Source organism: Diadema antillarum, unplaced genomic scaffold (assembly GCF_040938485.1).
Source record: "Diadema antillarum isolate AM-2024a unplaced genomic scaffold, OU_Dant_1.0 scf00000091, whole genome shotgun sequence".
Lineage (NCBI taxonomy): Eukaryota > Metazoa > Echinodermata > Echinoidea > Diadematoida > Diadematidae > Diadema > Diadema antillarum.
Window position 1 is genome coordinate 1340769 of NW_027270980.1, and position 125383 is coordinate 1466151.

A 125383-nucleotide genomic window follows, 5' to 3' on the forward strand; every position below is an offset into this window, starting at 1 on the left:
GTTTGGGTTGACAGACTCATTTTTTTTAAAGTTTGACTTACCTAGGAGAGCATTATTTTTTACCCTATGTCAAAATTTGGCAGCTGAAAAAAAACCGAAATCGAGATACTAACAGTTTTTCTGGACCATATTTTTGTGGACAGGTGCTGCTTTCACTGTAAAATAGAACATGCATGTTTACACTGATACTCCTGCACAGCATGCCTGGGTGACCCTAATCTTTAAATCCTCTTTCTCCTTTTCTATGAAACTGCATCTCCTAACTCTCTCTAATTTCAACCACTTTTTGAATTGGTTAGGATGGTAAAATTTTTACACTTTATACAGTATATCATTATAAACCTTAGAGCTGGTATACTCTTTCAATCTATGTAGAGAGTGGAAATTTATTTTGGCCTACTTTTTGTGGGTTTTGAGCTGGGTGGTCACATATTGTTTCTTGTATCACTTGTTGGAATTGAATGGAATTGCAGAAGAATGCAAATGAAGGCCAAAGTGCAACCAGAAAATTTCATGATGTCTCCTTCCTTCTTGGTATGGTTAACTTCATGAATATTTCTGTTTTGATTTCTTTTTTTTCTACTTAATCTTGAATTTCATTCATTGATATACTTATATGATACATTCCACTTCAATGTATACATGTACCAAACAAATATACAAATTGTAACATCTCATGTCAAAGAATACAATAAACAATGTTAATAGAATGTATTATACAATCCATAACTCCCCTCCCATCCAAATTTACATCTGCTACCAATCTAAACATTAATGATAATTTTGCTGTCAAAAGGATTAGTGCATGATTTCATTGATGAAAATGTGCAGATATATGAATTATTCCTTTTCAAACAATTTTGCAGACACAGCAGTAAACAAATTGTATGGCCAAAAAATCATCACTAACGACAAGCCAAACAAAAATTTCTTGATCGCTTTTGTTTTACTTTTTTTTAATGTCCCAGCTATTACAAAACCGAATTTCATCCAATAAACTTTGAATTCCTCTTAGAATGGTATGCTCTGTATTATTTCATAAGTGCTTTCTTCATATCTTGCAAATAAGTTAAAAGCCCAATCGTCATCTACACCAATACTATACCATCCCTACCACCCTTCACACACACATGCATAAAAGACATTAAGATATTCTAAATCCCAGACTTTTGTACAGTTTTGTACAGTAATCAAAGTGACAAATAGAATGTAAACGTTAAGATATATGTATATATATATATATATATATATATATATACGTATATATATATATACATGTATATATTATACGTATATATATATATACATGTATATATTATACGTATATATATATATATATATATATATATATATATGTATATACGTATATATGATGCCTGCCTTTCCAAAGTCTTCATTGGTTCATTGCTTATTTGTCTTTTTGTTTGTTTCATCAAGGCGTCATCACATTTTAACTCATTGCTTCCATGTACATGTATATCCTGCAGCGCGTGCATTGTAGTATAGGTTTTCCAGGCCAATTTCCCACTTTTGTCAGTCCAATTCCTAATTGCTGCATTCAATTTAGCAAAATTTAGCGTAGATGACACATTCGATATTTCAATTTCATGAGCTCTTCATTCAAATTCATTTTTGAGCATTCAAATCACCTTTAGCCTCATTCTACTGTAATTAACCCTTTTTCAATTGAAATTCGTAAAACAAGCACCATTCATTCAATTTAGAATGATATAGTCACGTGATCATGGACATGCTGCACTCGTTCATTCGAATTCATTTTGGGGCATCCAATTTAACATCTTTTGCAGTCAATTTAGCACGCATGTTTATGCTTTGGTTCTTTCTTTCTTTTTTTTTCAACATAGTTATTGTTTTGCAAGCGTCTTTACATTTCCTATTTTCATATTCATTTTAGAGATTTTGGCAACAGTTTTTTTTTCTTCAATGTGCTTATTGAGTCTTCCAGTCCGAAGATAGTGCATATGGCCAAAACTTATCTGGCCGTTGAGCGCTTTATTCGAGTGTGTCGGCCAGTTCTAGGAGGTCAAGGTTATGATCATCAAATGTTCCTGTAATTCTTTTTCTGTCTTCTTGAGAAATACGTCTGTATCTAACTTGTGCTGTAATGACTGTAAGAAGATGACGTTAATCTGTAGTATTGGTACATGTAGGCCTAAAATGACATATATGAAAGAAAAGGGGCATTACAGAACAACAAACTCGAGTTATATAGGGTCAAAAAATATGATACTTTTACTGCTTAAAAGTGCGTGGATGAATCAAAAAGTCACACAGAAATACATGTTTAAATGTTCTCACCTTTTCAAAAAAGAAATAACATGACGTTAATTTGAGTGAACATGTTTGGAATTTGATTGCCCATACGCGAAATTGAATGACTGAAATACCCTTTTCGGCCAGTGCTGGCGAATTTGAATGACTGAAGAGCATGTGCCAATTTGAATGCCTGTTTTACGAATCCGAAAGGCACATGTGCAAATTTCATTGATCGATATGCTAAATTGAACGAACAACTTGCAATTTTGAATGACAGAATGTGCAAAGACGAGGATTTTCGCTAAATTGCATGAACCTTCTATCAAATGGACTGACAAAAGTGCGAAATTGGCCGGGAAAACCTATATTGGTCTAGGTGAGAATTCAGCTTTCAGCTTTTTGTGAGATACTTAGAAACCACTTTATGAAATGTTAAAAAAGCATACAATTTTAAGAGGAATTCAAAGTGTATTTGTAGAAACCAGTTTTAAAATGGCTTAGATATCCAGGTAAAAAGTAAAACAAAGCGATCCTGGTAAAAAGGTGGGTCGATCCCACCATTATTAGGATCGCTTTGCTTTGGCTATCTCAGCCATTTCAAAACAAATTTTCATCAAACAAACTTTGAATTCCTTTTATAATCAAGTGCTCTTTCATGTTTTATCAGAGGTTTCTCATTATTTCAAAAACTCTTCATCAAAAAATGTTGGAAGCCTCATGTCCTGTTACAAGGCTAATGTGATTGGGGTAGAAAGGACAAATAGTAAGGTCTTGTATTAAAGAAGGCTTGTATTGTAAACATGGCCAGTGAAAACGAGCATCTGCGAGGCGAATCATCTGTAATATCGAGCGAGCTTTTGTCTATTATTGCCATCATATTTTGCATATTGGCATTTTATCTGTACCTACAAAGGTGAGTCACCTTTATGATACGTATAGTATAAACAGGATGTTTCCAATTACCGTAGATAACAGGCCTAAACTGCACATCATGTTGCTGCCTGAAGATCCTGCTGCTCATGTGCAAGTTACTCTTCGTAGTCCCATTGCCTTGAAAATGTGTCGTTAAAACAGTTGCTTGTTGCATGTTGCCTGTGTCGTATTCTTGTATTTGTAAATGAGTTGAGAACTTCCTGTGTGCTGTGGATGGACACCGTTATTATCACAGCGTTGTTACTGGGTGTCATACTTCCGTTTACTTGAATCAGTCTTTTAGTCCTTGTTTGTCCCTATATCTGTAAAATATACTGGTGTATCATATGCTGTGTATAGACTCTAGGTCTAAAAGTGTAAATTTTAATGTGAAGATATTGAATTCATATTCCAAGTGCCAAAGACTGAAAGGTGGTCATGAATTATCTTGTCATCCATCAGTCACTGCTTGAGATGATGTCTGAAAACTGATAATAGACAGATGACATTTTTTGTTGTTGATAAATGGAAGAGCAGGAAAGAAAAAGAAATTAACAGAGATATTTTATACCATTCTACGCCCCTGCAGTTGTTTGTTACTCTTCTCTCCTTTTATGTGACAAAAGGGTGAAAAATATCGAGTAAGCATGTGCTTTGCCGCCAGGCGCTACAGTAATGTACAAAAGTTCCTGAGCACTATGCAGCCGTTCTAACAAACTCCATGTACATGTAATATAGATCAAGTTCATTCATGTCAAAGCTTTTAATATTAAATGGTTGCTGTGCAGTGGTAGGAAAACATTTGCTAAATAAGTACACTTATTTTAGTTTTATGTCTTCATATATATTTGCCACAGTTGTTGACTCATAAATTTTTTTCCCCCATAAAGTAATTGCAGAGTAAAAGGTAGTTGCTCTATCCCGAGTATGTAGACTAAGACATTGATATAAACAGCCATATCCTTATGTGAAATGAGATGGAAATATCTGTCAAAGTGTGATGTCAGTGTTCATTTCGGCATTGCCCTTTTTAAAAATTTAATGTATATCTTTATACATATGTTACATTATAGTTTCCTTCTCAGTGAAGTCTTGAACTATCCCCCGGATTCAGTGCAGTTCCCTGACAGTGACATGTTCAAATCCATCTGTCTGCACTGTATATGAATAAAAATTCTTAATATTGGCATTTCTTATCTTATTTTTTGTCAAAACTCTATTTTCTTTTCCCTTTAAAAAAATATAAAATTCATGATTATATTCATGGACCAGACTTGAGTTGCCTCACATCCCAGATGATGATTCATGGCAGCACCAAGAGCCTGTACCCGAGACGCCCATGTTCACCACAACCCTCCCATTCCAGATGAAGCTTGATGACAAGACCAGAGATGTAGCATCCCTCAGAGGTGGGCTGAAGGGAAATTCAGAGAGAGTCTTGCAGTAAAGTTGTTAGCCTTTTGTCTATGGAATAAAGATGTATTTGTGTTTATCATTATATAAGCAGCATGCTTTCAGCACCCTAGCACCAACACTCTGGAATTCTCTTCCTCCCCAACTCTGAGATGCATCAAGTGTCAATAGCTTCAAGAACTCACTAAAAACGTACCTGTTTTTCCACTGTTATACTCTATAATTTTCTGTAGACTAAATTTTTTTTTTTTTTTGTTTGAATATATGCATAATGTTATGAAGCGCATAGAAACTTACGCTTGTATTATGCGCAATATAAAATGTTGTGATTATTATTATCATTATTAAACAGTTTAAAGGTAGTGTAACCAACACACAGTGTGCACAGTGCCTCACATTTTGTAAATCGTGAACACCATCCCAGAGACTTGCATTATACATTGCTTACCCTGACACTCAATTCCTGCAGCCATTCTCATGCATATTAACCCTAAATCCAAATATAAGCTAAACTTGGCCACATAGCATAGTCATCAACAAACAAGTTGGTTACACACATGTTGATACAACTGATTGTTAGCCAATGCAGTGTGTCATTAGGACTCTACCATCTCTGATGTATTTAAAGTTGTTATATGTGCCTTGATTTGACATCGGAAGCCATATTTTGGACATGTATTAAACATTTTGGTGTCACTCAGTCATATTTAAAGTTCCCTCCTTTCTACATTTTACAGAGGGTGTTCTGATCACAGTCGAGACTTCGGTCCCATGCTCTCTGATGGGTTTCTGGATAGTAGAGTGTGCAGGACTGACAAAGATTCTTCAATCCTGTGAGAGGTCCAGACAGAATGGGTTACATTTGCCTAATTTTGAGGCACAACTTCAGGAAATATCACTGTCTCACAGTTCAAAGTATTGGTATGTTTCAGCAGATCTCTGGCATTTCATACAGTGTACATTCTGTAAAAGGAAGAATCAGGACAAAGTCAAGCAAATTTCTTGTCTGCTAGATTGATTATGTTCTAAACTATGTGAAAGAGAGCAGGAAAAAGAAGCAGGGTGGGTGTAGCCCTATATATCTGTCTTTAAAGATTACTCAAGCCATGTAGTTTGCACTTGTAAGATGTATTGACTATTCAATAAATGTTGAGATAAGGCAAGATGTGTATTATTGTCTCACCTGATATTTTGGGACAGATAACTTTGTATGAAGTTGAAAGATACTGACAACATTTAGATGTACAAATAAGAATTATGTTTCAAATTTACAGTAATTTTCAATAAATTTGGACAGCCACCTTGGAATATCTTTACTTCAATTGAGAGTTGTTTAGAGTATCATTTGAATTGAGCTTCTGGGGAAATGATATATGAATGTTCCTCCTATGATTTGACTTAGTAAGGTCATTATAATGGTGATGTTGATGATAAAGGTGATAGTGGTGATTATAGTAAAAAGAAAAATACTACAAATTCTACTATTGCTGTTGTTACAAGAGCAATGCTACACATGTACTACTACTTACAAGTACAATGATGATAATAATGACAGTAACAAATTTGATTATGATTCTCATGTCCTCATCTCATTTTGATGCTCCATACCAACAAAAAAGGCTTGAACAAGACAACACGAGGCAGATTCATCTTCGAGTCACAGAAGAGTCAGATGCAAGTAAAAAGAGCAGTACTACCCTGGAGTCTGAACCTGACCTTGGGCCACTACCAAGGACCAGGTATCCACTGGTTGTCCTCGTGACCCAAGGTTGGGATGCTGGTGATGACGAGAATGCACAGACCGATGCTGCAGTTGTAAGTTTATGAGTCCGGCAATTTTGATTTTACAAGATGGCAATGCAAGACAATAACAATACCCTTTTTCTTCTCTTAACTTATTTATAGAATGGTCACATTTCTCTATTAACTTCCTTTAATTGATAGCACTTTGTGATGAACAAGTCAAGTCATCACACATTCAAAGCATCTTGCATTTATTTTTTTTGGTTCTGAAATCTTTTCTTTGTGTGTGTGTGTGTGTGTGTGTGTGTGTGTGTGTGTGTGTGTGTATATATATATATATATATATATATATATATATATATATATATATATATATATATATATATGTGTGTGTGTGTGTGTGTAATCTTGCGAAATTATCTCACCCTCTATTACCTGTTTTTTTTTTTTCTAACTTGTGAAACAATGTTGCCCTCTGTTACCTGTTTATTTCTTCAGAAAACAATCTTGTGGATTCTACACCTCCCAGACAAGACAGTGACAAAATCGAGTCATGTGATTAGTCGGGTGATCGTGACTGCTGAGGGGCAAGTGTGTGAACTTCAGGTAGACCATTATAACCAATCATCCAAGCCCACTATGCATGTAAAATCTTGATAAATATGCGTACATGTACATGTAGTTCCCTTCCTTTCATTCCAAGCATCACAGGTGAATCCGATTTCAGTGAAATGGATTTCCATTCTAGATTTGTCAGAATTGCATTTGCTTCTGTTTTTATGCCTCCGCCACGAAGTGGTGCTGGAGGCATTTTGTTTTCGGGTTGTCCGTCTGTCCTTCCGTCCGTCCGTAATGATTTTTGTGGACAGCGTAACTAAAAACCTTTGGAGGTATCCTAATGAAACTTGGCATGTATGTGTATTAGGGGGTGAAGTTGTGCCTATCAACTTTTGGGTGCACATGCTCAAGGTCAAAGGTCAAAAGGTCAAGGTCAAATGCTTAGAATTTCACTATTTCCCCCATATCTATGCAATGCCTGAAGATATTGTCTTGAAACTTAGTGTATACATGTATTACCCAATTAAGATTGTCTTGTGAAAGTTTGATGTCATGAGGTCAAAGGTCAAAGGTCAAAAGGTCAAGTAAAAATGTTAAAATTTCACTTTTTTTTCTGTATCTTGGAAATTGTTCAAGGTATCTTCATGGAACATAGTATATATGCATGTACTGACTGGCAGTGGTTATTTAGGGAATTTGGGGTTCATGGGGTAAAAGTTCAGGGGGCAAAGGTCAAGGGCAATACTTCAAAATTTTATTATTTCCCTTTTGTATGCAATGCCAGCAGGGTTTTTTTTTCTTTTTTTTAACGTGGTATATGCATGTATAACCCAATAGAGATTCTCTGGTTTTTGTTTTTTTTTGGCCAAGAAGGTCAAAGGTCAAAGATCAAAAGGTCAAAGATCAAGTGAAAGTGCTGAACTTACTTTTTCTTGATATCTCGGAAGTGACTCAAGTTATCTTGAAACTTAGCATATACATGTATATACAGTTGAACCTCTCTTTTCCAGCCTCCCTTTATCCGGATCTCTCTATTATACGGACGCATTCTCGCCGTGATTTTTTTTTTAATAATTACGGGAAGAAAGGGAGATTCCCAACTCCTTGAGAACTTCTACACAAACACACATGAATTACATATACTTGATACATTTCTTAATAGCGTTAATTACTTAGGTAAATCATCCCAAGAATTTATAAAAGAAAATGATTTCATTCTTGCAAACACGAACCTCTATTTTGGGGTCTGTTACAGAGTGTAACAATGAAAAGGTTGCAGTATACACATTACTACATGTGGTACTACAATGGGCTACATCAGTACATGTGTATGTATATGTACATGTATAAAGCATTGAGTCTCCCGTATCCGGCCAAATCCCTTATCCGGATGAGCCCCGGTCCAGACTTGTCCGGATACGAGAAGTTCAACTGTAAAATGTTTTGCCTGACAGTGATTCTCTTATAAATCTTAGGGTCAAAGACCAGATGAAAATGATAACAATTTACTGGTCAATGCAGAAATTGCATTTTTTTCTCCATGCCTTGAAAATTACTCAATGCATAAACTATGAAAGGATCAAAGTCAAGTTAAAGTTCTTAAATCGCCAAATACATGCTCTCCTATTCATCCAGTTAAACATAGGTCAAGGAAGGTGAACATTCAACACATTTGTGACAAACATGTCATTTCAAATATTTTGCCAATTTTGTGAAAATGTAATCACACATTGTCCACATGAACTATAGACCTATTAGGAGAATCATGCATTATGGCGGAGGCATACCGGTCGCCATAGCGACATTTTCAGTTCTAGTGAAGTTTGGTAATATGACAGCACTGACAATGATTTTATATGTAATGATAAGTGGGTTATTCTGCAAAGCCCTTCAGTGATGACTGACTTCACAATGGTTTAAAGACTGGAGTACTTTGTAATTTAACTGACTCACTGGGTTAGAAGGAATGATGGGAATTGTTGACATTGAGTTATGGGATGTATTCTTTAGGCAGCTCCTGTATGTGTCCCTGACAATTTTGGCGCATTTGAAAGTAAGGTGCTGGTTGCTTCAGCCGTCGGAATAAATATCACAGACAAAGATGCTTTAAGCTCTGTTCTCCCAAACTGCTTGGCTTTCAGAGATTGTTTTTGGAGAGTGAAGACTGCACTGTACAGCAACACAACTCCAAACAGTCTGGTGCATCCCCAGAAGACCAAGTGGAACAGTCTGGTGCATCCCCAGAAGACCAAACGGAACAGTCTGGTGCATCACCAGAAGACCAAACGGAACTCAGTTCAGCGGAAAGCAGACTTACCGACAACAGTTCCAGAGTCATTGACAGGAGCTGCACAGTGTGTCAGAATGCACCGATCAGTCGGACCATCATCCCTTGCAGGCATGCTTGTGTCTGCCAGCATTGCATTGGGCTGCTCTCGGCATGCCCCATGTGCCGGGGTACCATTGCGTCGTACTTCAGGATCAGAACGCAGGGCAGTGCCCGTGGAGATGACGTTGTAGAGGATCACCAGCCAAATGACAGACTAGAGCAAGGCATGGATGTCACAGCTAGGATTCAGCATATCCTGGAAAGATTTAATGACTGGTTTGGCTTCTGATAGAATATAGAAGTGCTCCATGCCTGTGCTCCATGCCTGCAACTTTATGGTGTTTTAGTGTGTGGAAAAAAAAGTCTTTCAATCTCACAGCTTTTTGTGATGCAGACATTTTGTGATGAGAGAGAGGAGTTTCTAAAATTTGGGGACAATTATCAGCCTTGTTGATGACAGAATGGCAGTCCATCAACTGGGGACAAGGACATCTCTAACCCTTCAGTTGATCTTTATTGGTGCTATTGACCGATTCGGGTTCGTTGAGGGCAGCAGACATTTTACGGCACAGGGCGCAGCCATAGTGGGTGTATCAGCCGACCCCCCCTGCTCTCCCCTACCCCCGGGCAACATGTTTATCACGCACTTGTAACAAAGGTTCGCGCACTAGCAAGCATTCGCGCACTCAGTACGAGACGCCCACTGGCTAAAGCAGTTTTTCATTCTGCGCGCGTGCTAATGTAGGGAGAGGGGTGGGGGAGTGCGGAGGGGGGGGGGGGGGTCGGCTGATACACCCACTATGGCTGCGCCCATGCCAAAAATACACATAGCGTGTCACAGAATCGATCAATACCTTTGAATAAATTCAGTCAAGGTATGTCGCTTGTAGTTTGGTTTTATCGTATTGCATTTTGTATGTGAACAGTGGCGAGTCAATTTGACACTCATGCTGCAAATTTGTACTTGCCTTTTTCTTTTCTCTCTTGTGGGAAAGGGAAGGAGGATGCCATCTTTGCCTTGAAATCAATATTGGGAATGCCTGAAGTTTAGAAATGCTTTCTGAAGAGCTGTACAGAATCAACATTACCAGGTACTTGGAATTCTCTCTATTGCATGTAAATGTAAACATTTCGTCGCAAGGGGTTTGGTCCGTACGCGGGTCGTACACTATGTGCAAATGAATGAGGTGATTTTATGCACCGGCGCGCAACACGCAGAGGTCAAGCAGTGGGATTCATTCAATGTAGACTTGTGCTCTTCCGGTGATGTGGAGTTACTGTGCAGTAGGCACAGGCAGATAGAGCATATGTGTGGTATAATTGCATATAATTTTTCATGACTAAAACATTGTCACTCCACAGTAGAAATGCATTTTCAGAGCTTATGATTTGATATTTCTTTTCCCACCATGAAACAATTGCTGAGAAAATCTACAAAACCATAGAAGTTTGGAGATAGAGGTAGTGCTCCGTTTTCATGTACGATCAAATAGAGCTCGCACTGTGCACCAGCACAGCATTGTCAAGACATTGTTGTGGAAATTATATAGTGCTGCTGCCCTTTGAGTTTTTTTTTTTTTTAGTTACGTGCAATAGGGAGAACTGTTTACCGGAGAGAGAAAAGAAAAAATTTGGCCATACCTTAAGTTCTTATTTCAATGCAACAAAACATGTGACCATTGTTTTGTCAATCTTTCAAACTTTATTTGTGACCTTGAACTGTTAGTTGTGTCGACACAAAACAACTCAATAACTTTATGCAGTAGTATCAAGTAAACAGCTGCGGAATGCAATTTGCCGGGGGTTCAGTTTATGAGCGTTCTCTGAATGAGTTTTGTATTGTTTTGCTAATGTTTTCATTTCTTGAGTAAAAACTAAAATCAGACTCATGGGTTACTTTAGGATACACATGAAAATGATGACCTTAAATTAATGCCATTAGTCAGCCTCCAAAATCTTTGAGTGAACAGGTAGATATTCAAATTTTGCAGACTGAATGACAGTGGATGTATTTTGTGTGTATCTGTGTGTCAAGCGTCAGGTTGATCATGTTGTGCACACATAGTGCACTTCCCTGAAACAAACAGCAATCAGCTTCCTTTTTCTTTTCATCTGCCAAATGTACATGTACAGTGTACAAGAGAACAAACATGTATAGCAATGTATTTTGCAAGTTGCCTGATATTCGCAAAAGTAACAGGACTTGTGTAAATGGAGTGTACAGTCAACCTTGCCTACGTCAACCTCGCACAAGTCAGAAAATTGGCTAAGTCAAAGTAAATTCTACCCCAGATGGATATAAACATGCCTTAATTTTATGCTGTAAATCAAAATTCAGGTGAGACAAAGGGTTTTCTCTTGTCCCATTTTGACTCAACTGAAAGGAAACCAAAACCCAAATATCAGTGTGGACCGAGTGAAAGCAGCAACATTAGTAGAACACATCAGTGAAATTTTGAGGAAAATCAGAAAATCGATTCAAAAGTTATACGTGTACATTTTTAAAGTTTTGGTGCCGTCATTGCTGGATAGATAGACTACTACAGTTCATTACATCAATTTGGACAACAGTATAAAGAAAATACAGTATAAGTAAAAATTTACACAGTCTTATTTTTCCAGAAAAGTGCACTTTCCATCAACTTATTTAGTGACATAAATGAACCTGTCTCACACAACCGCCTTAGTCAGAAGGCGTAGATTTTTAATTAAGGGCAGATTCTGAAAGCAGACTGTAAGCTTTAAAGGAGACCTCCAGATGATTTTCAGAGTTTTACATTTGAACAACTATAAATTAGTTATACTGAGGACAGAGTTTCAGAATTTGTGATAATTGGGATGAAGAATAAGAATATTTTCAACATTTACAACAAATTGCAATGAACAAGGACGATGACATGGCAGAGTCACCAGAAGAATGCATGAGTTGGGGCTCAAGGAAGCAGAACAAAAGAAGAAGGCATGCATAAATTATACACAGGTGAACTCGCAAGCAAGCGGTATTGTAATAGAATTACACTGCGACATTTCTGAAATATGTGAACCTCCTATGTCATCATCCTTGTTCAGTGTAATTTGTTTTTCAAAGTATTGTTTTTCTGCTCAAGAACAACAAATTCCACAAATCTGTACATGGAGTTGTTGATTTATGTACTACATGATGTGAAATTATGAAAATCGCCTGGAATGTCCCTTTAAAATGAGGTACAGTGTATAAATTAATACAAATGGACTTACCTAGCCAATCTAAATAATGGAAAGAAAGTACACACTCTGTAAAAGTGTTGAATGTGAACAAAGGCTTTGAAATCTAGTCTATTCAAATGCTTTAAAAGGATGGTACAGTATTGGTGGAGATGAAAATTGGGCTTTTACTGTTTTTGCGAGATACCAAGAAAACACTTTAATATGTATATGAAATACAGTGCACTCCCGTTATAACAAAATGCTCCGGTCCGGCAGTTTTCTTTCGTTATAACGAAATTTCGTTAAAACCGAACAAATACAATATATAACGAAAACAAGGAACCACCTATATATATATCATATTATGTTTGCTTAATACTCATCAAACACTGGAAAGCAATGTGAAATGTGATGGGATAACTGTATTACAGTAATAAACGCAAGTTCCCCTCAGAAACTGTGCGTGACACAAGGAGTGAACACACAGTGGTGTGAAGCGTTCACCCATGCAGAGACGCTATAAATGCATGTTCCGCTACGTATTTTCGAAAGCAATTCGCATTTCGTTATAGCCGAGCACGTTTCTTTCGTTTTTCTTTGTCTGTGGCGCTCGGAAAAGACTTCGTTATAACGGAAATTTCGCTATAACCGTGTTCGTTACAAGCGAATTTTGTACCATAGACTTTAATGGTGATAATTTTGGGACCAGAAGATTTACTTCGTTATGACGAAATTTTGTTATAACCGTGTTCGTTGTAACGGGAGTGCACTGTAGTACAGAGCATACCATGTTAAGAGGAATTCAAAGTTTATATGATGAAAATCGGGTCTGGATAGCTGAAACATCCAAAAACAAAGTAAAACAAAACGATCGTAATAAAATGTGGGTCCCACACTTTATTAGGATCACTCCGTTTTGGATATCTCAGCCATTTCAAAATCTATTTTCATCAAATAAACGCTGAAATCCTCATGGAATTACATGCTCTTTCATATTTCATAAGAGGTTTCTCACTATCTCCCCCCAAAATGATAAAAACCTGAAGTTAAGTCTTAACCAAAACTACACGATCCCTTTAATACTCTCACCACGCTGAGCTCCGTGCAATGTACGGGACAAAAGACAGGATGTTAAACTTTCTAGCATCCACAGTGAAGGAATTATCAGATTAAGCTGAAATCTTGCACACTCCATTAGCTCATTGTATTCATGACCAATACTAACCCTGAAAGAGGGTAGCATTATACTTTCAAAAGTTATTAGAGTTGAAAGTGAAGAATGTGTGAAGAGTTTTTCACCTATTGAAGACTATCTGCATCATCTCCAAGGTGGAAAATCACTGGGTTTTCTACTGAATATGGTTGATGCGTATTCTTCGTTTTGTCACTATATGACATATACATGTACAATGTATACAGTAAACTAGGAAGTCACATCACGTTTCCAAAATATCTCGGGTTTGTACGCTTGTATCACACATGAAGACAAAAGCCAGAACAACTTGCACTTTTTATGCTGCAGTTATGTATTTTATTTGTCAAGGATCCACCTTCATCCAAATTACAAACCTGCAAATCATATATTTTTTTGTTTCGTTTTCATATGAATACACACAAGCAATATATACTGTTTATAAGCCATGCCTTCCTCATACAGTCATGCATGGTAAGCTCCAGCCCTAAGTAGTGTGTGCAGCTACACACAAAGGTATATCAGAGTTTTAGAAACAGTAAGTCATAAAATACAAACTGCAGGGAAGCAGTTCTTTTTTTTTTTTCCTGTGGTTGTCTTTTCTGAGTTCTCATTAAAGCCATTCATCTGATAAAATAAATTATTTACATTTGTTTTTCCACCATGAGGCTTGTCTTCTAGACACAACTATATTCTCTAAAACATCTTCAAGAAAAGTCAATATCACCATATATGAAGCATCCCAGATGCAATGTTATAACAATGTATAATCTTTTCTGACAAAAATAATGGTGCATATCTCATTGAAGTACACACATCCATAAAATTGCAAACAAACATACAGTCCTCGCTGTTCGAAATGAGAAGTTACTTCTGGGTACACACGGGGAGGGCAAATCCCATGCAATCAAGTTCATGTTGCCTCCAGAACTGTGGAGTATTCAATTCTTCACTGACTCCTGCAGATGATGAAATCAAGACATTCTCATGGTTACAGACTCAGTAGAGAGGCATTGAGAAACAGAAAACAGGCTTGCGTTTCCCACATTTGTTTTCCAAATGAACAAAAATTCTGTACTTGGAACTATGATGGCATGACCCTATTCTCACAGATTAGCAGCAAAAAATACATAAGTTTATGGAAAAATTTTCCTACCCCTTTCGTACAAGTGCAGACTACTTATAATTTGTATACTGTACAGTGGGCTCTTGTTGAGACAGACTCCTTGAAACAAGTGATATTACTGGCGTATTTAAAAAACAATACTTTTCATCAGGATTTCAAAAACAATGAAACAAAAAACACTTTGAACTTGAGGGAAAAAATCACTATGCTAAACGAAGAGTCTGTCATATCAATTTTTCTTTCTAACAAGAGACCACTGCAGAAACATGACGTGATAATTTCATCACAAATTTGTTGGCAGAGCCTTGCTGCCTCACCATTTATTTCAGATAAAGATTTTTTTCTTTCTTTTTCAATCTCGCTACTTCCAGCAGGTACAATGGATATACACTACCATCAAATTACTTTCAGTACACATGCCTATTTACCTAAATGAACAGGTGAAAGTGAATAGCGAATACAAACAAGTAAATTGTTCATGCTAGTATTCATATAAATTATGCTTTAATTCTGGCATAGCTACACCATTATGATGTACAACAACAAAAGTGAGCATACGGGGAGAAGATTAACAACAAGTGGAAAACAATAACAGTACATACAACTGTACTTTCCTTTCACAAGTGATATAAATATAGAGAAATACAAGGAAATATTTAGATTACACAGTGTTGACCTAACACATCTATTCACAAAAACACATGCAATTCTAACTTGTACAGTGTCCAATCTTCGGTAAGATTTTCATGTCGATGTGCCAGATATCTGCTAGAGGCTATGCTATTTATTAATGCAAATGGTTTATGACCTGCATTTTGCAGCTATGTTTTTTTTTTCAAAGAACTTTGACAACTAAGGGCTACCTGAGCACACATGGCATAACAGCTTGAGGTGCCAAATGGAGCTCGCTCGACTAGCAACATGGAATGTCCTTACAAGCTTTACCATTTGTTTTACCGCCATCAGAGAAATATCAAATGATATGGCCTAGCTGGGAAGACACTGCTACACTTTACTACCAATGACCAGATCAAACCTTCGCCGACAGCTTGGTTCTGCATCAGACACATGCAGCACATTACTGCCAGCATAAACGTTCCTTCCCTCTAACCAAACGACGGGCCCAGAATTTTACTCTCACCTGTTCTTTTCTTCGTTTCCAATCTGCTAGTCTTGCCACCTTGCGCAGTGACACTGCAGTGACTGCGAACATTTTGCATCATCTACAGCAGAGCTTTAAGCCTGAGTTATATTACCACATAAAATATAATGCAGTCTAAATCTGCATGCACTACTTTTAACATGTCGCAAACCCATTGTGCAGTACACCAAAGAAAGCTACGAGGAGTCCATACCACACCAGTCTCATATTAAACCTGTATTATCTATGTGCATACAATTCGCATCAGACTAAGCACCCTGTTCTACTAGTGACGTGTGGGAGGAGAAATTTTGCCAGCACACTGCTCTACAAACATATCAATCAGCATTGCAGGGGGCAGTGCCTTCAGTACAATTTTTCAGCCGTTCGGATAGTGTGTTCTATTACAATTATGCATTGGTCACAACCCGCTGCGCCCCCCCCCCCCCCCCAAAAAAAAAAAAAAAAATACAGGGAGTCAACTAACATAACATGTTTTTCTTCGAGATTGCGGTCAGAGTAAGGGGGTGGGGTTCGATTTTCAGCAATTTCAGCAAAGAAAAAGTTACTCAATATGGGGCACTTTCCTTACAACTATGAACCAAACTGGACTCTTTTAAACAGACATGTACAGCTTTACAGTGCAGTTAAAGATGCCTTTGTGTGTCTTCTCTAAATTTGTATCACGAACAAAAATGAATCATTCTAATGTTCAATAGCAGCACGCAGTATCAGCTTAAAGAGAGAACTGCTTTTAAATATACTAGACAGGCATGCTGATAAAAATGGATAATTCCTTTTTCAATCTGCACTTTGCCCTCCATTTCATTACTCAACAAAAGTGAAAGTTATAAAGTGGTGTTTTTTGTAATTGATTTGACACAAACATGGTTTACCTACGTGCGGAGCGTGATCTTATGTGAATCTGTTAACGTTAGACACTTGCTTTTTTTTTTTCTTCTTCTTCTTCTAGTTTTGTTTGCTTTTAATTCAGTTATTTTTTTCTGGGGGTGGGGGTGGCATAGGCTCTGGCAGCCATGTTACAGCATTAATATACCTAAAGTCCTGGGTTTTGACCTAGATGTTATGCTACAGTGTTGACCAACTCCTGTAGCGGCTGTTTACATCCATCTATTTAAACAGCATAACTCCCATCCCCCCCCCCCCCCCCCATCCAGTCTGGTATCCTCCAAGATAAAACTTGAAAAGCTCCCACCGACACCCTGCCACGGATGAAATACCATGACCTCATCCCCATTGGGGGCAGGCCAATTCTTGCACCTCTTGGAAACATATACAGCAGTAGCACAGCTACATCCCACTCGATTCCTCTACAGTAGGTTGGCATCTATCAACCTGGATATGAAAGAGCAATTACCCCAAACAGAACTGTAGACACTTCAAGTTTAATTCTGTAGAAACACTTTGACTTCTACTGATAAATCCCACATCACCTGAGCATATCATCGCCGGGGTGACAAAACCTTACATCTCAAATTTTGGTCAAAATCACCTTCTTTGCTTAACTGTCAGATAATCAGTTAAGTGATGTCCTGTCCAAATCCTAGCTGTCTAACCCAAAACTGAAGCCACCAGGCCATGTCACAGGAAAGGCAATCCTATTTGTTACAATGCTTTGGTGGCCACGTTTTATCACTCTCCCAAACATTTGTCATATTTGGGATACAAGGTTTTGTCGCCCCAACAGTGGTATGACAATAGAGAATAAAGACACTACATCTAAACAACATCTAATTCATGAAATGGGGCCCTCTGACTTTAGCTCATGTACCATTACTAATGCATCCCCCTCCACAACCTAACAATAACCAAGGGCACACATCCCTGATTTATCTACGACCAGACCTGAAAGAAGCTGCACAAAGAAACACATATCATACATAAACTACCCCTCATCACAACCATGAGCTATGGTCATAATAGCGTCAAACAAACATCTGGTGTGTCAACACAGAATAAGAGGGGCCGTATTTTTGGGTGTACGAGTTTGCAACTCCATATTGCATGTTTTCAATTTTCAATTTGGTACACCAATCATGTAATTGATTTCACTGACAGACGTAGCAGATATGCATTTCATTTTAAGTTAGTAGCTCTCGGGAGTTGAAACAGTATGTCAATACGATAAGTAACCACCCTCATAACCAGATATCCGCTTCACTTTTATTCCCCCTTTATATTTGTCATTCCCTATAAGTGCTCATTTATTTCTAGTTTAAGATAAATAACAATCTGACTAAAATTAGACTATTCTATACAAATGATATACAAATGACAGAAACTGATTTGTCTTTTCTCATACAATTAGACAGGAGAGAGAGATAGCTAGATAGATACAAAGAAATGATGAGAAGTCACCTTAACTATACTCAGTTCCATGTGATACGATGCACTGTAGCATTGCCCAGCAATGCAGATATAAGCACACATTAAATATCAAATGAAAAATCACCAAACACAAATCATAAAGGCATCTGTTGTACATCACGAACATGATCCACGCAAAAGGAGTTTTTTTTTTTTTTTTTTTGCCTTGAAATTCCATTAAAACGGCCTGCGCTTGCGGCCTGTGCTCATGGCATAATCAGAGAGTAGAGAAATGAAACGCACAAGGGGCATACCGATAAGCCAATCTCTGTATGAATGAGTGGCAAAAACACGCGCAAGCCCTCACAAATCTTTCTCTGTGTCAGATATTGGACATGAGCTAACTTCTTTCTTTTTAATGCTCCTCATGTTTCAATCACATTATGTTCACCCCCTGGATGAGTTCAACATCCTGTCGATGCTTAGGAGATGTGATTGGGCACAACACTGAATGGTGAGAAAACTTTGCAACTTCCATTAAACTTCGCACACTCACCAGAGATTGACTTATGTTATACAGCATGAATGCAAAACCCTTCACATATAATTTGATGTAAAGAAAAAAAGAAATATTTGAACAAAAAATGGGCCTGCCGTTCAAATATATCATACGTGTCTTAGTTTTCTACATAAGTCTTTACAATAAATGTGTTTGCATTATGAGAAAATACAGGAATCTAGTCACATGTAGCTGTGTCAAACAGCAAAGCATGTTAAAAAACTACTGTAAAGAAGTTTAAGTCTAAAAGGGAAAAATATACAAAATGATACAATAATACTTAAGCACCATTTTAATATCTGTCCGCCAAATAATGTAATATGGCCAGCCTGCAATTCATTATGTAAATGTGAACAGTTGAACAAAAAGTCAAAGAATAGAAGTTACGAGTATGGTGGGACAGAAAAGCAGACAGAGATTTAAAAAAAAAATACAAAGACATACACCAAATGCACCAAAATATCTGCATGCTGGTTCAAATGCACTGCTCATCACGTGGACACTCAATCTAAAAGACACACAGTCTTCCGTACTCGTTCCGAGTATGGCACCGCCTTACTGTGACCCAGACTACATCACATACACATAATGCTAAAATATTTGATTCCACTGGAGCATACATTGAGAACATTATCTGAAACTCGCTCATTTGAGCAGCTTTGCTCTTCTCATTCCTCTTCCTCCCTATGAAAGGAAATTGACAGAACAAATTCTTGTGATATCACCTAAAAAACAAAATTCAGCTTCTTCTTGCAACACATTCTATTTGTTTCTATCATACACTAAACTGGCATAAAAATAAAGTGAGAATAACCCGCTTCTCTTTCATATGTATTTCCCCTTCCTCTTTTTTTTTTTTTCATAATACAGGATATTGTGTCACAAATATATGACTAATCCTGTTATCACATTAGTCTAAAATCAAAACAAAGCAAAGTAAAAGGCTGGTCAAGCCCCAGAAAAAAGTAGTTTCTGTGAGACTCTGACTTGATACAACACACAGATATTTTCCACGTTGTCCAAGTTCTTTCTTGGATATTGACAGTCAGTCCCTGTCTGCAGCATCTAACAACTGTCTCTTCTTCTTCCATTGTCTATGCGCGCTAAACAATACAGAGTGACATTCTCTTCCCCCACCCCTCCCCCATCTCCTTGCAGCAGTATGTGTTCTTTGGTTTGCCTTGTGCTGTAGCTGCATAATGTGATGACCATCTGCACGACCACCTCCTCTGCCAGCCCGCTGCCCGCTGCCCGCAGCATCTGCCACCTCAAGCCAAGAACATTCCCTTCCTCAAACCTGCCTGCCCACACTTGTGTGTGACATGTCACGTCAGGGTATTCTGCTGCAGGTACGTATAAAGGTCATTATATATTGTCACTTGTACATGGCGTATGGCAAGCGTTACACAGTGGAATAGAGTAGTAAGGGGATTACACTCTTCTGATGGGACTGGATATATGGTTGGGAATATCACACTCTACATAGAATATGCGAGACAAGTAGGTAGAGATGGCAACCATGAACTTGCAGCCTGATTTGTTTCCATTCTCCTCAACACAGTCACACATGCAACGCTGTGCAATATCTTCTATGCTACTGCCAGTGTGAAATGTGTACCCTCTTGCAAACACTTATTTACGAAAATTGTGTCTTTGTCAAATTGATGGCATACTTAAACAGAGCGGCTTCACTAGTATTAAAATTTAGTGACCCATTTGAGTTGCAAACAGACTACCTTGACTACTGTGCTTATATAACATTTTTGTTGCTATGTGAGGCAGGACACACACCTTGCCATCTTCTCAATTGTACATGATTGCCGACACCATGGCTTGAATTGCAGACATTGCATACTCTCTAATAGTTGCAAATACCGACAGTGACTGCTATACATCAATTAGACAGGGCGACGTTTCTCATGCCAGTGAAAGCGCAAGGTCTTGAAATGTATACTCTGGTTCTACTTTGTAACTGCAAATGATTCTACAGGCATGCACTGATACAGCAGCCATTTAAGCATCATTTGTTGTCATTTATACCACTAAAAGCTAGGAAAGAGACATAGAATGCCTGTGCTATGCATTTTGCCATTTTTCTCGAGTGGAAACGTTGCGTGTTGTACAGGGTGATGGCCATCTACCGCATGCTCTGCCTTGAAGAGTGCAGGCTGGGTCCTGATACAGTCGTCAAAAGCCGTGGTGTGTTCGTGTGGCTGCTAACTTCTAATGGCAGAGCACGCTGATGTTCCAGTCTGTATAGCACACATCAGCATGGCCCTCTCCACTTCTCTGTCATTTCCCCCTTTTGCTCCCACTTTCACATCCTCAGCAGGCAGCCAAAGGTTTCACACAAGTTCAAAACGGAAATGAACAAAAATAAAGCGAGGGGGGGCCGTATGATACCAGAAGGGTACTGCAGCCCTTCCTTGCATAGTGGTTTCCTTATATGTCATTCTTTGTCTTAATCACATTTTTTTTTTTTTCGTTACACAATGTTTCATTTCATTTGGCAATATCTTTGCTACTCTGTCTGTCCTCTGCTCCCACAGCACACCATGGGGTACTCAGGGGCTGCATCAATGTCTGGTTATGTCTCCATTGTGCTCCGCTTCATCTGTTAGGGAGATGGATGATAGACAAAAAACAGAAAGGAAGAGAGAGAGAGAGAGCAATAACACAAGGAGTGAGACACATAATGATAAGTAGGAGACTGGTTGCTCTACTGTAAGCTTTGTCTGCACATCAATCGACAGAATATCAAATTGCAAGATTATCTCAGGCTTTGAAAAACCCCCAGAAGAACAGTCGCCAAACTAGAAATATCACTTAAGGTGATTAATACCCCCGCCCCGTGACGACAGTCTTACCCAAGGAATGATCTTTCCTTGATCTTCTGCCATTAAATGCCGTTACCATGGCAACGCAGCATCCGACACGTCCGAAAAATATGTCTTGCACATCTTCCCACCAAGACTATTGTGTGTGCCACATTTCATAAGCTTTTGTCAAAAACTGAGGAAGTAGTTCAATCCACAAGATCTTTCCTTGATCTTCCGCCATTAATATGCCGTTACCATGGCAACGCAGCTTCCGACACGTCCAAAAAATATGTCTTGCACATCTTCCCACCAAGACCTATGTGTGTGCCACATTTCATGAGCTTCAGTCAAATACAGAGGAAGTAGTTCAATCCGCAAGATCTTTCCTTGATCTTCTGCCATTTAAATGCCGTTACCATGGCAACGCAGCATCCGACACGTCCGAAAAATATGTCTTGCACATCTTCCCACCAAGACCTATGTGTGTGCCACATTTCATGAGCTTCAGTCAAATACAGAGGAAGTAGTTCAATCCGCAAGATCTTTCCTTGATCTTCTGCCATTTATATGTCGTTACCATGGCAACGCAGCTTCCGACACGTCCGAAAAATATGTCTTCCACATCTTCCCACCAAGATCAAGGTGTGTGCCACATTTCATAAGCTTTGGTCAAAAAACTGAGGAAGTAGTTAAATCCGCAAGATCTTTCCTTGATCTTCTGCCATTAATATGCTGTTACCATGGCAACGTACTTTCGGGTACTGTCAAAAAATGCGTCTTGCACATCTACAACCAAAGGCACACATCTGTACCAAGTTTCATGGAAATTGGGCAAAAACTGAGGAAGTAGTTTGCAACACAAAATTTTCCATCATTTTGGCTCATAATATGTGAGCTGTTACCATGGCAACATACTTTTTGTCACTGTCAAAAAATGTGTCATGCTGACCTATATCCTAAGACAAACATTCAATATGAATTCCATGAGAATTGGAAGAACACTGATGAAGCAGTTTTGCCATGAAGCATTTTGCCCTATATTTTACCAATAACATGCCGTTACCATGGCAACGCACTTTTTGCCACTGCAGAAATATGTGTCTTGCACATTAACATATTCAGATGAACATCTGTACCTAATTTCATAAAAATTGATCAAAAATTGTGGGAGGAGTTCGCGACGCAAGATTTGTACCCATTTTTGCCCATAATATGCCGTTACCATGGCAACGTACTTTTGGGTACTGTCAAAAAATACGTCTTGCACATCTACAACCCAAGGCACACATCTGTGCCAAGTTTTATGGGAATCGGTTGAAAACTGAGGAAGTAGTTCGCGACGCAAGATTTGCAACGGACCGACCGCCCGACCGACCGCCCGACCGCCCGCCCGACCGACTGCCCGACCGACCGCCCGACCGTCCGCTGATTCCTATATACCCCCTTCAAACTTCGTTTGGCGGGGGTATAACAATAGGTTGGGGGGGGGGGGTAGGGAAGGGCAAGGCTGGGCTGGCATCATGGACCGACACAAGATTGTCCATTTGTAGACAGCCCAAACTAAAACCTACCTCACACTGCCCTATATAAATCTGATATACAATCATCACAAAATACATTGATCTGACAATTTGCAATACCTTTCAACAGAAATCAAAACTTCTGTTTAACATCCTTTTGCATGCACCAAGGAATAACGCATCAAGTGTTTCAGGTAGTGACAGGAATCTGACAATCTATCAACTCCTCTTATAATCAGCTTATAATTTTCATTTCCCCTTTTTGTTACAGTCTACGTAGGATTTTTGCAACAGCTTTACATTATTCCTCTCAAGGCAACCTGAATGCACAGAGGGCACTCGATCACATGTATGATACGCCACATATTTTGCGAAGTTTCAATTTTTGCGAATTTTGTGTGTTGAATGCTATTCATAATTCAACAGCAAGGGAAATTATTAACTCTAATCCCGCCATAAATGCGTCTAACGCGACATGCATTTCTCAAGTCATTACAATACTAACTGTACTCCATGATTGTGAATTTAACCACTCACGAAATTGTTGGGAAGTCACAATTTGTAAAAAATGACTTGTAAAATATATGCTGTGTGCAGTTTACAGAGATGTTTGTTAGATGTTATAGTATGACTGCTTAGTCTCATGCAATATATTCTAGACTATGCACTGATAAAACATAAAACATAATTAAACACTTTGTTGAAGACATTGTAGCTCCTTGAAACACAAACATATGGACAAGTATGTTGAACAATTATGGTCATCTTGTTGTAATTACATTCCAGCAGCAGAGTGCTGAGATTCGGTCAAGGAGAAATATTTTGTCTCCTATTTCCCTGTCTCCTTACAAATATAATGTTTTCCTGTGGAAGAAAGGTAAATTTGGCAGAGGTTCTGGGGATTTTGACCCATTGAAACAGAAACAAAACTTCGTTAGCGTCTCTGCTTTATTTGTAAGAACTTATTCATCTTCACCCACACACTGCTTTACCAATCCCATTCATCACCCTGTTTCACTTTTCTTTCACACTATCCTTTTCACGCATGAAAAGTATGACTGATTCATTTTCAAGTATCGCGTCTCTTTTCTTCTTCTTTGCATTCTCCATGTAGTTTTCTTGGAATTGTAGATTTCCACTCCAGCATCCCACTACACAATAATCTTGCTCCTACATTCTGGCAATATGTATTCTTTTGTTGATACATGTAGGTGTGCAATCCAGCATAGTTGTCATTCACACTTCCTCGATGACGTATCGTGGCTGAAGAAAATGGCATGCCCCAAAACCTTTTCTTGTTTTGCAATGAGGACTTACATTTGCTAAAAGTCTTCAGAAATCTTACATCAGGTGCCTTCTGTTGCATTGAGAAGAATAATAAGCTTAATTTTTCTCATTACATGCAGGAAATTATAATCTATCAAATGTAATGACATTAGTCTTCATTTCAATTGAAAGGAAGACGACTGCACTACTTTTGTGATGCTACATAAGTAGCGTTTAATATATAACCTTATGAACTTTTCGTCTATATCAAGGACTGATCCTGACAGACAACACTTTAATGGACAACAGCTAAAAGTGGAATGAATTAAAGGGGAATAGCAAAGGGGCCTCCTCGTACCTCCTAGGGCGTGCTCGGTGACACTCCTGCATAACCTCTCCAGTCTGTCGGTGATGTCGGGCTCTCCTAGGCTGTGGAGGGGTGTCTCCACCCTGGTCAGGGGTGGGTGCTGGGGTGAATAGGTGGGCGGAGTAGGCTGGGATGACCGTCGGTTGGGCGCCGACTTGGTTCGCTGCACCATGGAGTGGGCATTGCCTCCGAGGGACTATACAAACAGAATAGAAGAAAAAAGACAACCATTTTTTGAGGGACGGGCTTGCAGGTACACAATTTTTGTACACTGGAAATTGGGCAAAGCCATGAATATATATTTGCTATACTTACTCCCGTGGCTGACAGTACCTTGTAAACCTTTTTGTAGACATTCTTGCACTATAACATAATCTTAACAGGTAAGATACTATCATAATGTTGAAGAGGGTGATTTATTGACCACTGTCAGACGAGTATTGTAAAGTCTCAGGATTCTATGATTCTCGGAATTCCTGGTTACAGCCTAGCTTTGTCGTCTAGAAATGCAACACCCGCGTACCTCATTTTGGAGGTGAAAAACTTCCAAATTTCTGACACACCTCCTATGAATGTTATTTGTGCAAGTCTGCTGCATTTTGAATCATATGCTCTAAGAAAGTCACTATGAAAGAAAGAAAAAAAAAAGTGAGATGGAGATTATGCCAGCTACAAAAGAGCTATTCTACATTTGTCTGGGACTGATGACTATGCAAGCTTGTTTCCTTGCTATTAAAAGTGTCATGTTTATAATCATTCGTCTTCATGCAGTCTTCTTGCCATGACCTTTCCTGCTTAGACTACACATGATATTTATGAGATTCATAAGACATGAATACACATGTATTGAATCAATTTGATAAACTCAACAAAGATATCAAATACACCTCATAACAGATCAATGGATACATAGATAGATAGACAAGATAGATAGATAGAGAAAAAAGGAAAAAAAGAGAAAAAACAGTCTCTTCTGAATATTAGATAAATAATCAAAATGACAGATCAAAGTGAAACAACATGAAAAACAAATCTAGCATCTGAAAGTGATTAATTGCATACTAATGTCTTATTTTTCCTGTTAGATTCAAAGAAAAGAAAGCAAAAGCAATTAAAAATTCAAAGAATGTACATTTCGCAGAACAGAACTTTATGAAAATAAATGTCTCTCTGTTTAAAGAAATAGACTTGTATTTTGACAGAGCAGGGAAAGTATGGAAAGTGAAATTCACATCTATAGGAAAAAACAACTTTTCGCTTGTTTGTCTTTTTACACAATAGCTCTATGGTTATACACGAGCTACTGAAATGTTAGGAAGTGCACAAAAATACCTATCACGTATATCATCGCCAAACGAGCCATCTTGGGAAGACCCCAACATTGTAAAAAATCCCTGGATCTCATTCATCCCTTTATACTTCTTTTGTTCCATGCAATTTGCAATCATATGTTTTTATATCAGCAACATCAGAGACAGGGAAAAGGGATCATATCCCTCCAAGAAACGTTATCAAAAGTCAGTGACTTCACGTTAGCCACAAAGGTCAGAACTGTATCCATAAATTCCACCTCTAATCTCATTCCTTCATCTCTATAAGACTCATCACTGCATAAGATTCATGTTTCAAGTCATTGAAGTATGTTTCTGTGGGCAATTCTTTTACAAAAGAGTCCAAATGAGATGAGAGATAGATACCCATCCCCCATCTCCCACTTTCTATTTCACTTCATTCTACTTTTAAAAACTTGCATTGTCATACAGCATCAACATAATGAATGTGTTTACAACTGCAGGAAAGTGGTCAATCTTTATATGTGTACATTACATTATTTTGGTCGTGATTTACCCACACACACCCCTTCAGATATAGATACACCAAGACTGTCATTATTCCAGGAACAGGGAAATTTGCAGGCTACCAGCAAGCCGACAATCTCAACCCACGGAAATGTGGATGGGATTGAAGCCTTTTGCTAGCACCAAAGGAACTGACACAGATCGGACATAAATGGGCATCATTACTCATATTGCAACCCCTACTTCATAAACAAAGAGGAAATCGGCGAGATACTCATCACTGAAAGCCACCAACCAAGTTCCACTTCCATGCAACACCACAGGGGAAAAAAAAAAGTTTGATGACCCGTGGAGTACGCCGATCATGTGCCGGCCGTACATCGTAAGGCCCACTTCCCGTTTCACCCTCAAATATAGAAGGTGGCCCCCTGTTGGCTTCCTGTCATACATAGTCATCTGAGTTCACAGTGGTACCATCCCCTGCTTTAAGAAAATGTGGACTGTCCCCTAGTCCGATCAAATCCTTCTTTCACGCCATTTCTCTTTCTTGTGAGGCGATAATTATAATGCTTCTCTGAAGCATACTTTATTTTTCATGTACAGACAAAAATATATACCATTATGAATTTATGACTATAGAAATTCAGCCATCATACCCTAAAAATAATTCACCTCTCCCACCCTCATCCTAATGCATAAAACAATAGCAACAACAATAATGCCAAAACATGCTCTGAAGGGCTAGTTTTCCCCTGAAATCTTGTGTTTGTTTTTGGAAAGTCAGCAAAAATGAGTGGCAGAAATAAACAACACATTGAAAACCTTGGCTTTAAGTTCTCAAGGCTACAATGAGCAGACATGAACAAGTGATGGCAAGATGCCTGTTTGTCCTATATTTACAATACTGACACCATCACATGTCACAGTGTTGTGAAGTGCTTGGTAAACTATTTAAACTTCTGCAGATCTTGCAGACTAATGAATTAATCCTGATGAAGAAATTGCAACAACAACAAAATGTACTCTCTGGGGCTGGGGGGCTTTTCTTTAAATTCAAATGGCGTTGGATCTTGCAAACTGGAGGCAACCTCAAGGCAACTTTGTTGGTTGACAACCCAAAACCTCACGCACCATTTGTCATTCCAAACCACAATTTCCAGCATCCTCAGAGGTGATAAGTCATTTTTTCTTCCTAGCCATAAACAAAGCAATGACAAATCCATCTTGTCATTCCTTTTTTTCCCTTCCTCTTTTTTTTTTCCTTAAATAACCTGAAAAAGTAGTGGAAAGTCCAAACAACACCTGCTCCACATTGTCTCAGTGATTGCCCTCTCTCCCACATGTTTAGGAAAATATATTATAGCAATCTAGTTTCCTAAAGTGGTGGTGATGGGGGGGGGGGGGGGGGGTGGGTCTTGATGGAGAAAGGCTAATCTGTTGTTGCATCAGCAAAGGCTCTGTCAAATAATTATCACTGTACACACAAGACAATAGTGGCACCCCACAATTGATTGCAAATTTGTTATTACCTGAACCACAATTATTCCTGAAAATTTATCAACCAGGATATTAAATGCTGATGAGCTAGGTTCAAAGTCTAGCCATCACAGATTACATGATAATCAAAGACTAATCATTTCAACGATTCAACAATATACACTTGTACCTTGTATTTTGTAAGGTACATGTACAATGGAAGCACCAGGTACCATTGTCAGAGGATTGCCACATTTCAGCTGAGAACAAAATAGTAGTGAGGAAGATGTGGCAGAGGTTCATATTCATCAGAGGTTTGACAGCAAAAATATAAAAAGGGAAGTAGTCCTCTTCAAAAATTTCTCAACTTTGAAGACAAAATTTGCTAGAGGGCAGCGTATCATATCTGACTGTTACATGTATGATACAGCTGAATGTATAGACAGCCACTGCTTACTTGATATGAGAAAAGAATAGTCCTAGGGATTTCTTTCTATCCTTATGAACATTTTATGTATCTTCCAGCACTTATGGATAAATGGCCTCCTACATGATGGCTCTATGTGCCATGTGTGCCACACCAACACTATTCTGAGACCGCAATTAATGACTTTTTTTTGAAGTGTTTATGCTAGAAATGCAGTACAGCAAAGTTGTGGACAAAATTGCAAGCTTTGCTGCAATGTGAATTTTCTGACAAAGTTATGGCTATATTTCTTGCAAATGGCCTGTATTCAAAACCTAACCCTAAAACAGGCACACAAAATTGTAACCTTCGTCATGATTGCACACACTTTCAGGAATAGGTCTTGGAGGAGGCATGACTTTTTGAAGACACAACTTCAACAGAAAATAAGAATCTACTTGAAAAATCCCTGTGAAACAATGCTACACTGTATTCAGTCACCACACACCACAAGCTTTATGTGTGAGGAATAGAATCGCAAGTGATGCTCTCAATGTACGGTGGCATATTGTGATTTATCGATCGGTTTGTGCACAGCTGTGTGTTTGAGTAAAATATGCAAAGTTGGCAAGCTGTCCATCAAGTAGGGTGTGCAATCGTGGCACACAATGTCTTAGGTAAATGATGCAAAAGGCACTCTTGCTCTTCAAAGAACCCCTTTGAACACCCCTTTCCAAGGAATCTAGTACTTTCAACAGTGAAACCTCTCCATACATGGCAGACCCTCCCTGAGCTAAGGAAGCGCCGCCCCGCCCTGCTGCCATGACTCATGCCACGTGGGCAGCTCCTCCATCTTGGAGAGACACGCTTGTCACATGACAGCCCACGGAAGTCATGTGACTGCCAATGTCACCTGTTTGTCATCAACAAGAGTTGCCTGGGGCTACTTGCGGCTGAGATGTGGCGAATGAGGCAGCCTTGATGGTAATCAAGTGGGGCTTGGACCCCAATAAGAGGATAATACAAGGACGCACTCAGACTACTTCATTTTCTGTTAGGCAGCACTACTGAGAAATGCTTGGCCAAAATCATGTTAGAGTTATCTCTGCTGTATGACTGTCTTGATGGTTTTTTTTCCCCCCATTTCATATAAACTTTATCAGAGCAACTGCCAAAGAGAGGTTGCAACAACCTAAATCTGAATACACAGCAATAAAAACACAGACAGAATAAAGAGAGATCAAACTGTATTTTCTGAAAAGCATTCAAAGTTTTGGTCATCATTTAACTCGGGTCTGTTCCCTCCATAAGCAGGATTCTCTTTCTTTGCGTAGATTTTATTCTCTTTACTTCACAGCAGCCATGATGTAATCCACTTTGGATCACAACATCCAAACAGTCTTCTTTCTCTGACACTGATAGATGCAAGTATTTACAAGATGTCTGATCTTGAATACTGAGTAGGTTACATGACTGTCAGTTCCAGCACAACCATGTACACGTATGCGTTCTTTTAGCAAAACATGCGACCCTGCAATCGCAAGTAAGTTTGCAAACAAAGCTGGCAAGTTTCTTGTGGACGCTGACCTTCTCCTAAAATGAGGAAGTACGGCTTTGTTTTGCATCATTGGTCTGCACATTAAATGACAGCCCAGTTTAAAACGCCCATGAAACCTCTTATTACTAAAGCCGCATGTTGATGCTTGGACCACTTCTCACTATTACATGTCTGTACTACACGAGGTCACTAGGGGTGTCAAAATCCTGGTTTGCAAATCACTATCAGCACTTCTGATGGGATTTGCAGAATATGATGCTTGAAAGACATTACATATGGACATACACACAAAATAAAAGACCCAAACAAATGATGATCACACTGCGAAATGGATATTATGAGAGAGTTATGATTTTCACAAATACAACTGATAGATTCTCAAGGCATAAAAGCATTGAAAGCAGCCAATAATAAGAATATGGAGAAGACTGCTAGCAATCAGCATACCCCCCCCCCCCAAAAAAAAGAAAGAAACATCTTAAAAGAGTAGATACTGTCATCGATACTTCCCACCTAAAGACAATAAACATTACCTACATGTCAGGGGATGCAACATTTTGTGATGTAAATTTTGTGAATATTAGGCAACTAGAATAAGAAAACAAAAATCCATGAAAAATATGTTGTAAGCAGTAAATCATTAAAGGGAAGGTAAACCCAAAGAGCAATGTGGATTGAGTGAAAGCAGCAACATTAGTAGAACACATCAGTGAAAGTTTGAGGAAAATCGGACAATCGATGCAAAAGTTATGAATTTTTAAAGTTTTGGTGTTGGAACCGCTGGATGAGGAGACTACTAGAGGATATGATGTATGAGTGGACAACAATACAAAGAAAATATAAAGGAAATTCAACAAAAATTCACTTTTCTAGAATTATGAAAGAGCAGTGGACCAACCGCTTTCAGAAAGCAGGGGGAATAATTGCTACCCTTAACATATGTCAATATCAAGTTGATGGAATTTGTAATTTTCATGAAAAATTGATTTTTGTAGTTTTTTCTTTATATTTTCTTGGTATTGTTGTCCACTCATACGTCATAACCTCCAGTAGTCTCCTCATCCAGCGGTTCCAACATCAAAACTTTAAAAATTCATAACTTTTGCATCGATTGTCCGATTTTCTTCAAACTTTCACTGATGTGTTCTAATAATGTTGCTGCTTTCACTCAATCCACATTGTTCTTGGGGTTTATCTTCCCTTTAAGGAACTATTCCAGTTCTGGCTGTTCATGCTTAAATTTCTACAGTCTGGATTTTTCAAAGTTGATTCATGCTACTGAATAATTGTCTTCCCTTGACCTCAGAATCACTGGATAATAGAGTAATAATGACTGCGGAATATTACATTTTGCAATTTGGAACCTTAATTTGTTGAAGGGGTATGATCCTAAGTGATGGACTCCCCTCTCATGATTTTTTTTTTCCTTGTTTGGAAATAAGAGTGACTCTTCATATCATTTAATGGCAAAGAGGTTTTGGCAGGTGCGCCCATCTAAACCCTGGTAACTGAAGGAAATGGCGCTGGTTTTGGTCCCTTGACTAATCCACGGGGCAGAACACACTTGTTCAAGTTCTAACCTCTGGTTACTCACCACACAAGCCCACACTCACCTGTCTAGGATAAGCGAAGAAAATATAAATTTGCTCAAAAGCTGTACTTACAAAACACACGAACACACACACAAACCCCTACCTTATACCTTGCCAACCCAGGAAAGCTTCTTAGATTGTCTTCTGTTGAAGCAAAAGTCTATCAAATTTTCTTGTTCTGCTTCTCCATTTCTTCCTTCTCCCCCTCCCCCCCCCCCCTTTCTTAATTTTTTTATTTTGGGCCATTCATTCTTTGGCCATGATGGACAAATCTAAGCTAAAAAGAAGTTTGTTGCCATTCATCCCAGAAATCAAAGCACGGGAGGCATTGGAATATATGTACTTTAGCAGGTAGCTCACATAAAACAAAAATTCAAAGTAACAACTTTTTACATGTCACCGCTTAATTGGAAACCTTTTCACTGCTGTAATCTGGACAAATTTTGGCTGAAACACTTCCTTTGTCCATCACTAATGTCTAAAAATGAAAGTAAGTACTTAGAAATAATAATAGAAATTTCATTTCTCTACCAGAATAGTTATTTTCAAACCAACCCCAGATAGATTTTGCCGATTGCACAGTCTAATCATGCACAGTAGGACCTAGTGCTGGTGGTCATATCGAGCATCGTCAGCATCTATTCTCGAATGTACTTCCACTTTATACCACCCCTTCAGTGCAAGAATGGAGAGTCACCTTACCCACACGCGGCCCATACTCTACCTCTTTGTGCATCTGTATGTGCAGTGTGCGTGTGTTTGTGAACGGGGGTGTGTGACAGACAGCGTAAGAAGGCAGGTTGAATATGGGAAAAATGTCTTTGTTACTCATTAAGTGCCATAATGTGCATGTTGCTTTACCTTGAATGGTGTGACTGAAACATGTTCAAGTTGGCAGTGCTGCCTCTTTCTCTGCATTGGCAGGGTCATAGGCATCGTTACTTCATATAATGTACTGTGAACTCTGAAAACGGTTACTTTGTGAATCAATATGAAGATTTGTTTAGGTAATGCATCAATCAGACTTCTGTGTCCTTTTTGCCCGCGTTTTGTGTCTGCGTGTCATAGCCCATGATATTGTGTGCTTATTGCTGTGGATATCAGTGGGTTTAAAACCTGTAAATGGTTTTGTGTAATGTCCACATACTGGGCTTCATGTTGTGTGGTTTGCATGAGCCAATATCAGCCATTGCTTGAGCGGGAGCCCTGCTTAAATCGGAGAAAAACTTGTCTCCCGACCCCTCCCGATTAAGCAGTGACCACTGTAATGGAAAAGTTGTGAGCCTGTGAGCCTAGCATCCGCAGAATCTGTACACATCACCGAAATGGGTACAGTCTCCACCGTGACTGCAGCACAGTTAATTGAATCTATGGCATCATGGCTGGTCTCATTTTGTCAGGGAATTGAACTCGGGCACACCTCACTTGAAAACAAACATTGGCCTTGGCACCTGGCTAGAAGAAGACCATTTCTCCCTTCTGTTTTGACTGACCCCCCCCCCCCCCCTCCTCCCCGCCCCCTCCCTGTTCCATACCTGTCTGTGGTGGAGATACATGTTGCTGCCAGGGGTTTGCCTGTAGACAGGGCTAGTGCTGCACAGGCTGTTCATGGACAGTAAGGGGTTGAGGTGGGGCTGTGTCAGTTGGCCGTACGGCTGCCCGCCGACCGGTCTCCGCACACCGACGGCCACCCCTGAGCTTGGGGTAGTGTGCTCACGGAAGGCTGTTGGGTAGTGGCTCCAGCTGCAGTAAGAGAAAATGCTATCTTTAGTACTGGTACATTGCCTATGTGTCATGAATCTCACAGTTGTCAGTGAGACTCATGTTCTTTTGTTTCCATCCCCTTTTTGTTTTTTCACGATGGAAATGCAATTCTTTGAGTTAATGCAACTTCAACCTAACACAATAACTACTAATAAGCATCCAATACAGTCCCACATATATGTCATATATTTTGTGGGGGTTTTATTTTTGTGAATTTTGCGAGTCGGGTACTATTTGCGAATCTAACAATATGCCAAAATATAACCTACCGTGATCCTGACATGAATGCAACGTGTAAGTGTTCTACTATTAATTCTATTACTAATATGGCTTCTCTTATTTGGGGGTCTTTAACCTTTAACTTTACACATTCTGTGACAGTGTGGTTAAATACTGGAACAATGAATTTTCAATCTGCTTCACCCTTAGGGTCATCACTGCAGCCTCATCCAACAATATCAAAATGGTTTTGGTAAAACTTTTGATGATTTACCTTGAGAGCAAATGGCAACCCACTACAGGATCTCAATGACTAACATTTCCAGAATAGAATGAATGCTGCACTGTTTCCTGTTTGTACAATTATCTCTTCCACCCAACGAAACTTTCCACCTCCAAAACCTTTCTATCAACACCGTCAATGCACAAAATGTGCATAATATGCACTATATGACACAGATGCAAAAAGCTGTAGTATCTCTCTCACTTTCATGTCTATAATAATGCCAATCATACATTAGTGTATACTGTATTACAGTTGCTGACATAAGAACCTGTCTCTCTTGACACAAAGCTGTTGATGCAATGTCAGTGAGCAACTATTCGTAAGTTTGCTAAATGAAACCTAAAATATAACATACACTGTACAACAAAAACGAATAGTACAGAGCATTTTTCCCCCCTTTTTGGTGTCAATTTTATTAAATCATCAAGACTATGGATACCCTGTGCACTATCAAGGTTAAGCGCACCAATGCTCTGACATTTCAGCACAGACCAATTTACTTGAGAAACAAAGAAAACATAGAAATAAATACATATCTAAAAATACAACACTATCATCTGTCACAGACTTTTGTGACTAAAATAAAATCCTCATGGTAGAATTTGTAATGCATCAGTACATGATGGTGAACATGTCCACATGACTCACAAGTTGAGAATTTGTTTTATTTGCAACTTCCTCATCAAAGTGCGCATTACCTCATAATTTTGTATTGTGAAGTGTGTACTGAATGTGTGTGTGTGTGTGTGTGTGTGTGTGTGTGTGTGTGTGTGTGTGTGTGTACTAGTCTGAATGAGTGACAATCATCACAGAAAGGACAGAGCACGCAATTTTTACTTTCGGGGAGGAACAACTTACAAGACCGCACGTGACAAGACACTAACTATGTTTCACAATTCACCTTGAGCTTATTTTGAAAGACAAAGTCATCCAAGTCATTGTTTGGTAAAATGCTGCTGACCCAGGAAAAATACAAGAACGGGCATGAATCATGCAGCCAACAATAAATTAGTGGATATCTAGGATATCATAGTACAGGGGAATCTCGTTGTAACAAGGATATAAAAAACCATGACAATCAACTTGTTATGTCAGGTTTCTCACTATATCTGGGTATAAAAACAATGAAACAGAGAGAGTTGGGGCTGCAAAATCACCTCGTTATAAGAGGGCTTTGTTGTGTCTGACCTCTGTACGACAATGTTTCACTGTATGTTCATGAAAAGTGTAGGTCAAAAATAAGAAAATCAATATGAGCAACAAATTAAAAAAAATTAAACACAAGACTTGGAAATACAGCAGATAGAAAAAAGTACAGAATTTGTCAGTTGTTGTTATAGAGAACACTTTGTTTACTTGCTGTCAAGTACAATGTATATGTATGTCATTTTGTGCTTTTGTGGCAGTCACTGCAAAAATAATAACACATAGCACACATTAACTACTACAACTTCCAAAAATGCTACTTACTTGCGCTGTTGTTTGCTGTCCAAGGAGGCTTTGCGCGTGTAGGGGTGCGGGCTGAACTTTTGGCAGTTCTTCCGCCACGAGAGCAGCTTGCTCTTCTGGGCGGCAGTGAACGCCTCGTGGTTGTAGCACTTGTCCAGGAGCTGGAGGTACTGGGTGATGATCTCCTCGTGCGGCCGCGGCGACATCAGGAGCTGGGTGCACACTGGGAGGCAGAAAGGGGAGGAATGACAGGAAGGTGGGTAGCTGGTCGCTGAGAGGCATTTGTCTCTTAACCCTAAAAAGACTGGGCTATTTTGGTAGCTCGAAAGACTGGGGGGGGGGGGGGCCTAAAGGGCCCCCCTTAAGCTCTCGGCCGTGGATCGCGCGATCGCCGCGGAAATTTGCACAATGGTAGTGTGCGATGCAATCTACAAGATCGTATATTCAAATTTTACTAAATAATCTTCTTTTACTTTATTTTGATTAATTATGCTAATTCATGCAAGAAATCAGACTCTTTGATCTAAATCACTAAATAAAACTCCAAAAGTGTTCATTTTTGGTCTAATTATTCTTTGTGGCATTCTTAGCAAATGTACTTGAAAAAAAATTCGGTATCAAAATTAATTTCTTATTTATTTTATTGTTTTATGAATTTCTTATGTATTTCTTTGTTTTTTCGACCTTTTGTTTTTGTTGTTTTTTTAAACAAAATTTGTGGCAGACACTTTTTGAAGCATAATACTCCTAAAACAAATTAATCTTAGCAATTGAGAGGAAAAATAAGCATATTTATATGAACCATGTGAAAGAACTCAATTTGCATTGACTTTGTACACAAAATCACATTTTTTGAGCCATTTTCGGCCTCACGTGCATGTACAAAAAGTTATGTAACTTCAGAACCGTACCCCCGGGTGTCACAAATTTGGTGTCAAAATGTGCGGAAAACTCGAAAGAAAAAAGTCATAGAACATCGCGGCGAGAGCATTGCGTGTTGCAGAGTAATCGCGCGAAATGTCGAGGGGGGGGGCCTTTTAGGCCCCCCCAGTCTTTTTAGGGTTAAACCGACCATATTCAAAACGCCACTGTATTTACATCAAAACACACATGTTCAAAGGAGAGTGGAACAATGCATTTACACTGCCAAGAAATATATCTACAAGTGGATGAGACATGATTTCTTACATAGGAAAAGAAGAAGAACAATCCGTAATCACATTCTGGTTGCACACATTCACAAGTTTGCAAAGATTACAAACTGTAAATAACACATGAATATGCATTTTATGTATTCTACTACTTTATGAGATGTTTTCAGACTGACGTTGTTTGCAAATCCAAAATTTTTCCACCCTGTAAAAATCATAGTACAGTGACAAGATATAAAGTATTCATGTTTCCTTCACTATAAACTTTGTATACAATGTATACAGTCAGCACACATACAGTTGTATACAACACTTTGTATACGTGTACACACGCAAAGACACACAGACACTTCTCTAATGCTGAGGTATTTCAAAACCATGTAGCACCAGTACAGTTTACCTTTCCTTCTATTGAAAGATATATAATATAGTTTTTTTATTTCAGTACCCTCAATATAACTTCTCTTTTGTAACATAGTCAAAAATATTTTTCAAGGTAGCTAAATCATAGAAAAACCGCATGCATGATTTTTCACATTTCGCTCTGTAATGTCAGCTACTTCAATGAGCAAACGATCAATCAAATGGAGAAAAATTTCTCAGTGCTAGTATACTCGAGGTACTTGGACTGTAATTCCCCAGCAATAAGGCCACAGCACCATATAAGCTGCATTACCAATATTGGTAATTAAAAAAAAAAAAAGAAAGAAAAGTGGCAAATTTGGTAGCCCATCACGAATTTTTAGTGGCCCCTGGGCCACAGCTAATGTTGAGCACTGGGAAGATATACCTGGAGCAAAGAAAACAAAACAAAAACAAACAAAAACAAACAAAAACAAAACAAAACAATACAAAACAAAAACCCACACACACACAGATACAGAGAGAGAGAGAGAGAGAGTGAGAGGGAAGCATGGTAGCACATGAGAGGATAAACATCTTTGTAGGGAAAACAATGCCACACACTATCATGGAGATGTGTACATGTTTGAGTGGTAACAACATATGTGGACAAAAATGTTCCCATGATTTCAGGATTAGATTCCTGTATATATCCTGTTATGAAAGCCTCTGGATGCGGTCACTGGCTGCACACAGTCACGAGACATCCAACTCGGATCAGTCACGGTTTCGTTTAACCGAAATCCACCAGGCCTCGCAGTATCCATATTTTTTTTCGTGGCGCGACACACATTCTTCTATGCCACGTCTCTGCTTACAAAAAAAACCCCAAAAAACAAAACAAAACAGAAATACACTTGACAAGTGGGGAGGGGAGAGTAGGAATGGGGTTGCTCAAGGAATCGTGGCATCATGGATAGGAAACTCATAAAATTAATTCAGTCTGGGCTAATACATTACATCCACAATGCCTTGGCACTGCTCCCATGAAGGTCTAAAAAGGAAGTGACCAAACTCTACGCGAATTCAGGAAAATAGTGCAGTCACACTTGAAATTATCATTAATGAAGAGCAAGAATCTCCACCAAAAAAAAAAAAAAAAGAGTGGGGGGGGGGGGTTAAAGAGGATAGAGGGGGAGAAACTTGGAAGTATTCTGAATTGGCGTAGATATACGTACAATGTACATCGAAGATTACTACGGGCATGGCAGGACAGACTTCCTCATATCCCTTGAAATGATGTCGCATTCCCGAAACAATGCTTACTATAAATGCCGCCTAAGGACATTGAGTTTTCAATTTTGGTTACTTACTCATGCTACATTCATGTGCATTGGCACAACAGATCACTATCTACACTGTAATACAGAGTTGTCAATTGTATCAAGCATGTGCAAAAATGTTAAAACAAACAAAAACAAAACAAAATCAAAACAAAAAGAAGACTCTGCAGGCTGCAGAGCTGTCAATATTAAAGTGTCACTCCAGGAACAACCACTCAATATCTCATGTGAGGAAATTAATATCAATTCTTTACAGTATATCCTGTCTTTTGCATTCTAAAGATGGCGGAATACATACTGTACAATGCTCTTCCAATACATGAAAACCCACAACTACCCAAGTTCTGAGAAACCACATCCGTAATTGCTGTTTCACTTCTGTTTCCTAAGTGTCACAAGTCCAAAAGACGTTTTGATAATGACAATGATGATAACAATAATACACTTGAGGTCGGTTAGGGCTTTAAAACAGCTTATTTGAATTATGACCTAAATGTCAGTAACCATAATCGATTTCATCTATTAATACTCAGATGCAAAGGCAAAAAAAAAAGGAGACAAACATGCAAAAAAAAAAACCACAAACAAACAAACCCTGAAAAACAGGTAAACAAAAAGGAACTTTGTTTTAAACTAGATATATCGCTACGGCTACTGATATGCCTCCGCCATAATGCATGGTTCTCCTAATAGGTCTATAGTACAATGTCTTGACAATGTGTGATGACAGTTTCACACAATTGGCAAAATATTGAAATGACAGGTTTGACACAAATGTGCTGAATGTTCACTTTCCTAGAACTAGATTCAATTGGATGAATGATTAAAATGTCAGAGTGCAGGTATTTGGGGAACTGATGATTTTTACTTGACTTTTGACCCTTTTATAAGTTTATGCATTGAGTAATTTTCAAGGTATTGAGAAAAAGTATAATTTCAGTATCAAATGGGAAAACAGCATTATCTAAACTTGGCCTTTGACCTTTGACCTCACAGTTCCAAAGAGAATCACTGTTAGGTTGAACATGCATAAATATGTAAGTTTCATGATGATACCTTGAGTTACTTTCGCGATATGGAGGAAAAAGTGCAATTTAGCACTTTCACTTGACCTTTTACCTTTGACCTTTTGGCAAGAAACTTCCCCAAAAATATATATTGGGTAATACATGCCATATATCAAGTTTAAAAAAAAAAACCTTCAGGCATATTGCATTTTAAGGAAAGTAGCGATATTTTGAGGAGTTGACCTTGACCTTTGACCCCCCCCTGACCTTTGACCCATGACCCCCAACTTCCCTAGATAATCACTGCCCATCGGTACAAGCATATATACTAAGTTCCATGAAGATACCTTGAACCATTTGCAAGATATGGAGAAAAACATGAAATTTCAATTTTTTTTCACAAAATAACCTGTGACCTTTGACCTTTGACCCTGTGACCCTAAAATCCACACAAAGTATTATCCCCCAAGGATATACCCTCATACCAAGTTTGATGTAAAACCACTACACGGTTCTTGAGATATCGACAAAAACAAAACGGGACAGACGGACGTACGGACGGACGTACGGACGGACGTACGGACGGACGGACGGACGGACGGACGTACGGACGGACGGACGGACGGACGGACGGACGGACGACCCGAAAACATAATGCCTCCGGCCACTTCGTTGCGGAGGCATAAAAAGCAAACTAGAAATATGAAGTCACATTCTCACTGAGAAAAACATATTCTCGATATATCAATGCCGGTCAGAAAATATTAGTTCACGTATCAGTTGGAAGTTTAGGACTAATGGGTATCAAACAGAAAAAAAAAAGTGGGGGGGGGGAGGTGGTGGCTTCAAAGTCGTGATTGAGATAATACAATGTAGAACCCCAATCTGTCTGTCTGTCTGTCTGTGTTTGTATGTACTGAATGAATCTGCATGAGCTACGTGTAGACAGGATATGCCTCATCTGCAATCAAAGCAAAGCAATCTCCCAATCATGCCACTTCTCAGGGAAGATCCTTTCATATTAGTTTCTTCTTTTGCCTTTGGCGGGGATCTGTTGCACAATGAGCAATGTTTAGGACTCGGCATCTCAGGAGCAAAAGGCTGTTTGGACACCGCAAACAAGTTAATGTAATAGCTCACATGAAAGCACTGTAGACCTCTGAAATATATGGCAAAGTGCAATACAGTATTTAGAAAAAATTCCTTTTCTGCTTTTTAAAGAAGTGCTTTTGTTCTTTACTTTTTATATCGAACAGAAACCTCTATGACCAAAGAATTTGAAATTTTTCTTACACAGTCAAGACTTGTACCAACCCTGATAAAATGACAGTAAGCCTGTATTAATTGTGGAAGCAGTGGGATATTCACATTTGCCCTTAAATACTGACTTCAGCCATTTGATAATCTTTCAAATGCATATATAAAATGAAAAAAAAAATGCCTCGCTTCTTCCTTTCTACCTAATTTAGAGAACATAGCGATAAAATTTTTTAACCAGAAAGACAGCCTGAAAGCATAATGTGTTCTGCTCCTTTGGTGCCCCAGCCAAACAACAACAACAACAACAACAACAACAAAAACAAAACAAAACAAAATACAACAACAAAACAAAACAAAACAAAACAACAACAACAACAACAACAACAACAACAACAACAACAACAACAACATTGAACCATGACAGCAACCACAAAATATTTGGTGTTCAATAATGCTCACAACTTCCCTTAACATGCTATAACAGAAATGTAAAAGCAATGGCATCACATATGAAGCACAACTACAGAAACAACCCCAGCATTGAAACTTCCCAGGTAACTGGACAAGTACACAGATCTGGGCTGGAATATAATTCTCATAATGTTTGCAACATTTAGACCAGTATGTAAACAGGAAACATAAGTTTATTGTTTCCAACACATTTTCCTCATCATTCTCTCATTTCTTTCATCATTTGTATTTTGTTGAGCAGGTGGAGTCATGTGATGGAGGTAGAACAACAAAAATATTTATAAAGGAATCATCGAGTATTTTCCTAACGCAAACACAGTCTGCCACAAAAATCATTACGAATACATTGTAGTCTATGAATCAGATGGAATGAATCAAAACTCGGAGTTGAATTGTTATTTGTACAAACGTCATAAATACCCGGTGTCAGTTTCTTCACTATCATATTCTGAGTGATGATCTCAGGTATATACAGTATATAAAAAAAAAATGCTTTCAAAAGGACTTGAAATTGCATGTAGTTGTACAGTTTGTTTTTTGTTTTTTGCTTTATTTTAGCATGTTTTGTTTATATTTCTTTAATTCTATTCATTTTCATTCTAATTCATTCTTCTTTCTCATTGCCTTGGAATAACAATCATACTGCACCACTGACAATTCATTCCTCAAAACAATGCAATTTTTACTGAATGCCAGAAAAAAGAAAAGAAATGGGCAATCAACTCTTCTCTCGGGGGCTATATCTTTCAAGTATACGATGTAAGTGCATACAGTACATTATAATGAGTTTTCATGGTATACATTCCATAAAGTCTCTATCTCAAGAGCCCCCCTCTCTCCTCCTCCTCCTCCACCACCACCACTACTACCACCACGCCCACTGGTCCCCACAGTGTTTGTGCCATTTTACCCATGGATGAGGAGGCAAAGCCAAAGGCAAAGGAAGAAGGGGACAGGAGGAAAAGTGTATTTCACATTTCTTTTTCTCAGTAACCTTTAGACACAATTGCTGTGTCCCAGTTTTCCAGCATTTTACAATGGCAATCTCTCTTAGGAGTTGACAGAAAGGCACACACACACACACACATACACACATACATACACAAACACACATTCACACAATCATAAATGCTCAATCAAGCAGGTGTATTATATCCCTTTGTGTTGATGGGTAGTTGCTCGATGGAAAACTAATGACAACACAGTGTTAGCTAAAGGAATATGATGAAGAGTTCCTTTAACTCTAGGCTATACACTTGTAATTGTAATCCCCTCATCAAGACACTCTTTCTCTCTCACTCTCTCTCTCTCTGTCTTCCCCTCTCTTTCGCTTTTTTCTTTTTTTTACCTCTTATACAAACACACACACACACACAATACACACACAAAGTCTCGCATACAAACATGCTTCACAGAATCTAGAATTATTGTCATGCATATGAGAAGATTGATGATGGTGGGCGTATCTCAACTTCCAGGTGCCAGACAAATATTCATGAGCTTACCCTTAGATGAGCTTTGTCGATACATCATCAGGGTGTTAGTTCTCAGATAATTTCAGCATCTTCTGCACGTTAAGAAACACAGCAATATGCAAAATAATGCACAAAAAAAGTCACACAAATAAAAGGTGATGCTCCAAGCACAAGAAATTGTCCTCAGAATGCAATACTCACTCCAATGCCATATTACTGCTTGGTGGTGTAAAAATGCAGCGCACTGGAGGAGTGTTGGCTATTTTTCCTCAGACATAATGAAAGCATCAAGGAGGTACTCACTTTTGCCCATAAACCTGGTGATCTGTCCCGGAAGGTCTCCTTCTGCCACGGGTTGGGAGCCCTGCTCCGTGTCTGAGGAGGAGAGACTGCTGTCCGGCCTCATGTCTCCCACCACCCCCGCAGGGTTTGGCCCGCTCTCCTCCAGTGACTTGCTGCCACCGCTGGTGCCGCTGCTGCTGCTGCCGCTCCGTAGCTCCTCGAGGTCGATGGCGCGGATCGGGGTGATCAGCATGTTCTTGATGTCATTCAGGGCGTTCCTGAGGTTCTTTGCACTACCCGACGACATGATGTCCTTGTAAAAGGAATAAAAACAATTTTTGTCAAAAAATAAAATACACAGATATGTTATGACAGTTCTTCATTTTGTTTAAGCACAAAGTCTGCAAAGAGAATTTATATTACAATTTCAGATATTTACAATGACCTCAGCAAAAATTCTGATGAAATAACTTTATTAATCAGTCTAGAGCTCAGTCAAGCCCACAACACTAGTAATGTATCCTTCAATGCCTGGCATCTCAACCTGTTATCTCAAATCTGAGATGCTTTAAACTTAGATTATTTTACCAACAATGGGACATTTTCCGTAATTCAAAAAGAGAGCTCTAAAAAAAAAAAAAAAAAACACACACACACAAGTGAACATCCTTTGAAATTATCAAATTTCAAAATGATATGAAATTATCAAATTCATCACAAAAAAAAATGGCCAAGCACAATCATACATCATGCAAAAATTGTCATTTTTATACTTCAAAATGAATGCGCTGTGAAACTTTAACATATTCATGTCAAAACCCACAGCAGTTTAGCAAAAACTCCATGCTGTTCCATGATCCACATGAAACAGTTCGTGCTGTACAGCTTAGCTTTAAGCTTTTCACATTCACTCCAACAAGAGTGAATGGGATACGATTCCGAAAAGAGTAACCATCCTATTACTTGTACAAACAGATAAGTTGGAGTTGTTAAACCCTTCAAAAACAAACAAACAAGCATGACAACTCATAATTACTGAGCTTAAAAGTGATTAGCATACCAAACCTGGAAACAAGCAGTTCCAGTGACAATGGCCAAATTACCCATTTCCTATCACAACGTTGATATATTGTGTATTCACTGAAACATCTGTTGCTAGTGCCAGTAGGGACATACAACATGCATGATACATAAGGTCGAGCATGTGCAATCAATAAGGACCCACTGATTTATAAAAAGCATGATGACTAACTGGTTCAATGCTGTTATCCATGTCCTTAAACATACCAAGAAGGGTCATCTAATGTGCATTGTACCTATCCAACTGTGTGTCAAAACCTTCTCTGATATTCATAAAGCAATTCACTTTAATATTAAAAAATAACCAATAATGAAATGATACAACTTGTACACACACAGAAAAAAAAACCAGTATGATGCAAAACTGTGCTTAATAGTAGAAAGGACTCGATGCATGAGCTAGGAATATCAGAGCAATGTGATCTTCATGCATGCATACTGCATACAAATATATTGCAGGTTCCTCAGTATGCTCCCACTGATTGTGTAGCCATTTTAAGTAAATTTCTTTGTAAACACCATCACATATCCACTAAATTTATGAAAAGATTTGACAGCAGACTTTTGTGTGTCAGATTTTAATAATTTGCTACAGAACTGACAGTGACAAAGCACACATGACAAAGCACATGTGACAAATTACACATGCCCAAATAAAGATATTTATTTTCTTTGAATATCCAAAGCAACATTTCAGTAAATTGTTAACACAAAAATCTTGTATGTTTCTTTTGTTTGTTTGTTTTGCTTTGTTGTAACAGTGGAATTAGAGAACACATGAATACTGCATCAAACCACTTTAAACTAAAAACAGCTACAAATGACTAGTCAATCATACTTGATCTTGTTTTTTTATATAGAATTTTTGTGAGCTTACCATCCCATTTTGAAAGATTGCAAATGAGGCAAAGTTATTTCTATGTCTATGTAATGGTGTGCTTAGTTTGAGAATGGATATCTCCGAGGCAGGAAATAAAACATCAATGCCAAAATGCTGTCACATCCGTTGCTAGTGCCAGTAATACATTTGTAATGACTGGGTTGCTCCAGTAAAAAGAAGATTGTGGCTTTCATTTTACACAATTATGCACTTTTGACAGTGTGGAAACTGTTTCAAGACCCCCCCCCCCCCAAAAAAAAAAAAGAGAGATAGAGAGAGAAAAGGAATATTACGTCCCAATCTTCACTGCATTGTGGGTAGGGGAAAAAAAAGAGAAAAAAGGGGAAAAAATGGAAAACAAACATTTTAACAGGTGATGTACACAGAGAAATTCACCAGCCATCTTCCGCTCCATCTGAAAAGCGGAGGTTCTCCAGGCTCGTGGCACTTTCAAACAACATCAAAGGCAGCATTCAGGAGAAAGCGGAGACGAGGAGAGTTGATGTCCTCAAAAAGATTGACCCATACGGAGCGCCAGCCCGGGGATGAGATGCCTTCAAATATTCCCCACAAACACAAAGGAGGGTTGCCAGGCAACAAATCGTCACCGGTGCCAGAAACGGAAATAGAATTCTTATTCTACAACGCACCTTCCCCCCCCCCCTTCCTCCATTATCATTATTATTATTTTGTTTTTTCAAATTCAGTAAAGGGGCTGTTCCTCCACTTTCAATACTGTTCTTGCTCTGTTACACAGTGACAATGGCTATAAGTCTTGGTAGCCATTGCTATCATTACATTATTGGGTTTATTGTTGCAGCTATTTTTTTATTTATTTTCATTCTTTTAAGGAGAGGGGGAAGTTAAGGAAGGTGTACATATGTCCTGAACACACACACATACACACACACATATACACATATTTAAAAAACTACATTTTATACAAATACAAATACTTCCCTTTTGGATATGGTTTGGGCAAAGAGTATTCAGCATTATGTGCCAAATTAAACTAAGGAAAAGCAGGTATGGAAAACTTCTTTTGTGTAATGTACACAATGAGTGAAAAAAAAGACTTTACCAGGCATTCAGTTCCAATGAAGAGCTTCCGCAATAAAAAAAGAAAAAAAGAAAAAAGAAAAAAAAAAAGGAGACATATTCCCCAGCAAAAACGGTCTTCTTCTTCTTGTGGATGGTGACATTTCTTCTATCTTACTTCCAAGAGATTTGATCAATTACAAACACTGGCGGATGTCACTTTGCATTTCTCCAACAAACAAGACAGAAATCAACTCTCAATCCTTAACTCTGGTGTACTTTATATAAGCAGACACCAACACAGTGTTGGCATATTTTTGATCTACAATATTTGGAAATAAAGCTTGGTACTTATGAAAAGTTCACAATTTTTTTTTATATCACCTACTACTTATATCTACCATTAATATGAAAAAGGGACAGTTGTACAGAACAAGAATATGATAAAAATGCTCCAAAAAGCAACAACTGCATTTTCAGAACTGGATCAATATTTCATGCAGTAAAATGAGTGAGAGAAAGAGAGAGAAGTGGGGAAAAACACTTCGAACATATATTACAAACAACAACAACAACACACAATTGTACATCATGGGTGTTGGTCTTAGATATTTTCTGAAATCATATTCCACTATAAATGCATCATCATGTTTACATCATTTCATCAAATCTAACCTCATAATAAAACTGCTACCAAACAGCAAATCTGTTTTAATCAAGTCTTTCTACCTTTCATTATTCTTTGCTGTAACTTTGCCAGTAAAGGGATTCACTTGGACTGTTCATGAAAGGGCTCTAAATAATTCATATAATCTGTATTCAACAAAATATGAATGTGATGAAATGCTGTCACATTTCTGACTGTTTTTATAATGTGCATTTTAATAACATTGTTACAGCAAATCATGCTTTGATATGGCACGAAAGAAACAGAAATATTTCCTTGAAATCAAATGCTTGTGTGTTGCCTAGACTTCAGTGCTAACTTAAAAACTTTCACAGCCAATCAGTAAAATTCCAATAACCCCCCCCCCCCCTCTCGTCCCATGACATAAGTGACAAAAGGAAATGCAGACTAATGTCACATGACAGGGGCCACGTGTCAACATGACTAGTAGATGGTGGAAGGGGGAGGGGAGGGTTAAAACGGAGGGGAAGAAGGGGAGGAGGGAGGAGTTGGACTGATGGCTACATTCAATGGGTGCAGGAAGAACCTCATCACCATCCACGTCCCTAGGCCGATGGTGTCGGCAAATCCTGGAGAGGTCAGCCTGTCAGATGGTACGGGGGGACACACAGGCGAGTCTTGATACATCCCGCTTATCCCATATCCCTTATGTCACCCCCACCCCACCCTCTGTCAAGACTATCTCATGACTGTAGTCTTGAGAGGTAATACATAATTCACAGACAAATGCCCAGGAAATACATGTCACAAAGTTTCATTTTTACAGTAGTTACACCTTATGCCTGACAAGAGTTATTACATCCTTTTTAATATGTATTCATTACTTTGAATTTATTCCATCAGATGGAAATCATACTTGTAATGGCAGAAACAATTACAAAACTTACAAACAAAACAAAGAAAAAAAAATCAAATTAACACAAACTTACACATACATGTACATGTATATACAAACACACACTACACACATACATAAACACAAACTAATATTACTATTACTAATACATACATCCCATGCCCAGTGACATGAAATTAATTTCATATGCATGTAGGCCAGTCCAATCATACAGTCCTAGCTGAACTGTCATAGGGGACTATGTGGTGTTTTCTCCTTTACTAAGAATTCCACCCCTTCAAGAGGGACTCATAGAAGAGGAAGGAGCATTTAAATTCCAGTGATCCTCTGTTTCAAAGCCATCTAAAGTTTGAAGGGAGTGTCCATGGTGACTGTTGGATGGGTTGCGTTCTAGGGCAGAGAGCCAAATTATGATTGGCTTAAAAAGGTCCTTCCTCCTCCCTCCTCCACCGATATCCTCCTACCAGACATTGATCATGTCACCAGAGGAAACGGGCAGCGTGCATAGTAAAGGAATAACCCGAGGTTTTCCTTGCCTTTGGCAATATTCCCTCTCCCTATAAACTAGCCATTGTCATTCATGATAAAACATGAGCAGTTCCACAGTAAATCTACATTGTACAACTGCACGTCTACCAAGAGGATCTCAGAACATGCATTATCCAATACTGGAATGTAAACAAAATGCCTTGGGTGTAAATGTGACCTTACAAGAGTACAGAAGTGCTAAAATGCTTGACCTTACATTACTATGGTACACACGTACAATGTCCATGACTCCGCTTACACTGGCAGATTGGCCAGAGGCCGGCCCCAATTGTGGTACGACATTTTGGGTCGACCTATATATATGAAAACTATTTATATTTCGTCTTAGTGGCACTCTCCATGGAAGTAAATACATGTATATTTTCTTTTGACGAGGTGCACAAAGATTGCATGCTGCGTGTGACACTGATTGTATGTCATCTCTTGATGTTATCTTCTGATGAATTTGGTACTGCATTTGGGCTCACATGCATTTACACCAATAGTAGGCTGGCCCAAGGTCAGCAAGAGACTCCCTCAAGAGGTTGTACCAAATGTGACTGAATTTGGTACAGTCATCAGGCCCGTGTGCATTTACAAGAAAACAAAGGCTGGCCTAGGTACTGCAATTTCTTTATGTGTGTGTGTGTGTGTGTGTGTGTGTGTGTTTGTGTGTGTGTGTGTGTGCGTGTGAAACATATGTCATAGTCAAGTCACCAATTCAAGCTTTCTGGTTATTCAGGAGCTTAGTTTTTGTGCACTACTATTGATACAGGCCTATTTGACAAGCACAAGATATTCTATATGATTGCGGGGTACAAAATATAGGGCTGCCAACATTTACTGTAAAAGTGGAAATTTTCGCGTATTTTGCGCTAACAGAAACTAGCGCGAAAATAAAAGCACGCAAATATTTGTGCTTGCCACATGTTCCAATAGTTGATGTCTTGGTTCTGCGGAATTAAAAACACACGAAACTCTTCTTGCCTGTCCGAGCCCGAAAAATTAGTCCCGCGAAAATATCCACTTTTACAGTAAACCATTAAAATAAGGGAGATTCCAAAGAGCAATTAGGGAGATACCTGCATGTTACACGGATCAAAATGGGCAAAAATAATTTCAATATCACAAAGATTCTTGTAGTCTCCTATCCAGACATGAAGAGATAGGTTTGTTTGTTTTTTTTTTTTTTCAGGAAGCCTCCTGCAGAATCAAGGAGACTATGGTACAAAACTACTGTTAGCTGAGACTAGGAGGGCTGCAAATCACACTCATACATTGTATAAATATCAGAGACTCTTTGAACTTATTAGATCAATGCACAATCTATATAACTCTGCCAAGTTTCTGTTACTTTTTATTTCTATCCAAATGAAGATAGTGGGAGATGACACTGATCAAACCAAAAACTTGACTTATCTTGTTGGAGAGACAATACTCTATTGACTTAGAAATGAGCATGGAACAGATTGTGGGATGGGGGGGGGGGGGAGGAGGAAAGGGAAAGAGTGTGGGGTGGGGGTGGGAATTCACGACCTTGACAACAGGGGACTTGGCCACAAAATTAGCGCAGGATTTCGAATAACATGAGTGACAGGTGGCATTTCCTCAAGGCTACAGACAAACTAGTAGCTTCCGCTCCACTCTGCATTGCATTCATGTACTTAGCATGCCAGTCTTCGCTCCCGTCCCCCTACAGCCTGCATAACCCCCTCACCCACGGTCTTTCGCGTTAAAGGCGATCCTACAAACCCATGATGCAAATGTCACACATACTTAGAATTCAATCTTGTTATGGCATTACAGCGGGTCTACCATCATCCGCTATTGGCATTCATGAAAATGCAGAGATAGACGGTGTTTGTTCGAGGGGGAAAGCCGATACATGTGTATAATGGATTAGACTATAAAAGCAACAGAACTGAACATTCATGACTGACAAGTATAAGGGACTGATACCTATATAGTAATGAATTATCCTTTAAAGATAAGGTTCCTATTAGCCCGCAAGCTTGTAGACGAAGTGTACAGGTGCAATGGCCCATGTTATTCATGACTTACCACTGAGACTACATCTTCTATAAATACTTCTTGAACAGGTACAGTCGATGTATGCCTGCACAGATATCTGTGGTCTATAAGCTGTGCATAGAAGATGTACCATTACTGATAGATCATGTGTCACAGCTCATCTCAGTCACAGTTACAGCCAACATAAATCAATTCAACCGTTTTGTCTTGGAGAGTACTTGGCACTGCTTGGCACTGCTTTAAGATTGAATCTTTTAGATGTACTTGAACACAAAATATAAGTACTTGAACAAAAAATAAAACAGCCAGCATTCCTGCATTTTGTTTCTTCAAAGTCTTTTTTATTTTTCTGTCAATTCATGTATTTTGGATGAGAGTTTGCTTGCAAATGTACCAGGGTATGCCCCCGAAAAGAGAAAAATATCATATCTGAGATTACAGATATGTACAACCAGCCATTCTTTATCTTTGCCTCTGTCAACATCCTGCCTGGCTAATAGTACGTACAAAATGTGTGTAGGTTTGTTATGGAATAATATACTCACAGGTACAAGTAGGGATATATGAGTTTTTGTTTTTCTTTCATTTCTGCCCAGGTATACAAGCAATAGGCATCATGCACACATAAATCCCACTTTATCTCGACACATATCGATTACACAGCTCAACCCATACCTGTACCCACGCAGGGGCTCAGACGCCCCTGCAGATGAGCAGAGTCCCCCGATGATTACCCTGGACAGACGACAGCCATACCATCTCAACCATACTGATGTGCAACAGGGTATATCATACAAATATCGAGGGGGGGGGGGAGGGAATTTTCTCACTCACCTTTTCCAGATTTCTGAGGATGTGTTGTCTTTCTTTTAATTTTTGTATGCTGAGCATGATCTTATTCCTTGCACCCTTTGTAACGTCCTGCATGGGAATACAAAAACATGTCACAAACAAGTTATCAAACAACATTTTATTAAAGAAGATGGCAACATATCACAAGTGGAGAAAAATATCAGACCTTGATGAAAGATTGAAATCATAGCAATCAGTAAACTAAACATAATTTTGCTCCGCAGAAAAATGTCTGTCTAACAAGTCCATATACATGTTCATCCATGTTGGTAACTTGTATTGAAATAAAAGTCTTTTTTTTTTTCGGGTGGGGGGGTGTTAGTAAAATCAAATCATGACCATTTATGAAAATACTAACATAGAATGTATGTTTCTATCAATTCAGCAATCATGGGAAAACTTCTGAAAGTTAATTTTACCAAAGGCAGCCATTCTGTAGCCAGCATGCAGGGGCTTTGATCTGATTTTTTTGAACTCATCATTACTATGCGTAATCCTTTCTCCATCCCATTTCACAGCATCTTTTATGACTTCCTTCAAACCTTAATTGCCCATACTACTAGTATGCACTTTTTGAAACAAACAACGACCCTGCAATCTTCACCAACACGCTATTTTGCTAAACAATGAGGAAGACTTAGGTACTTTCCCCCTTCTGAAGTGGTCTGTTTTGTTTCTAAGAAATAACTGTTTTGACAGTTGTATTGTCTTGGCCCACTATCACAAGCCCAATTACTTGTAGCATAAAGCTCTTAACATCGCCAGCTCCTAGTCGAGTGCAGAAGAGCGATCCCAAAGTAATGAACATTCCCGGAAGTGCTACGAACATTCCTGGATGGACAAAGCTGTGCTGGTCTCCTACACTGACAGATAATTATCTCAAACTCTTGTGGGCTCTGCATTCATATCACCATTTCCTTTCCTTTCCCAGTGCACACCACCCCTGAAAAAAAAAAAACGGGGGATTTTGACATGCGAAAGTATGGATCAACCGTTGCCAAGAAACATGTCCTCTGCGCCACTCAAGGGTTTGGCTTGATGTATTATCAAGTAGCCATTCCTATTACATCCCCGTCATGAGCTGTAGAGAGATCCTCATCACAATTGCCACCAGCAACTCACGAATAAATAAGATTTCACTTCTAGCAACGCACGACTGAGAAGGAATAAACAAGATTTCACATCTACATCTTCATACCTGGTGAAGGATTATACACATTCTGTGATTGTAACTGACCAAGCACAAAATCTCACTAAATTATATTTGTTTAATATGTCAAACCATTGTGGACTGCTTTTATTCGGTGCAATGATATCAACAATGCCCTGAAAAGTGGTCCATATCTGTACACTATTTATCTTTATACAGCACACATTATCCTTTAATTTCAAGATTGCATGGTTTATAGTGAGTAATCCATAGTGTTCAATCACAATTTGCGAAGCAATAACTGCCAACGAGATATGTCTGACATTCACTGAGAATCTGATTGGAAAAGATGGGGTGTCAATGCAATTCCAACACAATCCTCTTTTCACTTGGCCTGACAGAAAAAGCCAAGGAATGCATCAACACAATTTTCCTTTGCTCCATAAAAATATTAAGAACAGGCAGAAAAACATTGTAACAAACAAACAAATATATTGTAACATCAAATTGCTGGCTTCCACAATTATGGCCAAAATTGCACAATTTCAGTGTTTGTTCATCTGTCAGAATAATTACTTTGTGATTTTAGCAGCTATGGCACCACAGGTACAAGCATTTTTCCACCTTTACTGATTAAGACATGAACCATTGTTTGAATGACATTTTGTGAATGCAGCTTTATACAATTCAAATGGGCAAACAACATGACACTGCTAACCCTGAAATAGTTTAGTTGTGGAAACCTGCAAGACCACAAGATATAGTGGGCTTGTACATAATCTATCTTGACAAATCATTCATGGTTGCACTGTTAATCCATAACAACTGATTATCTTTAGTTTTGTTTCATGTTATTTGCAGCCCTTTCTCTCAATAGAGTTTTTGCTAGAGGAAGAAACTATAGAAACATATGGCTATGCTTATTGTGCTATTGCAGCAAAGGTGTTTTTTATGCATATGCTCTCAAATGCTTTTTTTATGGGGGAAGGGGAGGTGGTTACAACAATGCACCTACTGGTGACTTAACACATAGAAATAAAACATTATACATCAACTTGAAAATTACTCAGTGGAAATGACACATTTCTGCCTCTCTTCAAAATACATGTAGGTGTTATTCAACAAAGTTTGGCTTTGAAGCATACATGGATTGGATTACTATGCAATAGTAATACCATGGGGGATTGATCAGTGCCATTATGGAAGAGCTGATTTTAATACATGATGTGAACAATCATGTTAATGTGACCCACACATCATGGCTGCTTTATAAAGTCTTCTCCCCTATATCTACACTACATGTACCCCCCCCCCCCAAACACACACACACACACACAGATTTGAAACTAGAGAACTCTGATATTATTACATTTTCTCCTACCTCACCTCACATGAGCCTGTCCTTATCATGAACAGCAAAACATCTGATCACCACATTAGTCTGCAACCACTTATTGCAGGATGCAGAGTGGAATGTTGATATAATGTGAACTAGTTGACAAAATTTGTATTACCCCAACACTGAATAGTCCTAGGACTAAAAAATCTGTTTCCTGTAAATATTTTCAGGTACAGCAGTATAGTTCTTTACTTGTGGCATTAGCCAGCCATGTTTAACATTACCCTTGACCTCTCAAGGGGAGAAGAATATCCTCAGACAACACAGTCTTTAAGGGGATCATCATCCTCACAAAGCCCTTTGAAACAGAAAATTTTAACTCTCATACTCCTTTCAACACAAAAATGCAGGTTTGTTAGCTTCTATGTTGGTACACAAAGAACACATATAGGGGCACAATACGCCACTAACTCATTAAAAGTGATGCCTTTAGTTTAAACATACATTTTATTATTCAAACTAATTGACACACAATCTAGAATAGGAATTACATTTTTGTAACACAAATAAAGAAAGGGGGAATTGTACTGGAAAGAGGCAAACAGGTAGAGACTGGTACATACCATTTCTTCCAGCTGCTTTTCTGTGAGCATCATCATCTCCTTGTAGTCTAACTTTTCAAAGAGACTGGTGTACTTGTGTAACCGTAAGCTCTTCAGCCATGCCGGTACATCTGTTCGTGGGGTAAGGTGCACACATAAACACAGACATTGAAATCATTCTTTTCCCCCCCAATGACAAGACAGATTTGACTTTAAAAAAAGTTCAATGTTCAGTGTTCAGATGTTCAATTCAGTCTTTTTTTTTTCCTCAATCCTACTTTTTAGAAATAATAATGGGCATCAAAATTTACAGACACTGATTTCAACAAAATGAGGCTCATCTTTACTGTTTCATTTGTCATGAAACAATTATGCTAAGACTATCCAACATGATGTAAGGTCAAGACATGAATAACATCTAAAGAAAGCCGAATCGATGATAATTATATTGATTTCTTGAAAACTCGGAGGCAGATGTGCTGCTAGCAAGGTCTCACAAACACACAAAGAAAACCGAATGAGTCTTACCTTTCATTCCACTGTTTTCTTCCAGGAAGCTATTTCTTTTGCCTTTACCATGGAAACCATCATCTAGAACAGAAAACAATCCTAAATCTGTTCAAGGTCTTTACAAACTATGAAATGTAAGGCAAAGGAGAAATAGAATCTTGTGGTACACACAGGATGCAACACTTTTCTAAAGCAAAACAAGTAAGAGTAATAATATGAATTTTCAGACTGCAACTAAATCTCTACAAAGGCTATCACAACTTTATGACAGCAAAGTCTTTTACCTGGAAAAGACAAGGAAAACAAAGGCGTGTTCTAACGGTGTTTAAGGTGACTTCAAATGCTTCGCATACTTTACAGAATCACCAATATTTTATTTCAACTCAAACTGTCTTTTGGCCTCATAGCCATATTAAACTGAATTTCACTGGCTGTTAAAAAGTAGATGCACAAAAATGAAGAATCTTATCTAGAAGTAAATGATGAACTTCCTATTCATATGTGAACATATTTTTTTTTCTGACCTGACAAGGTAATATGAAGATGCAATAAATAAATGTGTGGCTACCTGACGATCCAGAGGCATTGACTGCCGGAGGAGCAGACATAGTCGTCGTCAGTGGCTGGTGGAAGGAACTTGGTCCAGCGAGCAGGCCTCCGCCCCCACTCCCTTCAGTGGGGGAGCCTCCAGAATACCAGTCATGGCAGCTGCCGGGCACCAGAAACCCTCGGGAGGGACCGTCAGAGAGCTGCGGGGGAGCATACGGAGATGGCTTGGGGAACGGCGAGACCAGCTGGTCAGAGGTCAGTGAGCCAGGGTAGCTAGCCGAGGGAAAGGACGACGGCTGGTCCTCAAACTGGCTGATCCATTTGCTGTGAGGCAGGCGCTCCTCGCAGCTGAGGACTGGGTGTATGACAAGGTACGTAAAAAGCTGGTGGGCTTCTTCCAGGAGCACGCCCTTCTCCTGTGTGTAGTTCAGGATCTCTGGGATGAGCTTCAGGTACTCCGCTTTAGCCTCAGTGCTGCTGGGCTGGAGCAGGGGAAGGTGGGACAGGACTTGTACGAGGGCATCATCCTTGCTCTCATGGTTCAAACTTCTCACAAAATCTGTTGTCAAAGATGACAATGTAAATCTCATGTTATTTCTTTAAGGCATTAATTTCCCCAGAACTGTACATACAAAGTGTAAGACATATAATGTAGTTTTACAATCTGTAACAACATAAAATAGGACTATTTAGCGCTGAGAAGGTACTTTATTTCCATACACTGAGAATTCAGTATATATACAAGTATATAGCACCTGTTTTCTTTTAAATATGATTGATATACAGGTGTACAGACACTGATTCCAATTTAAAACAATCAAAGTTACACTCATCAAATTCACACAACACACACACACACAAACACACACACACACAAACACACACACACACACATTTTCAGTACAATTTTGTATACACATCTCATTTAACTTACTACACTTTCTCTACAAATGTGAAGAAACTTTTTCAATGGCAAAAGGAAATACAGTACATGTACTATATAGAATGTCATTATGGCTCATTATAAACCGAAACTAAATATGGTATCATAACTTGGGACAACTCATTGTTCCTTTTGGGTTTGCTTGTTTTTTCCTTCTTATTCTTCTTCTTCTTCTTCGAGAAAGGTACAAGTGGATCTTTCCTGGAGACATTATACCATACACTGTACATGTACCTTGTAATAAACATACAGTTTATGCAGAAGGAAATACGAATATAGAATATGATTTGGTCGAGTTGCTTAGAATAAAAATGCTGATTGGCAGCCAAGTGCATATATTTCCTTTTTTTCCTGTATGTTCTCATTATTTTCGGAACACTTGAGACAAAGTTTTCCGTTACAGAATATGAATTATGATATGCACGTGTATTTACCTTGAAGTGCACATTATATACATGTACGTGTCATAAATGACGCATTATTTGGCAGGATTTTGGCTGCGACCAAAATCGCAACACTTTGTGCAATTGTTTGCAAAATAGACATGAAGTTGTATAGTGAGAACAGTGACCTCAAAAAATTTCAAAATTTTATATCCCACAATGCACCGCGTGTGTTGCTCAACTATCTTTACTAGTGTATGTGGCGGTATATTGAACTGGTATTGTGACGTTGCTGTAGTAAGCATATCATTCATGCACATGCCCAGGTCAGCTTTTCGCAAACAATCACGACCCAAAGTTTTGAATTTGTCACTGTGAAAATCAAAAAGAAGCGACCCTGATCGCGACCCAAATTTCAAGATTTTTACAATGAGAATGGCGCTTACATAGACTTCATTAACCCTGAAAAGTGCAATGTCATATCTGACTAAATAACTGTGAGAAGAAATGATCTCTTCAGCAGGCAGACTGCGAATTTAAAAATCTATTGTCGATTCTGAACATTGATTCACTTTATGATAACCTGTTGAGGGTGGGCTGATTTCGCTACAACACACATCTCCCATACACAACTTGCCTGAGTATACTCGGGACTCTTCTTCATTGGGTTAAAGCTACACCCATGTCATCAAAAGTACATGTATAACGAAATCTTTTTGAGGGATTTCGTGCTCCAGTAGATTTTAAACTCAAATCCTTCAAAATGATAACTGACTTGTGTATTTTCCTGCTCAAGGTATTTGATCACTTTTTTTTTTTTGAGGGGGTGGAGGCAACGGGACAAAACTCTTACTGCACATATTAAAAAAAGAAAAATAAAACTCATTCTCTCCTGACCTTACTAAATTATACAATGCTCAATGACATTACAAGTACAATTGTACTTTGCACCTTGCTCTGTCCAATAAAGCACAAGAATCCACCAGTTTAGTCACGAAACCATAAGGGAAGAAAAGAAGAAATTCAACCTGCACAAAGTGGACACAAAAGAACTCCTCAATAGCAGGGAAAACACACACTATAACATGTCTACAAATATGTAAATTCAAGATTTGATTCAAGTTACAAAAGTCACTTACAATTGTGCATTCCATTGGGCTTTTGACATGAGACTGATCTTACGGTATTTCATTTGGATTTTCAATGTTGCAAAAATCAAGAAGTATGTAACTGTACAATAGTGTACACATAGGTCACACTTTGGATGACAGAATAGAAGCTACAACTGTACAGTATGTGAAGTACACATGTACAGCAATTTTACAGGTGGCACATCATGTGCGTGCAATGTATAATTGTAGCTGTACATGATGTACAGAATAGAGGCTTCCCCATCTCCAGCATCCAGCTGCATCCCGTCTATCTCTTTCTTCCATTCTACCACACGACTACCAAATTTACTGAGAGGGGAAAGTCCCTTTGATTAATGTCTATTTCCAATACCTGTCATGTGACATGAGAGACGGGAGCAGGGGAGGGGTTAAGCCCATAGCCACACGTACAGTAGGTAAGTTTCTGCAACTGTCTAGTGTTGCTGGAGGCAGCATGGAGTGAGTGACAGCGTAGTCTGGCAGGGCAGGTTGCAGTAAATCGTTTCCTGAACGGAGGTCATGCCTCCGTGAGTCATTCTCTGAGAGCTCTGCCCAGCTTGCAGGGAAATAATGCAGCCTGAGCTCTTTGCCTGAAGTCTACAATGGTAACCACTACAGCACAAGTGCAATCTTTCTGCAGTGTCACTGTTCAACATGACAAAACAAAACAAAACAAATCACAAAAACAGCAACTCAGAACCTGGCGCAACTGATGCAATGGAAACAATGCGTTCTTCTTATACTCGAGTACAATGTTGTTTCTACACACTGTGTATGCCCAAACACAACAGAAAACAACAGAAGCTGGTTTTGAAAAGAACACTGAAGGTTTAACACATTGATGCAATGCACAGACTAATGAATAAGAAAATAAGCTTTTAACACTGGAAGTAGTTTGCTCCACAAGGTGTTGGGAAAATTGTGGTTACCATGGCAATACTTTCTCTGACAAAAAACAAACGAACAAACATGTCTTGTACTTGTCATTACAAATGTATGTACACCAAGTTTGTGCTCAACTGCTTCAAAATTGTGGAAGCAGTTCACATCACAAGATTTTCAAGAAAATAAACTGTTACCATGGCAACGCCTTGTTAAGTACAAACACAAAGTGTGTATTGCATAACTACACCTATAGATCATTATACATACCAAATTTGACAAAAATTGCTCAAATACTGTGGAAGTAGTTCACTCCACAAGGTTTTGGGAAAATTTTGGTTACCATGGCAACACTTTCTCTGACAAACACAAAAAACATGTCTTGCACATCTACACCTCAATGTCTTCATGTACCCTACGTTTCATCAAAATTGCTTCAAAACTGCAGAAGGAGTTTGGAACGCAAGATTTGCAACGGACAGCTCAACCACCCGACCGCCTACGCGCTAATTCCTATGTTGTACCCCCTTATATGTGTGTGCGAGGGTATAGATCTGACATACGGTAGGAGAAAAAATAGAACAACAGTGTAAAAGTTGGTTGGCATGTTCTTAATTGTGTGTACAGTGTAGTTCCATATATTTTTTTATTTTTCGTAATGCATAGTGTATACTGCAAAATTATAAATCTGGATCTGCTAACAATGAAGACTTGATACTGATCAATATCAAAGAAATACTTGTACACTGTGACCTCTTCTGTACATTCAGTTCTTACAGCAAGGTCAATGTGCAACAATGATACCTATACAATTTCTACTTCTATGAGAACTCTGGCAGTCTTTTGACTCGACATCACTTTAAAGCCAAAACATAGTTCTGGTACGCCTGCAAAAGTTGTCAAATTTCACTCCCAAATGTGCATGTATGCCTAATAAATGTGTGGAATAACCCTGTAATAACAAGATATTCGATGGTTAACGACGAAAATGCGAAATAATAACCAAAAAGGTTCGCCAGAGTCGCAGTCTCAGAACTTATCCGATTGGGGTCAGGCTAAACTCAGACTCGGGGACAACTCAGCCTCGCTTTGACGGCGGGACGAGTTGTCCCTTTGGATTGTACAGCGTTGTATCATACTATGGGAGCAGCCTGTAGCGCTTTGCGTTCTGGCTGGTCACAGTTATGGTCTGAGTTGATACCCACGGACGCTTACAACTGTAACTGAAAAGACAGGAAAGTGCGCGCTAATCTTGTACAAACCAAATGGACAGAGCGCGGTCCTCAAGCGTATTACGCACATCACCTGAGATGTCTTTGAAGTTGTGTTGTTTATCAAGCATCTTTGATTGTCTTTTCGGTATGGCGATCACAAACTGCATGTAAATTGTCTGAAATAGGGCCAAGTTTTCCCTGAGACCGAGTTAGTCTGGATCCTTCTAAAAAATAAAAGTCGGTATACCGACTCTTATTTTTGATCTTGAAATACTCCAAAACAACTCCTCATCCCGGTAAATCGCGTCAGCCAGGTAAGTTTCTTGGTAGACTCTTTCAATATATTGCACGCAAATATGAAATGGTGCCAGGCGGGTTCTCAAACCCTTCCCAAAACTATGTTTTCACTTTATTAAAGTTCAAATGATAATAGACTTCAAACCACTGTTCAGTAAAATCTCTTGACGTGGAAAAAATCTGTACAAAGCAAGGAGACTGAAGAGCATATGTGTGGTGTTTGTGTGTGTGTGTGTGTGTGTGTGTGTGTGTGCGTTCGTGCGTGCGGGGGGGGGGGAGGACTAGGGTAAGCATGGAGTAGGATATACTGTTTGCATGGAAAGGGTGAATATTTGGTTTTTGTTTTTGTTTTAAATAAATTCATCATCAGGTGATTAGTATTCTGTATACATCCATGTGACCTACAGTAAGTGTACAGGGCAGGACTTTACACCTCAGCTGCAGCTAATTGTGCTCACATGCCTGCTCACAGTTAACTTCCTCTGCTGACGTATTTGTTGCAGTGATAGACTCCCGCACCATACGTGTCAACCTGCCGACTTGTCGCATGCTGCATGTCTTGCGTGTGCTACTGAGTCGCCTCTATGCGTCTACCACATACATTTATCACCTGACATCCTACACACAAGTTGTGAGACGGTCTTCTGTTTTCTATGGTAGCAAAATATGAACACCCACAGACAAAATTTGAGATCTGGACCGAAGTCAACAGGACTAATCACAAATAGAGTGCCATGTGACTATAACAGAGAGAATCTGGTTACCAGTACACCTACGTACTTGGTGATTTTGTTGTCATACCCAACTGTGAGAAGTTTAACTTGAATCAAATGTAGAAAAGTAAGCCAAATTTAAAGTGCTAGCAAATTAAACAATAAAGATTTGAGGTAAATCAAGTTAAATTACAGTAAAAGTGGAAATTTTCTCGCATTTCTCATGTCCAGAAACAAGCGCAAAAATAAAAGCACGCAAATATCTTTGCTTGTTATATGTATCACTATGTAGTGTTTTGATTCCATTGAACTTAAAACACACGGAATTCATCTTAGGGCACAATAAATTACTTGCCCAAAAATATCCACTTGTGGCAAAAAGGCAACAAAAAAATGCAAACATATTGAAGAGTTTTCAAGCATACAAAGTGTAGCAGTTGTCACTGAATGCTGTGTTATCATTGTTTGTATGTTCTCCAAAATGAATCATTGTTGGAGGCAACCTTCTTTAATTCTCTTTTTTTTTAGCAATTGTAATAAAACTTTGTACTTCTACTTTCAATTTTAACTGGCCTTTAAAAAAAAGGAGAGCATAAAACAAAGCAATTCTGACTGGATATTCTTACGTACAAGATCATTGATTTGTTACTGAAATCTAAAATTATCATGTATTTGCAAAGTCATTGCCAACCTGAGCCATAAACCAAGGGAGTACAAGGCAAGCTCGCCTAGTACTCCCGTGGTTAAAACTAACATAATAAGTTAACATCCATGGGATTTGTGTCCAATATAAATACTTTTTTTTTCTTTTTTGGCAACACAGTTGTTTTGTAAATTGTTGACCGCAGGAGATAATTCTTTCACAATGGACTATAGATATGTACATAGTGGTACAACTGTAAAATGACTACCCAGCACACTGTGATCTTAAACATACCGTAAGTAGTTTTAAATGAGCGGATGGTCTCATATATCTCAACATCATATGCGTCACTCTGTAGTGGTACCAGGCAAGTAGTGTGGTTTGATGTATCGATACAGCAATTAGACTCATACAGGTGCAACCTTTACTCAGTTGATTCATAGCCACACATGACAAGGCATCATATTAAGTTGGGTGACATACAGTACACCACGTCTAGTCCTGTGTGTACAATGTATCTCTGCAGGATCAATCTGTACTACACACACACAAAAAGAAAAAAAAATGCAAGAGAAATACGGTAGTATACAACTTTAAAGGACAAGTTCACCTTCATAAACATAAGGATTGAGAGAATGTAGCAATATTAGTAGAACACATCATTGAAAGTTTGAGGAAAATCAGACAATCCGTTCAAAAGTTATGAATTTTTGAAGTTTTTGTGCAGTAACCGCTAGATGAGAAGACTACTGCAGTGTATGAATAACTTAGATGTCACATGCGTACAACAATACAAGGAAAATATAAAGAGAATTTCACAAAATGCCATCTTTTGAAAAAAGTACACATTCCCCTGACTCGTTACCGACAAATGTTATGGGTAATATTATTCCCCCTACCTCTAGAAAGAGGCAAGTCAAGAGCTCTTTTATTATGCGAAAAAAGTGAAAATATGTTGAATTTTCTTTTACATTTTCTTTATACTGTTGTACGCATATGACTCACAAGCTGTAGTAGTCTCCTCATCCAGCGGTTCCAACACAAAAATTTTAAAAATTCATAACTTTTGCATCGATTGTCCAATTTTCCTCAAACTTTCACTGATGTGTTCTGCTAATATTGTTGCATTCTCTCAATCCTTATGTTTATGAAGGTGAACTTGTCCTTTAAAAAACGATGATTTTATTGTGTAGTCATATGTGATTCTGCTCACTGTAGATGTCACATTTGACAGGGTACTCTCTGAAAGCCTTAAACACTTAGACTTTTAATAGAGTAATTGAACATTTTTTTATGAAGTGCCCTGAACTATGCTGATGGCAATACTGTCCAGATGTCAACTGTAGTGTACACAATGTGTACACAAGTGTGACAAATCAAAATATTTGCTGAAAACATTGACTAACAGAATTCCCCTTCACAGGCAATTTGTTCCAACATCTGTCAATAAACTACCGGTACTGTACATTAACATACAGTACCTTAGTGGTCCTGTCATCACTTTATCCTCATGAAGTCACTTACATGTACCACACCTGGCAAGACTGCAAAATAATGTGCTCTAGCAGAAAAACAAATTTCATGATGTATAATGCTAAAATAGATAAAATCTCCTCTGAACTTCAAGCCCAAGACAATTTGGAAATTTGAATTATTTCAAATTCTATGAAACAAATGTCATTCTTGCATTGAACTTGACCATTTGTTTGCTAATCATCTGCGCGCATGACAACTACATTTGTACAAGTAGTCCTACAATACATACAAACTTATAGGGAAAATCCAAATGATCTTCATAATTCAGCATCATGTACAGTGTACTGTATAAGCTGTTATTTCGCATACAGATATTTTCGCGAATGGGGAGGTCACAGACATTTTCACAAGATGATGTTTTTGCGATTTGACACTGAGGCTTATCGTAAGTGCACTATTAGCCTAGTGTATGGTGACATTTTCATGTGTTGTTAAATTTGCGGTCCAGCAGTGGTTCGCAACATTCGCGAAAATTAAACCCTTGCGAAAATAACAGCTTTATACAGTAGTACGTACACATTGTACACCAACCACACCATGCATACATTTTGTAGATTTGTGGAATTCATTGTGGTCCTTGAGCAGAGAAACCAATACTCTGAAAAACACAAAACAAATCAACACTGAACAAGAATGATGACAGAGTATGTTACAATAGGCTCACATATTTCAGAAACGTAGCAATGTAATCCAAATACTTGCTGTGTAAGAATTTATGCATGCTTTCTTCTTTTGTTCTGCTTCCTTGAGCCCCCCCCCCCCCCCCCCCCCCACAGCGCAATCTTATGGTTAAGCTGCAATGTCATCATTCTTGTTCATTGTGATTTGTTATAAATTTTGGAAACATTTTTATTCCTCATCCCAATCACTATACATTCTGAAACTCTGTATCGTACACATTATAACTGATTTATCTGTTCAATTCTAAGTCTGAAAATCATCCGGAGGTCTCCTTAAATGCAGCTAATTTCAAAAGGGGATTAAAATCTGTAAATTTAATTTTATATCATGAATCTTTAATTTTCAATATAAGCATGAGTACAGTATGTACAACGCATGTATTACGAATGCAAAAGATTGAAAGTTGCCCTTATCATTCCCACAAGCAATGCACATTTTTGCTGTTGGTGACATGACAGAGCTGTTATTAAAACAAAGTCAATGCAAGCTGGATGTCAATTCATGCCATGTAGCAGTGTACCAGGTACTTCACCCCCGCTGACAAGGAAAGAAAAAATTACTTGGAATTAACAACAAGATTGTGCAACAAAACAAGGACAACAACATATTCTAGCTTCCAAGTGCAAAAGAAGGCAATTGGAGACTCTCTGGGGGAAGGATGGTTAGATCAGGAGGCATTTGCACATAATCCTATGGGGATCCCTGCCAAATCTTCACCTCTAATGCTGTGGTTGGTTGGTCATATGCAACACAATCACTTGAGTCAGTACCTGTGACAGGGAACCATAAAAGGTCTTTTGTTTATCCCACAAAACACTCATATGCATATTTACCCAAATCATTCCTGCATACGATATTTGATTGATGTAAAAATAATCAAAGGCAGCATGACAGCTATTTTGTAAATTCTAGACAACTTAAGTAATGGCAGCGACCGAATTTTTATTCATATACTGTAAAAGTGGATATTTTCGCGCGACTAATTTTTCGCGCTTGGCCGGATAAGAAGAGTTTCACGTGTTTTTAATTCTGCGGTATCAAGACATCAACTACAGGAACATATGGCAAGGAGAAATATTTGCGTGCTTTTATTTTCGCACTAGTTTCTGATTGCGCAAAATGCGTGAAAATTTCAACACCGCGAAAATTTCAACACCGCGAAAATTTCCACTTTTACAGTAGTGTATTTCATCTCTGAGTGGTCCATGCAAAATTTTATGAGAATGAAACACAATCTCAAACTGTGTATTTCATTTGTATTATGAATCCCTTGATACAATTGTATGGTCACACTGCTGCTTGCATTACACTTTGTACGTACAGAAACTATGAGTACCCTGATACTGCACACACACATGCGCTCAAATGAATATTACATGTACATTTCTAAGGCACATACATACACACACACACACGCACACACTTATACCAAAAGGCATCACTGACGAAGCCCACGATTCAACCCATTCAAAATGTACAGAGTAAATTGTGAAGACATTTTTGTGGTTTCTAAAATTTGTGCTAAAAGTAGCATGAAATATGCAAAAATGAATGTACATTGTACCATGAAAATTTCTGCACTTCACAGTTCATCTCTTTTTTATCTTTGCCCTTTCAAGAAGGACACATTTGTATCAAACGGGAACGGAACCCAAAATAGTGGATTAAGTAAAGTAGCAGCACACACTTATGAAGTTTGAGGAAAACCCAATAAGCTGTTCAAAAAATATTAATTTGTAAAGTTTTGGTGTGGCCAATTTCTTTCTCTTGATCTTGACATATAAAGGATAGTGTAAACTCCCCCCTCTTTTTTGTGAAAGAAGTAGTGCTTTTTCATAATGCTTGAAATATGAAAAAATATGTTGAATTCTCTTTAAAATATAATTTTCTTTATGTCATCCAGCATAATGTTGTGAAATATTGTAGTTTTCTCATCCAGCAAATGGCAGCACCTAAACTTTAAGATCTCATAACTTTTAAACAGATTGCTTTATTTTCCTCAAACTTCACTGATGTGTTCTACTGATACTGCTGCATTCACTCAATGTACACATTATATTTTGGGGTTTCATTCCTCTTTAACTGGCCAAAGCAAAATTAGACAGTACAATCAGTATTAGTCAGCTGTGCATGTAAGAAGGGTCTTCCTTCAAGCATGCATCAAAGTACATGGTTTAGTAAAAAAAACAAAAAAACAATTTCAGCATGTTGACACACAGACTGACGAGGGAAAAATTACGGGGGGCAACACAGTTGTACTGCCTTCGTGATATTACAGTGTACACACCATCATTGACTTGAGAATTTAAGCTACCTTGTGATAGCACCACGCGATAGGAGCAAGTGAGCACCTCGCGCTCAACAAATCTCTCTAATATCCTCTTTCCCAAGAAACGTCAGAGGATTGGCCAATGCTTCCATGACACACACTCACCAGACAAGACCTGGCATACATTACACTCTTATGATTTCTTTTTCCTTTTTACTCCTTCCTCCTTTTTTTTTTTGGGGGGGGGGGGCAGAGGAGGGAGTTCCATTGCACGCAATGTGTACTTCAATGCTGTCCACGCGACAGGACGGCCACACGAGAGATGGCCTCAATTATCCGCTAGGGGTTACTTTATTTTTGGATAGAGTCTGACGGTGCTGAATCTTACATCCATCTAGTCAGAGTGTACTAGGGACAGATTATCATTTGCCTCGATCTATTAATATCCCACACTGCCCCTTTACCGGAGACTGACTGGGCTGGGCCTACAGTATACTTCAGTTAGACATGTAGCCGTTTGTTTTTACTTCTTGATAAATGTGCAGTACACTCTCTTGGCAGTTCTTGCTGTCTCTAGTCAGAAATACACCACTGAACACTTTAAATCACACTCGCTGCCAACTCAGTAGTTTATTAAGTTTTCCTACCTATGCAATACAATGTACAGGTACATTCTACATAGTTGTTGTTGTTGTTTTGATTGTGTACCCCTTCCAAGCCTGTAGGTACGAATACTGTGCAGAATAGTATTCCTCTGTTGTTACATTGACTATCATACAATGTGTAGGCTGCTACATACAGTGCAGCATGTGTGTGTGGGATGTACATTACAAGTATTCAAAAGTTCCATAATACACTACTCAAAAAAAGTTAAGGACCACTTTTTAATGTGTGTATACAATTTTCAAACCGGGTGTTGTATTTCTAGAAATACCCGAATATGGCTGTCTTGAATCTCCTCAAACACCCTGTAACAATTTCACACATGGGCGGTTTCAGTTGTTGCATGATGTCTCTCGCATTATTGCATATCCTGAAAAGTGGGCCCATTGTGAAGTGGTACAAATGTGTACAAATGTGTACGTTTTAAAAAGTGGTCCTTAACTTTTTTTGAGTAGTATATTAGGATGATCCCATGGAATGCCTGTGTAGCACAACTGTAAGTTTAGAAAAGCTTTGAACAAAGAACCACGGAGGGACAATATTTTACAGCCCTCCATTTCTGGTATTCATAAAGAGAGACCTAAAGTATACTAGAACTGACATACATTGTAGGTAAATGACAACATGAGAAAGGTTTTCATTGTACACATTAACAATTAACTCACATTAACCTTCCCTTCCCTGTAAAATGCTTACCCCCCCCCCCCAAAAAAAAAAAAAAAAAAAAAAATATATATATATATATATAAATAAATAAAAGCAACCAACAAAATATTACATCACTGACATAATCACACTTAGTATCAGATCAGATTGCCAGCTTTAATACTTATATAAATTCTATTTAGATTCGTCTTGGTTAAAGGTACATGTATTGTAAACTACAAATTGCAGTTTAAAACCCCTCCCCCCGCAAAAAAAAAAAAAGTACAGCAGAGTATCAATCTACATATTAGTGAAGAGTGATATGTTTTTAATCTCTAGAAACAGTTAAAAATACAGAAATCACCCCCCCCCCCCATAAAAAGCTGGCGCTGCCTATAAGTAGATAGCCTACTGCATGTGAACATTTTCATGCTTGCTGAATAGAGATCTGTCATTCCTTTTTATAGCTTTGTATAGCTACAAAGAGCAGATGACAACCAGCACAGTGCCTTATTGTTTCTGTTTCTACTGCAATGCATTATATATCTTTGAAGTGGGCTGTAGTTGAACAATGCCCAGTGACAATCATGTATGCCTGTCACACAGCTGCCAAGTGATGTTAATACATGGCATAGACTTTGGGATGGGATTCAGGAAGAAGTACCTCATTAACTTATGGGACAACTGCAGCATTCTCCGATGTACATGTACATTGTACTGTGCTGTACATTGTATGTAGATGATTATTCATGGCAACACACATACTGGCTTTTCAACACATCACATCAAGTCATGAGATTGATGTCAGCAAAGTGCCAACTGTCTGTACTACTGGCATGAGACACAACACAGAAAGTAAAAGATTATAAAGGGTAAAAAAAAAAAATCAAAAAAGAAGTGTTCTTTATACAAAATAAAAAATAAAAACAAAAATATCATCAAAATATTGATTAAAATATTGCACTTTGCAGTACAACAACTTTTTGTACTTTCATGATTATATGCAGCCAGCATCTACAGGATTGTTCACACAGAACATTTCCACACTGACTGTAACTTATAGGGAAATATGTCTTCCAAATCTGTGAAAAGCCAAAATGTTAACCAAATTTGGTTGTAGATGTCCCCCCCCCCAAAAAAAAAAAAAAAGAAGAGAAAATGACAATAACAGGAAAAGCACACCAAAACTAATGCGGAAAAAAAAAAAAGGGGGGGGGGTAAAACTTTGCCTACCTGGATCATTGGCTTCTCTCTCTACATGCTGGAGGTCCGACTCAGCCTGGGCCTGTTCTAGCACCATTGATAGGAACTTGGCCTGTGTGCCTGACACCCCCTTGAGCAGTGAGTAGAGCACCAGTGTCTGCTCACACTCATTCCAGTCCTTGAAGCAGGACCAGAGGGCGTTGACCTGGTCCCGGAACAAGTCCGTCGGCTTCATCATGGCTTTAAGGGAGCCGATGGTGTGGGTGGCCGTGGTGCAGCTGCTGCTGCCGCCGCCGCCGCTGCTGCTTTTGCTGCTGATGCTGGTGGACGCCGCAGTGGTGATGGTTGGGGAGGCAGTGGTGAAGGCAGATCGTGGATCTACAGCACTCAGCCGCCGACCATCGTGGCCGAAAGGATTCCAGTGGTCCACTATGGGAAAGAGGCTACTCAGCTGGTGCTGATCGGGGAGCTTCTGGATGCCCTTCTGTAAATGAGAAAGTGATGCACATGTGAAATAACAATTTCCAGAATTTCCTCATGTGAAAATGGCAACTGTCAATAAGCTCTTAAAGGCTGGCTTTTCTCCTATCCATCATCACTGGATGAAGACGAAGTGTATATTCATACATACAATGGTATCTTGGATATCCTTCCTAAAAATGAGCATTGTCTCCACTACAGTGAAATCTCCTACAAGATGGGGAACAGTTCAATATATGTTAACATTTCTGGTCACACATATTCTTGAAGTACTGCTAAAGTTGTGGGAAATTGTCCACCATAATTTCAAAGCTTAAATCGACAGTTCCTGAAGGGAATAAGCATTCATAGAAATTAGTTCTCAGAGATATCAACACCATTTTACACAAGCTGTCAATATGACATCTTTTTCTCTTTTTTTTTTTCATGGAAAAAAAAATTACATACAGTAACAAATATTCCATGGCTTTTCAGATGACATGGTCATACTAAGTGCTTGAGTTTGGCTCGATTTAAGGTTTCAAGGATAGAAGCTGGATACAACTACAAAGACAAAAACAAAATAAATAAATAAATACACAAATATACAGTGCACCTTAAACCACAATACCTTCATTGAAATACTAAGCTTCAACATGCTATTAAGTTTCCAAACAATTTGAATTTCATCTGTATAACTTCCCTGTACTTCAACTATGGAAACTGACATACTTTTCGTTGAAATGGAAATTCACTGCCAACTTGATATACATGAAGATACTTGATGGATACTCAGTAGTTCAGTATATAACATTGTCAGGTTGGATTTAACATTAACTATGCTTGTGATTTCACAAACTATTGAGTATATTTCATCATGATACATTTGTACCTCTGAAACAAACATGTATTGTGCTTTGTGTATCACATAATGCAGGAATGTCAAATGAAGCAATGCTCACTGCACACGCCAGCTGCATTGTTGCAGTCATATTCATAGTGGTATTGAAAATAACACTAATTATACCACCACTGCCGATATCTCTAATTCAGTAGAAATATGATTTTTAAGCAATTCAAACCCAATAGCCATTCCTTGCGCTGGCCAACTGGGAAAAGCTCTCTCCCAGCACAAGAAAAATTTAATTACTGGATATCAACATTATAGGAAACTTACATTTGGATGGGTCAGTTCTTGTAACTATATCAATCAGGAATCACAGAAACTGTTAAATATACTGATAATACCTTGCTCTCAAGCAAATGGCTGTTCAAAATATACAGCACACTCACATATAATTTATACAATGTACAGTGGGAAGGAATAAAAATAGGACTACTATTGCTTCATTCAATACTTAGCAAGAACAGGCCTCACACCAAACGTTTTATGTACACTGAATGATGCCGACATCTGTAGACACAATTTGTTTTTCAAAATCTTACACAGTTTTTGCTTGAAGATCTGAACTCAGTCACCCTGAAGAAACAAGTGCAGTTTAAAATTATACCCCTTTTTTTTGCAATCACTGCGTGAATCTACTCTATAAACGATACTTACGGATGTCAACAAAAATAAACAAGGCTTAAATAGGGGGATCAAAGTACACCCTGCTCAGTGTTATTATCTATCAGAAATTCATCATCAAACCATGAGACAAAACACTTCCACATTTTATCAGATCTCTTCTACAGCCAAACTATACTAGGTATCACAGGATGAGCTTTCTACTTCTCGATTGAAAAATAACACTCTATGCAGAGAATGGAAGAACAAGCATAGAAAAACAAAACAAAACAAAGAAAACACTAGACTCTGAAATCATGGCAAGCAGGTGGTTTCCGTGTACAAATTGGCATATGACAGCATCCATTTAAAAGCCTGACATCATTTCCAGACACATCAGTCCAAAGTCCAAATGTCACCACTGTAGCTACAACTGCAAACACAGCACCAAGAATAACCAGCTTTTATGTGCATTCTTGAATGAATACACGTACTCCGCTGAATGAATTATGACCACAATGTATCTGTCATCAATGTGGGGATTTTTTTCTTCTTCTTCTTTGGAATTGCACATAATGCATCTGACTTACTACTCACAGGCAAATACAAAAATAAAAAAAAACAATAATTGGCACTTCAGAGTCATCCTTTCAGGGGGAAAAAAAAAAGAAAAAGAAAGAAAAGAAATCTTAATTTTGGCTATTCTAGTGTTACATGATTGTTTGTAAAGATGACTAACAGTGTAAATTCAAAGCTATGAACATGCAAGTGTACTACACCATTGATAAATGATAAGCCAACATGACTCTTGCCATGAATTATAGCATGTAGAGATTTCCCAGTTCAAACATTCACATCGAAATGATGCTGCTGCTGCTGAACAGTCACTAAAAAAAAAATTGAGTCATCTAAAACATTGCATAATAATGTCAGAGCAAGAAAATATACACAAAAATTAACAATTCACCACATGGAATGAATATGAAAAAAAAAAAAAAAGAGGGAAAAGAAGAAGAGATGATCATTCAGTCACGGTCCACAAATACTTCCGGAGAATAAGACACATAAAGCACTGTATATCCTTGGTATCAAAATGGTGACAACAACAACAACATCTGGGCAGCATTGAAAACGATAACCCTCCACTCACCATGTCTGCTCAGGCACTTCTGGCAAGGGAGCAGCGAGAGCACCGACCGAGCAATCTACGGATTGTTTATCACACCCTATACTCCTGGCTGTGCGAGAGAACTTGTGTGTGTGAGTTACACATCAAGAGTGTGCGTGCAATTTCCTATGAGCAAGAATCAACCAGGAACTAACATATCAAGGAAGTTCCCTCTTCAGATATGAGACTTCGACACTGCTCAGACAATATTTTAAACTGTTATTGGTATTGCCCCACATGACATGCTGTACTAGTATACACATTTTAAACCTATTTTCTTCGCATCTCTCTCCATCTCTCTTTCTCTTTCTCTCCTAAGCTCACAGCACGCAGGGAAAAGAGGAGGAGTTTGGACGGTCTGCATTGTACAATCGTCACAAGAAATGCACAGTCCAGAGTTTATTGAATCATTATGGGAAGTAACAGAAAATAAACAGGATATGCATCAGCGACAGACAATGGGCAACCGAGCTCATGGCGATTTCTATTGGCAGAAAGAGATAGTGTCATGGTGGAGTCTCCACCCCCTCTGTGCAGCCAAATAAGGTTGCATGGGAGGATGACATCACGCAACACACATAATTACGGCTCATCAACAAACCCAAGAAGACAACTGACAGCAGGTTGGGACCTTTTAAGGCAGGTGAAATGGAGACTCAAGCTCTTGCTTTCAAACACTCACTTCTCTCCAGAAATACTGCGGGAAATTGTGCGCACATGCTATAGCGGGAGTGAACACAGGCTACTAAAAATAAAGCCCTTTACTGTACGGTTGGTTCTCTGGGCAATGCTCATATTCTAATATTTCATTTCTGTGTCAAATGTGATAAAAAAATTTAAAACTACACAAAAATATTGGGTTTTTTTCTCACATCCCTTGCTATGAAAATCAAATGTACTGTTCATTGCAAAATTAATTGAGGACAAAACTGTTCAACATTCATTTAGAACTCTACCACAATCAAGCAACAATGCACACAAGTTGTTAAAAAGTGTTTGAAATTTACAAGCATGTGGGAAAAAAGACCCTCTGGGTGATAAACGTCAAAAAAATCTTATGAATGGATAAATCTTCATTGTCAAAAGAGAAAGGAAGCAAAAATTTCCATGAAATAGGACTTCAATTCCATAGTAATGTCAGGTGGGCTTCTGATGGTTTCATTTTGTGCGTATGTGTGTTCTCTTCTTTGCTCATAAATATCCTCCATAAAAGGGGAAGGAAATCAAAACAAAGACAGTTTAAAGGCTTTCCCTTTACATGTACTTTGAAAGATGTTATCAGATATGATGCAAGTGAGGTTTTGAAAAGATAACCATCTCCAGACCAAACACGAAAATAAAATCACTCACATGAACTTTTTTTCACTACCAACTACAAGATTAATAATGATAATGAAATCATATGCTTCACCACATTAAACATTGATAATTTTCAGCTGAAGTAATCTTCAGATTCTTTTTCCTCAGGTTTGTGTACTTCTTCCCCAGTACTAACAAACTACACAATGTACGGCAAGCTACATAACCAGCCATGCAGAGATCTTATTGAGATTCTTTATATTTCTTTTTTTCATGTATTACAAACAAGTAAATAAATATACTGCCTTGATATCACTTTGACTGCAAGTCCTCCACATCATTTGAAAATTATTTTTGGCTCACTTGAAAGCTGTAATGCAATTTATCAATGGACATGCAAGGCTGCTAACCACACTGCAGATCTCAAGGTAAAACACATACAGTTGTATATTCCTAAGAAAAGAAAAATTGCACACTTAGCATGTATCAAATATGCTACACAAAATTTCATTAAAGCATTTTGCTTTTTGCTCCAATTCTGTATTTTCTTATTCTGAATGAAGAAAAAGCATACTCATTATTCTGGTAGTAAAAACATAATAAGTTGGTAGCTCTGCAACATTTACAAAATTGTTGAAAACTCTGGCCACATTCACCACCACAAGTACATTCTGTACATGTATCAATGCAAAATATTTCTCTAATTTCATATGACACAGGCTACTCTGTTTACTGGTAAGTACAAGTGCCTTTTTAATATTGCTTTTGATAATCAGAAGGAACACTCTGGATCCCATAACATCATTTCAGTCCAGCCTGGAAAATCTCCCGAGTATCTAATCCTACAGTTGTTATGATGCAGAGATTAAGACAAACAACTGTCTGATGCACAGATTATACATTATGCCTTCAAATAATTATATTTGACAGTTTTTTTATTCTTTCTTTCTTTCTTTCTTTCTTTCTTTCTTTTTCCTTTTTAAATACACCAACTTGCCACATGATTTTACACCATGTACGTACAATGTACAGTACATAGATGCACATGTCCAATATAAAAAAAGGCAACACTAGGGGGCTCTCTTCCACTTGGCCAGAATTATCACTTACAGTCAATGAGAAGTTGTATGGTACAGTATACACACTGTACAATGTACAGTACCGCAGTTGGCCTAGAATGTGTCACAAGTGTACAACCCTACATACTACAGTTGTACATACAGCTCTGAGCTCAGTACCAGTTTGCTCTTTATTTCATGTGGCATCATCAAAAGCTTTACCTCCCTTTTATATAGGACCCTCCTTTGCAAAAAGTAGTTTGCCATTGACCCATGGATAAGGTTTTTTAATTAAACGATTTAACATTATGTTGTTCCTCTGTTTGAAAATTTTCAGTCTCCAACTGCCATATACAGTACAACTGTACATTTTATTTTCATTCAGTTTCCAGATTTCAACATTATTGTAAAAGCAAAAAATATTCACGGTACGAAATTTTTGCAAAATGGAGCCGATGGCTTTTTTAACGGCATGAAATTTTTGTGAATTGCCACTGGCATCCAATGCTTTATAGTGTAGACAAGAACTTCTGTGTGCATCTTAATTTTGCAAATCTTGGCTCTCATGAAATTTGCAAAGATAAAATGCAGCAAAAATTTATGGTTCTACAGTAACTTAGGCAACTTTCTCTGCTATGCATGCTTTTTACATCAGCATCACATTTATAAAATGGTAAAGAGCAGAATTAGTAATCAGCCTAGTAAATATAAATCGTAGATGTATACCAGGCGCTTCAACTATACAAGGAAAGATTTCTGCAAAGAATACAAGGACAATGCAACGGAGGTATGAAAATACAGTCAACCTTGCCCAAGTTGAATCTATTTGGACTGAAGAAATAGATTTGACTTTTATAGAGAAAATTCAATTTATGAAGGATTAAAATCAACAGAATATAAAGAGGACTTGAAAAGACCTTCGATTTATGTGAGGTTGACTTATGCAAGGTTGACTAGGCACAGATTTGTATAGAATGCAAACTCATACTGTAAAAATGGATATTTTCGTGCGACTAATTTTTCGTGCTCGGCACGGTAAGAAGAGTTTTGTGTGTTTTTAATTTTGCGGAATCAAGACATCGTGCAAAGGAACATATGGCAAGCAAAAATATTCTCGGGCTTTCATTCTCGCGCTAGTTTTTGGTTGTGCAAAATGCGCGAAAATGACAACACCGCAAAAATTTCCACTTCTACAGTAATTTGTATGAGTACTGGACACATCAAAAGGCTATAACCATCCCCCCATTTTTTTGTTTTGTTTTGTTGTGTTTCTTTCTTTTTTTTTTGGGGGGGGGGGGGGGGGGGTTGCTTCATGCAAAACATTCAATGGCACCCCAAGGCCTTACATCTGATCAGCTTCAGTGATGTAACAATATAATTTTCTCAATAGACATACACATTACTGTAAAAGTGGATATTTTCGCGCGACTAATTTTTCGCGCTCGGCAGGGTTAGAAGAGTTTCGCATGTTTTAAATTCCGCGGAATGAAGACACCAACTACTGGAACATATGGCAAGCAAAAATATTCACGTGATTTTATTTTCGCGGTAGGTTCTGGTTGCGCGAAATACGCGAAAATTTCCACACCGCGAAATTTCCACTTTTACAGTATACAAATTGTCAGTGAGACTTCACTAAACATACACACATTGGGAAGTTGTTTCAAGATTCTACCATACTTTGTACATCCTCCTAGAATAAAGATTGCAATCATGCCATCACAGTGAAACATCTATTTTTTTTTCTTTCTTTTCGGTGTGTGTGTGTGTGTGTGTGTGTGTGTGTGTGTGTGTGATAAAGCACAGGAATGTCCATGCAAACAGAATTAGAGTCACATGACCAATTTGCCTGTCTTGGTGCATGTACATGTAAGAAGTCATGCTGTTGGACAGGCCACACAAAATCAAACATGAACAGTAGATACTGGGAATGGGATCATACACATACAGTGTACCTCACAGATGTGTGCATTCTCCAAGGACAAGGACTTTGTAGCCTTGGTTATTTAGTGTATACAGTGTACATTTTTTTTTTTATGTACAGTGCATAAATATGTGGAATCCTGCTTGGATTTTCTTAAGCATAAATGTGCTTAGTTAGATGAGTCAAGTGCTACCTTTCAAGATAGTTTCTTTATGTTCTGTCCAAGTCAACATGGATGGTTTCACAAATAATTTTCTCTTGCACATTAACCCGTTGAGGACGAGTCCCGAGTATACTCGGGCAGGTGTCTATAGGAAATACGTGTTGTAGTAAAATCAAACCGTCCTCAACGGGTTAATTTGTCTTTGGGCGGGAAGGTTGGCTAAAGAATGTTTGTGGAATGCTCTTATCTCAAGTTTTATACATAACCACATAGTCAGGAAGCATTGCCTGCTTGACACAATAACTTAGTACTGATGGCATTGTACCTTTAGACAAAATCTAATCCTCAAATTTACAAGTCCATGACCAATGGTCAAGACCACTGAACAAACATAATCAATGACCAAATATGGCAAAATACTAGATACCTGCACGCAATTTCTTCCAGATAGGTGAATGTATGCACATGTACAAAAGTCTGGTCTGAAATAACAAATGCAATTGCATACAAATGCAGTTTTGTATGATTCAGCGTGTTAATGAATTGGGCAAAATGCTGTCCTGGAACTGTCATGTTACAAACAAGAGCAAAAAAAAAAAAAAATAAATAATGTAAACATAACATGCACACACACTTATAATACAAATCCAAATATCATAATATATATATATCCTTGTTTCCTGTACAGCTCATCTGGCTGCATCAAAAGGCGTGTCTTCATCAGCCCGAAGTTCAAACTAGCGAAATATTTTGCAGTCTTGGAAAATAGCCCGATACAGTGAATGTGCATCTTCATCAGCTCGAACAGCCCGCTTGGGAAAATTAGCACGAAAATTGATGCATGCGCACTTTGCATCATTACTCTGCTTAGCTCGCGGTTTGAAAGTGGTTTTTCTCCACGCAAAATCCCCTATATCACCGTATGTACGATACTACAACCAGGGAGGTGAGCAGTACAGCATATTCTCTCCAAAGGGATATCAATAATGCTAGTCTTTCTTCTGTCCAGTGAGACATCTTATATGAAATTAACAATTTGAAATGTTTGAACAACCAAAATAGCGCGCTAGTTCACGAATTAGTGCGCTAATTCACGAACTAGCCCAAGATTTCTTGGGATATTTTCCCGACCACATACTAGTAGTGCGCTATTTGGGTCTCCACCACACAAATAGCCCGCTATTTTGACATCGGGCTAGTTTCGCAACTGCAAAATAGCGTGCTATTTTGAAACTTCAAGCTGGTGAAGACATGCCTAAAATGTATTTTAAAGACCTGTAGTGTCGGGAAACATGGGTGATTTGATTGAATTGACCTCCATTCGCTACCCACTAGGGTATAGTGTATATATTCAAAGACCATGAATAGCACCTGTTAGCCACCTGTCAGTGAATTGTGCACTGAAGCGTACACTCATTGGTAATAACCGATTCCAGTCAAGAGTCTTCGGCTGCGAATGTACTTACAATGTACATGAGATCAGTGATAAAGCTCTGACGCAATTTGTTACGGGATTCTTGATTTTTTAATATGATCAGAGCTGGGCCAGACTTCCCATTCCATGGTATCCCAACATCACCCTGTCTTTAATCCCTGACTAATCCTCTATTCCAATTATTTTTCTCTGCCCCCCCCCCCAAAAAAAAAAAAAAACCAAAACAAAACAAAAACTATGATCAAATCAAATCAAACTTCTCCAGGTTTACAAGCAAAGAAGTTGAAGATGCTAGTTTTGCATTTGACTCTTGATGAAAATATGATTTTGCAAGTCAATAACTCAAATATAAATGACTGACACAGACAGTAACATGCAAAACTTACAAAAATTTTCTCTACCATGATAAACTTATTATACCTGCATACCACTCTTTGAGATAAAAGAAGAATGACCTGTCACTTTCAGGACTTTGGAATTTCACTCTGAACAAGTGCAGAACCCCGATTACCTTAACACCACACAGCCTATACTTTCTGTATAGACCTATAATTTACCTGTGTACATGTATACTTGTACTCTAAAGGAGAGTTCACCACCAAATGCCAGATGCCAACAAGGGACTTAAGTCTTAGACAAGGTGTTCAGGTGCTCTCAGTGTAAGACATTACATGTATAACTTCACAACCCCAAGCCAGGGAAGCTCCTGGTCAATATGACATCAAACTACTGTATGTGTCTTAAAAGAGCTGGCCAATGAACTTGCACCCATTCTAGCCATCATCTTTCAGTCCTCCGCTGATACTGGAAAGGGGCCAATGTGACTCCTACCTTCAAGAAGGGAGAGCAATACAAACCTTCAAACTACAATGGACCATCCTGTGTGTCTTACGAGTGTGTGCTGCAAGATGCTTTATAGGCTTGTAGTGCAAGAAAAGATCACCTTGATAATAATATTATATGCCCACTACAGCATGGTTTCAGAAGGACAAGATCCTGTGAAATTCAGCTTTTGGAATTCATTAATGAGCTGATCAACAATATGGTCCAGGGAAAGAAGATGGACATCTTAGTGTTACATTTTGCAACTTTAGCTTTCAGCATAGTCAACCATTCACTCTTGGTCCACAAGTCAAGCTTCACTATTACTGGATCAGAAAGTGCATAAATTTATTTTTGCAATCTCCAACTTATTACCAGCAGGCAACAGGTTGTGGTGACTCATTCTAATCCCATCCAGGGCACAGTCAGGAGTCCAACTGGGCAGTACCAGTGTGCTGGGCCCACGCCTATTTCTTGCCTACATCGATGACATGCCAAACCCGCTCACCTCCCATGGCAGGCTTTTTGCAGATTACACAGTGAAATGTATGATGTACACTTTTTAGAACTTTACGACTCCAAGCAACCAGTAAGCCATCTGGCAGGGAATGGCACATGCTATTCTATCCTGAGAAATGTGTTGGCTTGTCTGTTAAGGGCTGATTTCACGGAGCACACGAACAATTTGCAAAGGATGCGAATGTCCCCCCAAAAAAGGTAAATTCCAACATTCGCATTTTAGTCTGCAAAAGATCGCCAAACCTGTGCAGGAGTTCGGAAGCCCTGTCAACTGTTTGTGGGTGTTGTTTTTAGTTTGGCAGTGGTTTTTTAAAAATCTGACATTTCTCGTGAACATTTTCCGCACACTGGGTCATGATTTGCTTGTAATTTGTTCTCAAAAATGTCTTGAAAGCCTCGTCATATGCCCGAGACCTTGGCAAGACGTGCGCTATGTTTGCAAAATCTTCATGAAACCCAATTAGGTCCCGACACTTTGGAAAATGTCTTGTGTATGTTTCGTGAAATTTGCAAAGTTCTTTTGATCATTTTATGACATATCCACAAACTATTTGTGCACCTTTTGAGACATTTTCACACACTTTTGGTGCATATTTGAGGACAAATCCTCACCTTGGACGTCTGACCTCCATAAAGCTTGGGGCCAAAGTGTGTGACTTCAGGACTTTACCTCATTTCATTTGAAATATTACATTTTCTACAAATTAAAATCATAGCCTACATCTACACATCCAACAGTTAAATGTGTAGATCCTCAGAGAAGAAATAGGCACACAAAAAACAATAAGCGTGCATGTATAACACAACAACAGAGAGAAATGAGAGGGAGAGAAAGGAGAAAAAAACAAGAAAATTTTAACTTTAACATAACAGCTATCAAGCATTACATCTGGATATGCAAGTTCCTTGCTGAAAAAAAAAGTTTCTTGCTGAAAGAACGTTTGATTTTGAATGCAAATAAAAAAACACAACTTTGCATTTGATTCTGATCAATCACAAAGTTTCGGGTGATACACATTAGCATTTGAGTGTGAAGTTGCATCAAGTTTCTGACAGCAAAGCTACGCAATGTCAGGCTATTAGTATGGAGTCCAGTGCATACTTCTATGGTGCTTCTCATCAAAGCCTGTTGAGGCAACAAGATGAGGCTACTTAGAACTACGGTGCTTCTCATCAAAGCCTGTTCAGCAACTGGATGAGGCTACAGTAAGCATGATAAGCATTACACTTTAGACTACAGTCCAGAAGCCAGCATGTACAATGACACATCATTTACACTGTATTTGCTGGCTAATTTCAACAGACTGTGCTCCTCCACCACGCATACACGCATGATTACAATGCTAAACTACATTGTATCTGTAGAACAGCCCTGATGCATGCTGTACACAATTAAATGTCACGGCAGCCGTGCTTTGCACAGCGTCTGGTCGGGTTCAATAATGTAGACCTCTATGCGATAGCAATGAGTAGCGAGCACATCTCGAACTGGTATTTGTAATTTTTCTGTATGCACTCTGCAATGATATAAACATATGGAAGCACTGATATAAACACATGGAAGCACAAACATACATCCTACCCCCATAGTAATACATGTACATGCAACAATCGCAACATTACACCGACCCTTGGCCATTTCGGTCTGCTCAGGAGTGCTATGAGAGAATTTTGACTCGAGAAGAGCCTCAATGCTCAAGCTCGATTTTGAGAGCAAGCTTGCGCACACACCAGAGGATACAGTATCCTCCGGTGCGTGCGCAAGCTCGCTCTCAAAATCTCACAGCTTGCGCGCTGTCTGTATGTGCTGGATGCGTGATAATGATGTGATGTGACGTCGCGTCGCGAGATGATTCCAGAAAAAGCGCCCAAAGGTTAGCGGGCGGCGGAATTGACGAAGAAAGTGAACTGGTCATTCCTACAAAGTGATTAGTTTGCTAACAAACTGGAGTACCCACCTACTCTATCAGTGTGGAATAGTAATTTGGAATAGGCCTATATGCACAAGATCAGGTTAGTACTGATTTCATTTTTCCCGTAATGAATTTTTGTAAAAAGATGGCAGACTTCAGCTTGACGTGGATGATTCGTGCGCGGAGAAGCGAGAGCTGCAGAAAAAAGCACCGAAAATATTAAGTCGAATCAGGCCGCTAGGTGCGGCTGTCTTGCATTGTGCGAACACGCTGGCGCCCGTGTTTTGATGGGTCGCTCTGCATCGGTTGATTAAATCTCGATTTTTGGAGAAAAAAAAAAACAGACAGAATTTTTTCTTCTTTTCATCATGGATAGGCCCCTAGTGGACATGTATGTGTAACAAAAAATCACCGTGCAAAATTGTGACAATTTATATGTCAGATGTGAGATGAATAAAAAGTGAATAGGGAGCTTCTTGAGGCTCTCCCCCGGGTCGGGAGGCCTCATGAGGCTCTCGGCAGGCCTCGTGAGGCGAGGCAGTGCTCGTACAGGGAGCAGGCCTCGCTCGGCTGGCCTCGTGAGCGGGTTTCCCGGACTGATAGATGATGATATAGATCTATCCCCAACAAGATACAGACTGATCTCTCGGTCAACACAAGGCCAAGGGCCGGCCCAACGCAAGGCAGGCAGTAACGTTAGGCCTAATACCAATATTACGTAACCCAACTACGAGCGGTCAGTTCTGACAGACTTCAAAGCACCGCACTCGCTGGGACGGCTTAACTCGTCCCGCAGGGGATACTTTGGCAAACGATGCTCCGAGCCGCAAAAATGATGTCATACTCACCAACATTGCACATACAATATAGTGCTGTATCGAGTCGAAAACTCGACTTGCAACAACATATGGCTGCGCAAAACTTTGCTGAAGACCACGCGCATGCGCATAATATCCACAGGCAAAACAGAGGAGATACCGAGTGCAGTGCACTTTGAACGAACTGAATTGGCCCATGAACAGCGAAGGTACTGTACAGTGTATTGTCGTCATGCTTTGTGACTGTGGTAAAGTACATACCCTAAGAATAAAATTCTAAATAAAAATCCCTCACATTTCTCCACATATTTCAATATCTGTCCGTAAAGCTGACATTTGAAACTACAATCTTACGTAAGTGTTGACTGCGTACAATTGCGTACATTTTATCTATACCGTTGTGAAGCCAGCTGTTATTTGTCTTTGTGTTTGTTCGGGACAGCGTGACGGCCATTATTGATCGTGTCGAGAGTGCAGTGTTTGTTTACATGCCGGTCGTATCATATCGTGATTTACATACTAAACGACGGTATGACATGTTAAACAATTTGTTACACTGCAGATTCACTATTTGTAGCTATAATTAATTCAGAATCATGTTAAATCGAATATGCTCGAAGTCGACGGGGCAGTTGCAGTTTGTGTAGTCCCATGCATTGACGTTCCATAGTGGAACCATGGAGCTAGGTAACTCCATGGTAAGAACCAGTTTGCGAACGCGCTGCGGATGACGTCATTGTGCGTACGCACTGTCTCATCTGTCATCGCTCTCGCTCACGGGGGCTTAGCGAGGATTACTTTTTACGAGTCGGCTTCGAGCATCACTTCAAAAGGACCCCAACCGTTGTTACTCCATCTTTTTGGTAGCTCCATGGTTAGACTTAAGACTAAGAGTAAGACTTAGATGGTTATATTTCACACTCAGACTGTACAGTCTGTAATTTACCTCTAACAAAGTTAGGCTCTACTTTCGAGGGTCGAGACTATGATCTATGTCTATGGTCTCGAATACTGAACAGCAAGAAGATTTAACATCACTCAGATCATCAGAACATTCAAGATTCATTGATAGTACTAACGTTAATAATAGTAATACTATAACGTTAGACATTGAGTCATAATCATATGATCTAGTCTAAACAGTTATCTGCGCCAAACGTCCACACACGTACAGTAATACTAGTAAGCGATATAGGTGCCTACTAACGTTAGGGCGCTAGCTAGGGCGACAACTAGGCCAGTATTACTAGGCATTTAAAATAGCAATGCCACACAATAGCAATTCATTTAGCAATGCAATTTATCCATACCTATGTATTTCACACTGAGAATTGTAGCTCAGCGTGGCGTAGGGAGAGCTTGTACTCTAAAATTTAGAGATATCCAGGAACAACTGCTAACCCATTCACAAACTGGCGACGTAACCGTTTCGAGCTGCTGGCTGGTTCCTCTCTACTATTTCATGATGGATCACAGGTCGTGGGTCGGATCGCACGAACGGATGAATCGCCTACGTTACAATTGGGTGTACGTTCTTCGATATCCGGTTTTTCCGTCGTAAGTTTACGTACCGATGTACCGACGTGACTCTTCATGCATGGTGCATGCATTATACACGTAGCTAGAGCACTGTGATGGAGGAGGCAGCGCATGCACACACACACCACACATACTGCGCGCACGATTAGCTCTCTCGCTCGCTCTCGCTTGATCGCGGGCAAAGAGATTATACCTATAGAGTAAGTAGTCGCCATACGCGTGCGTACAAATAGTGCGTCCAAAATTGAAGAGGGAGCGCACACTCAGCTCCTGGCACTGGATCTAAGTCTACGTTCAAGTCATATCTTCTCATATCGTATCTGGAGTGATATGTTATTCTTCATTACACATTTTCATTTTCAGAATCACGATGTGGTTAGTTGTTGAAATATTAATTTCTACGATTATATCATATCATTTGAACCATTTGGTAGAGTCCAGACCTTTTTGTTGTTCGCAAAATAAATAGTGGAAACTTGGGTGTAGACTAGACAGTACTTGAGCATTATGACGTTTGTTTCGCGTACATTCCCACTCATGCCATAAAATCAAACAACATCAGCACCATTATGACGCTTAAACATGACCTTTGTGACGTCACAATAAAACGACGCACGGTCACTGCGCCGAATATTCAAGTCGAGCGCATAAAACAGTGCGCTACCTTCTACTGATTAATAACTGTACAGAATCCGTGCAATGGCGGCTCCCACAACGCGAAATGGCAGCTCCCTCGCGCGGCTGCCTCCTCACTGGACTACGCCCTCTTGTGGTATAATCTCTTTGATCGCGGGTTGTTGGCGCGCTGGCTGCTGGCGTAGGCATGCATGCACGCAGGCATGGCTGCTGCGCTATGCTACATGCTGATCAGATATGGCTTGTCTGCTGCATATCGCATGCGCATTACATAATACCGTTCCTACGATAACACTAAACACGGTGGGAAGAAGCGGAGAAGCGAGCTACAGGTGAGTTTAATGTACGATAGATTCTCGAGTTACGATTTCTAGTGTCATTTCCATCCGACTATATCATTTGTAATATATCTTGTGGCCATTTAAAATATAATGAGCTGCACTGGAATATCTCTATTACTTACATGAAGAAAAAAAGGCAAGAAGATTACTCTCCCCGTCACCCTAGTCCCATGTGTCCAATTATTTGTCAGTTGTGGTGCCCTACTCGCTATGTAACTGCGCGGACCAGCCCAAACGTGTACGAGGAGCTAGGAGCGCCCCGGGGTTGAACTTTACTCGCTGTCTAGCTAACGTCAGAGAACCCTAGCTACAGACAGTAGGACTGCAGTGTACATGTACCCTCGCACTGCCACTGGCCCTGATTCTGATCTAGAGTCTAGCTCTCTGTGACTGTGGGAACTGTAAATAATACATTACTATACTAGTACTAGAACCCTCTAATTTAGTAATAAGTTTAATAGTATAGAACAGAACACCACAAACATTTTTTCGGCGCTATTGTAGGGTCTGACTTCGGTCCCACCTCCTCGTCAATTGATCTCCAAACATGCACAAACTCACTCTAATTACTCTTAAGTAACAACCACAAATATTTGCGTCTGAGAGTGAGACCCAAGTCCATGTCCAGTAGAAATGGAGTTTTTGCCATTTTGACACTTTTACACTTGGCGGAATATATCGATCACAGCTCATCTAGTTCATGAAAAATGAAATGATGCTGGGACTTGGATTCTTCTTATATTTTTGTGTATTGATGTTTTCCGTTGCGACCTGATCGATGATAGTAGTCTTCTTGTCTAGCAATGATGGCACAGAAATGTCAAAAATGTTTAACCTCTGATTTGATAGTCCAATTTCCCTCAAACTTTCACATGCTCTAGTAGAGTTTCTAATATGACTGCTTTCACTCAATCCACATTTATATTTGGGCTTCGATTTCCTTTAAATTGATTACTTCCTTTCAGACAACAGGCCCAAGAACAGAGCAAGCAATGAGCCGAGGAGATGTTTGGCACGTTCTCATTCCACAGAACCTTGACAGGACAGTATGGATGGGTATCATAAAAGTCCAGGTAAATTCACTGTTTATAACCTGCCATACTAGTTACCCTCCATTTTCCACTCAGAATAATGACTTCTGCCTAATGTGTGATTATATACTGTATAAGTGGTTTCTTTCGCGGTGGTTTTATTTTCGCGCTTTTCGCGCTTTGAGGTTGAACCGCGAATTTAACATCACGCGAAAATGTTTTGAACTCGTGGCTTGTTACAACTCTATCATTACCGACCGCGAATTTAAACACACGCGAAAAAGTCGGCACCGATGGAAACCGCGAAAGTTTCTGTACGCGAAAGAAACCACTTTTACAGTAGCAGAATTCCTCATCATGTTCAAGAAGAATGAAATCAAACATGCTGAAGAGTTGAAAGTTTCATTGAAAAAAAAAAACAGATATGGAATCATTAATTTTAGCCAACTTCATATCAAAACTGATTTTGCTTATGATCACCAATATGCAAATTAATTAGATAGTGCAAAGATATCACCTTATATGACTTTCATGTCCAGTGTTGTGTACTGTAAAACGAGGACTGTTTGCGTGCATTTTAATTTCGCGAATTTCGCGAGCGCCAAGATTCGCGAAATTAAAATGCACGCAAAATTTCTTGTCTACACTATATGCATTGGACGCCAGTGGCAATTCGCGAAAATTTCATGCCACGAAAAAGGCCGTCAGCTCCAATTCGCGAAAATTTCGTGCCGCGAATATATCATGTTTTACAGTATGTGCAATGATTATGAAATAATTCTTTTGTACATAATTCAACAACTATAAACCCCACCCCACCCCATGCAAAAGTCATCATTCTTGCATGATTGTACCATTAGAACCAAGTGATGCGAATGGTGATGATTTCCCTTCATATGTATGAAAAGAAATACAGTGAAGTGTTATGTGCAGTCAAGTGGGACACTTGTGAAACTAAAAGACATCATCAACACAGCCAAAACAGAAAATGTGTGAGCGATGCCACCGATCTTCTCAAATATGCACTGAATCAGAAGAGTGTGTTTGCCTGCTATGTTTATCTTCTTCTAGAAGAATGTGATAGGATAAATTTACTTTGGCCACTAGTCCCCTCCCCTTTAAAAAAAAAAAAAAGAGTATCAATGCGCATTTCAATGTCATTAATTGTTTTGTTTCTTTGTTTTTGCTGTAATAGGGAGAAGAGCATCAGATTCATCTGGAGCTTCCTCTAGATAAATGCCTCCATGGCGCAAGGTGCTATTCTCAATATTCCAACTGCTTTCCTTCTTTCTTCCTCACCTGTTATGCATTTTGTGTCAGTTATTGAATTAAACATAGTAACATCCTTCTGCATATCTCTCTCTCTTTTTTTTTTTTTTTTTTTTACATTTTGCCTACAGATGGTATTTGGCATCAGAATGAACATGTATTTAATTCTTTTTGTCAAGTTTAAATGGATTAAGCTGCTGCAGTTAAGAAATGACTAATCCTTGTGTATGTGCATTTCAGAGTGAATAAATTGTGTTGCGAAGATTTTATATTCAGTCTTATACTCGCCCTTCAAATGTCTGGTCAACCATTTAGAACAAGATTTAGACAGTTCTTTCAAAGTTTTCTGGCCTCACTGGTCTTCCAAAACATCAATGAGCCACGTCCTGATATTTGTGTAAGTGCTTCTTTCTTGTTTTTCGGACAGAGTGTGGGGAGACTGGAGATTAGAACGCCATCTACGCAAACACAGAAAAATGATCCAGAGTAGGCTGAAGTCGGCGACCGACCCAGAGAATTTCATTCAAGAGCTCTGCAGCCTGCTGGAGGCCTCCAAGAAAAAGGGCTGCAAGACGGGAATGCCTCTTCTGAAACTGGCTGATGACTCGGCTCTGTACTCGAGAATAGTCCAAGAAGTCGGGGATATAGGCTGGGAGAGGCAAGTTTGGATGCCTATAAAGAAATGGTCATGATGATCCTCCACAACAGCAAGTCATAAAAGGCCATTTAAAAAGACAGTGACACAAACTTCAATCGCATTCATGGGCTATGTGCTGATATTATATACGTGATGACAAACCTAAGACAGCCAAAGAGAATCTTTATAGAGCTTGCAAGGAGTTTTAGGTCATTGCAGGAGCGCATTTTGGTGTAAAATGTAATGGAAATACTTGTAGTTGAATGTAAAGTACCTGATAAACATATGCAAATGTGAGTGAAATTGCTCTTTGAATGATGCTAACATTCTGGAGTTTCTGTCAGAGTACAACTGTGCAGTTTAAATTGATTATAACCATACGAGTTGTGGCATGCAACAAACTGAGTTAGGGTGTACATGTATAAATGCCAGTTTCTGTTTATTGTTTCTTCATTTGTGGTTTTTGTCATGTATCACATCTTTGTATGTAATTGCTCAGTGTTTAAATTTTGGTTTTGCTACAGAGTGAGTGACATTGACGCTGACTTCAAAAGGCTTGAGCTACTGTCCAAGGAAATTTCAGGCACTACCCACACCATCAAGATTCAACTACACCAGCAAGTATGAATATAGATTCCTGCATCTCATAGAGTGCTTATGAGTGTGCTTAAAAGCAGTGTACCAATTAAGGCAAAATTATTTCTGGCTTGTATTTATTGATTGCCATATCTACACTGTAGTGCTAATACTCCAACTCTGCAAGAAGGGTCCCATGTATTTCATTAGATTTAAATTCAAGAAAATTAAATTGAGATCGATGAAAACAGGAGTGTGTTTGTCATGGTCCACTTACATCAGCTTGCCCCCACAGAAATCTGTGTAAAGCATCCTGACTTCATCATGTGATGATAATCATCATTTTCACCTTAGCAGCCCATGTTATTTTGCATGATTTAGATATTGTGGTGCAGTTTTAACCCAACTGCATGTGACAATGACTAGCATTGTAGTAATACTGCTGTATTTTTTTAAATTCATTTTTAAGGAATATACAACTTTCATGGTGTCTTATCTTTAATTGTAGGATTTGATTATGTAGTTTTGACAATTTGAATCTTAACAAAGCAGGACCCTGGTCACTCAAAGTGTCTTCATTTATTATCAATACTAGTGTTTTTTTTTAATAATACATTATTGAAAGATGATGTGTATATTGAAAAGATAAAAGAATTGATTACACAAACAGTTAAATTTTATGCGATAAATGATATCTCTTACGATTGTAGAGATTGTCAATTTGTTATTAATGATCAATTATTTTTTGATACATTATTAATGTTGATAAGAGGTGAAACAATAAGTTATATGAGTTATAAGAAAAAATTGGAAAAGAATAAGGAAAAGCAATTAGAAAAAGATATAATTGAGTTGGAAGGATTGTTGTTAATACAACAAGATGAAGAATTTATTTTAGAGGAATTAAAAGAAAAGAGAGAATGTTTGGATAAAATTAGACAGGAAAAAGTGAATAGTATATGTTTTAGATCGAAAATTAAATGGATGGAATTTGGTGAAAAGCCTTCAACATATTTTTTGAATTTGGAAAAGAGTAATGTTATAGATAAGCAAATTTTACAATTGGTGGATAAAAATGGAAAGATATTAAATCAGCAACAGGAAATATTAGAGGAAGTAGCAAATTTTTATAGTTTATTATATAAGAAGCAAAATGTTGAAGATATGGATTTACAAGAAATTTTAGAAGGTCAAGATATTCCAAGGTTAAATGAAACACTTAGATTGTCTTTAGAAGGCCCTTTGCAAATAGAAGAATTGGATCAAATGTTGAAAAATATGAAAAATAATAAGTCACCTGGAATGGATGGATTTACTGTAGAATTTTTTAGAGTATTTTGGGAAGATTTGAGGTTTTTAGTGTTGAGATCATTGAATTATGCATATACAGAGGAAAATATGTCTTTTTCTCAAAAATTGGGTGTTTTAACTTTGATTCCTAAAGAAGATAAAGATAAGTATTATTTGAAAAATTGGCGACCAATTTCTTTGTTGAATGTAGTTTATAAATTAGCATCGGGATGTATTGCGAATCGAATTAAGAAGGTTTTGTTTTTTGTGATAAGTGAAAACCAGAAAGGGTTTTTATCAGGTAGATTTATTGGAGAGAATATTCGCCGTTTATATGATTTGATTTTGTATACAGATGTTAAAGATATTCCAGCATTATTATTATTGATTGATTTTGAAAAAGCTTTCGATTCAATCTCTCATGAGTTTATAACAAAAGTGATGTCATTTTTCAATTTCGGTCCCTCAATAATTTCTTGGATAAATATTTTATATGCTGATGCTTTTTCGTCTGCTCAGATTAATGGTTTTTTTACTGAGAGATTTAAGATAGAAAGAGGTTGCAGGCAAGGCGACCCTCTTTCTCCATATATATTTTTGTTGTGCAGTGAAATATTAAATTTGATGATTTCTGGACCTAATTCATTTGAAGGGATAAAAATAGATAATATGTTTCATAGAATAGTTCAATATGCGGATGATACACTGTTGACATTAAATGGTACAGAGAAGGATTTATTTATAGCAATGAATATTGTAGATAGATTTGCAAATATATCTGGTTTAAAAATCAATGAAAATAAAACAAAAGTAATATGGATAGGGAAATGTAAGAATAAAGAAGATAGAATGTTGCCTGAAAGGAATTTTCATTGGGTGTATGAAGGAGGTTTTAAGTATCTGGGTATACATTTTTTTGTTGATTTAGAGAGAACTGTTCAGTATAATTATTATGACAAAATGGAAGTGATTAGGAAACAAATGAACTCTTGGCGTAAACGCTCTTTAACAGTGCTTGGTAGAATTGTAGTTATTAAGTCATTGTTGTTATCAAAATTGAATTATTTGTTTTTGTCTTTGCCAAGTCCTAAAGGTAATTTTTTGAATGAGATAAATGATATGTTTTATAGTTTTATATGGGAAAGGAAGCCGGATAAAATAAACAGAATTCAAATGTCTCAGACATACGCACAAGGTGGAGTGAAAATGATAAATATTTACACACAGGTTACAGCACTGAAAATATCATGGATTAGGCGATTGTTATTTACAACGGATAAATGGTCAGAAAAATTATTGAGTATATTTTTACCCCGTACCCATCAATTAGACATGAGTCTCGGAAATGCTTTTTTCTTTGAACAAGCCTCACATACGTGTAATCCCTTTTGGAAAGAAGTATTCGCAGCTTACGGCGAATTACTTTCGGTTTATTGTAATAATTTTCAGTGTCAACCTTTGTGGAAAAATAATAAGATTACTATAGGAAATGCGTCGGTTTTTAAACGAAAGTGGTATCAAAAAGGAATTCGTTTTGTTAATGATTTGTTAGATGAAGAAGGAAATGTATTATCATTTACTGCCTTTAAGAGGAAATATGATGTTGACGTTAATTTTTTAGATTATTTTGGAATATGTCATGCGGTTAAAAAAGCAGGTTGTGATAGAAGTATGAATAATATGGAAAAGTTTTGTCAACCAATTATACCTGATATTTTACAATTGGTTATAAAACATTCTAAAGGATGTTCACATATTTATGCTGTTTTGTTAAAGAATAGAAATAATGTATATCAATGTAAAGGATTTTTAAGATGGCGACAATTGATACAACTTGAAGAAAAGAAATGGCAATCTTTTTCGTTTGCCCCGTTTAAGAGCACGGAAGATGTTAGTTTACGATGGTTTCAGTTTAAAATAGTTCATAGAATTTTATATACAAATAAGATGTTGAATAGAATTGGATTGGTTGAAAGAAGTGAATGTTCATTCTGTAATGTGAATGTTGAGACTTTAATACATTTTTTTAGTGAGTGTCAATATGTTGATAGATTGTGGGTTGAAGTAAGAGAATGGATTAATATTAACACGGGGTTAGAAATAACATTTACGACGGAAAATAAATTATTTGGTTTTGGGGGTATTAACAATTCGGCATTGAATTGTATTACCATGCTTGTGAGATATGAAATTTATGTTTGTAAAATAAGAAAAATAATACCTCGTTTTGATTTATGTAAATATAGTATAAGGGAATATTATGATAGAGAGAAATTTATCGCAAGAAATAATCATAAGTTGCAAGTGTTTCAGAAAAAATGGTGTCTTTTTAGACACCTTTTTTCTTGATGTATATTGTATTGAATTCGAAAAAAAAGCATGATGTTATTTGAAATATGTTGTAATATGTGTATAGATGAAAGAGAATAATAAATATCCCAGTGAGGGAAAAAAAAAAAAAAAAAAAAAATACTAGTGTTCTCATCATAGTGTAAGATTTATATGTATGTGAACATGTATTCATATACACACGTATATGTGCCAATGTCACAGTTTTGACAAGATGTCCTCTTTCTATCCATACAGTATCCTTCTGTAGCCCCAACATGCTGTACAAATCTGCCAGGAGATTTTAAACTGCACTGGAACCACAAGGTGAGTGCTGGTAGTGGCCATGATAAAGATATCATTAGAAGAAACTAAAAGCATGTAGTGCGGTTCACTGCATTTTGATGTATATGTTTTGCTTTGATATAAAAAATTATTTTGTGTACCGTTGTACTTTACAACATATGAATGCATACCAAATGGGAAATAGGCAAGACTATGCAACATTCAGCGTCATTATACTTGATTATCTGTGAGCCATTCACCCAAGGATTTTTGTCTCAGGTTGTGATGGCTTTACTTTCCTCTTGGATGCTATATGTGTAACCCATGAAAACTGCACATTTTGCTCTCTTTCAGAACTGTAAGTAAAACATATGATACCCCCCAAAAAAAACAAAACAAAACAAAACAAAACAAAACAAAACAAAACAAAACAAAACAAAAACAAACAAAAAACAATACAAACAAATAATCAATCAAACAAAACAAAACAAAACACGCAAGATGGATGCATTCATATACGAGCTGCCATACAAGCACTTACTGAGGTACTGACTCTGTAGACTCTGATTGGCGTGGTATATATTTCTATGTTTTCACAAAGAAATACTTACAAATGCTTACCACTACAATGTTAACATATCGTATTCATTTAAAAAAAAAGAATTTAAATCATGTGGCTGATGGCATTCTCTACAGTGCACCTTGCGGGATATTCTCATCCAGTTTGAAGGATGCCTGAAGCAGTACCAGCCATTCTGGGATGAGATGGCGGAGATTGATGCCAATGCTTGGATCCTAGAACCAGAAAAACCTGGACCAGCTGATGTGCACCGCAGAATAGCATTAGGTTAGTTCAGTTTTTATGTCAACTCAACATGTAGGGTGACTGGCTTATCAAAGGCATTCTGATGCACCTCCTTAACATACACCCTTCCATGCTCCATGACAAAGGAGTATGTACTACCAATGACAAAGATTGTGACTTGTTGCATCTTTGATCTTGTTGCAAGAAATGAGTGTCATATGTTTTAAATCCACATTTCATCATTGCCTCCTGTAATACCATTTTCTTTGTCTTTTTTTTTTTTTTTTTTGGGGGGGGGGATGCATATTTTATTTCTACACCTCCGAATCTGTGTAAGATTGATAGCATACCTCGTATATTCTCCTGCCCCTCCCCCATGCTTTCTACAGGTTTTAGCTCAGATATTTCCTCCAAAGCACCCGTGAATTGTTCAGTTTCTTGTGTGCAGGATATCTCTCGGTGTCTCTTCACAAGAGTGCCTCTGTTTCTTTATTACAGGGAACAACTCGTCACTTCAAATCACCGTTGATCCCTTCCATCCCCACATGCTGCCCCAGTGCAGGTTTCTCGGGGCGGAGCATGGTAGGTGCAACCAATCCTACGCCAGCTAACCAGGGAGGTGCTCTTTAGATGGAGTAGAAACTAATTGCTCGCCATTGATGTCATGCATGACTCTGCTGAGAAGTTATGCGCTTGTCTTTTGATTATTAAACTAAAAGTAGTATCCAGATGCTTTGACAAAAGAGCACATCAGTAATTAGGACTCACATTCTTACAGCACAAAAGACCTAACCCTGCTGCACTTTGCTTTCTCTTTCAATGTGCTGGCAACGATGAAATGTATCTGCTTTGAATTGGAGCAGCAATTCAAACTGCAGTGTGAAAATTACACTTTTAACTGCAAAAAGTAGAAAACATGGTAGAACACACTGTGTCAGGGTGCTTTTTTTGAAAGATCAATTTAATGTGCCGGATTAAGAGGTGGGAAACTAACATGCACAAATGTGTGCATCATGAAAGATATCAAGTGTTTAAGAGGAACTAGTTTTCTCTTCCTTTCAGTTTGTGCAGGATGAAGAGAACAGAAATACATGTGTATAACTGAATTCTTCCTAGATTGTTCTAGAAAATTGTAGTATTTCATTCAAAATTTTACATTGAAATGCAGCTTGTAATTTAATGAAATGGGAAGCTTTCTTCTTCTCCACACTTTGTCTTTAAGATAGAGCAGCACTCAGTATGGCTTCAAAGCGCAGAGGAATACTAAACATCCCATTGTTACGCTTTAAAACCCAACATGTTTGCATGAATTACGAAGAGTTGCCACTCCATCTATTCTATCCTTTCTTATTCTGTTCTAAACAAATTGTAGTATTTTATTAAAAATTTTGCATTGAAATGCAGCTTGTAATTCAATGAAATGAGAAGTTTTTCTTCTTTACCAGACTTTGTCTTTAAGATCAGTGCTCAGCATGGCTACAAAGCCCACAGGAAGACTAGACATCCCATCGTTACGCTTTAAAACCCAAAAGTGTTTGCATGGATTGCAAAGAGTTGCCACTCCATGTATAGCACATACATATGACTGATCTGACAGTCTGTGTCATAGATGCAGTCTATGTCATGTTAAGTGCAGCTCTCTTTTCTTGAAAGTCATTGCAACAATGTTTGACCATTCTTTTTCGTCAACAGTTTAAAATCATTTGTCACAATAACACATACTGGACATACATATGTGACCATACCATTTCCCCATCAAACAGTCTGATTCAGTTATAACTGAAGAGTCATGGCCATACCAGGATACCACAGTGGGTGATTTTTAACTCATGTGTTTGATGCATCCGGGATTATTCTTGTGACAAAATCCAATCTTCATTTCAAAATTGGTTTTTGAAGATGTTGGGTATAATAATCATCATGATAGATTGATGTATTATAACCACAAGATACTATGATTAGTCTCTTCTCTTGTTTTGTTTTTCTTTGATTGTCACTATGGAGACTCCTCTAATGATATGCAAATGAAGAAAGAGACAATAGGCCTGTAGCCTATTTTCTATAAACCTGGAACAGAAATAGCATTTAAAGAAACAGTCAAATTCTCACTGCCAGACTGAGAAATGGGTAACATATTTGTCCAAATGCTCATTGCTGTAACTTGTTGGCCACCTCCACATTTATTTTACTGAGATTGGAAGGCTTAGAAACATGGCCAAGGCATGTAATGATATCATCTCAACATCCTATCTTTTGTTGTTTGCCCATAGTGATATGTCATCTGTTTCAGAAAGATATGAATGGTGTAAATTTAGCTGAACAGACCAAATACCAACCACACATGTATGCCAGAAGAATATTGCAGGGTCATGAACCCTTCATAGTTGGATGATTTTTTTTTTCTGTATAAAGTAAATCTTATAGCTGAAATACTTCATTTGATGTAAGTTGTGTGTGTGTGTGTGTGTTTTCCAATCTTGTCCCAAGTAAGCATTGCTCACAATCTCATTCCCCTACCTTCCCTGGCAGTAATCGGTCCTCTTCGGCACAATCTGAATGTCAACCTGCTCACGTGGAACAGTTCGGCAAGTTTGCTGGCCAATTTGCGTAGTGTTCTGGATGTGGACTTCCCTTTGCCATCGTCTTCCCAGCAACAGGTAACACTTTTGATGCAGTCATATGTTTTGCAGGCAAAATGTTGATTTGTTTTGCGTAATTTTAATATTGCGTTTGTGTTTGTGTGTGTGTCATATTTTACTCTGAGTGGCCTTGTTATGTAAAGGAATATTTGAATTTCCGATGAGCAATGATTTTGGAAGTCAATATAGGTAATTCTGCCATTGCAAAGTTTGTGAGAATCAATAATAGCAGCTTGTGTAGTCACAATCATAAGTTTCATTGAGTTTTAGAGGCAAAGCAACAGTAACTGTATTAAATTTTCAATTAATTTGTAATTTTGTAGATATATTGTGTGTGTAGTATTAAGGGGGGGAGGGGAGGGAGGGGGTCTGCAATACCCAAGTTTGAAAATTCTGGGTGTCATGAAGGCGAAATGTGCTGCTCAGGTGAGCGCTAGACACACGGGTCTCTTGATTGGTTTTTGTTCTTGTTTTTTCGACATGATCTATGGTTGATTATTCTCGATCTAACAGGACTTCACAGAAGAATGTGGGATCTGTTACTCATATCGCCTGGATAGTATCATCCCTGACCAAGTTTGTGACAATCCTCAGTGTAATAAGCCATTTCACCAGACATGTTTACATGAGGTATGCACAAGTTTTGCTTCTACAATTCTTTCTCTGTTCTCTTGTGTTGAAATTCCAATTTTAAAAAAATTGATGTTAGTGCCTTTGCAGTCATTTCCTAACTCTTTGATAACTACTCCCTTCAGTGCACTCACTCTATCTTCATCTCATTTCATATATTTTTAATTTCAAACAAAATTATATACAATCAAAAACACGGCATGATTATATGAATTCAAAGTGATGATATCAATTATTTACATAATGTATAAGTGAATTGTAATATAACAGTTGCATAATTCAAACTAAGTCATATAGATTCGTTAAAGTTGTAGTATTTAATGGTTAGTTAGGTAGGCTGTTGGAAATGGAGGGGACTACTGCAAGAGTTTCGCGTGTTTTTAATTCCGCGGAATCAAGACATCAGCTAACTGGAACATATGGCACGCAAAAATATTTTCATGCTTTTATTTTTGCGCTCGCTTCTGGTTTCGCAAAATGTGCGAAAATTTCAACTTTTACAGTACTAAAAAGCTCATCGTGCATAATGCAGTTTCCCCAGAAAAAAACCCAAAACAAACACAACATAAATCTAAGTTGCTCTTAAAAAAAGTGGGGACAAATATGTGCGCTTTGGATGTGGCACATAGAGGAAAATGCAAATCTTACAATACAAGGATTGACAGTGTAATGCAGAATTATGACCATTCATAACTTAATGATTTGGGTCATAAAAGAAATTTGTAAGTTTGGACACTTCCAAACTGGACATTTCCAGATTCTGGTAAATCAATGCAATGCTGATGATGTAGAATAAAAAAGAGGGGAAAATGTGATTCACATAATCATGCTATCCCCAATATCACTAACCTTTGTAGAAGTTCATGAAGTATTTATAAGTCTATTGAAGGTTTGTTTTTTTCTCACTATCAACCCAAATGATATCATTGTGGGTATTTGTGTAATGTTTTTTTTTTCTTTTCCATTATTATGTGTCAGTAATTATGCCCATTTTAGTGAATGTAATGCATGTAGTTAAAACAATCCGAGTCCTCATGGTTTAGAAGTCTACATTGTATCATGATCGAGTTGTTCAACTTTGATTTAGGGAGAATTAATTTCAGTGATGATCTTTGTATTTCTCTTGCTTTTCAGTGGCTCTGCTCTCTTCCAACGAGTCGCCAGAACATGACAGGTCTTGGATTCAATACCCTGTATGGGGAGTGCCCATATTGCAGCAAGCCAATATCGATGAAGAAGTTGGACAAAAGATGATAAATTGTACTTCAACAAACTTTGTCATTGATGGTCAAGAATGTTACAACTGTATGACAAAATTTAAAATGGTGCTGTAGTACCCTGGCTAGGCCTGCTCCTATGCTCATCTTTTTTCAGGGTGGCATTACCCTGGTGTGTCGCAAGAACCTTCAAACGCTGAATCCATGTGCTATCTTGCCTACACCTTGAATTTAGTACTGAAGTGCGAGTTGGTCGAGTTTGCACTAGCCAAAAATCGTCTTACTTGAGACCCAGTTAAAAACTTTTTGATTCTCCCCAGCATGCAGTACGTGAACTGAAACTGCAGAATCAAATATTGGATTACTATGTTGTAAGGATAATGCAGTTCCTTTCACTTCATATTCACAAGATTTTCTCATCACAAGTCAAACAAGACTCCACAGCTGGGATATTGGGTTGCAGGTACAAGGTGGCAAGAGGTGCATTAAAAATTGGCCCCCGAATGAAAATTGAAATATCCACATCACCTACTCTTGACCTTGAATACATTCGTTGGTAGAAAATTCCATTCTGCCATTGTCCGCAGAAGGAAGGAATATTTATACCCCCGCCAAACGAAGTTTGAAGGGGGTATATAGGAATCAGCGGACGGTCGGTCGGGCGGTCGGGCGGTCGGTCGGGCGGTCGGTCCGTTGCAATCTTGCGTCGCGAACTACTTCCTCAGTTTTCAACCGATTCCCATAAAACTTGGCACAGATGTGTGCCTTGGGTTGTAGATGTGCAAGACGTATTTTTTGACAGTACCCAAAAGTACGTTGCCATGGTAACGGCATATTATGGGCAAAAATGGGTACAAATCTTGCGTCGCGAACTCCTCCCACAGTTTTTGATCAATTTTTATGAAATTAGGTACAGATGTTCGTCTAAATATGTTAATGTGCAAGACACATATTTCCGCAGTGGCAAAAAGTGCGTTGCCATGGTAACGGCATGTTATTGGTAAAATATAGGGCAAAATGCTTCATGGCAAAACTGCTTCATCAGTGTTCTTCCAATTCTCATGGAATTCATATTGAATGTTTGTCTTAGGATATAGGTCAGCATGACACATTTCTTGACAGTGACAAAAAGTATGTTGCCATGGTAACAGCTCACATATTATGAGCCAAAATGATGGAAAATTTTGTGTTGCAAACTACTTCCTCAGTTTTTGCCCAATTTCCATGAAACTTGGTACAGATGTGTGCCTTTGGTTGTAGATGTGCAAGACGCATTTTTTGACAGTACCCGAAAGTATGTTGCCATGGTAACGGCATATTAATGGCAGAAGATCAAGGAAAGATCTTGCGGATTTAACTACTTCCTCAGTTTTTTGACCAAAGCTTATGAAATGTGGCACACACCTTGATCTTGGTGGGAAGATGTGGAAGACATATTTTTCGGACGTGTCGGAAGCTGCGTTGCCATGGTAACGGCATATAAATGGCAGAAGATCAAGGAAAGATTTTGCGGATTGAACTACTTCCTCTGTATTCGACTGAAGCTCATGAACTGTGGCACACACATTGGTCTTGGTGGGAAGATGTGCAAAACATATTTTTTGGACGTGTCGGAAGCTGCGTTGCCATGGTAACGGCATATTAATGGTGGAAGATCAAGGAAAGATCTTGTGGATTGAACTACTTCCTCAGTTTTTGACAAAAGCTTACGAAATGTGGCACACACAATAGCCTTGGTGGGAAGATGTGCAAGACATATTTTTCGGACGTGTCGGAAGCTGCGTTGCCATGGTAACGGCATTTAAATGGCAGAAGATCAAGGAAAGATCATTCCTTGGGTAAGACTGTCGTCACGGGGCGGGGGTATTAATCACCTTAAGTGATATTTCTAGTTGTAACAGTCCTTCCTAGTCACTGGGTGACAGAAGGAAATTGAAGAAGATTCCCCGGTTGGGATTCCATCAGAAGATACTTTTGATTGATACCTGTCAGTGTCTACGGTAGCAATAGGATGATTAGATTTATACTGAAGTGTAAGTGTGGAAATACCCCAGCGGTCTTCAAGGTGTTTCCACCCCAGTTCTCTGCTAACATGGAGGAGACACTACTGGTTCTTCTGGAGTCCTTGCAGACGAATCTTGCTGCTCTGCATTCCACAGTTTTAAGTTTGAATTTATGATCTTTCTTTTATGGCTTCATTGCCCTGGGTACATTGCTTCTTATCGACAAGCCAACACATGCCTTTTTCGCTAATGATGGCATTTCGATGACCTGAAGATATGGCCACTTCTGCAAGTCTTCTTGTGTAGGAATATCTTCCTTGTCTACTGGTGCCTGTTCTTGCAAATAGACTTCAGGCAGCTGGATGGTGTTGCTTCCCTGCAGATCCATGACTTCTAGATCTTTTAGCACTTGACTAGTTGTCACCTTTTCATCTGTCATGGTGGACATGTGCAAGTTGATCTTCTTGCCTTGCAGATTCAAAGTTTTCACCAATTTTTCTGTGCAGAGGACAGCATTCCTTCCTGAGTCAACGAATGCATATGTTTCTGTCTACACACCTGCCATGTCTTGCTCGAGCGCACTCTAACTGGCACAATGCCTGGCAAGGGGTCATTGCCTGGAGAACTTGTGAAGCTGCACTTTATGGTGTTTGATGCCACTTCTTGCTTTGTGCTCTGACTCTGGCTGTTCTGCTGTGGTTGCTGTGCAGTCATGACAGAAGCCTCTGGTTTTTTAGCCTGCTGAGTGCCAGCTTACCTTTCTGAATTGTTCTTCTCCTTCTTGGGTGGATCTGTCTTCCATTCCGTGTGCAGCACTGTGGGATGTAACTTACTGCAAATGCTATGCTTCAACCTCTTTTTGCAATGTTTTGCAAAGTGAGCAGAATTTTCCAGATGACTGAAACACAGTCCTTCCTTGAAGTTGAAGACCATTATCCAATCCCAAGCAATATTTAGTCCTGGCCTGGGTAGTATGTCTAACGGTACTTTCACTTAGAGCTATTCCCACATCTTTTATATTAAATCTTTGTCTTCAAGCCCAAGACTTTCCTCTTTAGTCCTGACCTTATTCCTACATCTGTTCCAAGACTCAGTCATTCACTTTAGTCCTGGCCTTATTTTCAGATCTGTTCCAAGAATTTCTCCATTAGTCCTGGCCTTATTTTCAAATCCATCCCAAGACTTTTCTCATTAGTCCTGGCCTTATTTTTAGATTTGGTCCAAGACTCGATGATTCACTTTAGTCCTAGACCTCTCCTCCAAGACTCTGCGGGACTGTAGGCCCTACTGTAGTCTTGTAGATGTTTACTTGTTCTTTTAAATTTTATGTTTGTGTGGGAGTAGTTAGATGCTTATAGACTCAGGAAAATGATAGAGGCATGACTGCTTCATGTTGGAGTCAGAATGCAAGTGTCTTCTTTATTCACTGTTCTCCAATATATTCCAACGCAATTACACTGTACATCATGTTTACAAAACATTTTCCTGGTAACTTTCCTGTGGTTGTTTACAAGACAAATGGCAGGGGGTGCCGGAAAGGAAGTGGGAATAGAAAGTGGCTGTCAGCATGTTAGAAGATTAGTTGATCTTGACCAGAGAAAGAAACCAGAAAACTGATAAGGAGCTTTACTGAGGAAGGGTGGCTGTGAGATGGATGTAGTGTCTGGGAAGGGAAGAATGACTATGAAATGAATGAGACATGTTGTTCTTATATAGACACAATACTTCTTGTGCAGACACAATAGTCCTGACCTTATTCCTAGATTTGTTCCAAGACTGTCCTCATTAGTCCTGGCCTTATTTTCAGATCTGTTCCAAGACTCGATCATTCACTTTAGTCCTACATGTAGATCTCTATTCCAAGAATCTGTGGGACTGTATTGTAGTCTTGGCCTTACATTGAAAGAACTATAGAACACTGTTCTATAGGCCTAGGCATAGACCCATTCCAAAACTAAATCTATCTTTCTAACGTCAGATGTCTACTTGTACTGTTAACGTGACTCTAAAATCTTACACGGGATAGACGTCAATGAAACTGATCTGAAATTTCCTGGGTTACATCGATTGCCCTATTTGAATATTTGAGAAATATTGACTGAAACCAATTGTCAGGTAGCTCTCCTGTGTCTATGGGCCTTTGGATAATTTGTTGTAACAGTGGAGCGACAAATTCAGCACATTCCTTTAAGACCAGAGGTACAATCCCATCAGGACCTGGTGGTTTATATAGTTTCAATTCTTTGAAAAGTTTCAAAATTCCCTGTGTTGTGATAACTGTGGGATCCATATCGGGAAGTGTTGGACTGGTCTAACTGGGTAAGTTATTGAGATCTTCATGGGTCCATGATGTTTTCACGTAAAAACCACTATCATTTTTTTAATTTTTTATTGTCATTCTTAAGACTAGTTCTTGGTGATAGATAGGGCATATCACGAGCAGACACGCTGCTCGAGCAACTGTGGGTTTCGTTGTGGATTTCGTGATTGGATGTCACTTTCGATTTCTCCTCGAGGAGTTGTCGCCGCTTCGCATTCAGTTAGACATCTCCAGATTTGCTTCTCGTGACCCTCAACGTCCACCTCATAGGACACTGGACCAAGACGTGTGATAGGACCCAGCAGGTTAATCACCGATGACCTCCTATGTGGTTGCGTACCAGTCACGTTCTTAATCTTCTTCCCGGAACTCACGAATCGGTCGCGAATCGTGGTGGAATTCTGTGCGAACTACTTTTGCGCGATGCTAGCACGTTCATTCGACACCGCATGATTAACGAGTACCAGTTTTTCTCTTTACTGCGGGGCGTTTGCCATGTCAGCTCTTTTCTTAAGTGATAGGTGATGAGGAAATGTGTGATTCTGGTATGTAGTGGTCCCGTCATCTTGCGAAAAAAAGAAAAAAGTAAACACTGATTTCACTCTTTGCACAGCGCGCTTTATCTGCGAGCCCGTATGTCGTTGATGGTAAAACACATGATGCGATCCGTTATCCCATACCAACATGTGCGTAGACAATGGGTATTTGTTGTGAAAATGTTGCTACGACCGTCGCATGTGACATCGCTTGTAGATTCATTCGTGATATGCACTTCTATCCACCTCGAGTAGGCATCGATAAGCTCTGTGAACATTTTTCCTCCCATTAATACAGGACCCACGTAGTCTACATGTATCCTTGACCACGGCTGCGAATGGTGCTTCTGGCGGCTCCCTTTTATGTGCCTGACGTTGCACATGCTCAGACTTTTCTCTCGAGGTCCTTGTCGATTCCGGGTCACCACACGCAGTTTCGATAGATAGCCTTCATTTTGATGATGCCTGGGTGTGCATCATGTACCTCTTCAAGCATTTGAGCGTGGCATTGGGATGGGAGTACGACGCGAGTACACCACAACAGACATCCTTCTTCCACGCTCAACTCGCTTTTTCAGCCGAAGTAGGGCTTGAAGTTCTCGTCAGGTGGTTTCTCCGGCCGCCCATTCATGATGAAGTTGCAAACACGCGAGAACAATGGATATGTTTGTGTCATGATTCTCACTCGCGCTGGATCTACCGGTATTTTTTTTTCCATCTCGGTCATCAGCAAGACAATATCTCTTGGGATCGGTGCTTGCTCCACGTCGACTCAGCGCATCTGCGTTGGAGATGGTCAGACCCGGCTGGTGCACGAGATCCTTATTGTACGCTGCGAGGGCTAAACGACTAGCGAATCCTAGCTGGAACGGCCTTCCTGTCGTTAAACAACCCAAGCTGCGGTTTGTGATTCGTTTTGATGACTCGTCGCCCTATATACGTAGGTGTTAAACTTTTTCCACCTAAAAGATGATTTCCTGATCCTCCTCCTAGTTTGTAATATTTCTCTCTACATCATTCAGGCTACGGGATGTGTGATCTACTGGCTTTTCCATTCCGTCTTCCTTCATGTATGGGCAAGGGTTGCAAGTGATGAGAACAAGTGGTTTGCTGCTGTCATAGTGCGTTCGTACCTTTGCTTTTCAGAACGCGTTTCGTTGTTCCTGTCCCAATATCCATAGTGCGTTCTTTCGCAACTGACAATCAAGTGACTCAAGCATGGTTGGCAGGTTTATCAGGAACTTTGCATAATAGAGGATCATGTCCAGAAATGTCTGTGGTTCCTTGCCGTCCGTCAGTTTAGCCAGTTCGCCAATGGCTTGAACTCTCCCCTTTGTGGCAACCCGTCGGCGTGACCTTGTGGCCCAGGTACTGCCCTGCGCTGACGAGAAAGGCGCACCTTTCTAGCCTCAGCCGCCATTCAGCGTCTTGTAGTTTACGTAGAACCTGCTCACGAGTGATCATAAGTTTTTAGTGAGGATAGATGAACTAGCTAGATGATATTAGATGAGAATTAGAACATCTCACTAATCGAAGTTGGAGAAAAATGAGACTCGGGATACGCAAGTAGTACATGAGATATTGCAGCTTTTATTCGAAGAAGTTTCACGTGGACGAGTCGTTATGAGCATGAAACTGTTCTACAATATTCAGCAATCACCATTTATACATAATTTCAGCAGGGAGGTGACTCACCTCTCTGGTAGGCGGTGAAACAATGTAGTTAAAAGAGAGCTACAAAGCAGTGGTCAGTGATGACAAGCAATTACCTTGTTTTGGGATTGTTTATGGGCGTTCTTATTTATGTACATTAGAGCCGCAGCCAACAGTGATCCTGTGCAGATTTCACAAGTTTTGTGAATACGATGTCCCCTTGCTTCTACTCTGACGCACACAAGCTTGACATAAACTTTTACGTATAGTGGCCCAACAGACACTGGGCAGGATACAGCGTTTCTTGCTCTCCTCACTGATGACTTTAGTAGAGAAGTAGAGATGTACATGTAGAGTCGAAGTCCCACACGTTCGACGTATTGCGACCAGCTTCCTACCCCCATTCGACCCAATGTGGCCATGTTTAAGTCTGAGAAAAGGCAAACCGCGTTCGTACGGATGCGAACACATGACTTCTTGACGTACTTGCTTCTCTTGTTCACACGTTTCCATCATGTCTATCATATTTCTTGCAGTTATTGCTGCTATGTCCTCATGCAGGGCATGATGGATCACCTGCACGATGTCCATTGTGTCCGAGATGTCATCGGCAATTAGCCTTTCTGTCGGGGAGCACCACAGAGTTTTCCTCGATCCATTCTTTCACACGGTATATTTGACGGAAGACGCTATTCCCTTATTCATCATGGCATACTGGCTCTGCGTCCTCACTGGCAGGTTTAGTGTGTAGGGAGGTGAATAGTTTGAAGTTCTGTTCACGAAGTAATCGAACGATGACAAAGTCTCTCAGACTATGATCAGTCAGCGTTGCCAACAAAGTCACACAGGATAGATTTCAAGCGGGTGCGGTGGGCTCCAGTGCCCTGTCGAGTGCCTATTGCCCTATTGCAGACAAGTCGTATCACAAGTCGTATAAGTCGTATCGTTGTTCACATCCCCAGCTCTGGCCGCGGACCCCGGAGTTACAGCGGGAGTCATCTCATCCACGACTTTGGTCTCGTCCCTGGCTATACTGTTGAGGTTCCATGATACTTGCTCCTGTGACAATTGCTCCCATGAAATATCTGCACGCTAAGGCAGACATAAATGCTACCCACAAACATAACCCTAATCCTCATATTATACTAAACCTAAAACCCTATTATAACCTTAACCCTAACCCTAATAGTCCATGGAGAAAATAAGACCGGAGCAACTGACGATGGAGCAAATGTCGTATCACCACTGTTGTTACCGTGACTTTTTACAATGAATTAAGACACAGTCGGATGTTGCAAAGGCTGAAATGTCTTTAGCTCGATCGGTCATAAGCTCTAACCAGTAGTCTTAAAGTAACTGTGTACTAGTATTCCTGACGGGTCTAGGGCAGTTACCCCCTGGGCAATTACCCCGGACCCTTCCCCTGGCCCCAATCCTAATCCTAATCCTGAACCTAATCCTAACCCTAACCCAAACTCCTAACCCTAAACCTAACCCTAACCCTAATCTTTACTCTAAACGTACCACTAACCAGTATTTAGCCGGGTGGTAATTGCCCGGATAAATCTTTGAAGGCTTCCATGGTGGCAGAATGTTGGGTGGTAGAAGGCTTCACGGTGCACCACGTATTCTTTCTGGAGTAAGGTAGGCCGTTTTCAGGGCCACTCACTTACTCCAGAAAGAATACGTGGTGCACCGTGAAGCCTTCTACCACCCAATTGCCCGGATATAAATGCTGAGATAGCAGCCTTAACAATGCAATCATCTTTACAGAACTTTGGAAGTTTGAGTGAATGTCTTTGTTGATGCATTTAACGTAATACAGTACATGCCAATACAGGACCTCTGTGACGCATCTGGTATGGATACATCGTACATCAATTACCATGAAAATAGGGGAGCGCCAACTACTGTAACTTGTTTGTATGATGCCATCGGCCACCATGTAGTGAACTTTTTCCCTGAACTTCGCCAATTCGCCGAGATTCATTCTGTATTGGACTTTGTTAAATAATTGGACTCGCACTTCAATCTATTGTACAGCACATTGGCGTCATGAAGAGGTGAATTCGTGTATGTTTGTGTCCCCATGAAAGACTCCACGTGCGTGTATTTGTGAGGACACACATTAAAACTGATTTGACATCGGATTACTTTGTGCTCGGTTCCGTTTTTCTAGGGAAATGTATTTGGTGTCGGGTTTGTCTTAAGGTGAAAAGCAGCAGAATAAATATAAATTCGTGTAATTGAAATGATAAGAAAGCGAATTGAACCGAAATGACGTAATCTGCAGTGATTGAGGGCGAATGTAGTGATCGGATGTGTACATGTATGTGGGTGTTTACATCAAAAGACATCGCAGCTTCTCTATCTCTATCCCCCCCCCCCCCTCCGCGTAAACAATGAATTGAATAGTGGGACATGAACTCTAATAAAAAAAAATGTGACGCGTCATTCATGGAACAAAAAATAGCTGTACAGGAGATCCGTGCGGTTTGAAAAGAGACAATGTCGTCAGCTTGCAGACTTTATTGACTTTCTCAACCATCTTTTCCTTTCATGTAATGTCTGGCATCGCATTTTGAAAGGAAATTCCTCATGTATTCGTGATAACTTCGATGAGAAATTGAGAAAGGTAATGCTAACAAAATACACTTCAACAATGTAAGCTTACTGAAACCTTACCCCCCCCCCCCCAAAAAAAAAAAAATGGAATATGAAGCTTGTATATATATATATATATATATTTTTTTTTTTTTTAATGAAATAGTTCATCCGTAACAGGCACCATATTGCAAATAGGGGACTTGACGATAGTACGGGTTGTACTATCTCAAAATTCCATTTTCAAAACCAGCAAGATAATCCCTCTTCGGCGTTAATTCAGCATTTATAGCGATGTCAAATACCAAGGCACCATTGCGTAGCTGTAAATAGTCCTCAACGATTTATGATGCGAAGAATGCATGAACATGAAAGAAGGCGAAAGTTGGTGAAGATTTATAGGCACATGAATTGGATTTCCTCATTAAACATGCAAAGTAGAGGTTGTGACTGACCCCTTTCATTGTGCTGAGGAAACTTGTGTTTTGTTTTTTTAACCTTGGTAACTTCTAGTACAATATATACCTAGTGAATTGCTTGGTTTTCTCTATGAATCGCGAATGTCATTTTTTATGTTTCTTGGTATTGAGCAAATTTTTAATTTCTAGTCACGAATAATCATCTCCAAAAGGTCCAAAGTGTATTACGGACGTGCTTAAATGATGATTGCACATGCACGCCAACGCACACACACACACACACACACACACACACACACACACACACATAATGTGCGTAAACGTGTGTCGCGAGTGTTTGTGGACATGAAAAAGCAAGAAAAATAAGTCAAAACCAGTTTACGGATGAGATATATCTTCACTGGATGATAAGTTCGCAACAGTGGGCGTAGACTAGAGCAGATGAATGGTTTCTATAAATATCGAGGCATTCTTCTCACCGTAATGTCGAAATGCCAACAGGAAATACTCGGATTAGTCGAATTTTAGTCGTTATGCCCCGATGATTCTCGTGAAAGGCAGACTGAAGAGAGAGCCGCATAATACACAATGATTTTTGGATTGGGCAAGCAGAAAAGACACGTGATGCAGTGTATTGAGAGTGATTAAAATCTATAGGAAGGGGTGAAGGGAAAAAACCCAATTATGTTTGATTATAGATGCCGTTGAGCTTCCACGCGGCTTACGCTGTTTGGACTAATTGCGGAACGGAAAATGATGAGATGAGAGAGAGAAAGAGAGAGAGAGAGAGAGAGAGAGAGAGAGAGAGAGATGGGGGACAGATAGTAACACCCACTCATACGGGGAACATCTGTGTCGGGGATGTTCATACAGGACGATGAACTTCTGTGTCTCGATTTGTTTTCTTTTGTTTTCTTTTTATTTGGTTTTGCATTTTCAACCCTTCACCCTGTCGGATCATATCACGCAAGTTGATGGATTTGCGTGGCCAAGATTTTCAAGATAGACAATACACCCAAAGGAAAAATGGACAAAACAGAATTGGTTCCAGTTGGCTTTTGAACACGATAGAACTTTCTTAATACTTGGAACATTTATAATGAAGCCTGTGTGTTAAAGTATTATGCTATAGTAGGGCCTATGTGACAAAAACCTAAATGACATAAAAACTCTTCATCCTGCCGAGAAAGCGCATGTTTAAAAACTAGAAAATTATGACTGAACTTTCTTACTTGGTTTATTGTATTATATATATTTCTTGGTATATTGTATTACATATAAAACAAAATGTATACCACTGGAACACCAACTCTCCAGAAAAGTTAAATGTGTTTCCTTACTGTTGACATTTGAAATGACTTTCACAATCATGAGTTTTGAGTCAACCAGGAACTAATCGGATTGTAAAGACAAATATCTGCTGTATTCTTTAGATATGATACAATATTGTGGATCTACACATGTGTGTGTGTGTGTGTGTTAGCGGATGGATGTGGACCGAACTATACGTTGCACCCGTTGTAATGCCGTAGAAGTTTCTCTGTTGTCGACCCAACTCTCATGTCTCACACGATATACTTCAACGCTGTTACGCAGGTCCGATAATGCATCCAGCGTTCTTCAAGGCCACCTACTGACATTTCTCAGTGAAATATTCATCAAATCTGAATAAAAAGAAGCCTATTGAAGCCGGCTCTCAACAAGTGGTGAGTCAAAGTTGAGGAGATACGTTCCTCAGAACGACATGCATGGATCGACGCATTGTGCCCCACCCCCTCCACCAGCAAACAAAACACAAACTGGGCTTTCAACAAAAGCAGCCACGCCGGTTCACCAGCGACACCACAACATACAACAGCTCATTGGGTAACCTCAATACGAGACCCCGACAGGTGTGTGTGAAAAGCCGTGCAATCTTGCGGTTAAAAAATGATAATACTAGTAACTGGATTACTCCCTCACCCACGTGATTTTGGCAATGTCGAATTATAATGAGGTTTACAAGACATCGCAATCAGATTACTCGATCGAGTCTATTCAGAAGCTCAAAAGGTGCATGCTGATAATTGTATGTGTCAATCCGTAATATCAGTGGAACTATTGACCCTTCGCGAATCACGGTACCGTCGTTTGGGAATGATAAATCAATATGTATGCAGGACGCCCACATGCATACGGTGAAATATTGAGGAAGATGAAATTAAGAAAGGCAAGTCCCGGTGCACAGATAGGTCTGTGTGCGATCTGACAAGACGAGATACAACCTGATGTATTTCCTCGCCTCTAATATTTCTTGGGTCCGAGAAGGAGAGCCGTGACGTAGGATCTCGTCTGCTGACATCTGACAGATCTCGCATTCTCCGACCCCAGAAGTTAGGATCTCGGATGTGGCCCTGTGTACCTCCATTCCACAGGGATTTTTTTTTTTCTCATCAGTCACTCATCAGAAGCTAAGTTTATTGCTTCCATCGCAGTCCAGTGGATCCGACTTGTGTTGTTTGACTGTCATATGTCGGGCATGCGCAAGCGCATGATTATGATAATTTCATAATACTATTGTACATCACTTGTGGAATTGCCCTCATTGTTGTCTTCTTTAAAACTGTCGTCAAATTTCTTGGAAGAGAAGAAAGTGCTCACGATCACTCTGCCCGAGACGTATCAATGAATATCTTTAACTGTTATCATCATTCATCCATTTATGCCTTGTGAGTTCTTCCCTCAAGTATACTCATGAAGAGCCCGTTCCTATACCCTCTGCAGGGTCTTCATCTCAAATTGCCTGTAGCGAGCTGTAGATCTTCGACGCGAACGCTATGACGGCGCTGATTAGCCAATAACAATTACGATGTTCTGCCCAATGTGCCATGATATGGCTGTTTCCATTGTCCAACCCGTCGTCTTGGCGTTCGCGTTGTAGATCTAAAGCTCGCTATTGACATTGTATGCCGGGATGGTAGTGGAGGGTTGATCATCTCGGGACCAGCTTGTGCATGAACAAGTTGGCGACGATACTGAGCGAGTTGAACGTGTAAATATCCAGGCGGACATTTTGTAGGTGCGTCTGTTAACAGAGGGAGAATGGTTAAAGACGTTATAAAACATATAGACCGTTTTTGTATCATAAGAATTCATGGATTTTTCTTTTTCCTACAGCCTATAGTAACGATTCATTTCATTAACCTACTCCATCCAATTAAGTAGGCCTATCTTTGGCAAAAAATTCTCTTCGTATTCAGTAGTTGCTATTGAGTAGAGTAAATCTCCGGCAAGCTTTGTGGTTGTTTAGGTGTACTTTGAATGCATTTCAGAAACGATCTCTGGAGCCATGTGGTTGATAAGAGGCAAAACAATCATTTACTTTGTGCTGAGGAGAAAAAAAAAACAAGGATTTTTTTTCAGACTCGAGCTGCTCTTCTCACCACCATTTCTGTGGAAAGAAGGAGAGCGGGTGACACTTCTTGCCATTCATTTTTACCCACGCGAATCAATATGGAATATTTTCTGGTCGAACGGATTCTTTGATCACCTGATAATAAGAGAGAAGAATGTAAATCGAGTTGATGCACCAGACAGTCATTTCTCACTCTCGAACGGATAAGTTAAACAGACATATATATGTGTGTGTATGTATTTATGTATATATATAATATATAATATATACAGCGTATACATTTACAGGCCAGAGAGCGAAAGAGAGAGAGAGGGGGGGGGGGGGAGGGAGAGAAATAAAGGGGGAGGGTAAGAGGGCAAAGAAACAAGAGGGAAATTCGCTAACTTGTTATAGAAGATTTAAATGTCTGATTTCGTTTATATACAACATTTTGAACTTTTGTGTTATGATGTATCTGAAGTTGTGTGCTGAGTGTAATGCATACATGTAAACGCAGACTGAGATGTTGTTTTGCATTATTTCCCTTATCAATAAAATTTTGTTTAGTAGTCTACAAAGAGTCATGTGACCAAAGAGAACATTGCTATGATGTTGATGACGTTAAAAACAAAATGCGAACAGACAAAATTGTTTTATATTGTAACAACGTTAATGGTGTAACGCGCTATACCGTGAATGTTGTCGTATAGACGCGATCGATAAGTTGTTTTCGTCGATAGCGGATGTATGAAGTGCCATATATCAGCATTGGCCTCAAACCATACTGACTGCGCTGCAATTTGTAAACATCTTAATTTAAACAATTTCACTTAAACAGGGATGTGCCCCTCAGAAATTAGTGCTGTTCTTGCAACGTCGAAATCCATGTTTTCATCTAGAGCCTGTCAACGCGTATTGTATTTCTTTGATATCTGTTTACGCGACGTTTACCATCTGTTTGAATAAATGATCATTTCATTATATACCTTATGTGTTTGTTTGTGCCTTGTGAATACAGGTGACAATCAAGCTGGCGTGGCAAGTGACACTGTTATTGGTACAACTGTATATGATAAAGAATGCTAGCGGAAAGAGCGGAAGAATGATAACATACATAAGCGTGCTTGTATGTGTGTATGCGTGTATCATTATTACGTACACAGTATGTGTGCATGATACAAAGATAAACTAGTATAGATTTAAAAACGAATCAAGTTATGAATTAATCTCGTCGCTGATTGAAATGAAAAGAATATATATATATATATATATATATATATATATGAAATTCCTACGCAAATTCACGACATATTTCCGCCTACACAGCTTTGAATCTACATTCACTTCGATTGGACGATCGCCAAAGGTGTACTTGGGTTTACCCACCTTTTGCATTTGAGCATCATGCGCAAATAATCTGAACAAATATGTTGATTTCTGTGAAGAGCTGTCACCTTTTATATCTTCGTTTCCGTGAATGAAACCTACTTTTGAATCTGCTTTTGTGATCAGTGCTGATTTATGAAAGGCGCTGAAGAACCACCGGACAGATATGTATTTTTTTTCCTTTCTATCACGGCACCATTCCACTCAACGTTTGGTTATCATCATTGAAAACCCACCCAAAGCTCCTGCCGTCTGGCGACATTTTGGTTTTCTATCTTTATAGCTCCTTTCGCGTTTTCATCTTTCACGCCTTTTGATTCAAATTTCATCCCGAATTAAAAAAAAAAAAAAGTGTGCTTGGCTTGAAATTCTTTCTTTTCTAATAGTATAGCTTTGTGGTGTACACATTGTCTTGTTATATGCCACTTTTCATGTGACCACTATAATTTTCTGTGATTTTTTTTACATGTCAAAATTAAGCTTAGATACCAGTATGTAAACAGCTTTATACGACAGTGTTAGAAAGTGGTTTGTAGCGCATACATTTTCTGATCAAAACCGTTAAACAAAGTTTACCCACCTTCATGGACATGTGGATTGAGTGAATGCAGCAATATTAGTAGTACACATCAGTGAGGGTTTGAAAAAAAATCGGACGGTCCGTTCAAAAATTATGAATTTTTGAAGTTTCTGCTCAGTAACTGCTGGATGAGAAGACTACTACAGCTTGTGATGTCACATGATTGTGTACAACGATATGAAAAATATATACAGTGTATACCCAGTGTGTCTCTAAAAAAAGTAGACCCAACTTCAAGGGCAAATTTTCAGAAAACTATAAAATATTTACACATTATTTTTTCATGGTTAGATAGTCCAATAAGTCCTCTGTCCAATGATACCACCTAGGTTATGTAACTCTCATGCATGACTGAGCATGATTCAACCTAGTGAATGGGTGTGAAATCATCACTGTGGCAAGTTCCGTTATCAGCATACTTTCTCACATTGTACCAGATGGCTCTTTTTGTTGAAGGCTGCCTCGGGGAACAGCACCCGAAAAGCCTCTTGAACTTCCACGAAACTTCTTGTTTCCTGGTATCGAGTTACCAGGAATACTCTCTGCTCAATTGTCAACTGTACCATGTTTGGAAAGCATGTGAAGTGTGCCTATTAGTCCATGGGCCAGGCCAGATATTGGTACCATCTGAGGTGGCAAAACCTTTTTGGTGTCATTTTGTTTGTCGGGCATAGATATGCTTATCAAGCTATGATAGCATTTCCAAATGAGTAGCTTAGTCATAGTAAATGAATTTTAACCAATTTGGTCTCGTTGTTATATCCCTATACTTCTGAATCGAAACTAACCGCTACACAAAGAAGACCACTGTCTTCTGTATGTTCCATAGAGCTGTAAAATGCAGAGCTGTAAAATGCAGCTCTATGGTATGTTCACAGGTGTTCTATTGTAAACGCGGTGCGCTTAGTCTTTATTCAAGGCAGCGAAGGGAATATCCAAAGGTTATGATGGCCACAGCGCTTAGTCTTTATTCTAGACGGCGAAGGGAATATCCAAAGCGTATGATACAGTGTATATCCTTTTATCTAAAAACAACAACAACAACAAAAGCAATTCTTCGTGAATTTTACCGTATCTTTCAATTATATATCATTTTCCGGCGAAAACACTGATACCACGCCAATGTCGCTTTATTTCCCTCCAACAATATAAGATAATGCAAAAACAATGTACCGGTACACTACGAAACATTATAATGAATGATATTGTAAATGAACAGAGTGATTTTTGTTTAAAACTGATGTATTTGTTGATATGGTAGTATAAAAACAGTATAGATAATCCCTTTTATGAGGAACTTTAGATATAACGGCACATTGGTCTAGATAAAGACTAAGCGCACCGCGTGACAGCTGTGGACATCATAACCCTTTGGATATTCCCTTCGCTGCCTTGAATAAAGACTAAGCGCACCGCGTTTACAACAGAACACCTGTGGACATACAGAAGGCAGTGCTCTTCTTTGTATAGCGGTTTAGTTTCGATTCAGAAGTATAGGGATATAAAAACGAGACCAAATTGGTTAAAAATTCATTTATTATGACTAAGCTACTCATTTGGAAATGCTATCATAGCTTGAGAAGCATATCTATGCCCGACAAACAAAATGACACCAAAAAGGTTGTGCCACCTCAGATGGTACCAACAACCCATTTTTCGGGTCTTGGCCCATGGACTATATGTCAGGAACAACCTTTGCTGAAGTTGTTATGTAATCATAGGCCTAACATGTGACAAAAATTGAAGTTCAAATATGCCCTGAATGCATGACAATAGGAAGAAATAACTTGCCACAGTGATGATTTCACACCCATTCACTAAGTTGAATCATGCTCAGTCATGCATTAGAGTTACATAACCTACGTGGTATCATTGGATAGAGGACTTATTGGACTATCTAACCATGAAAAAACAATGTGCAAATATTTTATAGTTTTCTGAAAATTTGCTGTTGAAGTTGGGTTTACTTTTTTTAGAGACACACTGTATATAAAGAAAATTCAACATATTTTCACTTTTCTCGCAGAGTCAAATTAAGAACACTTGACGTGCCTCTTCCAGAAGGCAGGGGGGAATAATATTACCCTTAATACACGTAAGTGACAAGCCGAGGAAATGCGCATTTTTTTCAAAAAATTAAATTTTGTGAAATATTTATTCTCCTCATATTTCCTTATATCATTCTACGCATGCGGCATCATACACTGTAGTAGTCTTCTCATCCATCAGTGACTGCACAGATGCTTTAACAATTCATAACTTTTGAATGGATTGTCCGATTTTCCCCAAACTTTCACTGATGTGTGTTCTGTTGATATTGCTGCTTCACTCAATCTAAATGTATATGAAGGTGAACTTGTCCTTTAAGAAGTACAGTATTGTGACTATGAACAATATGAATTAATTGAGAAGACAAAGTTGAAAGCAGAGCCCGTTTTATTTTGAGCCCCTCATAGAAAGTAAGGATTCACGTAATCATCAATCTTTAATTCTTGACTCAAGCAAATGTCCTTTACACCCCGGACGAGTTACAAGTAAAACAACATAAAAAAAAAAAACATTCAGCAGTGTTGCGTAATGATGATGATGATAATGGTAATGATAATAATAATGATACCTGTTAGAACGCTAATACTCTACCATTTTGTATTATGAAAAAAATGTAATGTAAATAGAGAAATTACTGAGCTGGAATATAACAAATTATAAGTACCCTTGAAGGTGGAGATAAGCCACCAATCTGTGGTTAATGTGTGTATTAAGATCTCTATTAAGTTAAGTAAAACCATGTTTTGAGAAAGAAATGTGAATGCAAATATGCGACTAGGATGACACTTTACAAAAAATAATTATATCAATGTGAAACTTCTCTCCAAATGGAAGTTGAGGTTCTTAGAGTAACATGAAACAAACCAAAGGGAGAGGGTTGTCCGAATTAGAAGACAGCAACACTGTGGAATTCTAAATTCTAACACCACGAATGCGTTAAATAATAATGTAGCCTATATATGATGTAATGATGATAATAATATAACATATTAGTAATAATATGTATATATATATATATATATATATATATATATATATATATATATATATCAAATATAATGATTTTTAAAAACAATATTGATTTTATAGCCTCTGAAGGTCCTTAGTTATCCAGAAACAAATTTTCATGAAATTTACCTTGCAAAACTGAGTTTCTAGATATAAGTCAAATTTGATAAATCTCTTTCATATTTTTTGTATGATTTTTATCGATTACGGTCAACTCAAACATGGTATGACAATGCACTATAATTTGTTTCAAAAGGGAACCATAACGCTAATGATTTCTTCAGCATAATAATTCAACGCAATGGTCTCGAAACAAAAAAGTCTTTAATCCATTCTATCAGAACTAATTAGATGTGAAATGTTGCTCCATGTACCCTTTTTAGTCGTTCTCTTTGTAGGTTTAGTGCTTCCTGGGTGACCTTCAACAGGCCCTGTTTAAAGGGATGGTGTAGTATTGGTTGAGGTGGAGATTTAACTTTTAACTCTTTGCAAGATACCTATAGAAACCGCTCCATGAAATGTTAAAAAACATACAATTTTAAGAGAAATTCAACGTTTATTTAATGAAAATCGGTTTTTGAAATGGTCGAGATATCCAAAAATAAAGTAAAACAAAGTAATTCTAATACAAGATGGGTCCCACCTGTTATTATGCTTGTGTTTGTATATCTCAGCCATTCAAAACCAATTTTCATCACATAAACTTTGAAGTCCTTTTAGAATTACATGCTCCTTCATATTTATATTGACCAAGAGGTTTCTCATTATCTCACAAAAAAAGTTGGAAACCTGAATCCCCATCTCTACCAAAACTACTAGTATACCATTCCTTTATAACTATCATGACCTTTTAAGACAGCGAATGTCATATAACATTGAAAAAAAAAACATTATACCAAACATGTTTCCAGCAGATGACGGCACATAAAGGAATTCAAGTGCACAACCTACACATTATAACACAACAATTATAATCATGTCATGTATGTCAGTGTTGACAAAGTGATAACATCTCAAAACACAAGGAACAATAATCATTGTGTAGAAACACGAGATGTGGTTGAAGTGTTACATTACAACAATAGAAACAAACGATCACAAAATCTGGCATACACACGATGAATTGATATTGATCGGTATTTTGCTGATGTCAAATCTCGAATGGAACGAGCAATCGTAAGGTCCATGAACTGCATCATAAAATTAATTACATAATTTCATAGGGTTATCATTGCAGTGCTGAACATTGGAGTCATATCGACAATCACGACAATGCCATTTCTTGTGTCCCAGGCATAAAAGGACAAAAGTACATATTCTTTCAGAGAGACTTACAGTGCGTGTAATATAATACCAGTAGCATAAATATCTTTCAGTGCTTAAGCGATTTTCAATATCTCACTATCATTTACAGGGTAAAAATATCATATTGATTTATGAAAGCTTCTATTGAAAAAAAATACTTAAATCCATTCCTTTCCTATCAATTTTCTCAGATTGACTTCGACTTATTTCGGGAAAAAAAATTATTGATTTTTTTTTGCAATTGTTAATGGTGTGTCATACGACATTTCTTTAAAAAATAAATCAAGCTTACTTACGCAATTTCTATTCAAAATCTCTTTATTACTTTCCGAATGGAAATACATTTATTTCTAGCTATTAGAATTCTATTTTGAAAATATAATTTACGAGATGCTCTTATCATTTCCGTCAATTTATTTTGATATCTCTTGTATTTATCAAAACATTCTAAATCAAATATATTTATATTACCACTATTTATATGCAATTTATATAACATATTCCGTCTCTAAATTGACCTCTATATATACCATTCGTAATCCACGGATGTTTTTTTTTTGTATTTAACAACATTTATTTGTATTTAACAACATTTATTTAACAGCATTATATTATTTATTTATATATAGTTATTCTTGTCGGTTTATCAATTGCATTATAAAATGAAATGGAACGGTAAGATATTAAAAAAAAAGTTAAAGTCGGATCATTCTCTTTTGCCAGATCGATATCAAAATCGCCCATTAAACAGCATATCTTATTGGAAAAGTTGATTTTCCTGAGCAGGTTTTCTAGGTCTTCAAAAAACAATTCCAGGTTTGTATTTGAGTGTCTGTAAATTACACATTAAATTATTACAATAAGATAGAACGCATAATTTTGCAACAGACTTTCGAGGGAGGAAGGAAGAGGGATAGGAGAGGAAGGATGCATCACAAGGCACATGGACTAGACGTACTATGTAGTCATCGAAACAAAAGGTGTGGTCTACATTTAAACAAAGTATGACATGAATTGTGGAGTTCCTCTCCACTTTCAACTGAAACAGCGTAAAGGTAAATACGAGGATTATATACATAGTACGTTCATAAAGAAATATCGAAACCAAGGATCTCTACAAGTCATGTTATCATGAATAACAGTCTTTTGTTTATGGACAAAGGAGAATCTATTTTTTGAACTTAATATACGCATATATCTTAATATTCACCTCATATCAAATAAAAGCAGGGCGTGGTAGCACTATGAAGAAAATAAGGTATACATGATAGTATCAGTGTCTTGAATTGGTATATTTTCACAACGGCGGCATATAAACTGTACTGTCAGTGAGGGAAATTTGAATCAATGAAGTTTGAATAGGAGATTTGAAGAGAAAATTGGTACAACCAATCGTAGAAAGGCAAGTCCCGATGCAGAGACATTTTATTCTTCTCATTTGTTTGATATTTTGTTTAAGGGGCATGTGCAGATACCCATGCTTACCGCCGATATCCTTGCAATAGGTTTAAACTACTAGCTTAGTGAAGAAGGAACAAATAAATTACTTACAGATATCTTTGGGAGTCAAAGATACCCTTGTAAGGTCTAGATCATGACCTTCAAACACGGTAACTATGCTTATGCATTTCCTGGTAGTATGGCGTGGCGGCATCAACGCACTGGAGGACATCCTCAGTCAACTGATCACGTGGTGTTGGATCTTTCCTGCCGGTGCTCTTGAAATTCGTGCTCCACAAGGCTGTGGAGTAATAGTGAGGGAAGGAGTCGACCAATGAAAATTCGCGGGAAGGCGTGTGCCACCCAACTCCTCTCAAATCCCCGGGTTGCCATGACAACATGGCATCGCTGTATGGATACCCAACTTTGTCGCAGAGCGCTTTAAGTGTAGGGCCCGGTTTCGAGACAAGGTCTTCCGATTCGATAATAATTGCATCACGGTCGAGGTTTTGCCGCACGAACCGCCACAGTTCGTACTGCTTCTTGTAGAACGTCAGATGCTCCATCGTCGCCGATGGGTCGTTCGTGATGATGCTGGCGCTTTCTAAGTCGTCCTCGCCGTGACCACCGTGCATGTCACAGAGGGTTAGGAGCATTGCTTTGCGTATCGACTGAAATACTTCGGTCGGCTCTCGTATCAGGAAAGCGTGGTGAAAGCCACGCGGGATGAAGCTTCGAGCGCGCGTAGTTGCCATGGAGTAAGCTTGCTCCTTCACGAAGACATACCTGCTGCTGTCACTTTCCATGTGTTGTTTGATCTCGGCGTATCTGAAGAAAAACGAGGAGTCTTGGAATGACACTTCATCTAAAACAAAAGGTGCTTGTACTGAGATGAGCTGCTCACGTGCAGACAAACAAGACACTTCTAATCGCATGTTATTCATTTGAAATTCATAAGTTGTTTGCTTGGATATGCGGTAGTTTAAAAAAAAAATGCCCAGCATTATTATTCGGACACATCTTAAAACGTAAGCACAAATATCTCTCCTCCATAATTTCTGTTTTTTTTTTGTTTGTTTGTTTATATGCTTGTTTGTTTGTTTTTTGTCTTCCTAATAGGGCCTATGTGGGAAATTCTCTCAGAGCAAGGTATCTCTTTTCTGCACAGAAAAAGATGTTGTAAAATCTTAATCAAGATATTTGCGCTCACCATATTTATACAAATTTGCAATGACATCAGCTAAGCACTCCCTTAAACAAAATTCCCCTCTTAAACTCCCTTAAACAAGGGAAACTTAAACTCCCTTGAACAAAATTGTAAATGGCAGTGGTAATAGTAACACCAGCAGTAGGCCTACTGACAATGGTAGTGATAATAATGATGATGTTCATAACAGTGATGGCACCCATTATGATAATCATAAAATGGCAGCAAAGCACATTTCAAAATGATTGTTGCATACCCTACTCTGTCAGGTGATGGAGTGAAGCCCTTCCCACTAAGTTTGATGAACTCCATCGCAGTGTCAAAGACCTGTTCGTTTCCTGCGTACTCCATTGGGAGAAGCGTTCCCGTCGCGTCTCCGTACACCTTGGCAAACCATTTGGCGTAGGTGAAGTTTGAAAACCAGGACGACATACCGTCGATCTCGGCCATGCACTTGGTGAAGACCGTGGACCGTGAGCGAGGCACGCACCACAGCACCGCTCTCCCTGCTTGGGGGACCTCGCTGGCTTTCGGAACAGGGCCACGATGCAGAAAATCGCCACCGGAAGCATGCATTGTGGATGAGTTTACTCTGAAAATTTTGCCTCACAAATTGCTCGCTGACCAACGCCGTCTTCTCCCCGATACTTTGCAAGGCAAACTAATGTGTTCGCGAACAATACAATAATGCCAAACCCTGACGACGGGATCACCAATATTATTCAAGTTATATAGTTGTCAAAGTAAACGAAATGTGTTGGCGAGGTATACACCCGAACCCTGAATCTCAGTGCCATACGTCATGCAAAGTTTCACAAATCTCTTCATTGATCATATTCTTTCACTCTCTCAACCCCTCTCTCTCTCTCTCTCTCTCTCTTCTCTCTCTCTCTCTCTCTCTCTCTCTCTCTCTCTCTTCCTTTGGGTCTCTGTTTGCCTTCCTCTTCTCCTCTGTCTCTCACTATTTTTCTGTCTATCTTCTTCTCTTTCTTTTTCTTATGTCAATAGATCTGTCTATATGTCTATCTTCATTTTCCTTTCATGTTTCCCGTTTTGACATGAACGGAAAGGAGCTCACTACCGCTCATTCAGACATAAATTGACGACTACGAGCTAGGGGTACTTCAATGGCGTCTTTTAGTTGTATTCAGCATTTCGGATTTGGGAATGTTGGGAGTTGGACGATCTCTCAATCAAACCATTCAATACGTGACGTTCCTTTTACAGGAGTATGGGTGTCAAAGAATTTTTGTGCAAACCTACCCGACTGATAATAAAATGCGTATGTAACTACTCTAAGCATTGATGAATTTGATTTCAGAATCCCTCAACACACACACACACACATAAACACACACACACACAAGCATTCACACACACACGCGCGCGCACACACACACTGTCTGCTCACCCACTGAAAATTATGTCATCTTCCGGCACCCTCCAATGCATGTGCCAAACAGTAGGCATTGTTGCATGGCTTTAAAAAGAAATAAATTAAAAAAAAAAATATTAAATGACTCGAGAGCACGCAGTGCAGCACATCCCCCTCGGATGCCTTTCCTTCTCGCGCAGTCAATGTATTTGCCAAACATGATGATCCGTTATTTACTGACGAATCTCATTGATTTTGACCAGTAAAGCATTGACCTGTAACCCTCACAGCACAATAGAAACAGTTTCTAAGTTATTAGTATATCCACCCAAGACCAAATCCATCTTCATATAACATGCATTACTATATCGTACTTAGGTGATTACATTTGACGTCTGGAAATGGCCATTGAATTGACCTTTGACCTCTAGCTACTAATTTCTTATCCTGTTTTTATTCCGGATAACATTACAAAGGAACAACACTTGCTGAAGGTGACTGGATTTTTTTTTTAACAGTACAGTGGTCTTTTGCCTTCATTTCTATCACCTCGTTGTACGAAGGGCGTCGTGTACTTGTTGAAATTGCGGTTTTATATTCCGAGTGTTTTCACTGAAACCACCTAAACACTGCTCCCTAAAACCGCGGAAATTGTTTTAAAAAAACCCAAACAAACTTTGTCTCGTCTTTTCCACAAATGTATGGGTGTTATTGATTTCCTTCATTCTGCGATATTAGACTGCGGGGTATTTATTGTAGGGATGTACGAACACGTTAAAGGCATTATTTACCATTTGCAGATGAAACAAAAGCCCAGCTTTAGTGCTTCAAAATAATTCCAAAATGTGAATCAAGGATAGGAACAACCAATGTAAAATTGAATCAGTATAATCAATGTTTAACATTGTTAAATACAAAATGTGAACAGTACTTATAATTAAAATGTTTGTAGATGTTTACAGTTATTGTTTGTGAGAAAAATAGTGATATCCCCTTATATTGTAGGCTTTATTACGAAATCCTTGTATGGTAGAATGTTTTGTGACACAACTGACCTACACAAGTCATATGCATCAAATGTGATATCTTGAACATTTTTGTTAGATCACCGCTCCCAATGGTAAACAGTACCTTTTAACTTGATAGATCTCTATACACAGTTATGCTGTAGGCCTATGTTCCATGCGCTTTATATACTGGCCAAAACACTATCTTCAATAATAACCCAGAGCCTCTAAAGAGAGAGAGAGAGAAAGTTAAATCCAGAAGAACATGAGATCATTAGACAAAAATTGCGAAATTTCTGCAGTCTGCAATTACACTTCCGATCCCAGGAACTGCGCTTGAAACTCCAGACGTTTTACTGCAGCTGAGCCTTATCGAGGCTGCTCTGCAACCAATCCCGCGTAGTCGAAGGTCGTATCAGAACATGATTGGATAGGATCGCCTTTGCCCTATTCTGTCTGTATAAACTGTGCCAAAAGTCTGTTTGAGGCTGCTCGTGGAGACTTCAGATATTTACTTTTGCATAAAAAAGTACGAAATGATTTGGTATCTGTTTCACATCACGCGGACTTCTGTAAGCTTCTCTTGCAAAAGAACACAGCAGCAGAAAAAAGTCATTTGTACTAACAGGCATGTTGGTTTTTAATTTTACTGATGAAAGCATCTATGATGTAATTATCATAATATATTCATGTAATCCTTATAACAGATGTTTGCCAGGATATCCACCTGACAGTAACAAAAGTATGAGTTGCTTATAACCCGACTTCATACAGTGTATACCACAAAATTAAAGAAAGGCTGTGTCGTATAATGGGGGAATAAAATAGTTGTCAGTACAGTACATGTTATTTTCAATACGTTGACCTCAACCTTGATTGCTTTTCTTCCAGACCCACGCCTTTTAAAGAATTTAAACACACACACACACACACACACACACACACACACCACACACACACACAAACAAACACACAAACACACTCACGCACACAATGAAAAGACAAGTTCAAACAAAGGATGATGTTGGGCGTCTCAGTAATAGTTTATGAAATCATTCGGGAAGTGAACATAACAAGTGTGCCCTTATTTTGTAAGGGATGGAGCGAAATAGATAGAGCGCAAAGATTAAGATTTAAAGATCTGTACGTTCGATTTACGAGGATTTAAAACGATTTGGGGTTTTTAGACAACTTACAGTCTTAACTATTTACATATTTTGACAGAATTGCACGAACGCAGAGTTCTTGCGTGAGAGACTCGGTCACACACCATCCTGTCGGATGAGGATTATTAAATGTTGCTTTGCTATACAGTTTGCAAATACCACGCATTGTTATTTGAAACAAAATGGCAATTGCGGATAGACTGATTGATGCATGAAGTCAACACATCGGTAAATTCAAACTTTCATAAGCTTCAGTGTGCCTGCGAGGTATACACGCTCCCGGCATTCATATAGGCCGATAAAGGTTATTAATATAGTGGTATATACCTGTCATTTTTTTTAATCATTATTTTTCAGTGTGCTTTAACCGGTTACTTTGTCGGGGGAAATATGATGGCGTGTTAACTTTAAAAAGAAAGAATGCGACCTTAGGCCATGTCCTTGGCAATGGCTCGAAAAAAAACAAACAATCCTACGTCTCATCTGAAAATAAGTTGGGGGCGAAGGACTTGCAAAACACTATACAAATTGCACAAAGAAAGAACTATATCAGAGCGCCTTTACAGACGGGGATCAAGGCCAAACTTCAGTAGGTGGCCGCTCTACCCAGATGAATAATTGGGAAGCCGTTGCCCGTGCCAGAAAAGTGGTAGCTATTGTATTATTCTCATTGGTATGAGTAAAGATGTGTGTGTTTTCTTTTTCTTTCTTTTTTTTTTTGGGGGGGGGGGGGGTGGGAAGGGATGGTTTCAGCTGGCAGCATATTAGATTAAATCAATAACCGCAATGTCCTCGTCTTTTTATTGTTCATTAGTTCATTAACAACGATTCATTATTCTCTATGCTTATGTGGACAGACAGCTCTTTCAGCCACGGGCTGTTTTTCAATTCAATTCAATCAATTATAGTTTATTTCCAATCATCGAAAATCAAAAAACATAGTACAAAGTATACATGTGATGAAATAATATTGTTCAAACGTTTGCAAAAGGTTCATGTAATATATACACGAGACAAATTATAGAACAACATATAGCATGTACAATATTTAGGAAAAACACTGTATAAATACTTCGTGGGCGAGCGGAAAATAAATTCGATTATGGAAAATAGTGATCCACTAAAAAGCAAAGCTCGTCGGACGTGGATCGCTATATAAATAATGAGTAAATGATATACTATTCTATAACAATATACATGTAATTATTTTGAGATACACCGGTTGGGGAAAAAATATAGAATACCAATGCTAGTGCCCGGACACTGCTCACTGAACCACGTGTACCGGGAAAATATGACAAGGACAACACGTTCGTACACACATTCGATTACCCACACGTATATACACTGTAAGACGCGAGACAGTACCGAGAGGAGAAAAGACGGTAACAATACAAGTCTACGAAGAACAAAAGACAGGAAAGGAAGAGGAGAGAAGAAAGAAGAGAAGTCTGCACACAGAACACGCCAAGTGCTGCGACATCAGGACAGGTGAAAGCTCAAGCATGAATAAAAACAATTTAAGTTATCTAAGATTATAAGTAGAAAGTAAATATTTTCTGAGTTTGTATTTAAATGTAACAAATTTGGGGGAATCTTTTAAACTATTATCTAAATTATTCCAAAGTCTGGGTCCGGTATAAAGAAATGTATTTTGGGCATGTGCGGTTCTCATTAATGGAAGATGAAACTCGTCGGATCGTCGCGTGGGATAGTTATGAACATGACTGTTTCGATGAAATGAATCGTGGAATATTTTAGGTAAAGAGTTACTGTTGTAATTGAACATGAACTGGCCAAGTTGAAACACATACAAATCATTTACTTTTAATATTTTATGGTCAGAAAACAAAGCATCTGTATGTTCTCGGGTATGTAAATTAAAAACAATTCTAAGCGCTTTCTTTTGCAATAAAAGAAGTTTATCAAGTAACATCTGATATGTATTACCCCAAGCAAGAATCCCGTATAGTTTCAATAAGGTAGTATCAAACTAGAATAAAGAGTTAATAATGCAGATGAAGGGAGATGATATTTTAATCTATTCATTACGCCAATGTTACGTGATATAATTTTACATATATGTTATCAATATGATTCCTCCATGAAAGCTTGTTATCGACGCAAACACCAAGAAATTTAAAAGAAGAAACTTCTTCTAAAGGAGTAATATCAAATGTAATTTTGCCTGGGAGGCTATCTAAAGAATTACTAAAAAGCATAACTTTGTTTTTTGAATATTTAATGACAATTTATTTGCGTATATCCATTGCATAACCTTTTTCAGTTCTTCATTGACTGTTCTTATTAAAATGTTTGGGTCAGAGTGAGAAAAAAAAAGGTTAGAGTCATCCGCGAATAATATGAATGATAGTTTCTCCGAGGATTGAATATGAAAATCATTAATATAAATAATGAATAACAATGGGCCTAATAAACTCCCTTGTGGAACACCACATGCAATTGTTTTACTTTGAGAGTCAAAACCGTTGACATGTACAAATTGGGATCTTTCTGATAGGTAACTCGTGAACCACTCCAAGGCCTTTCCACGTATTCCATAATGAGACAGTTTGGCGAGAAGTGTTCCGTGGTTAATCGTGTCAAAGGCCTTGGAGAAGCCCAAGAAGATACCTATTGTGTGTGAAAGTGTGTCGAGTGCGTGTGTGACTTTGTCGATGAGGGCAAGTATAGTGCGTGTGTTGTGCTGTGATTTTCCCTGAATCCAAATTGAAAGTTTGAGAATATGTCGGGTTTTAAGAAAACGTACTGTCCTGATATAAACTATTCTTTCAAAAATCTTAGAAATAGAAGATAATAAAGATATGGGTCTATAGTTATTGACATCCGAATTCAAGACATTTACATCAAACTCATTTTACAAGCAATAACAACGAAAAACAAACTACTATAGTATACTCATGAGACTAGCAACTCTTCATCGCATTGAACTGCCAGTTTAACGCATTATTTTGTCAATTTCCTCGTCCTTCCACCTTCTCGTTCAGTGATTGGATGTCTAAGCTTCTTCATTCCGCATGTCTTTGTGCCTAATTCAGGCAGCCTCCAACACCAGATACATCCATCGCAATAACTTACAAGCGAATGATGTACCGTGTGACATGGCAAACTTGTCAGACAGAAAGTATATTTTGAATCCACCAAGAACATTCTAACATAGATCTTGTGCGTCTGGTTGTCTGGCGTTACGTTAATAATGACGTTCTCCAAAACTGAATTAAGCTATTAGTAACAGACACACTATATCAAGGGTGCTGTTCGTTATTCCGAAGGTTCGATATTCCGAAGGATCGTTATTCCGAAGGTTCGTTAATCCGAAACACACAAATTCCCCATACCTAGAGGTTCGCTAATCCGAAAATGAAAAAGGGTTCGTTAATCCGAACATTTGTGGCGTTATCCCGAAGTTTGTTATTCCGAACATTTGTTCATCCGAAAGTGAAATTCGGAAAAACGAACCTTCGGAATAACGAATCTTCGGACTGAAGAATCTTCGGACTGAAGAGCCTTCGGAATAACGAACCTTCGGAATAACGAGCTTTAACCTTATATCAAGGCCTGTGCAACAGTAACCAGCAACAGTAACCAGCGTTTGTTCCTCCCCTTCCTCGGAAACTAATTTCATCTTCAATCTACATAAGAAACGCATCCTCCTCAAATACGAATACAAAATGTTAGAGT

General features: G+C 38.6%; 3 protein-coding genes across 4 annotated transcripts; 2 read left to right on the forward strand and 1 right to left on the reverse strand.

The window, feature by feature from the left end:
- The first annotated feature begins 3077 nt into the window (after positions 1-3077).
- Positions 3078-9521, forward strand: LOC139718215 (cell growth regulator with RING finger domain protein 1-like). Its single transcript, XM_071629694.1, has 6 exons — positions 3078-3190; positions 4462-4598; positions 5340-5523; positions 6222-6417; positions 6844-6951; positions 9045-9521. The coding sequence occupies exons 1-6, from the start codon at positions 3078-3080 to the stop codon at positions 9519-9521; spliced, it is 1215 nt and encodes a 404-aa protein (XP_071485795.1).
- Positions 9522-19142: 9621 nt separating this feature from the next.
- On the reverse strand, positions 19143-82505 carry LOC139718250 (protein Smaug homolog 1-like). 2 transcript variants are annotated; one of them, XM_071629731.1, is made up of 11 exons: positions 82338-82505; positions 67973-68426; positions 54739-55278; positions 54189-54251; positions 53682-53791; positions 50552-50638; positions 42638-42929; positions 35307-35508; positions 33103-33310; positions 24728-24932; positions 19143-21378 (listed from the first exon to the last, which is right to left on the reverse strand). In XM_071629731.1, the coding sequence occupies exons 2-11, from the start codon at positions 68178-68180 to the stop codon at positions 21341-21343; spliced, it is 1953 nt and encodes a 650-aa protein (XP_071485832.1). In that variant the 5' UTR covers positions 68181-68426; positions 82338-82505; the 3' UTR covers positions 19143-21340. The 2 variants fall into 2 exon arrangements, with proteins under 2 accessions (XP_071485832.1, XP_071485831.1); XM_071629730.1 differs by lacking the exon at positions 82338-82505 and adding an exon at positions 71059-71594.
- Positions 82506-84528: 2023 nt separating this feature from the next.
- Positions 84529-96287, forward strand: LOC139718183 (E3 ubiquitin-protein ligase FANCL-like). Its single transcript, XM_071629663.1, has 10 exons — positions 84529-84616; positions 85770-85828; positions 86271-86501; positions 87005-87101; positions 90933-91001; positions 91656-91806; positions 92263-92346; positions 94294-94421; positions 94917-95033; positions 96168-96287. The coding sequence occupies exons 1-10, from the start codon at positions 84536-84538 to the stop codon at positions 96285-96287; spliced, it is 1137 nt and encodes a 378-aa protein (XP_071485764.1). The 5' UTR covers positions 84529-84535.
- The last annotated feature ends 29096 nt before the right edge of the window (positions 96288-125383 follow it).

Excerpts from the sequence above, each read along its gene's own strand:
- LOC139718183 (XM_071629663.1), top strand. The coding sequence starts at position 84,536 with ATGAGCCGAGGAGATGTTTGGCACGTTCTCATTCCACAGAACCTTGAC. Across the intron at positions 85,829-86,270 it reads AAATGCCTCCATGGCGCAAG|AGTGTGGGGAGACTGGAGAT; the intron begins GTGCTATTCTCA and ends TTTTTCGGACAG. Across the intron at positions 86,502-87,004 it reads GGGGATATAGGCTGGGAGAG|AGTGAGTGACATTGACGCTG; the intron begins GCAAGTTTGGAT and ends GTTTTGCTACAG.
- LOC139718250 (XM_071629730.1), bottom strand. Across the intron at positions 33,311-35,306 it reads GACAGCAAACAACAGCGCAA|CTGGAGCCACTACCCAACAG; the intron begins GTAAGTAGCATT and ends CTCTTACTGCAG. Across the intron at positions 21,379-24,727 it reads CACCGAGCACGCCCTAGGAG|ATGAAGCGGAGCACAATGGA; the intron begins GTACGAGGAGGC and ends TCTCCCTAACAG.
- LOC139718215 (XM_071629694.1), top strand. The coding sequence starts at position 3,078 with ATGGCCAGTGAAAACGAGCATCTGCGAGGCGAATCATCTGTAATATCG. Across the intron at positions 3,191-4,461 it reads TTTTATCTGTACCTACAAAG|ACTTGAGTTGCCTCACATCC; the intron begins GTGAGTCACCTT and ends TTCATGGACCAG. Across the intron at positions 4,599-5,339 it reads AGATGTAGCATCCCTCAGAG|AGGGTGTTCTGATCACAGTC; the intron begins GTGGGCTGAAGG and ends TACATTTTACAG.